This window comes from Pararge aegeria, chromosome 15 (assembly GCF_905163445.1).
Source record: "Pararge aegeria chromosome 15, ilParAegt1.1, whole genome shotgun sequence".
Taxonomy (NCBI): domain Eukaryota; kingdom Metazoa; phylum Arthropoda; class Insecta; order Lepidoptera; family Nymphalidae; genus Pararge; species Pararge aegeria.
Window position 1 is genome coordinate 7367967 of NC_053194.1, and position 144179 is coordinate 7512145.

At 35.0% G+C, this 144179-nt stretch overlaps 3 protein-coding genes across 5 annotated transcripts; 1 reads left to right on the forward strand and 2 right to left on the reverse strand.

Moving 5' to 3' along the window:
* Nucleotides 1-5691: 5691 nt before the first annotated feature.
* On the reverse strand, nt 5692-87945 carry LOC120629984 (D-beta-hydroxybutyrate dehydrogenase, mitochondrial). Of its 3 annotated transcripts, none has more exons than XM_039899097.1 (8): nt 87861-87945; nt 65493-65618; nt 58939-59118; nt 24741-24944; nt 21523-21676; nt 20438-20625; nt 13335-13508; nt 5692-7892 (listed from the first exon to the last, which is right to left on the reverse strand). In XM_039899097.1, the coding sequence occupies exons 2-8, from the start codon at nt 65604-65606 to the stop codon at nt 7734-7736; spliced, it is 1173 nt and encodes a 390-aa protein (XP_039755031.1). In that variant the 5' UTR covers nt 65607-65618; nt 87861-87945; the 3' UTR covers nt 5692-7733. The 3 variants fall into 3 exon arrangements, with proteins under 3 accessions (XP_039755031.1, XP_039755028.1, XP_039755029.1); XM_039899094.1 differs by having other exon boundaries at nt 65493-65621; XM_039899095.1 differs by having other exon boundaries at nt 65493-65621; nt 87658-87945.
* Nucleotides 87946-117893: 29948 nt separating this feature from the next.
* Nucleotides 117894-118250, forward strand: LOC120630137. Its single transcript, XM_039899287.1, has one exon. The coding sequence runs from the start codon at nt 117894-117896 to the stop codon at nt 118248-118250; it is 357 nt and encodes a 118-aa protein (XP_039755221.1).
* Nucleotides 118251-120019: 1769 nt separating this feature from the next.
* LOC120630076 (lipase member I-like) lies at nt 120020-121183 on the reverse strand. The gene is made up of 2 exons (XM_039899220.1): nt 121051-121183; nt 120020-120972 (listed from the first exon to the last, which is right to left on the reverse strand). The coding sequence occupies exons 1-2, from the start codon at nt 121181-121183 to the stop codon at nt 120020-120022; spliced, it is 1086 nt and encodes a 361-aa protein (XP_039755154.1).
* Nucleotides 121184-144179: the final 22996 nt, after the last annotated feature.

A 144179-nucleotide genomic window follows, 5' to 3' on the forward strand; every position in this document is an offset into this window, starting at 1 on the left:
ACAGAACAAAAGCTTATAAATAATTGCTTTGCGAGTTGTTGTTCCGTAATGAAATAGCGATCAATTTTTATTTTTCTTTAAGCGTTAGTAGGTACCTCACCTTTACAGGCCTTATTAAGCAATTTTCTATATAAATACGGTGAACTTATTAACATATAAATATCAGGGTTTAATCGAAAAACTAGCCAAGTGTGTGACTGAGCGCACCGAGGGTTTCGTACTATGCAAGGCAACGTCATATTTTACTTATAATTGTGTCATTTTAGCGAATGTAGGTTACTTTTTTTATACAACTACAAGTTAGCTCTGGACTGCATCCTCACCTGATGGTATTTGCAGTTTAACATGTAAGCGGGGTAACATAATGTTATGGCAGTTATATTAAACTCATACCGCTACGGATCCTAAGCGACATCGCACCGGAACCGTAAATATCGATTTTCGCATTTTAGCACTATTTGTCATAAAAAAAATCTACACTTTTTAACTCTGTATCAAGTTGATCAAATATTTTTATCTAGAGAAAAACCTAGATGAGCAAGGGCTACCACAGTCAGAAATTATATCCCCCGATTATATACCCTGACAACCGATATAATTAACGTGTCCACCTGCTAAAGCACGTGAACAGGGAATATGAGAAGTTTACCCCCGTTTATTACACATATATAATTTGGATATTATTTCTAATTGTGCGCAAGTGCACTGCGAGTTGATACCTAAAGCTGTGTTAGAAGATATATTTTTATCCTCTGGGAAGAACATTGTCTTCCCAGAGACATGCACATGCTCGCCGTGCTGGCAGCTTTGGTTAATTTGTATTCGTAATAAATCTTTTTCATTTTTCACGCTCTTTAAAACTTTATTTTATGCACTTGTGCATCAAACTCTTTATAATTATAATTGACGAACTGTTTTATGTATTAACGAACGGAAGTAAACCCCTACTCTATGTCTATGATTTGTAGGTAGGCCTACAGTAAAATTTTCATATCTCGCATATCTCTGGTGTTAGGTAGTCTGTATTATTATGAGGTTCTGTAAACGAAGGCTCTAATTAATGTCGCATAGCAGCCGATGTATCATGTAGTTTGCTAACTTTAATGCTGTCATAAGATATAGTTTGTGAAAGTTCTTGTTCAGTTATTAGTTCAGTTTTGTTTACAACATGCTTACATAATGCATAATCAAAGCAAATGCCAACCATGGTAAAATCTGTAAGAAACTTTCGAGTTGGATTGACTTGTGACTTAACATTGTGAGGTCCCTATTGAACTCCAACTTTTAGTTCGCATTCCAAACCGATGCATTAGGTACAGATTTAATAAAACAAATGAGTTTACTAAGTTCCAAAAACCAATAATAATTTGTATTAAATTGTAGCTCTATATTTCGTCCAAACCTGATTAGAATTTTAACCACTGCACCGACGCAAATGACGGGGTGCTAAAAGTTTGTCAATCAAGTTTTGCAATTGAAGAGTAGTTTATCGAAAAGGAAATTAACCCATTTCCTATGAACTACGGCTATATGTAATAACAGACATATTACAGATATATTTTTTTTAATTAAATTCTCTGACATATTTCAAGCGTTATGATAATTAAAATCGATAACTACTAATATTTTATTGTTTAGCCTCGTTCGTGCTGTGGTTTACAAGTTCAACTGCGCATCACGCGGTCCTGAGTTAAAATTTTGGGTCAGGCCAAAAACAAACAAACGTAGTCCATCTTTTACGAATTTTCTTAGATAACGAATGTCGACTAGTGTAAATTAGGCGCTTTGAAGTAGGCTTCAAACATCTGCGCATTAGTTTAAATTACTTTCAAAAGAACAGTGCATGTTCGTGGCAGGCGAACATCAGTAGCATGCAGTGTTTATTATTATGATCATCTTCAATTAGACCTCTTTTTACATGCTTTATATTAGCTTCACTTGTATGTTTGTTTGTAACCGACTTCTTTGGGCGCGATTTTGACCCACTTTAAACGGTCAGATTTCTTTCAAACTTTGTAGACATATCGAGGACCGATGACAATACACTAATCTGAAAAGATTATTCCAATTTTCACTATAAAAAATAAGATTTTTTACTAATTTTTTACAGCGCCATCTAGACCCAAATGTAAATAACCTATGGCGTTCGCGTACCTAACAGATTCCACAGAAAACATTAAGCTACTAGATGGTAGAGGGCGTTAGCTGTTACTTTTTAATGGCCTGTTTTAAATAATAATTAGAACTTGCATTTCGAGAGACGGGCACACTGAATAAAAAAAAAATATTTTATCTCTTTAATGGTCGATGGGTTACCGATTAATTTTGCTCTAATAAAAAAAATAGATCAAGAAAAACTAAAAAAAAAATCGCTATTATGAATAAACTAAAAGAAAGAAATTAGTTTAGTTTTTTATACCAAGCGTGTTTTTTTAGTTTGTTTGAACTATTTAATTATTAGCCATTGTACCGTCAAGGTTTTTTATTCATACTTTTTAAAAATAGGAATAAATAATTTAATTATATTATAGTTTTTTAAAAATGACTTATGTTTTTCAATTTAACGTTAAATAGTGGTTATATTTTTGAACTCTGCTTTCAGTGGAGACTGATAGTTTCTTAACTGACTAAATCCGTAGTCGGATATACTAATCACTAGACCAACGAGGCATTCGGTATAAGGCAGTCATATGCTAGCTGAGCTTATTCCAATTGCATAAGTAAGACAACGGAACAATAGTCGTAAAATACAATTTAGCAAGTTGGTAGTTCGTACTTCTGAATAGCAAGCATAGCATTATATTAGTTACCAGGTGAATTTTTGGGAGCGTTTAGTGCGGACAGTCTTTGACGTGCGTGCGTCATTTGCGTGCTATACTTACGCACCGAGGATTCCGTATAAACTTGTAGGTATGAAAAAAAAACAAACGTCATAGGAATCAATTTTTATATAAAAAAAAACTGGTCAAGTGCTCGGAAAGACGAACTTCGGGCAAGGGTCATACCTATATGTATAGTCCCTTCGTCATATTTCGGATACTCTGTATATTATATTGCTACGTGCTGGGACCTGATGACTCTTGTAACAATTGAATCTTCTCTATAATACAAAGTTTCAGAATACACTTCCAATCGCAGATCAATCGTAGGTATTTGTAGTAAAGAACTGTAGCCGAGGTCACAAAGTTTCCCTCTCGATACCTAAGTAATTGTTTCACTTGGAAGCAGTCCGGGCATCACGTGAAAACAACTGAACGGATCTAAATAACATTTGGTATAGTGGTAGCTGATATACCGGGTCAACATATAGGATACTCCTTATCCCGATAAACAATAAGTTTCCTCCGGGAAATGGGATGAAATTTTTCATCAATATTATTTCATAGCTCCGTTAAATTTCGACCAATTTTTATAATTGTTTTTTTATTTGAAAGTGTATACTATAAAGCATGTTCTTCCTAATTTTAATGAAGATCTGATAAATATTATCGGAGATAAAGGACATAACTACTCACAGATAACAGCAAGTCGCGAGGCATATGGGAGACGACAATACAAGACACTTCAGAAAAATAACGAACAAAGAGAACATTTTGAATTATAGGTACTTTTTATAATACAGGATGTTATATCGTCAGTAGCTAACTTTTTTGCGTCTTACTAACTCATTGTTAAAAAGCAGCGAAGGTAATCTTTTAGGAAATGAAAGTAAAGAAAATAAAATGATTAATTCGGTGTGGATATCACTAACCGATTGTGTAGTAAGTAGGTACCTCAAGCACACCATCGCTCCAAGCAATATTTTTATAATATTATTGACGTTTTGTAACAGAATTATCATCCTTATTTATATGACGACAAGGTATGACAAATTAATTTTCATTTTAAGATAATACTGGTTTAAGCGATCAATCGTAGTATGGCACCTGAGCCTACTGAATATTATCTCGAGATACTGACGCCGGCATTGAACGGTTACTATTTACTACAAACTCATAACAACATAGCCCATAGTCGACACATCATGCTAGGACTCGGGGTACCGACCAATGAAATTTACGAGTAGAGGCTTGAGTTTTAGAAATTTCTTGCATACTGAATTCCTTCCCAAATGAAATCCCTTTCCCATTGACCGATAAGAATGGTTTGACGAATACGGACCTGATGGCATGCGTTTTACAAATATCCCGCGTTCCAAATGCGTTCCCATCGACTGATGAAAAACGCTCCAAGATAAGTGGTTTGCCTTAAACTACTGTGAGTAAAAAAAGGTTGAATTTAAGTATGTCATTCAAATGAAAAACATACCTTAATTCAAACCTTAGCTCATAGCGAGGTAAGGTATAAAATTATAGGAATAATAATATTTTTCAATTTATTTTATTCAAATTAAATACATAAGACATAAAATTGCAGACTGGATTAATACAATTAGAACAATATAATATATTTATTGGATGTATAAATGCATCATTAAAAGTTTCGTGAAGATGCGGATCAAAAATTAAAGTCACAACTAAATAAGTAAATTTTCTTCTGTATTGACTGTATAGATTTTTGATTAGAAAGTATGTGAAGATCTTTAGAGATTTATTTTCGATTTATTAGCAAACAATCAAAAAAAAAATCCGTCGTGAGGTTCCAGAAAATGGGCCAAAGTATGGGTTCTTGAAGGAGATGAGGCAAAATGAAAAAAATGCAGAATGTATGCGTATGTAATGTATGTCCACCTTACGTCACCACGGAAAAAGCCGGTCTGACTTGCCGCTTTAGATGTTTAATCTTTAATTAGTAGTTTATAATAAAATTAAACGTTAAATAATATATAATTCCGTCGTTCACAAAACTCTGACTAAAATAAGCTGACAACCAAAGATTCAAATATGGAAATGATTTAATTTCTTTTATATATTATGGTATACCTATTCAGTTTTTTAATGGTACAACAGAATTGAAATTTTAAAGGAAGTGGTAATGTAATATAATTTGATCATATATAATGTTAAACTTTTAATTAAAGCACGTACTTTGGAGCATCTCAAGTTAGTTAGCTATGGGTAGGTCATTACTATCGGTAAATTACTTAGGAGTTTGGAACCTATTTTTCAATCGCCAATGACGGAGAAATATTTTTTAGCATTTGTTGGCAATCTTCTTTAAAGATTTTGATTCTCTTAAATTCTCCCTGGAAATACTAAAATTGTTAAGTAAGTAATACTAATAATTATAGCATAATAAAATACAACAATGAAAAAATACTGAATTAATATTGAGCTACCCTACATTTACATTTAATTGTTGAAAGTCCCATAATTAACGCGTAAGTAACATTATTAAAATCACTTTCACCTTGAGTCGGTGGAAGAGCCGAAAAACAAATTTCCTGAAAAATTTATTAAGAGAATTTAAACGAACTCTTTTTGTATCAGTATTTATTTAACAATGTTAGCTCTGTGCATGTTATGGGATTATCAACGCCGATTTTATTATTTATTTACTACAACAACTAATACTACAAATTACAACTTAACTCAAGCGCAAACGATTACACAATAAAAATACTAAAAAACAACACATAAGATATCGACCAATTTGGCATTTTGTAATAAAAACACCGCATTCATTTGTTAATGAATTTGAATGAGATACAATCATTTATTCATTGAAATAAAAATGATCATAGCGTAAACATTTTTACATGTTTAGCGATGTTACTCGTATTCATTTATCATGGTAGGAGTGAGACCTCCTATTCGAATAATGATCGTATCCTAAAATACTCTGCCTTTTTCAATGTAATAACTCCATTGGATAGTTAGTGTCTAAAATACAGTTCGCGTATGTCTAGACATGGATATAGTGGGTGGATTGACCAGACATGAATATGTGACATGGTTTATATTAGTAGTTATTATATATATGTTATGATTGCTAATACTAGACGGATATGTACGGAAAGTTCTCTGTAAGTACACATATATCATAACCTTCTGCTTTATGTATCTGCACATTGGTATGCTATAGAATACTAAGGCTTTAAGTATCCAACGCTTTGGCCAAAATATCGCAAACATGTGTGAGTGACAAGACAAATAAATTCACAACCATAACATCTAATTGTAGATTGATTCCTTTTATGATTTGCTTAGCTTTTGTGCCTATTTAAATATATTTGACTTCATTAATAATCTACAAAAAGCAAAAGTTTAACATATTCATTCAACAATTAAATAGAATTGTTCAAAGTTGTTAACCGAAAAACTAAGTTGGATTTAAAAAAGCAAAACACGAGTTGAAAACTCTACAATATTTCGTTGATTATGGGTTATAAAATGCATATAAAACCAACTTTAATGTTATATTTTACTACTGTAATATTATTTAGTTAAAAGTTAAACTGTCGCGTGTCATTTGCTTTTGTCCAATGACAAGAGCCTTCGGAAGATAGTCAGAATTTCCACTGAAATGTGTTTTAACACATTTCAGTTAAAACAAAATTATCTTCGGAATCATGTTATATCTGAAAGCGAATACTCAACCCCACAAAATACTTCAGTACCTTTCGAACCAATTATGAAATAAAAAATAAAAATACCGAATAAAAATTAGAAACATACGATCGCTCATTTTTAAATAAAAATTGTAGAGTACCCTTGGAGAGATATCGTATTTAAGAGGGCGAATCGGTTTAATGTGACGTTATCTATAATCTTCCACTTAAAAGAGATGCTGGGAACGTGTTCAAGTGAGAGGAACTTGCATAAATGATCAGAAAACTTACTCGACCTTAAAAGCTTACATAATTCATGCAGGCTTCAGCAACTGCGAGTTGGCCTCATTTTGCACACGAGAACCTAAACTCGTTCTAAACAGCGTTTCAGTAGAATTTATTACAGCAATTAAGTATCACAAGCATAGTGTTTCGCTTGTATGAAGATGTTGGGCTAAAAACAGCGTCGCATAAAATAATGTTTTTTTTACTGCAAGATTTTTGCATTCTATGTTTATTTCCTCAGCGCCGAACTATCTACTAAGCCATTAAATAGTGTCCATTCTACACATAGTAAAACCTCCAGAATAGACTAAATTGATAGGGTTAAATATTGCTTATGGTTAGGGGTAAGTATTTCTTTTGACTACGATGAATGGATTCCAACATAAGTATTCGTTTTCTAATTCGATGGAAGACCTGATCGTAACAACAGTCAATATAAATTCCGGCCAACAAACAAAAATACATATTTTATGTACACAAAGCTTGAAGTTATTTGTTAGAGAGAAAAATATGAAGTTAAAATTAGTGTTATTTTTTCTCGCGATCAAATAACGTCGTAGTTTGTTTAACATTAATTTTCTCGCTCTTTGTATATCTAGTAAAGATAGATTGATTTTGTCGACCTTAGTATGGACGGTTGTGCATTGCTGGCTTACAATGGCGCTTCGAAGATCATCGAAGACACTCTTGTTGCTTTCATTTAATCGGCATAAAGGCCTTCGTACAGCGGTCAATGAAAAGAGATAATTTACGTAGACAAAGTTTGACATTATATGCGTGGGAGAGAATAATACAGCATACGCAAGCCCTACTTTTTCTCAAAAACAAATAACTTCAAAGTATGTTACATGAATTATCTCCTATCGTCGATCTTTGTATCGACGGTTGTGCACAGTTAGCTTACAAAGGCGCTTCGAAGATCATCGAAGGCAATCCTGTTTCTTTATATTTCTTCCATTTAATCGGCATAAAGGCCTTCGTATAGGGAGCGAGGCATATGTTCCGCTAACAATGACTTGAGTTTTTCGCGAGGGGAGACCGGCGTGTAGCGGGAGAGAGGGAAGGTCCGGGTCACGCCGTCACTCAGGGCCCGAGTCACCGCAGTCAGGTCAGCGTCCTGTAATGGAAAATGAATAAGCATTATGCCAGTAACAAAGAAACGCTAAAATATTGTATTTATTTTTTCCTCGCTGCGGTGGTTTCGAGGACGTTTTAAATTTTATTTAGTTTTAAATAGTTTATTTTAGGTTATATTTATAAAACAATTATTTTAAAGAATAAATAAATAGATTACATCTTTAAAAAACAAAAAATATATTTTTGTTTTTTTTTTATATTAATAGCGGGCAAACGAGCAAGTGGGTCACCTGATGATAAGTGATCACCGCCGTCCATAAAATCTGCAGCACCAGAGGAGCCACCGATGCGTTGCCGGCTTTTAAGGAATTTGTTTATCCGCCCCTTGAATAACCCTAGATTGTAGTTTTGAGGAAACACATCAGATGGGAGATTGTTCCATAATTTGCAAGTGCGCGGTAGAAATGATCTGGTATTTCGAACAGTAGAAGAATACCAGGCATCCAGATGATGAGGGTGGAATTTATTTCTACGGCGTAAGTGCGGTCAGAGAACAGGGAAGGAGGTATCAACGCAAACAACTCTTCGGAACACTCTCCATTATAGAGTCGATAGAACTCACAAAGGGAGCTAACATCTCTTCGGTGCCCCAAACTGCAAGTCAATTGAGGATTGTTAACAAAATGTTATAATGGTCCATGTTTTATTAATCATGATATCATTATAATTATCATTATAGTAGAAGTAGAGCTTTTTGTGGAAGAGCTCGTCCGGGGAAGTACTACCACTATGATTATTCCTGCCGCAAAGCAGCATTATCGCAATGTTGTGTTTTGGGTCAGAAGGTTCAAGGTCATGGTGTAATTGAAGGCACATGAGGCTTCAGGTTGATGGACACAGGGCGACCGGTTGCAGGACATAAACATATACATCTTTATATATATATTTCTTGTGTGCGTGTGTATGTCACTAAACTCCTCCTAGACGGCTGGACCGATTTGAATGAATTTTTTTGTATACGTTTGGGTGCGTGTGGGTCATCTCCAAGCGGCCAATAGGCCGGTCGGGGGTACGGGCCTCGAGGCAACGCCTCCTTACCCGGGTCATATTCGCAGGGCAGCTATGCTGCCCTGGTAATTGTTGTTTTAGCCCCTTTTTTTTTTTTTTTTTTTTTTCTAGGGGCTAGGGCCCGCCATCATTGGCTTTGGGCCTGCCACGTTTGGGTGGCACCCTGGATGGTTTAGATTCACAAATCAGCCCTACAGATGGCGCTGGGTCCGCTAGTATACATATATGTTCCTAGCATGCTGTGCAGTGTTGCTCTATTTATACGCGATGGTCGTTCAATTGACGATGATGATGACGATGTCCTCCATGACGTATCCGTCAACGGCGACACCTTGGCTTTATCCTCTCGAGTGCGCACGGATATGACCAGCGTAGCCAAATTTAGTTTTAAAGATTCGATTGCACGACCCGCAGTAAAGTTGACCGCTGTTATTATAATTATATGTATAGGAAGGCTTTTTTTTCTCTTTTTGCCTTTTTTCCGAAGGTTTTACATTTGCCATGGTATATTGCATGATGTTAGATTGCGTTTTAGAACATCCGCCAAATTGTATACTTTTTGTTAAATTTTTACTTATAATTTTACTATATGTTTATGTGTTGTACAATAAAAGTGTATTCATTCATTCATTCATTCATCCTTAAAGCGCAATTGTCCAATTACCATCAGGGGGTCTCATCTGCTAGGTACGTCACTAATTACTAAAGGTTATTTTGCATCGGTTCCTTATCGTCTATATTAATTTCCTATTCCATTAGCTATAGCTTTAATGTTCGTTATAAAAAGGTTGGAAAAAATATGATTAATTAGCGAACCTAGTAATTAAAATCGAGGTGAAAATTAAAATTGGCTTTGTGATGAGCGTTCTACGATCAATCAATCTGAAGGGGAGGCAATTTTTAATCTATCCACAATTGGAGGCCTGTGCCTAGAAATGGCACATGAAAACGTTTGGGGTAGTGATGAATATGACTGTATTAAGAACAACTAAGTACCTAGTATCATGGCGTGATAGCCCAGTGGGTAGGACTTCGACTTCACTTTCTGGGGGGCGAGTTCGAATCCCAGCACGCAAATCTAACTTTTATAAGTTACTAGCGTACCCAGCCCACTTCGCCGGGCTAGATTTTGCTTTATTTTATTTTTTTATTTTGTTTAAAGACATTTTTATTCTCAAAAGCATCCCTGTTTATACAATAAACTTATATCATTAAATTAAGTCTATTAAATCGTTTATTTATCTTCAGCCGTTTCGGAGCCTATACGGAACATATATATATATATATATATATATATATATATATATAGATGTAAGTTTTAAGCAATTTAATTATCACTTGCTTCAACGGTTAAGAATAACACTGTGAAGAAACCTGTATGACCGAGAGTTCTCCATACTGTTCTGAATGGTGTGTGGAGCCCCCCAAATCGCAATGGGCCAGCGTAGTGGACTTAACCCCACTTACTACCACTAAATGGCGAATAACATTTTTTTTCACAACTCCACTATGAAAATCAGGGGTTTTTTAAATTTATAATTTATACATTTCAAGTATGTTGATATCTTGGGTATGTCACTAAAAAAGTTCAAAGTTTGTATTAAGCGAAAGCTTACAGAAAAGTCCTACAATAGTATAAAGGATTACGTAAACGATATAAAAGCTTGGGTGTGAAAAATTGCTCTGACCAGGTTGCTTCTTAAATATTTTTTAATGACAATGTGAGATGCTGATGACAAAAAGAACACGCGGCTAAGTTTGTTGAGGGCTTTCTCTTTCGTTTGGAACCCTCGTAGCTTTAGTTTTAAGTTTACGATTGTAGTTATCGCCATCACTACTCACTGCTATTTACACATTTTGTATATAATCAACGCAACAAAAGTGCCATCTATGTGCCTATTTGAAAAAAGAAATATTTGACTTTGACTTTGACTATGTCTTTACCTCAGAAATTTTTGCAGAAATTCGGAATGAGAAGAAGCCGATTATTAAAACTCAGCAGTTGCTCTTTATAGAACAGTAGTCACAAGTATTTAAATTATAAAAGATCTAGGAGTAGAAAGCAAGTCCTTTCTACTTAGCCGAAGAACTAAACTTCATTCTTAGACATCTTAAAGCAAAAGATAGGAGATAGCTATAATTAGTTTTCCCTTTTGTCTGTTCTTTTATAATGATGCTGAACTCAAATCTCGCGGTATGAAAGATAAATTTAATAAATGGAGTTAACCTTTCCTGTTCACTCATTACCGCCGCTATTCAAACTTTATATAAAATGTAGAGACGTAATGAAATGAAGTGAAATTCGAATGGATAAATAAAAGTAAGGATGATTAATTAACCAATTAGTAACGAATAAATTTACCTACTTAAGCAAATATTACGAATTTCATTGGGTTAGGCATGCATGGTTTTGTTAACTTTGTCAGAAAATTTTAGTATAGTTACAAAATAAATGTATCTATTTGATTGTATATTTAGTAACTAGTTTATTGTAACATTTTCAATAAACTAATATAATTGCCGAAAACTAGTTTAGAGTAAGTTCAAGATCAAAATAAACTTTTATAATACAGAGTACACAGTGACAGTGAAGTATACGTTAGAGCAAACCGTAACATAAGTTGCGTTCTAACAAATTCCCCCGATGCTTTTGAATGTTTCAAAGTGGTAAACATAAAGTATTTCAATGCGACGTGTTTATACCACCATAAAGAGTCCACTAAATGATAATATAAAATAAATGTTTTCGCACACATAATGTTTGCTTTATCACTGTAGATGTTAAAAGTACTCTTGTTAAAAAGTTAGATGAATTTAACTCCTAAATAAAAACAAAAATACATTTAATATAGGGTCTAGTAAAACAATGATATTTTAAAAAAATGCACAGGCCTCCTTTGACAATTTGCCTATTTTTAACTATATGTTTATGTGGTGTGCAATAAAAGTGTATTCATTCATTCCTTAAAAAAATATGTCTTTACTAGCCGTTGCGCGAGAATTCGTCCCTGTTAATTTCTGTTTTTCACAAATCCCGCGGGAACCTATGAAAATACGACCGATGGATCATTCGAGAGAGAGAGTAACCAATTAAGATAAAAAAGATAGCATTTCCTAGTTTTTGGTTTTATCAAAAAATTCAAAAAATAGGAATTTTTAAAACAGATCCACTTTTCAGAAAAGTGTACCTTCTTCTCGGTATTCTGTCTTCATTATTTATAATTTTTATTCACCGCCGAAAATAGGTCAAACTTGTATACTAAATAAGTTACAGCTTACTACGTCTACGGTTACGTTCCTCATAAATTACCTATTCCTCAAGGAACGGAAATATAGCGCGATCGGCAATATGTTGTGTTTTTATTTTCCAATATTATTCCTTTTTCCTAGCTACAAATACGCTATTTTGCCACTGTAAATTTATTACTCTTGGAGGTGAGGAAAATACAATGTGATTGTTCACGAATCACGAATTACTATTTGCCTATGTCCTTGTTGATATTTTTCGATCGATATCCCGTCTCATATTATAGATATATATTGCTGCAGGCATTAAAATATATAAAGTAGAAAATATTTCTGTTTGTTAACCCAAATAACAGTTATAACTATTTAAATATTTGTCTGTCTGCATTTCAGTTGCTCTATGGACTGATTGAACTGGATTCTAGCGGATAGCCGATGTTCTAGCCGAAAATCATTCTACGCAAATAAATAAAACCCCATAAAATAAAATTAACTAACCTAAAGGAACAGCCGAAAACTTGATAAAATATTTTGTATGGGAATTGTCTCTCTTCCAATTACTTTCTTTATATCGTACTTTAGGTTGTATGAAGTTCCCCGGGTCATCTAAATATATTTTGTCTGTTGGGAGGCTCATTCCAATACCATACCGAAAAAGACGTTCTGCTAACCGATTTAGCGTTCCGGAACGTACCGCGTAGTACCCGGTTAGGCGTATGCATTAGCCTAACATGTTAGCACGTGTGTGGTGAGGATGCAAGCAAGAGTTAACTTGCAGTGAAATAAAAAAAAATATATGCCACATTATAATTTCGACCTCCCTTGGCGCAGCGATAAGCGTTGCGGTTTTAAGTTTGAGGTCCGTGTTCGATTCCCGGCAGGGCAGATTATTTCAGATTTTAATCCGGCCTGGTCTGGTAAAAGGCTTCGGCTGTGGTTGGTAACCACCCTACCAACAAAGACGTGCCGCAACGCGATTTAGCGTTCCGGTATGATTTCGCGTAGAAACCGATTAGGCGTTAAATATAACTGCATAATAGGTTAGCCCGCTACCATCTTGGAATTTATCATCACTTATCACCAGGTGAGATTGAATTCAAGGGCTAACTTGTAGGGTGATAAAAAAGTAATATAATAGACACCCAAACAAATAACAAACTGTACTTACGGCACTCTTAGTATATTTTTCTAGGCTGCGGAGTGCTTGCTCGAAGTAGTCTTCTCCGTAGGCGCCCTTTTGTTCGTCGCTAAGTCGTTTCCACATATCACGGGCTTGTTCCAGAAGTTTCTCCTCGGAGAGCCATGCGTTACCCGTTGTATATTCGCCGGCCGCAACGACCACCTGATACAAATTTATGATTATTATTTATTAATATTATAGCTCAGAATTAAGAACATACAGAAACCGTGTACATGACTAATATTGAAGCATCGAAAACCACTCCACTTTAGTGTTTCTCCACCAACCATCTGATCACTGCATCTAATTATGCAGCTGACAGTAATTATTTTACTTCTAATTTTTAAAACGTTTACCATAAAATGGGAAAAAGTTTGTCAGCTAGCCACATTCCGGTGTAAAATGAGACGCGAGGGGTGTTTTGGACACAATTCACTGCATGCAGTAATGGCTATAATATAACTTAAACCAATAACTATTCAAAGTTCGTTTTAAGTAATTAAATATCACTGCTTGAACTGTGAAGGAAAACATCTTGAGCACTCCTGCATGCCTGAGTTCTAAGAACATTATTCTTAAAGATGTGTGAATTCCAGAAATCCGAGCTTTGTGGATTTTTTTGTTTTTGATAATGACGATGATGATGATTCTAATGCCGTTCAAACTCAATTGTCTCGTTGGCGTAAAAGTAAGCATGTTCAATTGATCGAGAAGGCTGTAGGACCGGGTCAGGCCGGAAAATTGTTGGATACTAATTCTAACTATTCAACTTATCTGTAAGGTAATTCTCAGTACCAGAACGGATTTTAAATTAATATTTTTCGTCTTCCTTAGAGCACGAGAGTCTTCTATATTAATAGGTACCTATTTAGCTTTAAATAATTCAAAAGGTTTCAAATTTTTACAGTCACTTGGGTAGTGATATTCTTTTTTTAAGTGAAAGATGAATATTTATTAATAGTTTAATAATTTTGGATAGCATTAACTTATATTTAAAGGTATAGTAGCATAGTTTTGAACGGCGGAATCGTAGTCTGATATTTTAAAGACATACCTACTCAACAAAACATTCACGAAAAGTCGTGGGCAAAAATAGTTTATAGCAAACTCCTCACATAAAATTAATGAAATACTTGTCGTTAATTTTTTTTTAATTCAACACATATTTTATTTTTATAAATAAAGATTATGGTATGATTAGGAAAATGTTATCCTAGATTTAGGTTTATCTGATATCTTCCAAATAAATTACGATGCTCGAATGCCAAAGTTGAGACCTAAATAAAGATTTATAGGAAAGAAACATAACAAAAGATGTAAGTGGATCTAAGTTAAACAGAATAAGTTCGAAGTAGTTTCCGATAATTGAGAAAGTTTATTCGAGTTATCCAATCGAATCTGAACCGCTAATTTAGTCAACGAAGTGGGGAAGATGTTTACGCCACGCCTTATATTTGTAAAATTTGGCAGAATTTATTCCAATACCTCTATAATTGATAAAGTGATCTTGTGCAATAAAGATTTCACTTATTATTTTTGCATTAAATTAAGAACATTCTCTATGTCCACATTCTGCAATTATTGTATGCAGTGTATAGTTTCCAAAAAAAGCGAAAGCACACGACTTACTTTACCGCGGATGTTGCTAGCTCACAAATTTTTTCCCATTTTATGGTGAATGTTCAGAACATTAGAGGTAAAATAATTACAGTCAACTGCTGCTGCTGCAACTGCAATGGAGTGAAGTGAATATTTATTTATTTATTTATGAATACCCGTTTGTATGAGAACCCATTCTAAAATGGAGTGGTTTTTTATGCTTCAATATTAGTCGTGTACACGGTTTCTGTATGTTCTTAATTCTGTGTATACGTGAAACCCAAGAAGGTTATTGTTTTCCTTATTTTAGTATTAATGTAATAAATACTAATATAGTTAATGCGAAAGTGGGTCTTGTTCGTTTGTCCTAACTAAGCTTCTAATCTACCAGATTTTTGGCGTAGAGTTAGTTGAAAAGACGGAGAGTAATACTTTACTTTTTATCCCAGGAAAATAAAGGGCTCTCATGGCATTTGTAAACAACCGTAATAAATGCAGCAATAGCTAGTTCACATTATTTGACATTGGAAATCGCGGATTATTTTTATAATTTGTTACGTCCGTTTTATTTTAGCTTGTTACAACTGGTTGTTGGCAAATCATTTTTACTTTGGAACGTAGCACCACGTAAGTTCATCCATATTAAAAAAAAATCTAAATATATTCACTAAATATCTCATATATGATTCTGATATGTTTATACAACCGAATTACGAAATAATGTTGAAGGATGCATAAGTATATTTCATAAGGAGTCACACTGTAAAAATATCAAATCTAAAGAAGCATATTTATTTTTCCACACAAACAAATTCAAAACATTCTAAGTGTTTAAATATAACAACCCTATTGAAGATAAAAGACCTACCTACGCTACGCAACGCGTTCCAAATAAAGTGAAAGGAGTTACATGATTTTCATGCTGTATCTGATTTCTTACAGTAAAAACTATGGCAGTGGTTACTCAAAATCTAATAGGTTTTCGGTTTCAAAGATAATTCACAGAGACAGTACATAATGTACCTCTGAAGTATTATTTAGGTTTTCATTTACACGGTGCTTATAAAATCTGTTATATATCATAATAAGTTATAGAAAATGTGCAATCTTTCCCAGGAAAACCGGGTTACAGTAACCAAGCATAGTTTGTTTTCCTACATTTTAACTTTCGTTGATACGACGACAAAAGTTGAAAGATGCTATTATTGTAAGCGAGAAATTCGGACTTTACATTTTAGGTTTTCTTATTATAAAGTTGTTCCCGTACCCAAAAACTTTCGCTACATTGTTGTTGCATGGTAAACAAGAAAATAAATTAACTTTCTCTTGTGTACCTACGATGAAGCTTTTAATCTCAACATAAAAAAGGTTAAGGTGTTGCATATAAATTATCTTTTAGTAATAAAATAATCTAATTAATATTCTTAAATATATGACGGGATCAAGTCCCGCCGTGACCATGAAAATATTATCGTCGTATGTACCCGTTAAACTATATTTACGAATGTTCTTTAACCACGAAATCTTAGGTTAAAATCTTTAATCTAATTAATAGCTAAAAGATTATATATCTTTTTATTATTCTTAGTAGTTCCGTAAGCTATTTTCGTTATACTTAGTATTTACATAGTTTTTACATGGAAGCAACAGTGTCAACGCTGTTGTGCACAAATCGATAAATTTAGCTAAATTTTCAGAACACTTAATGGCCTTCTTATTCTACAAGTGGTACAATCTCGGAGTTTTTTATCGTAATACAGCATTTGTGATGATCAATATAGCATACTATTATTATTATTAACAAGTCTTAAAATACTATTTTCACTACTACTACTACTATTGCAAAAAGGGTAGCACTACTTAATCTCTCTGCAAATTTAGTTTGGGTTAGAGGTTTGTGTACCTAATACATGATTGTAGATGTATATATATGTACATCTATACTCATGTATGAAATATTTATTATATTATTTTTATGCATTTTGCATATAATATAATAGTATCTTCAAATTTTATTGTATTAGTATGTAGAATTTTGTTAATGTTTAGATATATTGCATACCCTTAGTAGTTATTATATTGTTCCTTATTCCTTTGTACACTTCATGTATCTTACGTTCACAGTCACAATTTATGGTACATAAATAATAAATAAATATATGATTAAACAAATTTATCGATAATTAAATTATAAACTACGTTATTACTACCTCTCAATGTGGATATACCTACTAGTACGACCTGACTAAGGCACTAAGTTAGGCCTAGTTTCAGCTTTCAAGCATGTGTGAAACTTTTCCCTTCGCTCCCGTTTATTGTCACCGATGCTACCGATTTGAGGTCAGGTGGTTATTGTTCTATGTGAAACGTAGCAGCAAAGCTAAAAAGGCTCAAAAAGGCTAGAAACTTGAGTCATAAAGTCAGCTATTCAAAATAAACCATGTTTTTTCTATAGATATAATTCTCTTGCTAACTTTTCTCAGATAATCCATACAAACATTATAAATGGGAAGGTGTGTCCGTCTATTTTAACATTCTTTAACTTAACTACATCACTTATCTTGTGAAAGATAAGATAATAGTATGGTGGCCGGCTAGTGCCATTGTAATCGATAAACTCTAAAACTACTGAACTAATAGTTATTTCACCATTAAAAGACTATTTGATCTAGAAATAACATATATTTAACTGAAGTAATATTAAGATTTCAGCCTGAAAATAATAGTATTTGTAAAGCAAGCGAGAAGAATACTTGCTAACTTGCTGCATTGTTGTTTGTCACTCATGAATACTGTTCCACGAAAATATTGGTCTTTAGTCAATCTAAAAGTTCTCGAAGCAATATTCAGGTGCTAAGGATTCCGTACAAACTAAAGTAATTGCTTGTTAGGGCGATAAATGTGAACATCTACCTACACGTAACGCTCCTTTGTTGCTGCGAGATTATTAATGATTAATGAATGATAAAGCTGATAGTGGAGATAAATGAAGCACACTATTTCATTATATTTGAAAAATAAGATTAGGTATAAGATTAGGCTTAACGGATAAAAAGGGGAAACCATCGCCTATAAGCAGGTCACCACTGCATGGCATGCAAATAAATCGCCCAAAAAAGTGCAGCCCTGTGTCGGATACAATAGCATTTATATAAACTCTATACCCCGAATCGGTCCAACACACCCCGAACCGGTTCTACATGACATCGTACCGGAACGCAAAATTGCTTGACGGTACTAATATTCTCACCAAATACAAAAGATAAGGGCACAAGAAATGACATATTTATATTAATTTTATACGTTATCAGCTGTAAAATCAATGAAATTAGTGAAGGTTCTTTCTACTAAGTTAAAAAGCATTTATTACAATGTAGTTTTAAAACTTAAAGAAATTGGAGCGTTTAAATTACTTAGGGTTAAGTCTTAAGACTCTACCACTTTTCGATTTCTTTCGGCTTTCTATTTTACAGTTGTTCAAAAGTGAAATTACGTCGTTATGTCAGACTTACAAAGATAACGCCATTTGGCTTAAGTTCACAGCGAAGACGTGACGGCGACGTAACTCTGGCATTGCATTCTTGGTAAACTAGTTGGGCCAAAACTTTTTTCTGTTAACCTGCATAGGAGCTACAGAACGACGTGGTAGGTCAGTGCTCTAAACCCCTCTTTGTTATTACATAGTTTAGAAGATAATGTAAAACTTCGGGATGGGAGCTTACGTCCGTGTGTAAGCCAGGCGAAGCAGTAGAATAGTAGTGGTACAGATATATCTACTAATATAAAGAATTTATATGTATGTTTGAGTGTTTGAGTGCGCTAATGTCAGAAAGTGCCAGTTCCATTTAAAGACCGATCAAGTGCGATGTAGACTTGTGCACCGAGATTTCTATACTACCTCCCGTACTCCCGTACGTCTATCAATACACTTGTTTTTTTGTAATTATTAACGAATGCAGTATATAGCCCATCTTATGGTATGTTTAAAACAATCGCCTATAAATAAAAGAGAAAGTGTGTGTATATTCCGTATAGGCTCCGAAACGGCTGGACCGATTTCAATGAAACTTTCAGGGAATCTTCGGATTGACCTGGCGAGTTATCCTGTAAAAAAAGTTTGGTGACGATCGGAGCACTCCTATTTTTGAACTGTCAAACTGTCAAATACAGCTTTTATTTACTATGATGATATTCTATTGTTGGGTGTACATGGGTGTAGATAATGATCTTCACCCGCTCGAGAAGAGAATAGAAGAGAATGAATACGGAGAGAAATAAATGATTTAATATATTGTGAGATTTAAATTAAAAATTTAAAGATGTAAGTTTATTGTTTAAATAAAATAAAGCAAAATCTAGCCCAGCAAAGCGGGCTGGGTATGCTAGCCGCCTATAAACAGAGCAACACTTCGCAGGGTATACCAGGAACACATTTGCAAAGTGTTGCCCTGCGTCCATCAACACGAGGCGTAGGTGTTAAGCCTTGTGCCTTTAACTATATACGACATTATTTCCTATGAGAAATCACAGAAAAGGCTGTGGGGTTTTAATAAGCTCAGGGTGATGAGATAGAATAAGTTTAAGTAATTAGTGGTCATGAATGTTATAAATATATGTACATAAGTAGAACAACGAGTGCGGTCGGGCATCGATAGCATAATAGATTAAAGCAGTATTGTTTTAATACCGATGACGCTTCGTTGGATATCCAAAACTCCGCTCCACGCAGATTTGAAGTTCAGATTAAAAGCTCCAATTTTAAGTGGCTTAAACAAAATAGTATTTGATCAGTAGTTCCTCATCATTATCATCGTTCAACCGACAGACGTCTCCTGCAGGATATAGAACCTTCATAGTTCCAAATTCCACAGTTTTGTGTCGCTGGCGTGCAGCGGCTGCCGCTGGCGACGTGCATCCACCTCGTTACCAAGATACTCCGAGTATATCTCTCTCTCTATTGTCCGCTGAGTTACTCTGAGCCTTCCGCCATTGCCTAGTGCAGTGGACGGCCTAAACCCATTCTGAGAGGCCAGTGCCTTTTAGTGGGCTGATAATGATGACGTTAATGATGAATACGTAAAAGATTACTGACGTAGAAACAGCAAGACTTGTTTACTTTGCGTACTTTCATAGTGTGATGTCTTACGGGATCTTATTAAGGGGCAAAGCTGCTGATATTGAAACTATATTCATATTGCAGAAAAGAGCTGTACGGTTGACGTTTCAAAAGTGCTTGTATTAGGCCTACTGGAAATAAATGAATTTAGAATTTTTGAATTTTTGAATTTATTTTACAACTCAATTATAACAAATGATGAATATGACAAGGTTGCTTGAAAGCAGGCCACTCCACTTTTAACTCTTAAAAATAGTTAGTTTAATGCTAGATCTACATAGATTATTAAAAGTGTAAGTTCTTTCAACCTCATTAAGTCATACTCAGAACCTTAAGTGTGTCAAAAAGAGCAGTTACGTCATCGTGTCAGACTTACGACGTCAACGCCTCGTGGTTTGAGTTCACGGCGTAGGCACGCGGCGAGTGCGTCAAGGGCGGCGAGTGAAGCGGCATGAACGCCCCGCACCGGCGCAGCCACGTGCGTCAAGATCGACGACGCCAAAACGACGCGGCCCCGCGACCGTCGCACTAGCGGCAGCATCACTTGAACGAGGCGAGCCGGTCCTGGAAAGAGACACGTCCAATTAACTCGTTTTGAAGTTGGAATGCACTCCTTCAACTGGCATTGTTCGCAATTGTAAGAAAGTTTCAGCTTGTTTTCACGAACTAGCGCTCGACTCGCGAAGAGCGTTGAATATGTAGATTGCCGCTGCCTACTACTGCCTACTATTAAAGTTATTTTTTAATTTGCACACCCATTTACAAAATTACCTAATATAAAATTATTGACGAACATTTGATGGCCTGGGCTCTAATAAAAGGTATCTGATGCGCAGCGTGCAATCAATATTCGTTCTTTTATTTCTAGTCGAACTTATGTTTGCCGAGTTCCTTATTAAGTTAAATGTAAATTACGCTGTGTCTATCACGTGTAGTATATTTATCTAAGAAGTTAGATCATAATTAAAAAGCGAAGGCAAATATGACTCTTTACTTTTTAAGTTACAAGTATACGATTAGTAAAAAAAAAAACTTCTTTTTGTAGGGTCAGCCCAACCTACGAGTTGGTTCTTCAACCCCCTAGGGAATATTTTGTACCTAGAGTAAATTATGTGTTAGTTAACAGTATTACCCTTTTTTTTGTATAGAGAAAACGCCTGAAGCGTACCACTCCGCTAGGGGAAACAGAGTAGTTTTATGGGACTTGCACCCACTAGAAACTCTGTGTGCTTCTCGACAGACCGGGTATTCACCGCACTAACAATATTACCCTTGAATTATTCTTATGTACATAAGAATGCTATTTATCTTGTAAGAATGCTACAAAAGGACGCATTATAATAAAATATTTGCCAATTACATGAAATCTAAAATAACCAGCGCCATCTATCGTGCTGAAGTAGTAGCATATTATGTTAAAATACAGCCATCTTACAGCGAGACAGGGTAGCGCGTACATACCTAACAGGTTGACCTCCATAGCTCGGCGGATCACCGAGAACGGCACCCATTCTAGTTCACCGAGCGCACACCAGGACTCGCAGTTGACGATGGCCCACAAACCTTGAGCGCCCTCTGGCAAGTGGTCAACGATATACAACGAAGCCGAGAGAATCTGAGAAATAAGGTATGATAGTTACGTTAAATTGTCGATAGAGGTCGCTAGCAATATTTTAATATTCTTGTTAGCATGGTGATTGGGGAGAAAATTACCTACCTAGTTTATACTTTTACACAGACCAGAGCCAACAAAGATCGTTCCGCTACGATGGCACGAAGAAAACGAATATCGATTACCTTATGGGTTTATTAAAACTCCATACCGCTAATACAAAGACCTAGACTGCATCATCAGTTACCAGCAGGTGAGATTTCAGTAAAGGTTTAACTTTTAGTTGTATGGTCAAAAAGACCATACAACTAAAAGTATATCTTTATATATATATATATATATTTCTTGTGTGCGTGTGTAAGTACTGAACTCCACCCTGGCACCCTGGATGGTTTAGATTCACAAATTAACCCGTCAGATGGCGCTAGTATTACCAATACCAATTTTTGATGAAATTTATACATACATATATATATATATATATATATATAAATTTATAAATTTCATCAAAAATTGGTTCGTTTGTTGAGGTAACACATTTATCATTATTATGTATGGATGTTCGATCGAACAGATAAATAAACCGTATGCGTGGTCAGTAAAGTGGTCTCATTACGTCACGAAATATACATAACTTACAAAGGTTGAATACAGGGGCCAATCGTTTTAAAAAACTTCCATATATTAAATTATTTCAGTTTGTGTAAGATAGTGGAACTAATTGCGATATTGAACAGCAGTGTAGGCGGGCCGTGATATTTTGTAACATAAATTCTTGCTTGTTTGGATTTGATGCAGCGGGCTAAGGGCGGAACACGTAAAGTAAACCTTATAATTGCCTTAGAAGTAGCTGGCTTAGTAAGTTGTGAAAGGACAGCTTGCTTGGACAAACTTTACTAGCTACTGTAGCGATAAAGTCTCCGTTGTGATCAGTTTTTTTTAAATCCTTCTGGAACGCTTACTCTTCCGTTAGCCACTATCCATGTCAACAATGAAAGTTGTGTGTGTACATTTTATCAAGGTCGGTGCCATGGTTGTAGTGGCGTGCATAGAGGGTATGCACAGGGTATGCAGATGATATAAATTGAAAAAAATCTCCATTACGAGTTATAAAAAACTTAAGGATAGGCATTGTATGAGTTATAAAAAGCACGCCTCTATGCACGCCACTGTATGGTTGATCCAAATATAGACAACAAATAAGCAAACATACGACTTTACAATATTAAAATGGTTTATTAGTATCATTGACAACTTGTTATCAGGGTCACTTCTCAGCATGAGAATGGTATGTGCTTAACGCTTAACGGTGAAACTAATTTCATTCGCCATGAGGAGTCGTATAAACTCTAGCCATGCAAGTTTTCTCACCATGTTTTATTTCACAGGTTATGTGCGTTTAATATAAATTTATATATTTCATTTATAATTTATATGAAACGCACATAACCTCAAAAAGTGAGAGGTGCATGCCAGGGATTGAACACGGAACCCCAGAAAGTGAGGTCAAAGTCCACGAGGCTATCGCTGCTTGTGTATAATATGGTACTAGTCTTTAGATATTTAACTTTATTTTCCTGTTCTAAATTAACTTAAAAAAAATTACTTTCTAAAAAGTTCATAATATATTGCGAAAAGTTTTAAGAATATAGGAAAGCTAAAAATAGGTAAAGGTCGCATAACGATACGCATAATCGGCCGGAAGGATTTGAATGAAATTTGCCACAATAGATATAATGTATTGATTTTTTAACTTGGAAACATATTTTAGTAGGAAAACGTAGGAAGACAAAGGCGTGCGGAAACTTGCATATTGATTATATTAACTCTCGGTAAATTTTATTATACAGACCAAAATAGGGTCGACCTCATAATGTATCGAATGCAGAATTAGTTTTTGCCCTGAGCACTTTTTCCCCAAGGGCATTTTGGGCCTTCGCTACTTAAAACAATGTATTTTCTCTGTAGTCTTTCTTTTCTTCCCGTTTATTTCAAGTTAAATCTTTGTACATAGCATGTCAAGTAAAAGCTCTGACGGTCTCGGTTATAAAATATTCAAATTACATAAGATTGACATACATTTTTAGTATCATTCTTAATATTGGATAGAAGCAGGCGTTACTTTGCGGAAATCCATAATATATTATGAAAATTTAGCTTAATTTGCTATACTCCGCGAACAGCAGAAGAATCTGTATGATGTAATTTTTAATGAATTCATTGTAAAGTCAACATCTCTTGAGGATGCTCCGGTTTCGGAGCGAAACGTGCGTTGAGTGTACATTGCCGAGGATCTGTTTGGTGTGGGGTATATCGACTTTACAATTATTCATTGTAAAGTCAACATCTCCTTAGGATGCTCTGGTTTCGGAGCGAAACGAAAGCGAGCGTGTAGAGTATACGGATTGAAGTAATTATAAATTACACCATACTTTTCGCGGAGTATAGTAAATTAAGCTTAATGTCCATAATAATCGTAATCATCCGCAATCGAAAAAAATGTCTACTGCCTCAGAGTTAAGAATAATAGTATCTCTTCTTCATACTGTGTTACTGCGAAGGTTAGCTGCTCGATATTTTTAAATTCCGTCAAAATGGGTTCATACATCAAAATTGGCTTTATATTATTCTGCTCACCTTGTAACCTATTTACAAGGAATCTGTAAGTGGTTCAATGCTCTTTGGTCAATAAAGATATATTATTGGAAAAGCAATACAGGCACCAAGCTGCTGGCGCTACGCTGGGCTAATGCACTGGAATAGCGTGCTTAGTCCATGCTCTAAAACTATCTTTTTTAGAGGAGGCCCATGCTCTGTGGGTCGATAATGTCTTGATAATGATGATGATGATATTATAATAATCGTTTGAACACATCAAACGGCATCAGAAAAGTGTGATGAATCTATGCTCTAAAACCCTCTCTCCTATGAGAGAGTAGGCCTGTTACCAGCAGTGGTACTTCAATAGCCTATTAAAATACCTTTTATATAATGATGATGAGGTAGGTGGAATTGTGTTGTCAAAGTCACGTAAAATAGTAATAATAAATAAATAGTATAATAGTACCTGCGATTCTGAAGTGATATCCAATTGAAGTGTGTGCAGTCTACCAGAGCAGTCTTCTTTGAGCATATCAGCGTCTATGTTTCCAGCTTTGTTCTGGAAACCTGCGAAGACGTGATATCCAAGGTCATCCAGCCTTCTGGCTAGCGCGTTTCCTAGGACATTGTCGCATCCAGTTACCAATACAGCTTTACCTGCGGCTGTGACCTGCAAAAAAAAGAAAGATATGTTTTAAAAACCCAATATCAAACTCAAGTTTTTACAACACACTAGTGTCCCACTCCTGGACAAATACTCCTCTTTTAAACCAGAGAGAGTTTTTCAGCGTACCGGAATTTTTTTGCGTAATAAACTAAGCAGATGGCCTATGAGACATTAAGTCGGAATTCATCGCCTATAAAATGAGATCCACTTGCGCTGTTTCAAACCACCTGAGACGTAAGTGTTAAGCCTCATATTCTTATAATTACACCGGTAACCACGGCTTTCAGATCGGAAAACAGTAATGCTGCTTAGAGGCAGTACTAAGTATGGGGGTTGTACTTCCCCGCGCGAGCTCTGCCAATAATAGTTCTACTACTTCTAGGGATGGGCGAGACCAAACAGCATCGAGCCACAACGCTGTTTGGCAGCAACAGCATAACGTGTGATCACTAATGCTTAAAAATCATCGTTAAAGCCAACACATCAAATAATAATCATAAATCAAATCATAAATCCTGTCATGTCTACAACGAGAGAGCAGGCTTTTCCCAGCAATGGGGCAATACTAGTTGTAGCACAGCCAAAGCTATCAAGGATATACAAAGGATCGTTCCAATTGAGTGCGCTTTCATCATAGACAGCGCTCCTTACCATTAGTGCATTCGCTGTCAAACGTTAACTAGTGCTCAAATAAAAAAGCTGACTTCAGAATCAGCCAGAAAGTTGCAAACAGTATAAGTCGATCGCTTGTTAATAATATAGTTGTTAATCCGGGAGTGGAAATTATTAACTGCCTTCTAGTTCATCCGTAACAAATTGCGAAGGTCACTTGGCAGTTTTTAGGGCGCTATCACACTGGCTATTGCCGAACGGGTTCAAAGCGCGGCTTTGTTCGCGGCGCGGCGAGCACGCAGCGAACACGCCGCGCCGCCGCTCACAAAGTAGACTCTCGTATATCTTCAAGGTCTCGCGCAGATGTCTGTCACTCTTTATTGTCAATTTATTTAATTTAAAATATAAATTTTGTCGTAACATCTGCTGTCGTTTTCGTCTTCAACAAGTAAAAAAATTATAACAGTGTTTCCTCGTCGTAATCCATTCCGTTACTACAATCGCTTAGAGCTGTATAATGTATTATTGACATAACTTAATGACATAATAAATCGAAATCAAGAGCGTCTATAATTTATATAAACTTCCAGATTATCCAAAACGCAGATAGGATTCTGCGGGACCGCCGCGCATTGGTGCATACGTTGTACTCTCACGGCGTAGTCGCTTCGAAATAAAAGCGGAGACGCGCTTTTGCTTCGCTTTATCTAGCTAGCGAATCGCCAATGTGATAACGCTTTTAGGTCAGACGTCAATCGGTTTGGGTTGCATTAATTATAAGTTGTTTAATCTTGAGGCTAATAGATGTTTATCAAAATATTACTTGATTTGATTGATTTGAATTATCCAGTAAAATGGAATTCTTGCTCACTTTAGGCCGGACAACGAAATAAGGTTCTCGTTCTATTTCGAGAAAATTGCGGAGGTTTTTGATTAAAGGTATGACTTTGTTAAGTTTTTTGTTACTACTTAAGGGCGGAAAACTAGACCATTGGCTTGGTCTCTGAAAATTTGTTCCAGGCCGGATAGTTGGGATAGCATAAGTTAGTAGTTTTTGTGATACGACATATTTTTTTATATAGGGGGTTACAGTTCGTCATCCAATAAATAGCAGGGCTGAGAATGTGATGTGCCGTGATCCACTATCGTCTATAAACAGAGCAACAACTTGCAAGGAACTTGGCGTGCCAGGAACACGTCCTGCAACGTGCCGCCCTGTGTTAATCAACCTGAGGTGTAGGGGTTAGCCTTATCATCATCATCATATCAACCGATAGACGTCCACCGCTGGACATAGGTCTTTTGTAGGGAGTTTCAAATACCACGGTTCTGTGCCGCTTGGATTCAGCGGCTACCTGCGACGCGCTTAATATCGTCTGTCCACCTCGTTGGGGTCGACCAACGCAGCGCTTACCAGTTCGGGGCTCCCATTCCAGTACCTTGGGACCCCAACGTCCATCCTTTCTCCGAACTATGTGCCCGGCCCATTGCCACTTCAGCCGCGCGACTCGTTGAGCTATGTCGTGAACTCTGGTTCTTCTACGAATCTCCACATTTCTGATTCGATCGCGTAGAGTTCCTCCGAGCGTAGCTCTCTCCATCGCCCGCTGAGTGACTCTGAGCCTTCTTATGAGGCCCATAGTTTTTTTTAACGACGATGTTTCAAAACCATGTTAAGCCTAGGCGTAATTACACCGGTAAACACGACCTTTAGACCGGTGCTAAGCAATTCAACAATGCTGCTTGGTGGCAGGAAAAACATCGTGTTATTGCTTCTCCGGACAACTTCTGTCATCAAAAACTCTACTGTTACTAACACTTGAAGGTAGAGAATGATGAGATAACTAAGATACCATGATTATTAAGCGTAATGAAGGAGTTATGAATATGAATGTGAAGTAGTTGAATGATCTGTCGATAAAATTTACAGGCCCACCTTTATCAAACACCCCCTTTAAAATTGCTTACGCCCTCTCGAACCATTAGAAATAGACGGCGATAGGGTGATTAATGTCGGTTATAATACCAGGCCGAGTGAATATTTTATTTAGGTATTACAGCTAAGTACATTACAGCTATGCGTGACGTGATGACGTTCACGCTAACTATTTTAGGGTTGCCTACACTACAATCGTTAATTTGTAATGCTCCACTACTCATTTTGATTCAAGCTGAGGGCAAAACAAAGAGTCTTGCTGTAGCCAGCGTGTCTTGTTAAGCGCAGAGCATGAAAGCACGCTACGGAGGACACTAACGGGAAAAAGACAGAAAATGCAGCGCGGTTTTCATGTCATTCTTTTATAACAGTAATTTATGTTATCTACTCATTTGAATAAGGGATCAGGTAAGTGTGGCCTAGTTGCAAAAGCGCAAATGTTCGATTGTGCTAGTTCAGTTATGTTGACCGGGTTTGATAACCTATCCTAAGAGCTTCTTTAATAATATTTACCTATAAGCCCCGTTCATTAAAGTTTGTACCTAATAAAAATCGTTACCTAATTGTACAAACCTGCTTTACCTCTAGATCTCTCTAGAGGAGGCTAATGTTTTGAATAAAGGCATTTATAAGCCTTATGATGAGTATAATGCCTCTCCTTTTGAATTCGTAGTATCTCAAAAAATATAGTGTTTTTTTACTATCATCGCTTAAACTTGTATTTTAACCCTCAGCGCACCGGGCCACTTCCACTGGATATACGATGCTTCTTATACACCAAACTATTAATATTATAATATTAATAATATTTCTTTGTTTTGACGTGACAACGTCTTATAAATTGGTTTGCCGGGTGACACTTCAAGAAACTGCGTTACGCTCCGCTCACGTTATGCGCTCACAATGAGAGCGAGTGAGAGGCACGCGCCCGCCTAAGAGCGAGAGAGACAGACATAAAAAGTGAAAGGCACGCGTCCCTTTGTAGTCAACGCTGTTTCATTGTACGCAATGTATTGCAAGTTATTGTATGTATATTTGTATATAAATACGTATGTATGTGTAAAGGTAAAAATAAAATTTTGTTAATATGAAATTCAGTGCGAGATTCTTTGTATAAATTAATGTTTTAAATATAATTCTTTGTATAAATAAATGTTTTAAATTGTTACTATTATTTCATCCTTCTTCCTACTATACGAATGAATATTCACATTAAAATTATTTTACCACTCAAAGTCGTTGTCACGTAAAACTTTCGCCCGTATACCGACTTTACAGGCAACCAATTTTTTTTATTTTTACCAATGAATGGTAGACGTTGGACAGAATAACGAGGCTGTAGTAAGAAAAAAAATAATGTGTATGAATATTATTAACGAACTGATTTCAGAATAATAATTCATTGTTTAAAGACATCAAGGTAGGTCATTTAAAATAGTTTTAAGCCATGATAGTAGGTAACGAAATGTTTCTTACATAATGAAATTGATAGTCACTGTAATAAATCAACAATTTATTTAATACGAGCGTCCCCTTTCTTACAGTTGCTATTGGCGACTATTAAATTAGAATAGTTGTTCACTTTAGGTTTAAAAGGAAAAACGTTTAAGAAGCAGGTAGGTACATTTAGAAAACTACCGTTAACCTATTTTTAAATTGGACTTTCGAATAGAGTCGATGACGCAAGTGAATGTACCGAGGTTGGCAACACACTGCAAGCGCTACCTACCTATACACTTATATGAGTGAATCGACAAATAATATGTCGACGCACTCTTTATAAATAACGAGCGGCTGCGCCGACTTAGCACGGGCGGATTTAGGTTACCGTATTAGTTGCATAATCCTCTTTTTATTTTATACTTAACTAGCTGTTGCCCGCGACTTCTTCCGCGTTTGTTTTTGTTTTAAAGCTGACTTTAAAACAAAAACACGCGGACGAAGTCAGACAATTAAAAAAAAAGTTATTTAGGTGTAGTCTTTAAATTTTTAAACTAGCTATAGCTTCTACGTTAATAGTCCAGTTGGAATAAATTTAAAAGTTTTTTAGTCCTTTCTAAATATCCAATTTAATGAAGAGCATGCTAAAGCAATTTTTTATATAAGAAACCTACCGGCGGTCTATTAAAATTTTAAAGATAAAAGCTGATATTGTGACTTAACTATGATGGATAGATCTAATCCCGAATAAATTGGTACTCTTTTTTTTGTTACTAGCTAGTAGCTACTACAGACTACTCATTAATTCATAAAGTACTCAGCTTTAATCATATATTTTTTTTGTATCATGAATTTAATAGGCAAAATTTTGCTAATTTGCAAGGAGCTCTATTTAAAAAAAAAATTACAGATAATGTTACTTTGTGATAGTTTAACTATCTTTTGGTGAAGAATTGGTTGAAATCGGTCCAGTTTTTTCGGAGCCTATTCTGTACTAATAATAATCCGCGGATTAATCGGCCCGCGGATTGCACTGCGAGAAGTGTTTGTAGTCGAGCTGTTTGTGACAGAGCTCGTTCCTGGTAAGTTTTGGGATGAATTTGATGGCATCAGTGTAATGTTTTAAATTCTAAAGTTTCTGTGTTATAGAAGGAATATACTTTTTTCATAGTTTTTATTAAGACTCTTTCTTTGCCAATATCTATAAAATTTGCATTATTGAAAGTCCTTGATAAAGTAAACACACCGTTATACTAAATTTCATCAAAATCCATCTTAAATTTTAGTACGAAGAAATAATAAAAGAAACAGCTGGGAATCACCTAGCTTGATGTCGTCTGTCCAATTAGTGGCGGGTCTACCACCGCTACGTTTTGCGGCGCGTAGCCGCCTCTGTAGCCCCTTATTGATTCTGATAAGCATCGATCCTCTAAATTATGTGCCCCTAACAAAATGTAGCATAACTCCCTCCTTCAACAGCTGAATGACTTTGAGTCTTATTAGATCAATGATAGTTAGCGACCATGTTTCATTACCGTAAGTCATTACCGGCATTAGGAGATTCAGCCAATCCAATTTTAGAAGTACCTAGTTGAAGTATTCTTTCTATTAGCGTATCTAATAGCCCAATTTGTTTTTTACTCTCGTAAAAAATTCATTTATTTTAGCAACAACAGTATACTACGCTTCTCCCTCTAGGGATACATGACATTATTTGAAAAAAATCCAAGCTAGATTACCTACGTTGTTCAACTCGTGGGACAACCATTTCGTAAATATAACTGAAAGAAAAACGTGTAGCTGGGACTGGCATTTGAAATAATAACTTATTTGTAATTCAACTCGTTATATTTTAACAACAATAGGCTAAAAGCCCCCGGATTCCTTTAAGCTGGGTCTAGAGAGGTATCATTTGATCACCGTATCCGCATAACCGTATAATTTAACGTACCGTATCGTATCTTATTGTTAATATATCATAATCGCGTTTCCAATTGTTCAATTCTTCATCCCGTTGGTCACAAAATATACCCGCCATGGGTCGGCATCGCATGTAGTATATTATATTCCTGGTTATATACCCGCGGTGAACGTGTTATTTGGTTGATTTATTAGGACGGAAAGTAAGGACTATATTAATGTAAACATATAAATGTAAGCCACCCTTGGGAATTTGATGTTTTCCAGGACCTACATTACCCCGTCTTTTCAACTAACTCTATGCCAAAAATCAATTAGATCGGTTGCTTATTTAAGGCGTGAAGTGAGGACAAACAACTAACAAATTTTGTAATATAAAGTAGTGAGTAGGTGATGGGATGATCACGTTTCCAATTGACCAATTCTGCATCCTTTGATCATCCAGAACAAGTAGACTCTACATGGTGCCGTTTTGTATCTGAGCCACGCATAGATACCACCTATCATGACTGCGTATCATCCCTTCATATACGATCAAGATAGGCGTCGACAATCGTTGATCGTTATAAGTTTACTAGGTGTTTCTCGCGACTTCGTCTGCGTTTGATTTTGTTTTTTGATGTGACATTCAATTTAGTTATAGTTCTAAAAAAAATTAAAGTAGTCAGTATCGCTAAGCCTTAAATGGGGGGTTTACTGCTGCCCGCTGAGGAGTTCTGTCCACTATCTCCAACCACATTCATCAGATCTATACTAAGTTTGGGCAAAATGAAATAAATATTATAACCTCTATAGTACAAGTAACTCTACACTTCCAAGAATATGTGTACAAAGTTTCATGAGGATCGGTTAAGTAGTTTTTGCGTGAAAGCGTACAAACAAACTTACATTGATATTTATAATATTAGTAGGGTAGGGATAGGGCTATCCCTATCCTTATCCCTATGGATAGGGATAGGGATTTCAATCGTTGTAATCACAATTTGTGACGTAAAGGTCATGAGGAATTTTCACTAAAATATCTTTGCTGGAATAACATTTTGATTGTTAAGACTGATTTTATCCACTTGGACTTTTGTGCACTTCAACATTGCTTACTCAGAGAAACCATCTGATATTCGGTTCTTTTACTAGGCCACACGATCCCGATTCTTTACGGTCAGTTATGATGAAAAGTATGCTCCTCGAGCACGCTTATGTAACGTATGGAAGTACCCGCCAGTCTTTTAAATATCTATTTACGTTAAATAACCCGTGAACTAAGCAAGGTTGTTATTTTTAGACTATGTAAAATCACACTATGACCTTGTAATGTTGGTTTTTCAGATACTTTCAGATATATCCGGTACGATATTGGATAGAAGCACTCTGCTTTTCGCGGAGTATAGCAAATTAAGCTTAATTTTGATAATATAACTGGTACGATACAAACGACTTACGCAACATATTTCACATACATTTCATCGTCAAGTTAAGGTTCAAAGGGCAAACAGAGAAGTCATACCAATATAGAAACATGATAACATTAAATTTTGGAATATGAGAAAGGAAAATGAACAAAACAAAACATTTACGTAGCGGATTTATGCACAGTGAATTTTTTAATCTTGGAACCAGCCAATAGGGATGGCGTTATTGACAAGTCACGACTTCTATACATCAGAATATAATGTCGGATCTAGGTTCTATTATATCTTAAACTGGGGTGTGTGATATCAAAATTCGAAGATAGTGCTCAGTAACCACATCTGCACTGGAGAAACTTAATAATATATGGAAAGATAAGGGAATTACCAAAACCACTAAGGTTCGACTCATGAAGTGCCTTGTCTTTACACTAATTTTATACGAAGCGGAGACCTTTTTTTATATTAATAGCGGGCAAATCAGCATCAGAGGAGCCACCGATGCGTTGCTGGCTTTTAAGGAATTTGTTTACACGTGGTCACTTAGAATAAAAGATCGTCGAAAAATCGATGCCTTAGAGATGTGGTGCTGGGGACGCTTTTTAAAGATCCCTTGGACTGCTTTCAGCATTAAAAATTGTATTTTAAAAGAACTCGATATAAAGGAAAGACTTACGTTGACGGTGCAGTTACTAAAATTTTTGCCCACACCTTAAGGAATGAGTGGTCGATGGAATGATTGGTGGTGCAAGGTCATGTTGAAGGAAAAAGGACAAGAGTGTCACCTACTCGATGGATAGATACCGCAAAAAGTGAAGAAGACTCGCGCGGGAAGCCATGCGATCTAATGAAGCCTAACGCCATGTAATTCGTATCGACAGCCACGACCATTCTGTCAAGAATGCACATCTAAGAAGAAGAATATCAAATTTTGCAGTACAGGGTACAGTCATCGCCTCTTATAAAAGACAGGGATTAAAATTTATAACCCACTACACTGTTCCAATGCGGGTTAGCTAGTATTAACTGTTCCTAGACCTTTTAATATAACCTTCTAATAATAACCGTGAATGACTGTTTGACATGCTTTCCGAGGCACTGGTGGACAATGCCTATTCCTTAACGCCGAGCTCACTATTTAGTGATCCGATCTGAAAATCTAACCCAGGCCTTCACTATCCGTAGCCGAACATCCTAAACTCGACAAATGGGGCAGTGTCTTTAATAAAATAAATCTTAATAGCGTGTTCTTTAAAGTACATACAATAAATAAATAGCCTATACAAGTTTACAGCTAGACTAAACGACTCTCTCAACGCGATTGCAGTAGTTGCAGTAGCAGAGAGGACGCTGTTGCCCGTTCTCTGTTATATTTCCTTAGTCGCCTCGTACAACACCCGGTAGAATAGGAGGTGGTATAACTGTATTCTAAGGATGGACGTTGGGGTCCCAAGGTGCTGGAATGGCAGCCCCGTACTGGTAAGCGCAGCGTTGGTCGACCCCCAACGAGGTGGACAGACGACATTAAGCGCGTCGCAGGTAGCCGTTGGATCCAAGCGGCTCAGAATCGTGGAACTTGGAACTCCCTACAAAAGACCTATGTCCAGCAGTGGACGTCTATCGGTTGATGTGATGATAACTGTATTCTGATTTGCCATCACCTCATGGCATATCGTCCTTACCATCCTTACTAGTCTTTACGTACTAATATTATAAATGCGAAAATGGGTTTGTTAGTTTGTTTGTTTGCCCTTCCTTTACGCCCTTACTAATCAACCAAACAACGTCAGTTAGTCGAAAGGACGGAGAGTAACATACATGGGCGTACCCAGCTTAAAGTCTAGAGAGAGAGAGAGAGAGAGCAAGTAAGATTTTTTTAGGGGAATTTTTTGCGGCTGTATTGTGAATTTTTTTTAGAGGGCCTCCATAGTCAAAACTGTATTTTTGTCTGTGTGTCTGTCTGACTGTCTGTATCGTGGCCGCCATACATTTTTAGAGAGTTTATATGTTTTCTGCGAGATTTTCAGGGGGAGGCAGCTGCCCTCCCCTGACCCCACCTGGATACGCTAGTGGTAACATAGGTTACTTTTTATCCAAAGAAAATATACGGTTAACACGTGCTACGTATTTGTAAAAAACCGTGATAAACGCGGACGAAGAAAGTGGGCAACATCTAGTATGATAATATAATATTATTAAATGTAAAATGTTTTAACAAGACAAACACAGCTTTAGTGAAATTAATATGGAATTAAACTATCTGTTGTTAAAACCTCGAACGCCGCATACAGAAACAAAAAGCAAAGTTATACTTGTATAAGTGCACAATAAAATTTGAATATCGTTTGCATAAATATTTAATTTAAAATTAAAGGATGCAGCAAAGATTTTATTTAGCATTTTTATTTCACTCCAACAAAATTCTTGACTGGAATCTCACCTGGTTGATACTACGGGATGAATGATGACAAAGTTAAAGATGCTAGCGGGCTGAGTGATGACCTATTCATGATATAGAAGTTAGATTTAACCTAATAGGTATGGTTTCTACACTGCATTGTACCGGGACACTTAGACGCTTGACGGCGCGTTTCTGTCAGTAAGATGTTAACTAGCTACGGCCGAAGCTTCCGACAGGTTATTGAAAATTAAGAAATAATACCTATATTATTCCCTGCCGTGTACCTCCACTTATATAAATACTGTCCTCATCACTGCGCTAGGAAGTCGTAGAACAATTAAATTAAAATATTTATACAGATTTATACACCAATAGGCTTAACTTTTATTTATCATCATCATCATGCATTATCAAAATTAAGCTTAATTGGCTATACTCCACGAAAAGCAGGAGAATCTGTGTGGTGTAATTTGTAATTTTTGATTTTGACGGCCGAGTGGCGCAGTGGGCAGCGACCCTGCTTTCTGAGCCCAAGGTCGTGGGTTCGATTCCCACAACTGGAAAGTATTTGTGTGACGAACATGAATGTTTTTCAGTGTCTGGGTGTTTATCTGTATATTATAAGTATTTATGTGTATTATATTCATAAAAAATATTTAACAGCTATCTCAGTACCCATAACACAAGCTACGCTTACTTTGGGGCTAGATGGCGATGTGTGTATTGTCGTAGTATATTTATTCATTTATTTATTTATTTAATTTCTTCAATCCTTATACTCCATACCAAACAGATCTTTGGCAATATACCCTCTACGCACGTTTCGCTCCGAAACCGGAGCATTCTCAGGATGTTGAGTTTACAATGAAATTGTTAAGTGAAAAAATCGCCTTTTATACCTTTCTGACCCCACCTTATCTATCTAAGCCCCTCCCACCTCATGAGTGTTTCTGAATATGTTCAATAGAGGTGAAGTTGATGCTCCGGTTTCGAAGCGAAACGCGCGTAGAGGGTATATTGCCGAAGATCTGTTTGGTCTGGAGTATAAGGATTGAAGAAATTATAAATTACACCACACAGATTCTCCTGCTTTTTGCGGAGTATAGCGAATTAAGCTTAATTTTGATAATGTATCATGGATTTCCGCAAAGTAACGCCTGCTTCTATCCAATATCATCATCATGTCCAAAAATGACCATGTTTCTAGGAAGTTTAAAATACCACATTCTCGGCTCCCTGCGATCCCTGTTGAGGGTATGCAGTGTTTTTTGTATGTATGAAATGCACCCCAAGGCTTGCGACACTAATTTAGTTATACTTTACCAACAAATAAGAATTATCTTGCTACGATTATGCATCAAAATTTTGCTAACCCGCAGTAAAACTATGGTCTGATGATTTACCATAGTTATTAAAAAAAAGCTCTATTTCTCTTATGCTAGCAGAGCGCTGGAAAGTAATGAAGTATTAGAACGGGTTTTTGCAGCTTACGAAAAAGAAGTTTTCTCACAGTCTTCGCTCAACTCACGATCGGAAAATAAGTTGAGAGTAATATTTTCCAAATGAAACAACTATATGGGAAAAAAAATATATCAGTCCCAAATGAAAATAGTAATTTAATTGTGATTATTTTATCATATTAAAGTTTAATTTATTTAAAACTAGCGTACTCAGCCCGCTTCGCCGGGCTAGATTTTGCTTTATTTTATCTAAACAATAAACTTACATCATTAAATTTTTAATTTAAGTCTCATAATATATGAAATCATTTATTTCTCTCCGTATTCATTCTTTTCTATTCTCTTCTCGAGCGGGTGAAGATCATTATCTACACCCATGTACACCCAACAATAGAATATCATCATAGTAAATAAAAGCTGTATTTGACAGTTCAAACATAGGAGTGCTCCGATCGTCACCAAACTTTACAGGATTACTCGCCAGGTCAATCCGGAGATTCCCTGAAAGTTTCATTGAAATCTATCCAGCCGTTTCGGAGCCTATACGGAACATACCCACACACTTTCTCTTTTATATATATAGAGAAGAGATAGAGATAGAAGATAAATGTTACTTGATTTCAGTTTTTATTCGTGGTAATTGATGATTATTTATTTACTCAATTCTTTATTTGTATTCTTGTATAAAATATAAATTAAAATTTTTAAAAATCCCGTCTCTTAGTATATATATTATTCTACTAGTAGCCCTTTTATTTGATACCCGTATTGAGGGAGTTGTGAAAAAATATGTAATGCGCCATTCTGTTGCGGCGGCCATCTTTTACCGATTTTCATCAAACATCTAAGAACACTAGTGGCTCATGCCCCCACATAATTCAAACAAAAAAAAAACGAAATCAAAATCGGCTTGTCCGTTCGGGAAATACGATGCCACACACATATACACACATCACACTTATAACACCCCCTCGTCTTTGCGGTTTAAAAAATTTGATTAGCGACTGAAAAAAAAAAAAAAACCTCCATCTCCATCTATTGCTACAATTTTCAACATTAGTGAGCGTATTATTCGGGCTCAGTGGAAAGCCAGCATAGAACTGCCCCCGAGCGAATTTTCCATTATCAGTCTATAAACAATTTTATGGGCGCATCAAGTAGCTTATTCCACCGTAGGTAGGTTTATACTCGTAGCTTCTATAACGGCAGCACACTATTAACCATGCCAGAAAATATTAGAAACTACGTGTGGATGAGCAAACTCAAAATTTTGCCAATACGCAATATATAACATAGTTGTTTATAACTAGCTGCTCACATATCGAGTGTGAATTTAAGCATTATAGTTAGTACAACGTTTTAACATGATAAATGTCAATTTGTACAACAACGTATAATACGCCAGTAAGTACTCTTAAGTAGTTATAAATATTTTATTGTTGTTATATGAACTACTTAGGCTTTATTTGATTTAAATTATCTCTAAAGTTAAAAGAGTAACTTTCTACAAAATAATTCACTTTGACATTTTTTTTATTATTCATGGATCAGTTTAATATTAGAGTGATATTTTAGAACTGAAATTGAAAAGTTGTCGTGATGTAATGATTTTTGAAATTGAAAATACAATTCTTTAAGTTGATTTTTATAGGTTGTGCATTTTTGTAGGTTATCAGTTTGAAAAGTTATTGTAAATATAAAAAAAATACAGTTACAAAAATCAACCGTGTATTAATGAAATGATGAGTAATGATACCTCATAACTAAGGATCACCTTAGTTATGAGGTATCATTACTTAAACCCTAACATGAGCAAATTCGCAATGTTCCTTAGTAAAAAAACGAAACCTTTAATTCCTGTCAAACTATGTACTAAAATACAACATTGTGTTATATTATAACACATATTATATTAAAACATATATTATAACACATATAACTATAATATAACACGGTGTTTTATTTGGACAATAAAGAAAACTAAGTAATATGTTCCACTTCGATATTTATAAATCGCACTTCTTTTGTATTCAATGAATATTTCCGCAGTAAAGAAGCTCCGATAAGTGATATCGCTATAAGGGAACGTGCAAATGGGCTGTAATTCATTCTAAACATAGGATTTGCTTGAAAATGAGAACTGATAGCATAATTCGAGGTAAGCCGATTTAATGCCAGTCAATGATGTTTTAAAGCATAGTCGAGGTCCAGTTTGTTAAAACCTTTGAAGTATTGTATAGGTAGATATTAAACTAGATTACCCCATACATTATATACCACGTAAAGAAAGCTATCCGTTAAAAGAAATCCGAAGGGCGAAACTCATATAAAAAAATATTTGGATTTCTTCTACTTTTCGGCTCTTCCTTTGGAATTATTGTAATTTTCCTAAATCACCTCAAAATTGAGAAAAATAAAACATAAGAAAAAAATATATGTACATATTGAAATATGACAGACACATTGAACTTTTACTGAGATAGCAATCTAAAATTTTAAATGGTGACATTAAAAATGTTGCTTATATGTATTATGTTTATTCGCTGTAAAATAATATTAAAAGAATTAAATAATGATTAAAGGAGAAACTTATTTAATAATATATAATAATAAAGTGAAGTTAAAAGTTATTTAACATAAATAAGTCGGAAGGAGGAGTGTCAATCGCAGGATAACAAAAGCACTTAACTGCTTACGTTTAATTTTTTTAATTATTCTGTTATATAATAGTGTAGTAGGGTCATACTTACCAAATAAAGATTATAATTAAAATGTAATGTTAATTTTTAATTAAATTTTCATTGTTATTTATTCTTATGTTTTAGCCAATCATTGTTATCATAATAATTAAAATGTAAAACTACCTTTAAACCTTCGAATATATAACTAGTTAACTTCATTAAAGATCTGTGGAATCTGTTTAATATATAACTAAAGTTTTCTTGACTTTGCTTAAAGCGTTTTGCTTTTTTTACTCCCAGTTCGTAACTTTGTAAAGTTTAAAGAGTGCGCAATATTTTTTTACGAGGTAAGTTGGTGGTTACTATATTACAAAGCGATTATTTTAGTGTTAGCAATTTATAGTATTTTTAAAATGAAAAACTACACCAATTTACTAAATTATTATTGAACTGTAAGTTGCCGTTCTCCGTTAAAGAGTTTCGAACTCAATTTCCGAAGATCTTCTTTAGATTAACATTAAATTTTAATGGGATTAACGAAGCGTTACATAAATGAAAATGGATTTATCCAAGTCGGCTTAGATTTGACGCAGCTATAACCAAATCGCCATATAAACTAAATTGAGAACCCCCCTTATTAAATTTAATGTTCTGTTTAATGAATACTTCGAAATACAATTCATATTTAAGATATATTTTATACTGGTTTGAAGACCTTCTCAGCTTAGTGGTGAGTGCTTTGGATTCAAGTGGGAGGTCCGGGACCCAAAATCCGCAAAATTCAAATTCTTAAATGTACAATTTCTGAGTTTTCTTTGGTTTTGTCTGGTGGGAGGCTAGTTACGACCCTACCGACAAAGACGTGCTGCTTTTATAAAATACTTACAGTATTCATAAATAAGCGGGATTTGGTGAGTGTGCTCAGAAACTTCACAATCTTGTTCCTCCGTCCCCATTCTACCACAGAACAGCGAGACGCCGTGAGCGGTGGAACGTCCTCCAGGCAACTGTGTTTCCTGTCACGTATAACATGAGTACCTTCAAGGCTAGAGTGAAGAGGCTTTTTCTAGGCAAGCTTGCTTTCAAACTAGACCTCATCATTGCTTTCCAACGGGCATGATTGTCACCAAGCGGTGGCCAATCGTTAAGAAAAAAAAGAATTGTACTTTTTAGACTATGATTCGTCGCTATTTTCGCCCGTTATCATCATGGGTTTCTTTTCTGATTGGTTGTTAACGGCTGTGTACGTAAGTCGTTCTTCGTCGTTCTTATCTATGTACGTATTTGCAATGCGAATGATATATAATAAGATTTTGATTTTGGAACGAAGTTCGTTAACATGGCTTGCGGTAAGAGTGAACTGGATGATTCTTCACGTAATGAAAAAATGTTATGCCCCCACCATGCAATTGACCTGCTGCCCGTTCTTCCGGAGGAGGGGTGGTGACCACTTTATTCTGATCTGCTGTCAACACACGGTACTGCTTCTCTCAGGTTTGAAATTAACATTTTATTTTTAAGTTGGCTGGCATGATCATAGTTTTAGTTACTATTTTTGTATTAATAGATAACTGAAACAATACTGAATCCATCATCCAAACTACAGACATACCTATTTCATATTAGACGCGTACATCCTCGTTGTGAGATGCGTTCAGCAAAGTGGACCGAAAATAGATAACCACTGCGGGAACATTTAATATTAAACTAGCACTGGCCATAGCTTCGCGCACATATGTAGGTACTACTTTCAAGTGTATCCTCTGTACGTCAGTAATTGTATCAGGTATTTTCCCACTTATAAAATCAATGTTATAAAAGCGACAGTCGCTACGTAAAGGAAAGACAAACGAATAAACTTACTTTTGTGTGTTTATGGGTTTTAGTAGCGGTGATAGCCCAGTGGGTACGAGTTCGAATCCCAACTCTTAGTTTTCCTCTAACTTTTGTAAATTATTTTTTTTGTAATTTAAAGTAAAATAAGTGTAAAAAGTAATTTAAATGTCACTTTCTTCAACGGTGAAGAAAAAAATCGTATTTCCTCACGATGTTTGAGACACACATTTGAGAACTTTATGGAGAAAGGTGGTAGAATCCACCAAATCGCACTGGGCCAGCGTGGTGGACTAAAGCTCCTTCTCTTTTTGGGAGGAGACCCGTGCTCTGTAGTTGGGCGGTAATGGGTTTATATCATGATGAGGAGATTTTTGGATTTTGAATTTAGAATTTTTACAAACCCCTTTTAGCATGATGAGGCTATAACAGAATTGCGTGTTAGATCTATCCCATAGGAACCTTGCGATTTTCCGGATTGAAGACTAGGCTACATCACTTCAGTCAGCGGCCCGTAAACTAAAGTTTTTGTAAAAAAAGACATAAATCGGTTGCTGCGTGAAAGGAGGACCAACCAATATAAAGCATTTGCATATAGATAGCAGGGTAGCCGCCAAGTTCGTCTGCTTAAAAATAATGCAGTACATTCATACGGTATTTTAGAAACCAATTGAAAGTAAATACTTTTTATTTGTTTCCACTTCCTGCATAATTAAATTATGACAAACGATAATAATTTTAATAAAATTCGACAGTGATGTTCGAATTCTTAAAGCGTTTTGATAATGCTAATTGAACTAAGCAAGCATAGTAACACTTCGTGGTACTCGTAATATGTTTATTAAACACCATAACAACTCCACAAGCGAAAAACTGTAAGAGCTGTTTAACTTCATTGTTATTGAAAATACTAGCTGACTACGCTTCGCTGTAGTAAAGTTAATTAATTTATAAAAAAAGTTATTTTTTAACCAAATATAATGATATACTACGAGATATACTTTTATTGATTTTCAAGTTGTCGTAGTATAAAAAAAAAAAAAAAAGTTGAAATATGAAATTCTATGAAAAACTTCTCTTATCCCATGTTCCCGTGCTTTAGCAGGTGAACAAGTTAATTATATAATCGGTGGATATAACTTTTATCTCGTGCCTGTGCTAGCCCTGCTGCAAGCAAGAATATTTAAAAACTGTGTAGCGCGTAAGTACTAAAGAAAATAATATAAAATATACCAATTTGTTTGGCCGACGAATTAGTTTGGCCATCCAAAGGGACAATGCTGCCAGCATCTTAGGAACTGTGCCTCGCTGCGGTGGTTTCGATTTCGAGGACGTTTTAGATTTTATTTAGTTTATTTTAGGTTATATTTATAAAACAATTATTTTAAAGAATAGATATCTTAATACATAAACTAGTACATTAAATATACCTATTATATTATTTTCGTGGATATAACTTTAAAAATATCTTATCTATCCTTTTATACCACATTCAAATTCAAAATGTTTTATTCATGTAGGGCTTATCACAGGCCATATATGAAACGTTTAACATGTTAACACTAATGTTAGGTGATGTAAGCCATGAATTTACATCAATTCATACCCAAGCATTTTTTAAGTGTAATCCTTAATATTATAATAGGATTTTTCTACGTTTTATATAAACTTTACATCTTAAGGATTTCATCTGGTAATTTGTTATAAAATGATATACAATCCCATAAATGAATTACTAATATTATTCAGCATAGTAAATTGCACTAGAAGTTTATTTTTACTTCTAATATTAATATTGTTACAATTCACTTTATTTTTAAACTTTGTTAAGCGAAGCGTTGTTGAGGTGGGTATTGAAAAAATACTATTTTTAACACTCATGATATTTTTAAATCTCTTATATTTATTATTAGAACTAATTAAAAAATTGTTTAAAAAAGTTCTGATGTGTGTCTGTATGTGCGGATCCTGTATCTTGTGGTCACGATAACGAGCGAAATACTTCACTTATCGAGTTTGTTTTTATATGCTTCAGTTTTTTGAGGAATAGAAGCCTTTTCACGAGACTTTTCACGGTATAATTAGATGAAGTTTAATTATTATTTACAAATTATCTCAATTTAATTGTAATAAATGATATTATGAGGCGTGCACTTTTGGATTTTTCAACTACTTTATAATTTTAATTAATAAAGAAGATTCAAATAATATTATTATTACTTACTTTCGAGAATTAAAACTTGAATAATAAATATTTTGATTTAGTTAGTCATTCAATGTGATAATAATACAGCAGTGTGGAAACGTAAGGGCTTAAAACTTAGTTACAAAAGTGTATTTATGGCTACACCGTGAGACCTTCCACAACCCTCGTTAATAATAGTATACAAGTTTACTAAATTCTCTCATTCATAATAATTTCATGAATACTATTCATTCATTCATGCGACATTATATAAATCTCAAAACACAAATACGAAATATAATTTATATAATACACAAGCATTTATTCTCAGCTTCTCTTGCGTCAAATTTGGATCAAGCTGTACTTTATGGATATTTCAGTTAAAAGCAATAGATATCAGAAACCTATTGATCAACAAACAGTCAAGTGGGCTAGAGCCGGTATAATTTCAATATTAATGGATTATTAACGCATAAAATGTTTTGTATTACAGTAAATGACAGTTTCTGCTTTTCCCTGTTACCTCCCTCAGTTCGCCTGCGCCAGAGCTAGTATAATACTTGTTCTTTTTTACACAAGGATCTTGTAAAATAGAGCGTTTTTTAGAAAAAGAAACGCATAGTATATTGAAACGATGAACGACATCGTTATTCTGAATATCATCCTACGTTTTGGCGCGACCTTTCAACTTTCAGCCTTTCACACGTGGGCTTCTGGCGCCACAACTAGTCAATGCACTTTACGCCTACATACGGGAACTGTTTCACTCTCAGATACGACTAGTTTTTATTATAAGCAGTAACGGCTCCCTCATGGCTTTTATTATTTCATATCTTTCAAGATATTGGTCCCCATTTCCATTTTATGCGGTAAACTGATCTCCTATTTATAGTGTTCATCTAAAATATTATGGACTTTCTCCAAAGTAAATGACATCAGCTTTGCGTATTATTGCAGTGTGCCATCCCACACAATTGTGAGTCAGCATCTTCGCGTAGTGTGTGGGTTGGCTGAAGATCGAAAAATTCATTCTTCATTTCCGAATTGGCGCCGTCCAACTATTTATATTATGGTGGCCAATTATTTATGTGGGGTTTGAGAAGTTTAGCGGGTGTAACGTATGACTGACATGATCAAAAGTTTATACTTTGTATATATGTAGTAATGAAAAAAAAGCTCTCGTTGTCAGAGGAATTTAGTCCAGCAATAGACGGGTCTATGCTTTTGATGATAATGATTTCCATAGTTGGTTATCGAGAGTAAGTTATGTGCAGGCGAGTGAAATTTCTGCCATCGAACTAAGTCATCGTAAGGATCTGCACCGTTACCTAATTGATTTCCATTGGACTCGTACAAAGCGTTTTTGCTTCTTCGTTCCTAATTAACACCGCAATCGGCTTCCATCTTCTCAGATAACTATAATTTGGGTTCCTTCAAGTCAGGAGTGAATAGGCATAGGTAAGCACGCTAAATCTCCGTTTTTTCACTTATTTCCGGGTGTCATTGCCGTCAAGCGCTAGTCTATAGATTAAAAAAAGCCGATCACAGGGGAGTAAGTCTGGCGTAAGTATTATCTTGGTTATTGTGCTCCCATATATCCATTATAGCATTGGTATAGGTAATTAATGGGTTTGAATTCTTGAAAAATACCTCACATTAACAGCTTACATTATTATGAAAACTAGGATGATGTTACTTACGCCCACGTTAAGTCGTTTATTGACCCAAAACAAACGACCCTGACCGTTAATGTTTTTCCGTTCCTCGGAGAGAACTTTAGGCCATCAGACTCGGCTTTCGTCAATAACATCTGAGCATAGTCGCTGATTGTAAAAGTTGGAATTACTTTATTTAGTCCGTCAACCAGATGTAGGTCTAAGCTTATATTCCATTATTTCGTGTAACTGAGAGAGTACGCTGATGACAAAGATGATGATACTGTACTAAAACTGGTATAGTTTAGTTATCATTATTAAAAACCTATAGCAGTCTACTTCTGCATTAAAGGCCCTAATGGGAGGGTTTGCCTGTAATCACGTGGGGCAGACGTTGGTGACTGCAGTACATGGCACTGCTGTCCATTCGCCTCGTAAGTCGCCTGCGGGAAGAGGAGTGATGGTGATAACTGTATTCTGATCTGCCGTTACCATCCAGCATCAGAAATCGGCAATCCAAACACACTAGGCATTTTAATTTTTTTGACGGCCGATTGGCGCAGCGGGCAGCGACCCTGCTTTCGGAGTCGAAGGCCGTGGGTTCGATTCCCACAACTGGACAATATTTGTGTGATGAACATGAATGTTTTCAGTGTCTGGGTGTTTATCTATATATTATAAGTATTTATGTATATTATTCATAAAAATTATTAATCAGTTATCTCAGTACCCATAACATAAGCTATGCTTACTTTGGGACTAGATGGCGATGTGTGTATTGTCGTAGTATATTTATTTATATTTAACATTTGGTCTGGGAGCCCTGATTATTAGGCATCAAACAATAGATAGTTATGCAATTCATATTGCGTCATAGCCTGCTTTACTACGAGTGGCGCTATCTCGTAGATCGTTCCACAGAGGTTGTTGTGCATCAACATTATAACAATGTGTTGATTTTTGCGAGCTCGTGTTTTGATTTTAGCTAATTACACAGAGTGACGTCGGCAAGGCCCAACACGGAAAAAGCGATAATAATACAATTTGAAGCGGTAATAGCCTAGCTCTAATGGGTAGAGCTTCGGCATTTTTTGGGGGAACGAATACGATCCTCGGCCCTAAGGGACTATGGAATATACCGGAGAGCGAGCAGCGTCCTCTGTGCTACTACTACCATCTTGCGCTTAACACCCCTTCTGCCAAGCGTATTTATAATATCCTCCATCCTCCCGTTGGGGAAGTTATTTAGTCCAGCAATGGACCGTTGTAGGCTATTGATATAGATGATACAGCTAGGCCGTCAATTGCAATTTTAAAATTAAGAAAACTGGAGAGTTCCGGGTTTTTTAAATTTCTTAAATATTTTATGAAATATTGGAAAAAAATGCATTTTTTTTATTTATAACTTTTGCAATTTTTTATGTGCTAATACACGCTTTCAGCACATTTTTCTAGGCGCTATTACCGCTCCAATAAGCACATAATTTTAATGGCAGTATCTCTATTTTGTACTAGACTAATAGCTTAAATTCTAAAATAAGTTAAAGAATCAAATAAATTTAACCGTATTTATAAATTTTTCCTCATATGCGATATGAAAAGGAGTGTTATATTCAAGTCGAGGATGCAACACACACATTCCCATATATGTACGTAAACACGGGTATGGGGTACTTTCCACCTCTTTTAACAATTTATTATTTCTGTACATTTTTGTTATTTATACACAAAAAATCACTTGGCGTTACTAATTTTTTTTTTTTTAATTGACTATCAGGAAGATGGCATACCTGTTGTTAAATGGAACCCCATAGCCTATAAACAGCGAAAAACTTCGCAGGACACCCGTGTCAGTCAACCCTGCGCGTAGGAGTAAGCCTCATCATCATCACCATCAACCCATTATAGGCCAGTTACTGGGTATGGGTTAGAAGGAGGAGGGTTTTAGGCCGAAGTGCACTACGCGGCCAAGTGCAGATTGGTTTACGGGCAACAAAGACCTTTAAAAACAAACAGCAATGCAGCTTAGCGGGAGCTCTACTTATACATATAATGCCGAACGGACTTCTGCTGATAGGTATATTTATATCATGACGGCCGATTGGCGCAGTGGGCAGCGACCCTGCTTTCTGAGTCCAAGGCCGTGGGTTAGATTCCCACTACTGGACAATATTTGTGTGATAAACATGAATGTTTTTCAGTGTCTGGGTGTTTATCTATATACTATAAGTATTTACGTATATTATTCATATAAATTATTCACCAGTTATCTTAGTACCCATAACACAAGCTACGCTTACTTTGGGACTAGATGGCGATGAGTTTATTGTCGCAGTATATTTATTTATTTATTTATATCACCCCTTTCTTTATATCTCGTGGTGAAATCCTCATGGATACCACTACACCACGGGGGTTGCAGTGGTTATGCCGGACTCTTACCGACTAAAACCCCACGGTGTTCCAACTCATCGCCTCGTGACTGGGTCATGGGAACGCTTTTGCACACAACCGCAAATATCATATCACCCCAGCATCAACTCAATTCTCATTTGCGTGTTAAAGTTCACATGAAATCCCTTATAAATACTCGTTGCACGCGTTCGAGATTAAGTTTCTATATTAGTATGTGCTATCCGTTTGCAAATGTTGAGCGGAAACAACATGAAATGAACGTTCCTAGTTGTAAGTTAGTACCGTTTACAATGTAAACGTGTACTTAATATGAAAAGGGTGCACTCAAATCTTTATTACACGGGTACTGCCCGACTAGCTGCTTCCCGACTTCTTCGTCTGGTTTCTAAGGGTTTTTTACAAATCCTGTGAGAACTTTTTGTTTTTCTGAGATAAAAATTTACCTATATTGTTCTTTGGCCTTTCAAACAACTCTATGCCAAAAATCTAGTTGATTCTTTGCTTGGTTAGTGCGTTGAAAAAGGACAGACAAATAAACAAACAAATATTAGTAACACTGACGTAATATTAGTAAGGATTGAAGGGAAAGGTCACTGACTCACTCACCGTTCGACTATTCATAAAGAAGGCATGGGTTCGACTCCCGGATAGGTCTAGTAGTTGTTAGGTGTTGTGTTTTTCTATTGTTCGTACCCACGTGCTTAGCACACTAAATCGCCTGTCCTGGTTATTGGACTGAAGTTGATGAAGGATTGTAGTTAACTAAGGCAAGAAAGTTACCGATTACTAAAGAGTGTGTAGTTTTTTTTAACGAGTAGCTTTCTCTCGAGTGATACATACTTTACACTACTCCCTACGAAAAAGACCAAAAAAACCAAAGAAACCAATTCCTTATAATCCACTTATAATATCACTTTGAATCTCGTAATTTTAAATTTGGAACTATACAAAAACAAATTAAAACATACTCGTGTGCGTTTTTCGCCCTTTTCTTTTCTGGTACCTTGAAAATGCAAGTGGCCATGTTCATTTTCAGAACAATATGTTATTTGAAGGTTGTTAGCAATGGTTAGATAACTTCTATTTAAAAATAGGTAAAAAACTTAATTATTTATAACTAATCTGAGGTTTTTGTAAATATTAATTTTAGTTTGCAATTATTATTTCCCTATAAAAAAAATATTTTTTATCTGATGTTATCGAAATTTAAAAGAAAACAGCACGCTCACAATGATTTTCATATAGTTATTCGTCTCGTTAAGCAAGTTGACACTTAATTTTCAGAAATTTTTTTCTCTGACATATTTGTGTGACAGCAATGACGTACTACCTGTTTCTTTAGAAAAAAACATGTGGTTTAAACAGGTCATCATTTCATCCCACTTCTGAAAATAGGTCTCTCGGACTTCCAGGGGCCTGTGCCTTATATATCTAGTGACTCCATCCATGTACCTAGGTTTACTTTTACTGCGCTTTGCAGTGCAGTGTCGTCTTTGTACTATAACGTCCTTCGGTCCTCCGTACTACGTTTTACGCCCTACACAATTCCTTGAGCTATGTCGGTAACAATGGTTATATATGGATGTCTGAATTTCTTATTTTATCATGCATAGCTCTCTCCATTACACGCGGAGAGCCTATGAGCCTTTTTAAGGTATTACCATGTTTATGGTAAATAAATACGAAAAGTGTTTAAATGTGTACGTACCCTATATAATATCCGTAGAGATACAATAATTGTCAACCCGTTATTGAAATGTAACTACAGAACTGCGTTTTACGAAGTCGAACTTAAAAATAATAAAATTTAACTTAAAAGCCTTTATTGGAGTTTTTACTCTCATTTAAGCACTGGAAAACTTTCTTCGAGAATCTTTATTTATCTTGGCAGCTTTATTACGAGTATATTTTACAATCTTTTATAATGATGCCACAATGAACAAAGGCCTCGGATGTTTTCTAATCCATGTTGAATTAATTTGCTTCATTGGCTTTTTCAGAAACAGATACTCTCGCTAAGTAAAAATTATAACACTGCCTGCAGGTAACTACAAAACAACTAAAGGATATACCTACTTTACTTCTCTTGTTCTCTTGTACCCACGCTATCTGGTGTGGGCACAACCTGCAGTGCAGTGGTGAGCGCTGTGGCCTTATAAATGGGAGGTCCCGGGATTGGGCCCCGTCAGGGGCAATTTGGGAATTTATAATTTCTGGCTCTGGCCGTGGCTTCAATAGGGTTGTACCACAGAATTAAGAACATACAAAACCCTCAATCATCCATCATTGCATGCAATGTCTAAACACAGAGAAGTCGTCCCGAGCATGTCTCATTTCACACCCGCGGAGCTCAAAAACGATTCCCATTTTTCCTCATTTTATGGTAAACTCAAAACATCAATCTCCACTGGTAAATGAATGAAGTGTCCAACCGCCTAGCTTGATCGAGAAATACTACTAAATTTAAGTGGTTTTTGATGCTTAAATATAATAAATGCAATCGTGATACTCGGTATATGTTTTAACTTCTGTGTGTAAATAATACCCCCTACTGAAAAAGATTAGCGGGTAGATATTTTAGCGTTCCGCTACGATATCGCCTAGAAAACAATTAGGGTTATGAGTTTAATATAACAGCCATACACCGAACAGCTTATTCCGGATACCATCTATTACACATATCTCGGTTCTGTTCTGATAAGAGAGTGATCATGTGATAAAACGACTGATGATTATAATTACTTTATAATATACCTAACAAAACGTATTCTTTAATGTAATTTTATTTTCGCTTAGTACGCGTAGGTATCGAAAAGCTTTCTTTAGGGAAGATCTAATTATCTTGTCAGTTTTATTATATTTCAGAATATTTTACGATATACCAAAGGCCATCAAAGGTTTTTATTCTCAGAAATAGGTATATTTTACTAGCACTGCCCGCAGCGTCGTCAACGTGTACCTACCTAACCATTAATGCTTTTTTTTCTCTTTTATAGACCTAAGTTACTAAAGTGGATTTCTGTGGACCGCTCTGGATCAACCAATATTTTAGAAACTAATTAATAGTGCGTTTTATTTATTTAACGTTTTCCTTAAGTATTTTTAGTAGGTTTATACGAAATTTATTTTAAAAATTATGAGGCTTTAGAATATGGATGTGGAAGGAAGAAAATGCTATAGGTAATTTGTTACAAATAAATGGTCGTGCAGTAACTAACGGCAATTAACAAAAATGAATGAAACAAAAGTATTACACTATACTAATATTATAAACAATAATAATATGTAACTTTATTTCAGGCATTAAGGCCAATTTTTTTTTATTACACATTACTTCTGTATACGAAACAAAATATTTGTACCCGGAAAGCGATGTAAGTTTTCCGAAAATACTTGGCCTACAGGCTGCACTTGTAGAAATGAGTGCAATATGCTCTGAAAATTAAAACTTTTATGGCCTAAAACACCGTACAAATCTGCATGTCAGGATAGTGGAATTATTTTTTTTGTACTTAATGGATAACTCAAAAGAACTGGATCAATTTGGAAAACCTGTTATATAGCTAGATATTCTGATATATTCATCATCATCATCATCTCAACCAATTGACGTACACTGCTGGACATAGGTCTTTTGTAGGGAGTTCCACAATGCACGGTCCTGGGCCGCTTGCCTCCAACGGCTCCCAGCTACTCGCCTGATGTCATCTGTCCACCTCGTTTGGGGCCGACCTACGCTGCGTTTACCGGTGCGGGGTCGCCATTCCAGCACCTTAAGACCCCAACGTCCATCGGTTCTCCGAGCTATGTGCCCCGCCCATTGCCACTTCAGCTTCGCAACTCGCTGAGCTATGTCGGTAACTCTAGTTCTTCTACGGATCTCCTCATTTCTGATTTGATCACGTAGAGATACTCCTAACATAGCTCTCTCCATCGCCCGCTGAGTGACTCTGAGCCTTCTTATGAGGCCCATAGTTAGCGACCATGTCTCTGATCCGTAAGTCATCACTGGCAACACGCACTGTTCGAAGACTTTAGTCTTCAGGCACTGGGGGATTTTGGACGAGAAGATGTCACGAAGTTTCCCGAACGCTGCCCATCCGAGTTGAATTCGGCGGTTTACCACTTTCTCGAAATTGGACCTACCTAACTGGATCGTGTGTCCTAGGTATATATACTCGTCTACAATTTCGAGTGCAGAGTTCCCAACAATTATTGGGTGGAGCGGAACATGAGCGTTAGACATAATTTTCGTCTTGCTCATGTTCATACGAAGGCCCACCTGTTGAGAAACTCTGCTGAGGTCATTGAGCATCGCATTAAGGTCTTCCAGAGTCTCTGCGAATTTGACTACATCGTCGGCAAACCGAAGTTGAGTGATGTACTCGCCGTTAATGTTGATGCCAAGCCCGTTCCAATCCAGAAGCTTAAAAACGTCCTCCAACGCAGCGGTAAATAGTTTCGGGGAGATAACATCTCCCTGTCGCACTCCTCGCTGCAGTTGGATCGGTTTCGTAGTCTGGTCCTGTATACGGACTGACATAGTGGCGTTTTTGTACAAACACTTCAAAACTTCGATGTACCGGTAGTCAATTCGGCATCTCTGCAGTGACCTTAACACAGCCCAGGTTTCCACCGAATCAAAGGCTTTCTCATAGTCCACAAACGCTAAGCAAAGTGGCCGGTTATACTCTTGAGTCTTCTGTATAACCTGCCGCAGCGTATGTATGTGGTCTATGGTACTGAAGCCCTTTCGGAAACCGGCTTGTTCAGGAGGCTGGAAGTCGTCGAACCTATTCGCGAGACGATTCGTAATGACTCTTGAGAACAACTTGTAGACATGGCTCAACAGCGAGATAGGTCTGTAGTTCTTCAGCAAGGTATTATCACCTTTTTTGAAGAACAGAACAACCACGCTCCTGTGCCATGCCTCTGGCGTTGTGCCTTGATGAATGACGGAATTGAACAACCGCTGAAGGACTTTAAGTATCGGTTTTCCACCCGCTTTCAGGAGTTCTGCTGTGATTCCGTCATCACCCGGTGCCTTGTTGTTCTTAAGTTGTTTGAGAGCCATACTAATCTCGTAAAGGCTGACGTCCGGGATATCTTCAGTGAAGTGTCGGGTCAATTTGGCTCTAGGGTCTTTAGCCAAACTTTCAACAGGCTTTTGTGTTGAGGTGTATAACTGTCCATAGAATTTCTCAACCTCACTCAGGATCTCTGGTTTAGAAGATATGAGACTACCATTGTCAGTCTTCAGGCGAGTCAACAGGCTCTGTCCGATAGACAGATCTCTTGCGAACACTTTCGAGCCTTTGTTGCGCTCAATGGCGACTTTAATTTTCTCAGTGTTAAAGTGTCGCAAGTCTTTCGTCTGCAACTTCGAGATCTGTCTATTAATACGCCGATATTCAGACGCATCTTTTGAAGACTGTAGTCTCATTTCTTGTCTCTTCTCCATAAGCCCGAGTGTATGGGCTGAGAACTTTTTGGTTCTATGTTTACGGTGGGTCTTAAAGAACTTGGACCCAACCGTATGGACAGTTTCCACAAGCCTGTTGTTAAGATCGTCCACAGAATCGCAGTCCAGGCAATCAAACCGGTTTTGCAGCTCCAGTTGAAAGCTCTCGGGGTTTTGGATATGAGCACGAGTAGGCCGGAGCGTAGACTTTACCAGTCTGACCCTTTCCAGCTTTACATTTATATTCAATGCGCCTCTTACCATACGGTGATCGCTCCCGGTTTTCACCCTGTTGATCACAGAGACATCATTGAATATATGCCGTTTGGTCGACATGATAAAGTCGATCTCATTTCTCGTCGAACCATCGGGGCTCAGCCAGGTCCATTTCCTGTGCGGCCGCTTTTCGAAAAAGGAGTTCATCATAAAGAGGCCCTCCTTCTCCATAAAGTCGGCCAGCATTTGGCCCCGTTCGTTCCGTTGCCCATATCCAAATTGCCCCACTCTCAGCTCTGCACCGCTTCGCTTGCCCAGCCTCGCGTTGAAATCCCCCATCACAACACTGTAGTAGGTTTTCGAGGCATGTATGGCTTTCGAAATATCCTCATACAATGCCTCTACTTCCTCGTCGGAGTGCGCAGTTGTGGTTGCGTAGACCTGTATAACCTTCAGGGAATACCGTTTGGTTGTTCTGAGTACAAGGTACGCTACCCTGCTCGACACGCTTTCGACTCGAACAATGTTGTTGACAAGGGATTTGTGGACGATGAATCCGACACCACCTTGGGACTGTTGTTCGCCCTCCCGGTAGTAGAACAAGTTGCCGGATTTTAGGATTATCGTGTCCTCCCCCTCTCTACGGATTTCAGATAAACCCATGATACTCCAGCGCAACTTGCTCACTGCTTCTTCCAGCTCGACTAACATCTCATCGGTCCTCAACGTGCGTGCGTTATACGTTGCCAGGTCCAGTCGTCGGGTTTGGCAGCGGAATCTCTTCCGGAGATTCTTGACACCCCTTGCCCCGCCGTTACCATAACCGCTGCCAGAGCCAGGAATAGCGGGGCTGCCGGGGACTAGGGGCTGTGGCTTTTTCTTCTCCATTCATACAAAGATTTGCCCGGTAATGACCACGCTGGGCAGGCGGGTTGGTCATCGCAGGGCTAGACTGATCGCACCGGCGTCGCTGCTGCCCGACACCGGTCTGTGCCATTTATTCAGTCTAGCCAATTTGAAGTAGTTATACCGCCACTTGTCGGTCGCCAGAGCCTCGTCGGTTAGACGGCAGGGTGCACCACGTGCAGGTGAGGTTGGCATTTTGGGAGGCTGACTGGTACTAGCCTCCCCCTTACACCCCCTGATATATTATTGAAGTAAAAAATGTTATTCATGTAAAGGGTTGTCTGTAAGAGATTGCATTTGCAATAAGACCGCCTTTGCACACAACTGTATTTATATATATACATATTTTAATAGTTTTGAATTTTTTTTTCTTTTTCTTGTGTGTTTCTTTTATTGCTTCAATGTTTGTGCAATAAAGTATTCTAAATAAATATATAAAAAAATAATTTCAACCTGAAATGTAAAGCAGCAAATTAAGTGATGTATGTGTTTAGTAGGTCTAATATTAAAGTTTACACTGGTAATCGTATCCTTTGCATATTGGTTTTCTTGGTTAGTTTTTAGCAATAAGGCCGTTAATTGTACAACTGAGTGTTTTTTCCTGATTATGTATCATAATATTGTCATTCTCAGTTTACTGTATACAAAAGTAAGGGATCTTCGAGACGCGACGAATTTGTCTCTACCAACCGACAATCATAAATACTGAAAAATACTTCAGTGAAAAAATCCTATACCTAATAATTTTGTCTCGAACCGAATACCCTCGTGATCAATAGTCAGACATGCTAACTGCAGTCGATGTACAAGTAATATGCTGAATATTTTTACAACTTTTACCATTATGTCTCCTTAGCTCTTTATAAGACACTACCGTACCCAGCCCGCTTCGCCGGGCTAGATTTTGCTTTATTTTATCTAAACAATAAACTTACATCATTAAATTTTTAATTTAAGTCTCATAATATATGAAATCATTTATTTCTCTTCTCGAGCGGGTGAAGATCATTATCTACACCCATGTACACCCAAAAATAGAATATCATCATAGTAAATAAAAGTAGTAGTTGACAGTTTTACAGTTCAAAAATAGGAGTGCTCCGATCGTCACCAAACTTTACAGGATTACTCGTCAGGTCAAACCGGAGATTCCCTGAAAGTTTCGTTGAAATCGGTCCAGCCGTTTCGAAGCCTATACGGAACATACCCACACACTTTCCCTTTTATAGATAGATAGATGTTTATAACACACTTATCCCCGGGAATCATGTAGTTTACTAAATTTCATTAGTTCGATACGTTACATGTTGAGAGGAGGTGGCTATAATTAGTTTACAGCCGTACAGTAGAGAGAGATAACCTAATTAGATTTTACAAAGACCATATGATTAAATGGAGTCACTGCTGCCGAGGGTCCGGGGAAGCAGCAAAAGCATACTGCGGTTAATAACAAATGGGATGGATGGTTCTATGCGCGAAAACTCACACAGAGAACTTATTCCCTCTTAGTTATAGTTCTAAAAAACTTAGTATAAGGAAAAATATATTTATTTCTCAGAAAACGGAACTCCATTTTCATTAGTAACCGTTTTCTGAGAAATAAATATAGAAAACAGAACTCCATGTTCATTAGTAAACGAAAAACTTAAAAAAATTATGAATAGAAACATGTTGTCTTTTGAGATATTAATCTTATATAATAACCTTTTTTCTGAATTCGATAATTATGTTTGTTTATGTCAATATAAAGCGTTTAATCTAGAAAAACTGTCAGTTAGATTAAAGCAAGCAATGCTGTATTCTGGTCTGAAGGGCGCGGTTTCCGGTGTTATTACAGGCACATGATGATCAGCACATTGTAGAAACAGTTCCTGGCATGTCCCGCGAAGTGTAGCTCTGTTTATAGTCGATGGTTTTCCTACTACCATACCATTCGGTTAAGCATCTGCTTGGCATTGGCTTATTATATAATTTTTACCTTATGCCTTAATATATATATAAATACGAGTATATATATATATATATATATGTGTGCATGATTGGCACCTCATTTTCCATGAAATAATTTTAAATTTAGACCCAATTAAAGCAACTAGATAATCATCAAAATCCAACCAGTTAATATCACGAAGTTTAATTAGAGACAAGCTTCCATAGTTATAAATTGAATTATTTGCAGCGACCCAAGAGACTCTGTGAAGCAGGAGAGTAGAAAACTTATTTAATTACAAGATAGCTTTTAATTAGCCTTTTCCGGTGTCTTCATTCGCATGTATTATTTTACCGAGATAATATACAGGGTACGTTATGTAGTCTTTTTAAACTGTGTTAAAAGTAAAAAAAATCATCCGGCGTACAATTCCATTGCTACGTGAAATAACAACAGACCAGTAAAATGCACATTAGTATTGTTAATACCGAGTGGTTATTGGCCGCGTTAAAGTTCGCGTTTATTAAGGTTTTTACAAATCCCGTGGGAACCGTTTTTTTCCTGAGATAGAAAGTAGTCCACGTTACTCTTCATACTTTTAACTAATTCTATGCCAAAATGTTGATTCGGGGGCGGTTTGTCGGTTGTCCAAAATGTTGGCGGCGGAGTCATTTAGGGGGCGGAGGAAGGACAAACAAATGATAAGAAAGATCTTTTTCCGATTGGATGTGACCGCGGGTTCTATCGCATAATTTGAACAGATAACCCATTGCACCTAGTTAAAAAGAAAAGATCTAATTAATAATTGTGGCATAACTAAATATTCAGTCTTTTTCACGTTGTGACATTTGAATGTTTGTAATTTATTTGTCAGACCCTAAATGTCTCAAAGCTACCTCAATGGAGGTTAGATCCTTTTATTTAAACAAAGCCTAATTATAATTATAACTAGCATCTTCGCTAATTTAGAGTCTCATTTGTACAAATAATAAGAAACACAGATGTCGATATCGCTTATCGTAGCAAAAATACTTTTCTTAGTTTATAAAGGGAGACTGGTAGACTGATGTTACACTCCTTTGAGAACTTAAGATAGATACAATCAGAATAATCACAAATACGACACTGTCACGGTATGAAAAGGTGGTCTTATTGCTAAAACAAATAAAATTATATAAGAATATTCAGCGATTCTGAGCTTCGTACATCTTTAGGTAAAGTATTCCAGCATCAACTATATGATGTTTTCATTCGTTAAAACTAGAAATTTTTGAAATTGCTTAAAAATCCTTTACTGATATTTTTAAAGTGAAAATTTTAATACATCTTCTCAAACTTCTTCGTCTATGTATTGCATTTCGCGTGACGGTCGGCCGCGGTTTAGGGATAAAGTGACAGTGTAGTGTATTATAGACTATTGAATATTGGTTACATTTATAAACTTATTATAACTCTTTGTTTGTACAACACATAAGGAATTATACAAGAAAAAAAGAAACATAAAATTAGAAGTAGAATACAAAAGGCGGGCTATCGCCTTCAGTTGGACAAATAATAAAACTTAACGGCTTTTTCAAATATCGCCAGTGACTTTGTGTTAATAGAATGATTGAAAATAATTTAAAAACAGTTCAAAATGACTCAACGATTATAAAATATTTTTTTCAGGTTTTTAATATGTGTATATAATCTAAATAATTGTAAAGTATTATGTATGCCGTACTCTAAGACACAGATTTCAATAAAAATATTAGTTGGAGACTTAGTCTATTTTTATCATTTCCCTTGATCATTCCCATTTTCCAAGTATAAAATTAAGATTGATGAAGCGATTTTCATACCCTTAATGGAATATTCTATAATGTGAAAAAAGTATCACTTTTACCGTTTTTCATAAAACAACACAATCCTTTTTTAATTTATAAATACGTCAAATATAACTGCACATATTAAAATAACGATAAATAAATTCATTGGTCTGTACAATAAAGATCAACTACGGAAATATATTTATTCTGCAAAATAAATACAATTAATTTCATTTCATCATTGTTAAAAGAACGCTTCATTTATGTGGGTGGATGGGATTACGTTTGTGGGCGAATGTAGGCCACACTTTACCATTGTGGACTTAAAATAATGAGTCCCCAATATAACGTATTTTAAGCGTTAGGGTTTTGTTTTTATCAACTATGTATTTTTTATTCAAAATCTTTTTTATTGTACATCTTTTCACAATAACATGAATAAGAGATCATGTTGAAACGCCCTCACGAATTCTTTATTTCTTGTTTCACACATCGTGGGTTCCTTGAAATCAGAGTGAGGACGCATCTACTAGCGTATCACATATTAGGCCCTCTATTAGGATCTTTTTACTATTAGGCCAGAATCCAAGCAAGAAAAAATCTTGTTTTATACACCACCAAACCGCATTGGAGCAGCGTGGTGGGATATATATCTTCTTAAATCTCTATCTCCTATGAGGGAGGCGGCCTTTGCAAGTTGGACGTTAATACGCTGATGATGAAGATGATAAATATTATTCCATAGAAACAAATATTCAGTTAGTCGTTTGTATTCGGTAATGTACATTATTTATCAATGGAAAACTATTTATAAAAATGGAAAACTCACCGACGACATAAATTAAACTTATATTAAAAAGTAAACAGTATTATTACATCCCGTAGTGATTACGAGCAAGGCGTCTCCAATCACTGTTCCGGTCATTTACTTGCGTAAAAAGTAATTGAATAGGTTCGATCAGCGTTTCAAAACTGCATTACATTTTTTTTTTTATTTCTAGTGTAGTAAACGGAATTATTTTTACTTGAAATACTTTTGATCGGATAAATTAAATGAACAATCGCTGGAAAGACATAAAAAAAATCTCATTTATTACTAGTTTGCCTGCTTACGTGTGGTTTTGTAAACGATCATTATTGCCATGCTCTCTTTATCTAAGAACTAATAAACCCAATAACTGAAAGAACTAGACCTTTGCCTATATTCTATTAAAAAAATCAGTGAATGTACAAAGTTAGAGATAGTGTAGACTGAAGTTTTCCCGCCGCAGCGTTTTGCTTTGTTATTAGTAGGTTTACCTATCGGTTGAATATCTTATGTTGAACAAAGGCTCGTGTTCACTATTTTCCCACAGCAACATAGTCCTGAACAATGGCAAACTTCGGTGTGACCGTGTGCGGCGTCATAGTATTCGACGACCTCCCCGGCGCAGTGGTATGCGATGTGGTATTATAAGTGGAGGTCCCAGGTACGATCCTAGGTTTTTAATTTCTTTGGACGGTGGGAGCCTTCGGTCGTGGCTAGTTACCACCTTACATAAAAATTCGTGTTATCAAGCAGTCTGTGTGAAAACCGATTAGGGGTTTAATATAACTGCTATACTTCTAACATGTTAGCCCGCTGCCGTCTTAGACTGCATCATCGCTTACCACCAGGTGAGATTGCAGTAAAGGGCTAACTTGTAGCGGAATTAAAAAAAGTATTGTTGTTATTTTACTTGAAATAACTAACCTGGAGGTTGTGATAGAACCAAAGCGATCCGGTGACTGATATTGCGAACCACAGGAACAACGTGAATACTGATATTTGGCTGATGTGCATCGCGTTTAGCAGAGCGGACATCACTACGGCGAGTGCGTGGCACAGCACTATTGGGAGCGCGCATCGGTCGATGATGTCCCATGGCACCTCCTACGGATAAAAAAACATATACGTTAACGATTACATTCTGAAAAAAAGGGTTAAAAAGCATCTATCAATGGCCTATAGCGGCCACTGCTGGACTCCCAACGAGATGCTTTGCCCATTATCACTACGCTGAGCAAGAGGGTAGATGGCACAGTAAAAGCACAGAGGAAGCTGCTGCCCGTTCCATTCCCTAAGTCGCCCCCTACGCGGGAAAAGGAGGAGTGGTGGCAACTGTGTTATAATCTGCCGTCACCACACGGCACCACATATTATAGCAAAATATAAAATTAAATTTTTATTAGTAGGTTTCTATTCTTGGATCCAACAAACTTTTAATTACAATTATTATATTATTTTCCAATTTTTTGATTCATTTTAGGAATCATAGAGTTCAAGATAAATTAGAAATTTGTCTTCTTTCCAAACTGCTACCTACACTTGGAGGAAAAATCAGTAGACATTAATAAGTAATTAAACAAATTTGGACAACCAAATAAAAAAAAAAAAAAATATGTTTGCATATTTTATTGTTTTGAATCCCAATGATGAATGACTAAGTAAGAAAACGAATTTTTTAATTTTAGTTATATCGTCATTATTTTTCTGAATCGTGACAAGCGCACAGCCATTTCGTCACAGATATAGTCCAGAATAACATATCTTTTTTATTAATTGTGTGTTAAAATCTACTTATATATATTATGTTTGTTATATATTTATATATATAATGTATATTTTATATTTATATATGACGTAAATTAATTTTAATTATATATGTATTTGTATCTTTACATTTTGGTATTTATGTATCAACACTCTTGGCACTATCCTGTTCTCTTGCTGTAAGTACTATCTACAAAGGTTGCTTGTAAGAGATTGCTTGCAGCAATAAGGCCGCCTTTGCATGTCTACATAGTGTACTGTATACTCCTTACTGTTTCTTTTCCTGTATGTTATACGTGCAATAAAGTGTTTTTCTTTTTTTTGCTGTAAATAGCAACATAGGTTATTAATTGTTTAAGTTCGTTCAATCTCGTTTCGCGGTACTCAGCAATTTAAAAAATGGTACCACCAATTAATTATTTACTATCGTTTAGTTATAACCTCTGGCGTAACTATATCGTTAGGGGCCCGTGGCAAATTTATCGGCTGGGGCCTTCGTTCAAAGTTAAGTAGGTCAACATAAGTTGAAGAGTTTCTTTATAGTAAACTAGCGGTTTCCCGCGGTTACCGTTCGCGTTTATTACGTATTTTTTTCATGTCCTGTGGGAATCATTTGTTTTGCTGGGATAATAAGTTACTCTCGATCCTTTTAACTAACTCGGTGCCAAAAATCAAATTGTTTGGTTTCTTACTTAGGACGTGATGGAAGGACTCGCATTTATACTCATACTTAAATGTGAAAGTGGGTCTTGTAATATTAGTAAGGAATAGGTGTTGCCTACGATTTTTTTTTCCAGCGGTGGCAGTATACAATAAAAGTCGATCATGAAGTTGAAAAAAAAACTTTACGGGTTGAATAAAAAGTCCTGTAAGTAACTGAAATGGTATTCCGTCTTGAACATTAAGCAAACAAGAACACGCGTATATTATATAAGTAGGAAATAAGAGCACACGTTTATTATATTTATACACACGATCTAAATTCGATATATTTTCAGTTACAGTCTATATATAGAAATTCTTGCAAAGAAACATACAGTATTTATTTTACCTGGCTAAGTTTGTTGTGGACTCTTCTTAGACCAGGGCGCGTTTGGAACCCTCCTAGCTTTAGTTTTAAGTTAACGGATGCAGTTATCACCATCACTATTATTAGTGTAACATGTTAAATTTATGAACGCTTCATAAGTACCTGTGATGATGTGATGTTTAGGCCTTCTACATGAATAAACAAAATTTCAATTTGAATTAGAATTTCAATATAAAGGGAGTTGACTCATGTAAAGAAATCTTGCACATGCATAAGTATGTGTCAAACATTCTTAGATGAATCCAATTAAATCTCTAAATAATTCAGGTGTTTGCTAAGAAATGTTAAACTGCATTTCACGGTTAATTGCTGCTTAAATCGTTGTGCACGAAATAAGCCCGCCCACTGCAGTTAAAAAGAGTTATTTGCGAATGTTCTCTGTATTCCAGTTTAAAAATAGAAGGTTTTCAAACCGCACTTTTATTTCTAATTTTAAAACTAGATTTTGCTGTTTTGGTTTTATTGTACCAAAGCAATAGCATGGGGTTCGTTGGAATTCTCAAGAAGGATAGTTGTATTAAAACCTGTCAAGTGCTAGTGCTCTGAGGGTTTGGAAGATAATATTTAATCCTAACTAATATTATAAATACGAAAGTGTGTTTGTTTGTTCTCCTTTCACGCCGTAACTAACAACAAATCAACTTGATCTTTGGCATTGAGTTAGTCGAAAGGACGGCGAGCAATATAGGCCACTTTTCATCCCAAGGAAGCAAACGGCAACGGCATGCATATGATATAAAAGATACTTATTTTAATTCCGCAGCAGCAATATTTTAACAGCAGCTTTTTCGGGATAAATATCCTATGTCAGACTCTAAAATGTAAGCTATATGTGTGCCAGATTTTATCTAGATTACTTAGCTAGTAAAAGCAAACAAACAAACGGAGACACTTTCGCATTTTTAATTCTATCACATCTATCTATGAAATGTCATAGTTTTTCTCATTATTGTGCGGTGACGTTGATAATTACATTCTTTAACTTAAAAAACTAAAGCTTCTAGAGGGTTCCAAACGCGCCCTTAACCTAACTTAAATTAAAAATTTTATTCAAAATTTTAAGGTCCTTCATTTTATTTTATATCTTTTATCTTTGGTTTTCTGCCATATTATCTCGCGTATGAAAACTCGATGTGCAGAGAGTTTGGATGCCTACTGCGAAAGGCGCAAGGGTATTTAATGAGAGTCAACCGAGAATTTTCCATACAACACGAGATAAAAACACAACATTTACCCTTATCACTTCGGTTGCTTAGTGAGTAATTAACATCTTACATTCTCTGAATTCCAAAACTGCCGACATTTAATGTTTTAATTCTATACAATATGGTTGTCGAGAACATTATTGTTTGAAAGGAGCTTTTTACATTTTCGCAGAAATTTTCATTAAATATTTTAACGATAAATATAACAAGGCGATTTATTGCTAGATTTTAATTGAAAGAGGTATAATAATATTTTATCATTTTAAAGTATTCTAGGGATTTTGACATGATTAGAGTCGTGAGCTTAACCACCTGGTTTGTATTGTAGTTGTTGTAAGTACAAAGTTCGATTTCCAGATACGGCTGTAAATTTTTGGATATTGGGATGTTCATTCAAGAAACTGTTGCTAATCCTGATCACTCCTGAGTTAGGAACAATCTAAGAATGATAATGAAGAGGTCCCTAGGGCGATGTAGTATCTACACATTTCAACGCGCCGCGTTCCATAATTTTTTTTACTCAGTTTGTTATGGTTTTTATAAAATCTCGCGGGAATCCCTTTGTTTCACCAAATTAAATCTCTTATGTTATGTGTCAAATTTCATCAAAATTGCTAAAACAAACTAACCAAGCAATAGATAAACGATCGCAGTTTTAATGATTGGTTAAAACGGCACTCAAGTTTTAACAAAGTTATCAAGAAAGTTGCGAGCTGAATATTAATCGAAATCCGAAAACGGAAATTGCTACCTTACATTTTGCTTCAAAGCAATGGATGATAGAAAGCTTTTGCTTTAATTTTAGGCGTGTAGATTATTCTTTTTTTTAATCACACCAAAAAATATGTTTAAAAAAGGCGGACCCATCATAAATAAATTTTCGCAGATAAACTTGGTTTTGAGTTTTAAGTAGTCCATCATAATATAACAGTGACTTTTCCATCCACCCATCATTACATTCCAATTCAACGTTATTTTACTCCAAAAGGTATGTAAAATAAAGATAAAATGACTATTATTTTTAGAATAATTCTATTGTAAATGATTTTTCAATTTTAGAAGTATGAGTATCTAGAATATAATGAAGTTATTTTAAGTTTAACCACTTAAAGAAACAAAAGCTTTTGAGAAATTATCAGAGGATAAATGGAAGGTTGGTTGTATGAGTAAATTAAAATTATCTGAAATTATACGCGGACTAAATCGTAGAAAACTTTAAAAGTAATCATCATATCAACCGATAGACGTGCACTACTGGACATACGTATTTTGTAGGGAGTTCCAAATTCTACGGTTTTGGGCCGCTTGTGTCCAACGGCTACCTGCGACGCGCTTGATGTCGTTCTGTCCGTTAAAAGTAATAGTTTATCTATAACAAATAAACAACCAATCAAATAGTAGATATAAGTAATATAAAAGATTAACTAAACTTTAATACTGATTCCGAGTTACTTTTCCCATTTTTGGAGTTTCAAAATGACAATTTGTAACCTTAAACACGGCATCATCTTAAACCCATTACCCCTTAGTGGCCCAAGCTCAGAATGAGAAAGGTTTAACCCGTAATCCACCACGCTGGCGAAGTGCAGATTCCGTCGTTTTAAGCAGATGAATAATTTAGAATTGTAACATTACAATAAAACGCAATACTGACCCGCTAACACTAGATGGCGTTAGTTGTAGTTGCGTGAAATGTAAATCACGTAATGTGATTAGTAGTAGATCGTAGTACACGCAGTAGATCGTAATAGAAGCACAGATCGTAGTTGTATTTCCTCAGTACACCTCGTACGACACTCGCCGGAAAATAAACTTTAATACTGATTCCGAGTTACTTTTCCCATTTTTGGAGTTTCAAAATGACAAACCATTTTTTTATTTCCAAGGAGCTTCATCTGATCTTCACCAGTTTTAAATCCATACTTCGCTCATTACAATATGGCTGCTACTGAATTGAATACAAACAACTCAACTATGTTGCAATCAATGAATTCAAGTTAAAAAAAGAGGAAAGTTAAAACTTTCGTCGTTGGTCATAGTATGGGGATATTGTTATCCAGTATTAAAAGTTTTTATGTTTTTAAAATGAAGTGTTTTAGTAATAATAGTAAACTTTATTTAGGCCAAAAATATTTTGTACGCAGATTTCTAGATTAAGTATATTAAAAAAAAACATTGTATGTAATATCTATAAATAAAAAATACTTCTTAAAACTTAAGATTTGGTTGCCGGTGCCTTTATCAGGTTAAATAACTTGTTAAATATTGCTATAATGGAAAGTAAAGATAATAAGATAATTCACTGAATGAAAATATTTAAGGCAATTTCTCATAATTTGCAATGTTATGTCGTCAGTAATTAAGCCAAGAAGTAAATGTAAACTAGTAGCTGTAAGTGTATCAATATTTGCTCAGAAGTCGCACTGTGGAAACATTTGTACGGACAACAAATATAACCCGATGTTCAAAGTGCCATAAATATACTGGCTAAAAGTTACTATTTAGAGTGCCTAGTAAAAATACACGTTGAGACTAGAGTCACCAGTAAAAATACACGTCAAAACCTAAATAGCGAATCACTGAACGTTTCGTCAGAGATTGCATGAATAGATAAAGAACGGTTACGAAGTGAGGAAAGAAATAGGACCAGGCTACTTGTCTAACAGTAATTTAGTTTTTCATTCCAATGTAAGTTTTTTAGTAAATTATGAAATAATATGAAAGGAAAATACAGTTTATTGTATCCAATGAAATTATTACAAAAAAAAGGCAGGTGATCTCGGCCAGTCAAGAAAGTGGTAGTAGTCCGGGGACGTACTACCACAATGGTTATTTCTGCCGCCAAGTAGCATTGCTGCGTTGCGGTCTGTGGGGTGTGGTTACCGGTCTTATTACAAGCACATGAGTTGCATCCATTAATTATTTCCATAACTAAAAAATAAGGTCAAAATATGGGAGCCACGGCTTACGTGCTTTCCGAAGCACGGAAGCGAATATCGCCATTTTGTAACCTTAAACACGGCATCATCTTAAACCCATTACCCTTTAGTGGCCCAAGCTCAGAATGAGAAAGGTTTAAGCCGTAATCCACCACGCTGGCGAAGTGCAGATTCCGTCGTTTTAAGCAGATGAATAATTTAGAATTGTAACATTACAATAAAACGCAATACTGACCCGCTAACACTAGATGGCGTTAGTTGTAGTTGCGTGAAATGTAAATCACGTAATGTGATTAGTAGATCGTAGTACACGCAGTAGATCGTAATAGTAGCACAGATCGTAGTTGTATTTCCTCAGTACACCTCGTACGACACTCGCCGGAAAGGTGTGGTGACCACTGTTTTCGTGCAGTGTGACGGCAGACGTCACACTGCACGCTAGGCTATCACCGCAATGATTGCTAAAATTAAAAAAAAAACCTGTGATGCTGAAGGCTGAGATCCTTTAATGAGTGATCCACGTCTGGCCGAAGGACGTCGGTGCATAGACGGCGCTGTGATGGAGGCACGGCGCGTTACATCCCCCGCAGCCATTATTACAGCACACTTCTGTAACAAAGGATACAATAAACAATAAGCATAATCTATCTGAATCTACACTTCTATACTAATCCTCAGTTTATGAATTTATTTGTATTCTAATTTTGTTGTTATTTTTACTATTATAAGGTTATACTAGCTATTGCCCTCGACTTCATCTTCGTTTGATTTATTTTTAAAGCATCCCGTAGGAACAGTTTATTTTGAGAGATTTGTGGCAGAATGAGACTATAGACGTATTTAGTATATTCCTGCTTTCTGTATGCATTCGGTCCTGTTCTACAGATATTTTGAAGTGCCGTATTCTTGCACTAAAATCGGGTGTTTTTTCAGTTATTTTAAATAACTGTTTTGTTTAGGTGTAGTTCTTACATTTATTAAACTTCTTAATTAATTATCCAATAAGAATGAATTAAAAAGTGTTTTAGTGATTTATAAATACCCTTGATGATTATGTATTACCTGCGATACAAATGTAACCCACTTTTGTTTCAAACAACGATCTAATAAAATTTTTCGCAGCACAGACAAAATTTTACAAAATTAAGCTTAATTTGCTATACTCCGCAAAAAGCCGGAGAATCCGATGCGTGCGATGCGTAAAAGGTTAAAGTTTAGCCAAACTAAGGTATGTCAAAACTCTTCCAAGTTAAAAGTTAAAAAAAAATCGCTTTAGCATATCTTATATCTTTTAAGGCTGATTCAAACGCGAACGTAGTCACGGAGGTCCTCTAGTAATAAATATACCGGCAGTACTTAATATCACTAAATTTATTTATATTTATTTGTTCATTTATTTAAGTCGCTCAAAGATGAGAAACTATGACAATCACAATAGCTTGACTTTACGATAACGTGTGCAAACAAAATTCATTTTATCACTTTGTGGCATTTGTTATCGGTTTTTTAGCAGAGCTTTTATTATTATTGTAGTACAGTTCAGTTCGTTAACACTGCTCTGTTATTTGCCGCGAGCGCTTCCAATATATGTTGTTCAAAGGAATAAAAAATATACCTATTACTTACTGAAGCTGGACAAAAAGCGTCGGAAAATGGCCACGTTTGTGGGCTTTTTAGGAAAATATCACCTCTCCAGTTAACATATAATATAAATTATTGTATTTAAGATTAAGCCAGCTATCGAACTCGATGTATAAATCAAACAATAGTAATTATATTTCTCCAAAAGACATTTAGAATATTAACGTAGGTATTATTTTTGTAAGTGTATGTTGAGCAGTTTCGCGCAAAATGGCGGCGTTCTACAAAGTGCCGCCTTGTTTACATCAACCTTAAAATTCAAAATTCAAATTCAAAATTTCTATATTCATGTAGGCCTATCACAGGCACTTATGAAGCGTTCATACATAAATGTTTACATAATTGTAAGAGGATGGTGATAACTTCGTTCGCCAACTTAAACCTAAAGCTACAAGGATTCCAAACGCACCCTGGTCTAAGAAGAGCCCACAACAAACTTAGCCGGGTAATTTTTTTTCCGATATCACCATCTCACAGTAAATTTATATTCAGCTATGAAGCTAGAGCAATTAAAATTTAAGAACACAAAAGGCGAAGGTGTTAATTAACACCGCTCCGCTGTATTAAACACAGCAATGCTACGTGGCGGCAGAAATAGACATGGCGGTAGTTCCTATACTCTTTGACGAGCTCTGATACAAAAAGCTCTACTACTGATAACTAAATAACGTTAACCAGCGACGAAAGTGTTTTGAGGTAATTTATACAGGGAAATAACGTTAACCAGCGTCGAAAGTGTTTTGAAGTAATATATACCAAACGACATGATTTGATATTATATCATCAGACTATTAATACCACACTGCTGGGGACACGACTCTTCTCTCACAACTAAGGTCTCCACTAAGGATGAGAAGGGTTTAACGTCGTACTCCACAACGCTGGCTAAGTAAGTCGTTAGAAATCAAATTTTTAATCAAAAAAGGAACAACCTGTATAATGATGCGTATATTTTGTACTCTCGTTATAATTTTTTTTATTTTGCCTACGTACTTATTTTTATACTACCCACATTTAGCTGTAAATTTTTGTTAAGAACTTATTATTTATCGCCATTTGTCATAATTTAATGATCATTAGTTAGTTTAGTTTAGCATAAATGTAATTGTAGAATTTAGCTTGTTGTATTCACGACCAATGATTGTCGACGGCGCAGGGTGTAAAAGTAAAACTCTTTAGAGTTTATGTTTTACACCTTTTAAATGTAATACTTTTTTTTGTATTTTTCGATTAAATAAAATAAAATATATGAGGTCGAAAGTGCATATTAGTGGAATTGTGGAGAGCTCTCAGGTATACCTTGTGCCTTACCTAATTAATCAGCTACCTAAGTCACTCAAACACACCATAACACATTAAAACACAACAATTTACAATTTCAAAGTACAATAACAGCTAATCTCTAAAAATATGAGTCACCCTGTATTGCGTTGCTCGATGGACGTTCGTGGCATTAACTTGTCACATTTTTAAACTACCTGCTTTTTTATCCACTTAAGATTTAAAAATGTAAATAGCAATAGCTATATTGTTAATAAAGTTATAGGATAAGATTGTTAGTTATTATTAAAATATATTTATAGTACCTGCCTATCTACTACCAATTCTAAACTTCCACCGAGGCACCTACCTACCTACCTATTTATATTGAGGGAATTTTATTTATATGGAATATCTTGATTGATGTAGTAAGTAGGTCAGGTGGGTGTTTATTAATTTCATTAGATGTAACCTTTTGTCGACGGCACGGTGGTGTGCGGTAAAATTCGTAAGAATTTATGATTACACCATAAATAGTTTTAAGTCTACTTGTGAATTTTGCTTAATTAATTAATTTATTATTATTATTATACGTGTTTTGTCACTGTTTCCGTTTACCGTTGGTGTTAGTGATATATAATAGTTTAAAACGCATATTGTTTTGAAAAGATAAAGGTAAGTACCATTACCATGACTTTTTGACTGGTAATTTCTTCATGGAATATCTCACACATTGCAATTTTGGCCTGAACCGGGATTTAACCCAGAACTCGTGACCCTATTCGAACATGCTAACCCCTAGAACACTAAATCGAGTAGGACTTCCATTTGATATAATATCGCCTTGAGAATTTATAAATTAACAGAAGTCAGGTATTGAAAACTTGCATTTGGGGATCTAATGATTTGTGGCATCTGGATTTTGAACAGTTTAGTACTAATAGGATTTAAACTTTACTCGTGCTACATTCAGAGGTTTTGTAACAATATAATATAAAGTTTTTCTTGTTTCCATTAATACGAGTATAATTAGACATCGAAGACATTTATAGCGAAAGTTTCTTAGAACAGATAACAACAACATTTTCGGATCATATAATGAATGTTTGGTTTAGTACGGGAAAATTTGATTGAAATCTCTTTCGCAGAAAATCTGTTTAAAAATATACTGGAAAATGATGGTATAGGTATTACTACCAATACTTATGCACCGTTCTGGGATTAGGTACTAATTAGCGTAAGTTTTTATAAAATTTTCGGAAGTTTAAGAACAAAATCAGGGTTTTGTATTCATCCAATATGCACTATCATTACCTTTAATGCAAATTAACTTTTCTATTAGAATGCTCGGTGGGTATTTTTATCTTTAACCCTGCCTATTGTCCCTCACTATTATATTTGTTATTTTAGTTCTTGTTTTATCATTTTGTTGTGTTTGGTTTGTACAATAAAGCATACTTTCCTTTCATTTCAGTTTAACTTACCAATCTAAAGTGTTTGTCCAATCTTGCAAGCGCTGGGACGGTGTAGGAGTAAGTGAAGTTAAGAAGGCGCAGGATAAATAGTAATAAAGTTTCAAGGTTACTAAGCTCACCGCCATTTGTTAGCGTGAACTAACGAATCCCCAGAGTTTAACCATGGAGTTACAACCTTGGACTTTAATACTTACCTTAACTCTGTAGGTATATTACAGTATCTTATATTGTCGAACCCCCTGAACGCAAAGTATGAGTTATTGGGTAACAGTAAACAGAAAAAAGCATATGACGTGTGTGTTTTATAAAGACACGCAGAGCAGCCAAGAGTAAGGAACTGGCAACGCAGGTACCATGTGTATTAATCGTTAGTTAGTTAGTTATATCGTTATATTTTATAATAATTTTATTTACTTTGGTGCACTGACCCGATCTTCGCAGTTTATTTTATTTGTGTGTATTTTGGTAGCTTTTCTTTTCAATTGTATTTTTTATCAACGCGTTTGAATGATCAGAGACAGTTGTGTTATATTAGCAGAAACTTAAATTGGCGAAATGACAAGACACCTTACGATGGTAAGTAACAAAAACCTCTTCTTACAATGACGTTTATACGACTTAGTAAATTTGCATCATATTTCGTGATTTAGTCACCTAAACCCCAACAACCCAAAAAATTACAATATTGTAAAAAACATGTGTTGGCGATACCTGACTATTAACTACGCTACGCCATAATACATGTTGTGACTTCACTACAAGGTTATTTGATATTGGAATGCTTAAATAGTAATGATTTATATAATTGTCTTTATAAAATTCATTTTAATTCTAATCTAAACATTTGATGTTTTTTTCTAAATAGATTAATAACTATCTAGTTTGTGAAATAACTTACCGGAAACCAATATTGTAATATATTATTATTGCCAACATTGGAAATAGTATCTGAGCCCTATAAAAGTGAAAGCATTGTAGAACATTCATTTTATAAGAGAGGAAACTCTGCCCGATTATTGATCAAATGTAATAAGTGAAAACGTTAAACGAGTATTAGGTATTATCATCCTGTCGCCACGTTCTCAAAACATATAATATATTGAATAGTTAAAATAAATAATCTTTAAAATTTTTTACTTACTGCGACTGTTTATTTTACAGTATATTATATACTCAGGTTGTGTTTGATGAGAGGCGAGATATAAATCGCGCCCAATCAAATAATGATGCCCTTTGATTATCTCAGAATAAATAAGGTTAATTTATATGTTATAGCGGATTCTTGCCATCTTAAATATTGCTAACGAATAGCAATTCGCTCTGATAATAAACTTAGTGTTGGATTTATTAGTTAATAGTTTATATATTACTGCGCGCGTAACATTAACGCTTAGTTAAATTCCAGGATCCCTTCAATATCCCATGTGGTCCCATTTTTCCATCAGGCTAAATCTTAGCCTGATAAATAAAAATTTATCAGGCTAAGATGTGTCAACTTTGGCTAGGAATTCCAATTTTACGTTTATACAGCTTTTTGCTCATGCTTTTATGTTTTGAAAACCCTAACTCAGTTGTTTTTTCCTCTTTTGGTTTTTTCTTTGCGGCACTCAGTGTACAAAATGGAAAACTTGATATATCGCGTTATTGACGAGTAGATACGCGTTCCATCGTGGCACAAGTACTGCAGAAACTGCTCGAAGAATTAATGATGTGTATGGCGGTTGTATCTCAAAAGACAACACGGTAAAGTTGATAATAAAGAATTGAAGACTTTTGTGGAAGCGGGTCAATCGCAAACCCCTTCCGAGATAGCTGCAGACTGCGGGGTTAAATATAAACTGCGGTGTAAGTTGGGAAGGTGAAAAAGCTTGAAATCTTATGAATTGAGTGCAGCGAATCGAAAAACGCGCGTCGACTGTTTTATTACATTATTAAACCGGATCGAATCATTACCTGTGAGTAGATCCTGTACAATAATCGGAAACACTGATCGCAATGGCTGAACATTGACGAAAAAGCCAAATCCTGCTCTGAGCGAAACTTCTCACAAAACAAATTACTTTTGAGCGTTTGGTGTCAGCAACTATAAACCAAGATGGAAAAGCTAGCTGTTAAACAACCGAGGCTGGTCAATCGCTCTGGGACACTGCTGCTTCAGGACAACGCTAGACCACACACTGCACAACGGCTACCAAATTAGAGTAGCTTCAATTTGAATGTCTGAGACAATCACCGTACTCCCCGGACTTTGCTCCAACATATAACTACTTTTTTCGAAATCAGGATAACTTCTTGCAAAGGAAAAAAATCAACTCCAATGGGTCAGTTCAAAGCGCCTTCAAAGATTTTATTGATCCCCGTCCGAATGCTTTTATTATTGTATTATACTTTGTTTAAAAAAAAAGTATTATATTACAAAAAACGACTTTGAACATTTGACTTTGACAAACAGCTAATTTTACATGTAAGGATCTAACAATACTCTGAATGCCTTCTCTTTTAAGATGTTATTTTAAAATTTTCATAAAATAGGTAGGTATAAATACAGTTAACTAAAAACCGAATAAATCTTAAGCATTTATGTTGACCGCAAGCATTTACAATTATTTACTTATTACTGCATAATGTTATTTAATTACTTCATGCTTTTTGAGCCCAAAAGTGTGACAGTAGAGCTAGGTCGATATGATGTGAGGGCCAGCCTGCGGATCGTAAATAGAAAGAGTGCAGCCGCTGTAAATGTCGCGGCTCGTTTTTGACTGCTGCTCACCGCAACCGGACGTGTGTTTATTTATACTACGGGCTACGTTCACGCAAACTGAAACGATGCCCGCCAGATTAATATAAGTTTTGATAGACATCCCGTGGGCGCGGCTTCGTCATTCCTGCTTACGTTCGCCGCTGGAATTCGTTTTAAGATCGGTATCGATGCCAATGCTAATAGTTTATCACTTAACAAATAATCTTTAAAATCGAGTTCAAATCTAAATTAGATAGCCATCATAAATATCTGTGAAATGATACTCAGTGACTAGGACTTTCAGATTAAAACTTCGCTTTGCATTTATAACATTTAACGGGAACGAAAATATATATTTATAGCAAAATAAGATAATTGATTGCCTGAGGGTTCGGTTTTTCTATTGTTATTGAAAATCCACCAAAGCACTAGAATGACACCCACTCGCACTGAATCGTGGTGGACTATTAGGCCTACACCCTTCTCTGAAAGGAGACCCACGATCTGTAGTAAATCAGTAGTAGGTTAATAAATGTGATGATGAATACAATCAGATTACTTATGAAGTATTTAAGGTTATATAAATATCGTATGGTTGTAACTATGGAACCTAAAGTACACTATTGGCAGCCATAGGTTCTTGTCACATACGAACGTAATAAGTTTCTTATGTAGGTGACCCGTTGACCACAACGAAGCAACATACGTCTTAATTATTATATATTTTTTTTCTTTTTCTCCGTCCTGAACTACAACAGTAGTATGTTGTAATTTATTTATTGTGGTTAATAAATATTTATTATTATTAATTCAGAACCAGCAGAAAATTATGGCAATATTGTATAACCTTAAGTAATGCAGCAATTTAAACGTTAATATTCCCGCTTATCTAATCGCAAAATCACTTTAACGGTAGCAACAGTCAAATTTAACTGAAGTCTATTTTTTCTTACATGTGTGTTGTCTATTTTTTCGTACATTAATATAAACAATATTTTTCTCAAAAAAAAATTCATTTCAATTTATTGTGTTTGCTTTTATTATTTTATCGCACTTGTTGAAGTATATCTCATAGTTACGCGCTTTAAAGAACTATCAAAGACGTTAAAATCCAACCAATTCCAAAGCTAATCGTATAACAGCAACTTTAAAGCGGCCGCGTTCACAATTTGAAATTTAAGATAAATGTGACTGCAATAGTTTAAACATTAGAAGTAAGAATAAACTTACAATACGAGTACACCTGGTTACATAAAATTCATAATTCGCTTAAAGGAAGTTGCATAAAATTCTACAATAAACTACCCATTGACATCTTACATCTTGGAGATGTGTCTTAAAAATTTTAATGTTTGTATTAAACGCATGTTTATAAAAAAGTCCTATTACGGTATTAAGGATAAAATAATCGTTAAAAAAGCATTGGTGTGAATTATTGCTCTAGCCACGTTGCTCTGCTAATAATTTTAAATGAGAATGTGAGATAGTGATAACAATAAAAAACCACGCTAAGTTTCTCCTGGGCTTCTTCTTAGACCAGGACGCGTTTGGAACCCTCGTAGCTTTAGTTTAAAGTTTACAATTATGGTAATCGCCATCATCTTACTACCGTAATTCTCATGTAAAGTACTCATTAAAAGTGCCACCTATGGGCCTACTTGAATAAAGATATTTTTGACTTTGACTCTGACTATGTGACATTGCAGTCTTGTAATGCAATTAAATTAGTAGGGGATAAAATATTGTATTAAACAATTTACGGTTTAAAAATTGTACTTTGATTTAGTCGCGGGCGTCTGCAAGTAAACCAGAATATGATATCTTATATAGAGTTAAGACAATGATAATGACTTCGTTGTTAAAGCTAATAAGATTTTACATAAAATGTATAGTTATATACAATTTCAACTAAGAAAATTGCTGTGTAGCGTTAATGCTACGCTAGATAAAGCTCAGATTAAATCTCATTTATTCAACTTATTCTCATCAAAACAGCAAATTAACATTCGTTACTAAATGGTTGCCGTAGATGCAGTAACAATGATAGTAAAGTAAGAAGTTAAAAATGGAAACTTTGAAATTACAATCTTATATTTACTTAATAGAAAGAAAGAAAGAAAAATTTATTTTGTACATGGCGCCAAACATTACTATATTAACGACACCACGTAGTTTTCTAGGTTGTGCCACACATAACATCGAGTATGTTATGTGTGACACAACCTAGAAAAAAGGGCCAGCTCAGAACTGTGCTGCATGCGCCAGTAGGAGCATACAGCGCTGATTTTCAGTTGGCACCTTGTACCAGGTGACACCACGGAAATGCTGGCGTACGCCTGCGAGGTGTGTTCGTTTTACTTTGCGCGCGGTGCCTAAATCCGTCTGCAGAAAGCAGGATACATGCAAATTGATATATATATATATATATATATAATGTCGAGAGTAGGTACCTGAATTTTAATTTAGAAAATTAATAATTGCAGAATATATAAGGATCAAATAAAAAAAGGATTCTAAAATTCCACTATATAAATTTTCGAAAATTCGATGTTCGGTTTTATAAAAATTTAAATTCGCATAAAAACTTCGTTAACAGATGTGTTATGATAACGACTAAGACTACGAGAGGTATCTTTGCATTGTTCGAGTCCATACAGTACTGAAGTTTATCGAAAATGTACTCGTATTTATATCAAAATACCCACAGGCACTATTTCATAAACATTGGCTGTGAATCAAATATAAATTAAAATATTTCTCTAAAACTATTTATACGCTGTTTTACTCCACCACATCTTAGTATGAAAAACTCGAACAGAAAAGAAGAAATAATGCAATATGTATGATACCTAAATTGAAAACATCTTTTTCTCATAAATTCTACTGCTTTCTCGGCTGCTTACTACATTTGGAAAACCCACAATTTATCAAATTTAAATTCATACCAATGTAATTATTATCATAGTATATTCAGAGGTGGTTGTGGCAATTCACCTACAATAACACGTAAAACTTACTAGTTATTCTAAAGTAAACCTTATAAAACCTCAAACACACCCAAACACACACACGAACACACACTCACACATAACACACACACACACGCATGCAAACAAACCCGATTTTTTACACGACACACTTAATGCATGTTCCTTAATTAAAAATTCAGTTTAGTTTATTAATTTTAAATTAGTTATTTCATGTTGCGTTAATGTACAATACATTCGTTCGTATGAAGGTGAGAGCGCTAATGACTATAATACGAGTATATATTAATACTTAGATAGATAGATAGATAAATTCTTTATTGCACACAATTAAGGGATAAAGATAATATAAATTGAAAACATAAATATAAGAAGAATAAAAATGCGCAAAGGCGGTCTTATCGCTTTAAGCGATCTCCTCCAGACAACCCTTAATGAAAGAAGAGAATGAGTACGGAAACGGGATAGTGCAATTTTAAAAATATGTTATACTCTGGAATGGATTGGCAATCCATTCCAGAGTATAACCACCTTGACTGTAAAATAATTTCCATACGCATGCGAGTGACTGGCAGGAACATTCAACCTGGGCCACAAGTCTGCTATTTTACAAGTTTGTCATTATGACACCATTCCATTGCAATCCAATTATCATTATGCCAAAAGTTCGTAGTCTACTAAATTCACAATGGTCTTACAATTGGATTGTAATTGGATGATAATTGCATTGTGGTAGAAAGGGAATCAGTGTTGCCATTTGCTCAAAATGTGTTTGAGAAGTAAAATTTAAAAAACTACCATTAATTAATAATGTCCAATTAAGCGAATTTTTGATAAGAAATATTTTTAAATGTTATTGATTTGTGTTCTAAAGACGAACTTTGTATCACATTTAGTAAAACAATCGAAGGAATCCAAAAAACAAATATTTTTTGTGCCAAATTTTGTCAAAAATAATTATATTTAATCTGTAACTGTCGAATTGACATTAAATTTCATTGACGTTATTTCGTGCTAGTGAAAATATATAAATTATAATCAAAACAAACAAAATGCTCAACAAAGCAAACTTCGTCGCTGCTTTTGGAGAGTTAGACAGATCAGCCTGGACACTGCGGCTGTACCAATAACGGACGTTGCCCGGCGAAGCGGCATTGGGTTGCGTACCTACGCTCAAATTTTATAAATAAATTCCCACAGAAGAGCGAAAGTAAGTAATGAAATCTTGTACTGTTTAAGCATGATATGAAGTCTAAGTAGGTATCAAATTGGTGTGTTTTTTCAACAGTATCTCTGGTAATTTAATTTTAAAAAACACAAATATGGGGAGTAATCAAAAAATCAATAAAATTCTTAAATTCTTTATTCATGTACGCATTTCACAGGTGCTTATGAACTTGTACTTATCATGGTGGTGCTAACTACATTTTTTAACTTAAAACTAAAGCTAGGAGGTTTTCATTCCATTCTATTTTCTTTTAAAATTTTTATCTTTTATTAATTTGTGGACCCATTTAAGGTATTGCACAAATTGTGACCAGCATCCCTGTAACAGAGAAAAAATTGTTGTAGAGTAATTAAAAACAATAGATTAATAGGACAAAACACTATGTTTAACCCTTGGAACACATATACTCATAATATATGCCTTTGTCCACAGTCTTTTAACAAGAGCCTGCTGCAGTGCCCAACCTTCAAGCAGACCCTGGTTTACTCGTTGAAGTCTCTGTGAACCAAGTCCTTATGTGATAGAGCTGTCCAACTCGGCTCTAATCGTGAACAAAGTGATTTGCTGTTATCTGTTGAAGAATTCTGTCCTCTATCTATAAGGAACTTCATCAGATAAAATAAATAATTCTCGGAATGAATATAAAAAGGGTAACAATAAAGGTTTGGATTTCAAAATGAAATGCTATTTAAAGAAAAAATTATATCCTCCTGCTTTTATTGGAAGCCAGCTGAAGAGTCTTCATTTTTTACATGTATTCGTTTGTAAACTAAATTACTGTAAATAAAAATCATTGTTTAGTGTCTTATCTTTATTAACTTGTATTATTTGTCTCCTCATAGATTTATAAAAATAATTTTAATAACACACAAAACTTAAATGCCTCTTGCAGAAGAATTGCTTTAATTGTGTTGTGGCTTTTATATTGTGCCAAACACAACATGCCTCTGCAATCTTGCCAGCAGTGCAATTGTTTAGAGCAAGTATGCATTACAATGCATACTTGCTCTAAACAATTACCAGAAAAAGATATTTGGAAATAAAACACTTGACCATCAAACTATGTACATGATTTACTACAGTTTTCAATCTAGGAGACCCTAACATGCTATCTAAAGCATTTTATTTACTTTACCTGAAACATTCTTCCAATATACTTTTACAGCGCTCTACTGTATTGCATACAGTCACAAGTTTCATGCATAGAGTAGTGTGGTGTATCTCCCCTCTATAGTATTTAAGTTGTGGTCATCATAGTTTTCCACAGAGGAAAAACTCACCTGAAAATCCAACCAATGTTAACCTTGTTAACCTTGACAATTAAAAATCTATATTGGAATTTATTAAAAAAACCTAAAATAAGTAATACCTAAAAAAAACCTCATGCCCCATTATCATTTAATGGAGTTAAGTGTTGACTGAGTGGGTGACTCTGCCACACATTGGAGTTAAGAGCAGAGCCTGGGTTGCAGGCACAATATATTTAAATCTGAGTCACAGATTGTTAAATAAATTAAAGATTATTGGCTAGATATATCACATAATATTAAAATATGAGTTCAATATTAAAGTTACTATTATAACAGTTAGGGAATGGAATACCTTAGTGTTATAATATTGCCTTTCATGAACATTTGGCCTTATTATTGCCACATGTGTCCCATCTATGATATCTGAAGTAATTTTTTTAATAGAAGCTGAAAAAGCATTCTTCTTGGTAAAGTACTCAGCATATAACTGGTAAAATATAATTTCTTAACTTAGCCTTAATGGCATCCTTATCACTCTGGACATTTAACACTTTTTACTAAATTTGGTGTTAAGCACCTCCGTTATTTGTCCCACAGCTCTTGAGGCAATGATCTGAGAAACATTGTGGGGGGCTCTCTGCCCAATCGTTATTTTTTAGAGCCAGATGCATAAAATGCTAGTGCTACCAGTAACTGCAACAGAAATACCAGCATTACAGCCATGCCATCATAACATATTCTGAGATATAGGTACTATACTTAATTAAAAAGCAACGAAAATTAAAGTTGTTTTCTTACCTTTGCCTCCGCCAATATTTCATCATTCCGACGTGGTTTGGGAATGCCTAAGTGGAGCGAGCTCCCACACTTGACTCATTACAGTCTGCTTCCCAAGCAACTCCTTTTTTTATAAATTCCGCATCGGGAATATCCTAAAAGTAGTCTACATTGTTTCTTAGCAAGTTGCGGGCTCGACGGCGCCTGCTACGCTCAATCAAATGGTATTGAAGAACATCAATAGTCTTAGCCAACTTAAAAATATTCCACCTTAATCTGAATATTATGATCTCACACTTCACAATTTAATTGTAATCAACAATAATATTGCTAAAAGGCAATGACTGCAGAATTGCGTCTCAATGGTCTTACAATGATCAATAGAACTGTCAAAATATTAGCAGACTACCAATTCGTGCGATCATTGAATTGTCATTGTGCAGCAGACTAGCAAATGTTCATTGACGTGTCAGTGGTCTTCCATCGGAAAATCATAATGACACCATAATGACACCATTGTGTTAGCAGACTACCAAATATGCCAAAATTGACAATTATGAAGTCACTGATCGATCACTGACACACAATTGTAATAGCAGACTTGGGGCCTTGTCATCCTTAGCCCTCAAATAGCACTGAACATTGCTACCAAGAAAGTTGAATCGCTCTTCAAATTCAAATTCAAATTCAAAATTTCTTTATTCATGTAGGCCTATCACAGGCACTTATGAAGCGTTCATACATATTTGTTTACATAATTGTAACGGGATGGTGCTAACTTCGTTCGCCAACTTAAATCTAAAGCTACGAGGGTTCCAAACGCGCCCTGGTCTAAGAAGAGCCCACAACAAACTTAGCCGGGTAATTTTATTATTTTGTTATCACCATCTTCCAGTAAATTTAAATTAAGCTATGAAGCTAGAGCAATTCACACCCAAGCTTTTTTATCGTTTAAATAATCCTTAATGTTATAATAGGATTTTTCTGTAAGCTTACGTTTTATATAAACTTTGAACTTATTGAGAGACAACTCAAAGATTTCATTTGGTAATTTGTTATAAAATAATATACAATTGCCCTTGAATGAATTTGCAATTTTGTGTAGCCTAGTAAACTGCACAACGAGTTTATTTTTGGTTCTAATATTTATATTGTTACAGTGCATTTTCTTTTTAAATTTTGATATATTTTTATGGACATAAATTAAATTTTCATATATGTACTGACATTGCACCGTCATTATTTTAACTTCTTTAAATTTATCCCTTAATGACTCTCTTGGGCCCATTTTATATATCGCACGAACAGCCCTTTTCTGCAGGACGAAAATAGAATCTATATCAGCAGCATTACCCCATAATAAAATGCCATAGGACATAATGCTGTGAAAATAACTAAAATAAACAAGCCTAGCAGTTTCTATGTTTGTCATATGACGAATCTTTTTTACCGCGTATGCTGCAGAACTAAGTCTGTTCGCTAAATTATTTATATGTGGGCCCCATTGAAGCTTAGCATCTAAAGTTATTCCTAAAAATATTGTCGTATCCACCAAATCCAACTCCTCATTATTAAGTTGTACAATGGTTTTTACTTGTTTAACATTCGGCAGTGTGAATACTCTTCGTTTTTTTTCCGTTAAGAGCTAAGTTATTAGCCTCAAACCATTGTACTACTTCAGCGAGACATATGTTTACATCGTCAAGATTTAAATATGGTGGCGTCTGAGGATAAAATAAAATAGAATATAGAAGACAAAGAGCGTGCAAGTTCCCACGGGATCGAATTGGTAGCCAGTTTAACCGAGAACGATACTGGGACACATTATCAAACTTACGTATACCAAAGATAAACCGTATACATACATTCTGCTTCTCCAGTTTATCTTAGTTTAGGTTTCAGTGGTCAAACCTATAAACCAAAAACCAAAACCAATAAAATTATTTTTATTTATTTATTAATTAAATAACAATTATTAGTATATTTGTTACATTGCTAATCAATTTAATAAAATATCTAGTACATATCTAGAGTATACGGAAATAGTAAGAGTTATCAAAAGTTTAATTATTTACCAACTTTATAAAATGAATGTAACTTAAAAAATGATTGCCTACATTACAAACTTTTTAGGCCTTACTTGGTGGCACCAACATTCATCCCTACGAAACTTACAGGAAGTTTTTATTTGAAATTATTAGCCTTAATGCCAGATTTCGTGTCTCTAACTTCAATAAGATAGGCTCTCATACAACCTTACAACCCGTATTTCCCTAGTTTGGAAACAGATTCGTATAAAACCCTTTCTTTACATAGCCCTAAAAGAAACGTACTTCAAAATTTCAAGTTTGTAAACTTTTGTTTGTAGACTCGGCTTGTTTAAAAGTTACATTAACAACTATCTCTGAGAATTATTCACCTTCTAATCCTAACTAATAATATTGTTTTCTGCCCTTCGTTCACGCTCTAACTAATATAATAAGATTTTTGGTATAGGAGTCTTGGTTTTGGAAGTCATAGAATTTGGAAGGAGAGTAACATAGACAACATTTTATCCCATAAAAAAACGGTTACCAAAAGTGAAATAAAAGTGGACGAAGAACGCTGACAACAGCTTGTAATATAAACGCGAAAGTATATCAGTCAGTTTTTGCTTTGATCAGAAGAACAAAACAGAGCAACGTGTTGATGGAGATTTTTATACAAAAAAGGAAGAGAAGAGTTTATGTACCCGAAAGTGACAAAGGTTAGGCAACTCAGAACATAAACAACAAATTCTTCCTGTCCCTATCGCATACAAGAATACATACGGTGAGTACATATACACTTATAAACATATAAATAAATTATATAAATCGTTATAATATCTTCAACAACATCCTAAACCTACTAACCAGTCTCTCAACACGTGTTCACCTATTCACACTAAGGAGTATTCCATAAGCACAGAAGTGTTCACCTAAAATCTAGTTAAAATTGCTGTTCTTTGCTGGGTATTATTGGTTGCCATTGAGTCCCTAACCTTACTGGGAAGATATGCGTAAATGCATTTCCCAGCGCAGAAAAAACCTACATAAATTGCTTTTGGTCGTGACGTCTTTCAGGGCGCTTGAGCCGGGAATAAGATGACCTTTGCCATTGACCTTAACTCACTCGGTCTTAAGCAAAATAATTTTTAAAATGGTGATAAATGTAATTTAATAAATAACAAAGGGTTAATGGTTGTTACAGGGATTTATTTACAAGTAATCCTTGATGTTCGTACGTTTATAATGTTTAATTTGAACATAAATTCAGCTTGTAGGTAGTATCCAAGCGAAATGAAGCGCGAACGAAGCGAAGAAAGCAATTAGTGATAATTACAAGTGTTCATTACAAGTTGTTGTGAACTTCCAATCCCACAAAAACATAAATGTTAAAAGGTTTATGGCTAGTTCTTTACGTTGATTGCGCAAAAATACAGTTGGTACTAGAGCCATTGCCAGGAAAGTTAAAAAAAACTTGACTGCATAAACTAAACTTAAATTAACCTGAACTAAACTATTATTTCATAAAAAGTTTATGATAAAATTGAAATTTTCACGTTCTCGTAAGATGTTTTCTAAATTCAAATGTTTATCTATTTCGTCCACGTTTTTGCTCTCAGTACAGTCCATAGAACTTTTGAAAATCCCCTGTTTTGGTATGTGTGGGTAAGGTGGGTGAGGGATAAATTATGAAAAAAATCCAGGTCATAACATAGTAATGGACATGCGGATATGTTACTTTTAGTCGGAAAACCCCTCGCGTACTTCCCATAATTCTAATTTTTAATGACAGATGATGCGATCAAATAACAAGCTTGAACGGGCAAGGTTTATCTTCTACTATCTTGACATTAACTACTCTTTATTTATACAATTGACATAAAATGTGTTATTACTTGTCTTTGTCGTTAGTGCTAACTAGCCACGCCCGAAGCCTAGTACAGACCAGAGATATTGACCTTTTTTAATTCCCTCTGCCAGGACCTCTCTTATATATCAACGCTCATCATTGTGCCAGTGAGGTCTTCTAAAAAAGATGAAATATTGCAGTTAATAAAATTCAAGATAACTAAATAAATTAGAAATTTGAAAGAGTAGTGAATGATGATAAACATAAGTTCGAAATCGAAAATATAAAAAGAAGAATTAAATTATTTCATTTACTTCGTGATACAGATCCACGTTTTTTAGTATTTGCATTCATTAATACATAATTCTTTGTATCTGACGGTCGTTTCTTTTGTGCCCATTGATCTCATTTACGAAACAAAGAAACAATATACATACTGCTAATCGAAATGTAACTTTTATATACAGTCAGGTACAAAAGGCCAACCATCTTTTGTTTCTTAGCCCCGAACTTCAGGTTTTGTTTTAACATGCTTTTGTCGTTCGTAGGATTTCACAGTGTTTGTAATGTGTAACCCCATTAAAAGTCCAATTTCGATCTTTAAGTTTGCTTCAAAAGAACACGTTGGTCTGAGAGAAAGGCTGTTCTCTTTTCTTTACTTTCAAAGAAAAAAATTGGAATAGAATCTCATTTGTAGTAAACAATAAACAATGCGTCCTTTGTTTGAATTTGTAAAGAATTTTAAATAACTTTAAAACTGAGTGCATGGGCAACTTAGCAGATATAACATGCTTATCCTGTAAAAACAAGCCCGTAGTCTGATTTCAGCCCCAGGTTTTCTTGTCCTTGTAGCAAAACTTGATCTCTTCATAAATATAAAATGAAAATTTTGTATCTTTACGTGAAAAGTTTGAGGATTATTAGCCTCATTTGCTAAATTATTATTACTACTTTCAGTCAACTTATTATTATGTATTGTTGTTGAAGTTTTTTATATGTACTGTTCATGGAAAACATAAAATCTTTGGTTTTTAACACCAGGAACACTTCCGAGGTACCGGATATACTTGCACGTAACGAGAGAAGACACGTTTGATGACGACATGTTTGGCGACGTTGAGTATTACTTTCGGGCCATAGGAAAAATCTTTAATTTCATAGTTTAAAATTAAAATATAATAAGAAGATAAAAACGTACAGAAAAGGATATAACTTTATTTGTAGTTCTCTGTTATTTAGGTAAAAATATAAGCTACATAGATACGATGTAGTTTGATATAAATCAAACAAATCGACATCTTTAAAGAATCCTTTAAAATAATTAAGTTTAACATCACATGTTATGTTTTTGCTCCGTAATTGTCAAAAAACGGTTAGAACTCGAAAAAAAAAATTAAATAAGCGCTGAAAGGCAACCGAATCAAAATGCGACTCATTACGTTAGGTTTGTTTCGTCATCCTGGTCTAATAGCAATAGGCATAGTTTATTTAAAAGTGTAAGCATACACTATTTTTCAGTTGTATTATATTTGTTCAGTTTAGTATGTGAAAGTGTGAAGTGAAATAACACTGGTAATTGTATTACATAATAACTGAATAAATTCATTTTAGTTTGTACATTTTGCTTTACAATAAATAAGACATGGTCGAAATGCGTTGTTATTTTTGGCTTACGACCTTGCAGTGGTTTTGATAGGAGCTTAGTCTTGTAAAACCAGAATTATACTCTTGTAGTTGTAGAATGCATGTTATAGCTATTTTTACTGACTTTAAAAAAGGACAAGGTTCTCAATTCGATTGTATTTAAGTTCGCAGTGGGCAGCGACTTTGCTTTGTGAGAGCAAGGCCGTAGGTTCGATTCCCATGAATGTTTTTATCTGTATTTTATAAGTATTTATGTATATTATTCATAAAATTATTCATCAGTCATACCCACAACACAAGTTCGCTTACTTTGGGGCTAGATGCTTGGTTTTAAATCATTTAAATAATGGGAAAAATTAAGAAAAAATAATTTGCGTTTTTATGTTTGTTTTATGATTGCAATAACTACGCTGAAGTCAGTTTTATATTTCCTAAAAATTCTATTCTGGGCTTTATACACAACCTTTTACCACTAATTTTATGTAAAACTAGCGATCCATCACGGCCCCTAGTTTAAATTAGAAAAAACTACCATTGATTATACAATTTCTTATAAAATAATATTTGCAGCTAACTTTTCATTACACAATAGACACAAATTTTGTGACACTTGAAACGTGTCCATGGGAATAGCAATCAGTTATATAATGCTAATTATAATTAAAGAATGATGATATATGAATAATGTGAATTAAACTTAAAAGGAGTCGTGAGGCTTTCCTTAGGATTTTAGAAGAACTGCTATTCTCCAGAAATATTTTTTTAAGTATCTCTTATAGTTTAGCCTATGTAAGCCATGTCAATTTATTTTACTAAACCTGAATTTGACTCCATTATATATTCAAAATTTTAAATTCATTTATTTCAAAAATACCTAATTTTAAGGCTTTTGGAACGTCAGATCGTATTTGTTTGCAGTGACTTTGTCATCTGGTTGGGAAAGCAGATTCCACAGGGCGGAAGCTGGCAAGAAACCCATCAGTTGCTCTTTTTCTGTACTATATAAATCTTTGAAAAAAGCTATTTAAACAATGGCGAATCACATCAAGATCCGTGGTCTGATATTCGAGGAGTTATTGTATAAACAGCCGGAAGCGAAAAGCTACTTTGTTTTAAAGTACGTAACGATTTTGTTGGCTAATCTACATTCTAAGGGCCTCCTTCTCATACCCGTCGGGCTTCAACGCGCGACTCTGACTTTCATCTGACTAGTTTTATTTATTTTGACTTTTAATGCAAATACATTTCTCGTTTGACCATAGCTTTAATTTACGTTGATATCCATAATAATATTAAGAATGCGAACTTATGTTTGTTTGTTTGTCTTAACTATTACAACATCGATTTAGATGAATTTTGAAACAGATATTCGGCATCTGAAATGGACATATGAAATATACTTTTTATGCCAAAAGTAACTGGGAAACGTACCCGGGAGATTTGTAAAAATGCACATCTTTACCTATGCACGGCTTTACAGCTTAAGTGAATCAATCAATTTTTACATAGAGATAACAATGTCTTGGAGACGACAACGGACAGAGGATTTTTTCAAGCCGAAACAAATGTCGAATAAGTCAAGGGGAAAAGCTAGTTGTTATTATAGTTATAATTACAACTAGCTTTTCCCCTTTCGAACCCCGAGAGCATTACGAACATAATAAAAAAAATCACACATATTGGCAAAGAAAGTTTTTTTTTAGTCATAATTAACAGACCAAACCGAGGGCTCACCTGATGGTAAGTGGAAAACCATCGCCTATAAACAGAACAACACTTTACATGGCATGAAAGAAGCACGTCCGACAACATACTGCCCTGTGCCCATCAATTTGAAGCTCAGGTATTGTATTACTACCAGCAACCACGCCCTTTAGCCAGAACACAGCATTGTCAAAGTCAAAGTCAAAGTCAAAGTCAAAAATATCTTTATTCAAGTAGGCCCACAGGTGGCACTTTTGATGCGTACATAAGAATTACACGGTAGTGAGATGATGGCGATAACCACATTCGTAAACTTAAAACTAAAGCTACGAGGGTTCCAAACGCGTCCCGGTCTAAGAAGAAGCCCACAAAAAACTTAGCCGGGTGTTCTTTTTGTTATCACAATCTCACATTGTCATTTGAAAATATTTAAGAAGCAACCAAGCTTTTTTATCGTTTACGTAGTCCTTTATACTATAATAGGACTTTTCTATAAGCTTACGTTTAATACAAACTTTGAACTTTTTAAGAGACATCTCCAAGATGTCAATTGGTAGTTTATTGTAGAATTGTATGCAATTTCCTTTAAACGAATTATGAATTTTATGTAACCTAGTATATTGCACTGTAAGTTTATTCTTACTTCTAATGTTTAAATTATTGCAGTCACATTTTTTCTTAAATTTAGAAATGTTTTTATGAACGTACATTAAATTTTCAAATATGTACTGACTATACACTGTAATTATTTTAAAATCTTTAAATTTATAATTTTATAATTGTAACAATGCTGCTTAGAGGAAGAAATAAGCATAGCGACAATACTTCGACCGACGAGCTCTGTCACAAAATGCTCTACTACTACTAAAATCGTATGGAGAAATCGTATTTTTTGGAAGATTATTAAAAAGACGGTATCGTGATAAATCTTTTTTTTAGTGATAAAATAAAAATGGAATATTGCTACTAGATTGTTTACCGGCGAGAACAAATTTTATAGCGTGTTTCACCTTGTCCGAATTTTTTAATTCAATCTTGAATTGACTAGGTTTAAGTATTGCTATTGCACATCGAACATAATAATATGCATTAGCATAAAATAAGCACATAACTAATTGCGCATGGATAATATCTATTGGCAAACACGTTTAACATTCAAGATATTATCTATCTCCGCTATCCCAATATATTATATTATTATACTAACGGTCCCTCTCGACTTCGCACCGTTCGTTCCTACGTCGACGTTCGACAACCTTAAAAGAGAGACATTGCTGTCTCGGGCTTTTTAAGAACTTTTAAATGGGAACATGATTTTATCGAAACTTTAGAATAAACTTCATTGGTGATATGCTTCTACTAGCTATATGCCTTTCTCGACAAATAGCCTACCCACCACTGAAATAATTTTTCAAATCGGACCAGTAGTTCCTGAGATCATCGCGTTCAAGTAAACAAACTTTTGTGAAAAGCTTATGTTAAAAATTAATATAAGGTGTAACTTACCGAAACTCGAAAATGGTTGGATTGATTTGAAACCCTATATTGTTTTTTTTGCCTGATATCCCAATAGGGCATTCTCTTCGTATCTCATTGAAATAATACAAGAAAATGTTTGTTACTCAATCGTGACAAAACGGCTGAACGGATTTGGATTAAATTGGGCATTCATCTAGCCTTTGACATGGAAAAGAAAATAGGTTATCTTTTATCCTGATTCCTTAGGTAGTACCCGAGGGGAAATTGAAAATTCTTTACGAGCTAAACCGCGGGCAGACAGCTTTGAAATTTGGTATGCATGTCACCTATGCTATGGAAAAGGACATGTTTTTTCCATACCAATATCTCAAATTGTTCCCGTGGTAGGATTAAAAATTGTTAAAAAGCGAAGCTCCAATTCTGAAGTCCACGCAGACGAAGTCGCGGGCAGAAGCTAGTAATAAAACAATTATCATTTGTACTGCTTTAGATTTTGCTATTTAAATAAATGTTGCCAGTTAATATGCCGGATAGTTTAAACGTGTAGAGAACACAAAATCCGATCGAGAAACTTTCTGCCTTACCTTATTTATTTATAACACTGTCACTTTAATTAATATTTTAACGGATTTTCACAAAAGGTATTCTCGTTAGTAGAAAACAACTGAATTAATTGGTTACAATCGCGTATTTTTATAAATCCGGAAAAACACTACAAAATTTTGTTATTTTTTGGTTATATTTTAATAAAAACACTTTGATTATCTGGTTCTCGTAATAAACATACTTTTGTTCCACGATGATAATAAAGTAGGGCGTGGTATGGACGATTTTCCGATTTTCTTCCAGACCGGCGCTTGCGACGCGAGGCGGTCGCGGATGCCACTGTGTAAGCTGAATGTACACCAGTAGGCGTGTTATATTTTTAACGCATACACAATATTATTTATCACATACTTGTTAAATTTTTAGATGGATTGTAAACTGTGTATCTCATTCTGTAATTTATATTGCTAAATTTATCTCGAAGTACACTTATTTTTAAATGCAAATAATATCGAAGTTTTATCTTGACTTCGGATTTTAATGGTTCGTATGAACTTAAAAGCTGGTTGAAAATATTCTTTTGTGAGTTTTGTTTTATCTTTGCTTCTAATGTTTGAAACTTTTTGAATGTACCTTAAACCTATTACATGCAATGTGGTTTTTTTTTTAAATTCAAATCAATTAATGGCTATTCCGAGTTTCATGATCATTCGATTCGGACACAAATATATGAAAACAATATAAAAACACTTGCACTACCTGACTGATCTATCAACTGAGGTATGTCACATAAAACTTAGGTAGGTTTCTTTTTATTCTAAGATAAGGCCAGTGCACTAGGCCGTAATGGATTCATAATGAGAATTATTTATAAAAATGTTTTTTTTTTTATAAAAAAGCCTCAATGTTTACTGTAGGACTTTGTTGTAATAGTCTTATTATAACAGTTCGTCTGACTCCATTGTTAATATGTGTAGGTACATAGCATATAAGATTTATTTTATTTATCCATACGTAATGATGCTTGATATACTATTATTAGCTTATATTCTCAACATTGCCCGCGTTTTAGTAGGGTTTAAAATTGGAGTGACGTTAAATCCTGACTTAATGCTTCAAGATTGCGAGAGTTGTATCTTAATCCGCCTAGTGAAATTTGCGTTAATAATTAGATAACTATAATGGATAGCTTTGACCAGAAGGACGAAAAAACCACAGCCTTTAGTCAGCGGCACCTGCCTCTGACGGCGGCTATTTTTTGCTGAGTGAGGGCAAAATAGTCGCAGGGAGCCTCTGGCTGCAACCGGCACAAGTCACTGGAATTTGGAACTCTACAAAAAACCTATGTTCAGCAATGGACGGCCATTGATTGACATGATGATGATAATTCTAAAGTAAACTGGGTTAGCACTGAGCACTAGGAGATGACGGCGAGGTGAGGAATGCAGCAATGTTTTAGCACATCTTAGGCGATTAACGTCTTGATACATAACAAAGTAATAAAATACTAATAGAAAATGTCTACTTGTTTTTATAAAAGAAGGATATAATATTTTACCGATTCGTTTATTACAACTAAGGCCATCTCTATTTGTTCGAGCTTCGAATTCGAAACTCACTTAACTTTGCAAGTGCGTGCCAGGTGTTTAGAGAATATCATATCAAGGTCATGTGAGATCGCTTTCGAATTGATCTTTCTCACTTAAGTGAGCTTCGATATCGAGCTGGCATTATTCAGAATAGCCTTGCTAAAATGCAAAAATGTTATATAATTGTAGAGTTTGCTTGTTTATTTGAGCGCTGTTCCGTAACGGAGCTACTGTCAGTCTAATTTAAAAAGAAATTGAGTGACACGCCTCATAGTTGATGGTTAAACCATGGCGCATAGCTAGTAAGTTATAAATATACATATTGAACCCAACACTTAAAATATTTTATGTCGAAACATTAAATCTTTGCTAAAGTACCGCCTCCAGCACTCCAGAACAAAAAAATATTTACGATTTCTTAGTGGTAATTTTGAAATATCGCCCATCAAAATTTCAGATAATTTATTAAAAATGTATTGCAACATTTCAGTTCACTGGCTCTTATCTATTAATACAAGTATGGCGTTTGGTGTAAATAGAACTAAAAAAAAACAAAAACTGTGGAACATTTTGTTTCAGTAATAATAAAAATTCATATTGGTACGTCAGAACAGAAGGTATTCATTGACCTTTCTTTGTAGCTTTTTGTGTCGCGATGTAATGAGATTAGAAAAAGAATTTTTCGTTTACAATAAACACATGGATTATAATAGGTAATACTTGTACAAAACAGTCAAACAGATTGAATATATATTATAGTGTATTCTTATTGATCATTTGTGGATTCTATCCCGCATTGGAAAAATTGGTTTCTTTACTAGGTGGTTGAACGATAACAACCGAGAGTTAATTACACAAAAAAACTTATATCGGGCATTGGACTTAGATGATCTAAAACCATGGAAGTCCCATGATGATGATGATAATGACACATACTCTAAAATATTGATCCATAATGCCGAGCTCTAGAACGTATATTATAAGTTTCTTCATTATTTACAGGTGCTATTTATTCAGTCAATCTTCGAACAGAAGCCCGAAAACAGTAGGTACTCTGTAAAGGCTTAATTTGCAATTCATATATAACTTTAGGGAGGTAAGCTTACGGTTTATATGTGTATTCTATGGCCAACATACCGTGCCGGAGTCATGTATACGAGTATGCAAAATATCTGCACTACAAAACGTCCAATAAGTAACGTTTAAAAGTGTAAGCTAACCTGACTTTGAAAATTATAGCCTCAATGGCTTTTCTGATAAAGCCATCATCCTAATCCTTACTAATATTATAATTGTGACAGTATGACTCACTCAAAAACTAAGTAACCAATAAACTTGTTATTTTATTTTTTTACATAGAGTATTGTAAAGGAAATAGATATTATAAATGTTTGCAATTGGTGAATGTTTTGTTAGTATTGCGTCTTTCTTAATTGAAAAAGATTAAGTTATACACTAAAATATTTGCGACAAATGCAGGGCAGGTTCGCGCACCTGCGAAGGTTTTGTACCTTCGAAGGGAACATATAAAGTCCGGATAACTAAGTTTCTTTCTCTCCATAAAGTAACTACTGTTATCGATAAAATAAGGGTTTTATTTATTCTTAAATAACTATTTCTTTCAGATTTTTCTATTTTTGTTGGAATGGTATTTTATTATATTCAGTTGTTCATCTTTAGCTTAAAAATATTTATAAGACTGTTTACAAATAACTTTGTTAAATGGTTTTATATAGTAAATATATTTTCAGAAATCAGAAACGATCGCAGGCAGATCTTATTTTTATTCGTAAATAGATATATTTTGAGAGCACTTTTTGTTATACAAGTTTTGATCGAAAGTAAAGTAGGAAGGTTGTACGTGGAACACGTTTCCTGGGAGTAGGTATTAACAACCTGATCGGAGCGGCACTTGAATATTTTATCAAATATTCAGCAGGATATGCTGATATACCTACACTTTGATACATTTTTTAATATCTTATTAATAACTACCGACCCGCCCCGTCTTCGCACGGCTGCAAAGTAGATACTAATGTGGGGCACTTTTGAGTTATTAATATATTGAGTTATTAAAAGTATAGATCTTTATGCTTTCTGAATCCAAGGCGGTTCGATTCACATCTCAAAGGCGTTTTCGAGCTGTTGATCGGGGAGTCTCAGAACCGTATAAAAAGATATAAATAATTAGGATGTTTAATATAAGCCGTGTGAATTTAAACATGACAGGTCGAAAAGTTTCTAGGCTGCATTTTGATAAATAGTTTCACCGATTGAATCGAATTGATTATGTATGCGAACAATTAAATGCATTAGGTAAGAACGTATTAACGCGATTTACGTTTTGATGATGAAGACCAATTCATCAAATATATACATAGATAACCAGCCAGATAGCTTTGTATACCTTTTTATATCTCTAAAAGTATTTATCTCAGGAAAGAGTTGTGGAACAATACATACAATAATACAGTCGATATAAGACTGATGTGAAAGGCATATACTAATTTCGGAATCGACAGTAGGAGAGCCGTAGCTTGATTGGATAAAGCGCTCAGGCCGCGTTTGCCAGAGAGTCGCAGATTCCGAAAATTTTTATATGCATTTTTAATTTATAAAATTGTGGAACAATAGTTTTACATTTGAATGAATAGGTACTATATTTACTTTATTTGCAGGTACAAATACCGTAAATCAGTACATTTTGCTGGTTACCACATCAATGCGTAAAAGAAAATAAATTTAATGCGTAAAAGAATAAAAACTCATTTTTGATTAGGTAACTTATAAGGTTAGACCAATATATACAGAGTGCCAAGTGTGAGATTTTCTACCTACGTTTACTTATTCGATCGGGTGAAAGGTAAATACGGTAGCGCCCTTCAGTGACAAGCCTGTTTTCCAGTAACTAGATGGCGCTTTTTTGATACAAATCGTAGTTAACTTTCACGCGATCGAGTTAGTCAACGTAGGTAGAAAATCTCATACTTGACACTCTGACCGTAATAATATACTAACGTGCTTGTTTTTTTTTAACACGGCCTGCAATTAATAGGCACACTAGGGTCAACACCAACCTCTCAGGTTGATAGACACACGTGGCACTTTGTAGGACGCACGCCTTGTAGCCTTGAAACGTGAACAAATGTTTGGTGCGTTATTACTTAAAAAAAAACACTTGAGTTGGTGGTAGATTAATATATTAAAATTTTTCGATCTAAATGTCTTTGTACCACACACTGTGTAATTTTAATTGCAACCATATTGGTATAAACAGAAAAAAAATAGTAAAAAAGTAGTTTTCAGTAGATACACACACTAGTTGGGGAAACAAGCATAATCGAAAATGCAAATGAATACAATTATACAAAGTAGCAGGTGCCAAGTATTACCATACTAATGTTATGCCGTTATATAACTCTGATATAAACACTACGGTACATAAACTTCTGTCATGGGATGAATTTACGTATTACATATCACTTACCTACATTTTGTAACTATTTTGTATATTTAATATAAATATCTCATGTATTTTTTTTTTGTTACTTAGTTTTTGATTATTACTGTATTTTAATTATTTTGTTATATAATAGTGTAGATAGGTCATAGTATAAAGAATAAATGAATGAATGAATATACTTTTATTGCACACCACAAAAAGTACATAAAAAAAGAAAGTATAACAAAACAACGTCAACAATTTGGCGTATAAAATTTAAAATATTTTAAATTATTATTATTTTCTACGGTGACATAAAGACAATATTCTTGTTATATTTATGTCTATAGCCTATAGCAGTCATCGCTGGACTAAAGGCACCTTAGAACAGGAAGGTTTGTTCATAATCACCACGCCACGCTTGGAAGACGGATTGGTGATCGCAGTAGTTGGTAGTAGTAGCACAGAGACGCTGCTGTCCTTTCTCCGTTGTATCTACCTCGTAAGACACCCGCGAGAAGAGGACGTGTGGTTAAAAGTCCTGTATTTGTTTAAAAAAAAGCATCGGTACGTTTTCTTAACAGTGTCTTCTCTGAAAGCCTTCCCAACTTACATTACATTTTTAGTAGAGCTTTTTGCGACAGAGCTCGTCCGCAAAAGAACTTCCGCCCTGTTTATTTCTGCCGCTAAGCAGAATTAATAATAAATATACTACGACAATACATACATCGCCACCTAGCCCCAAAGTAAGCGTAGCTTGTGTTATGGGTACTAAGATAGTTGATGAATATTTCTATGAATACAATACACAGAATTACTTATAATATACAGATAAACACCCAGACACTGAAAAACATTCATGTTCATCACACAAACATTTTACAGTTCTGGGAATCGAACCCACAGCCACGACTCAGAAAGCAGGTTTGCTGTCCACTGAGCCAGTCGGCCGTCTAAATGTTGCAATGTTTTTTGTTCCGGTCTGATGGTCGTGGTTGCCAGTTTAATTTCAGGCAAATAAGGCTCAACACCTAACCCTCAGATTGATGGGCACAGGCCGCCATTTTGTAGGATATGTCCCTAGCATGGCCTGCTTAGTGTTGCCTTGTTCATATGCGATGGTTTTCCATTTACCATCAGGTGGGGCATTTGTTTAGTCCGACAACTACCTACTACTATTAAAAAAAAAAGCGAAAATATTAATGCGGTATATTATAAATTATCTGAATATGTAGTGATAGAGTCTATAAGCTTGTTTAATTTTACTTATTGGGTAACTAGCTACAGCAGCTCCTATACCTTCTTGATAATCAACAGTATAATTTCATCACAAATTACAACATCATTAGGCTTTTAATGTGCCAGAGTTTGGGAGTTTCTTTTATAGGAGTTATATTCAAAATTCAAAATTCATTTATTTCAAGTAGGCCTAAAATAGGCACTTTTGAAACGTCAAGTCTGTCTGTTTGTAGTGACTCTACCACCGGTTATAGAGCAAAGACCAACAATGCTGCGCCAATGCTGTTTGGTAGGCTATTATGGAATAATCGATTTCAGTGTTACAATTACAGGAAAATTATATTCATGAGGAAAAATAATTACAGTTGAATTACACAATTTCTAGAACCATACTTCTTCGTCACCGATAGGTAGTAAATGCACGTATTTAAAAAATTACTAAAAAAAGTTTTTTCGTTGAGTAGCAAAGTACAATGCTATTAAATAATATGTATTGCCTTGTTTTAAAAGAAGTATTAGTACTGTGTTAGAAGACTATTATTATCATACAGTGCATCGAAAGATAAATTAAAGGTTTTCGCAAAATTCAAACTAGTGTAAGATGACTTCCTTTCTTTATTTATTTATTCAAAAAGTACATACAGTTTTACAAGTTCCATTTAAAAGGTGTAGATATAAAGGTGTATACTCATAAGTTTTACCGGTACACCCAGCGCCGACAAAAGTTATTAAACAGAAGAGGCAATCAATAATAAGTACTTAACAAAGATATACAGCTAAATGTGGGTAGGTAATAAATGCAAATTCTATAGTTTTCTCACGAAGAAGGCCAAACAAGAAGACCTCTTAATCTTAATCTCTTCGTAATTATTTCGAAAGCACAACGAAACACGAATTGGAATGAACTCAACTCTAATAGTTTGAAGAGGTTGCTTACGAGTAAATAATTTGGACTGTTGCGCCAACGAGGTCAAAGTAATTTTATTAAACATATATTACTACTCTACAAAACACCCCATACCCCAAAGAAATGTATGCAAAGTGCACACGATAAACACAAAGCCAACGTAAGCAATTGGCAACAGTTGATCATCTTCGCACGCGACGTCGTTGGGGCGAATTTATAAAATTTCAGCGGTCATCATTTCACAAGCATAAAGTATTTTTGGGTTGTAAGTGTGTCGCTAGCAGCGATTGAACTCTCGACAGCGCTGCTGCACGGCGATTGAAAGCTTGCCAGCCGACCATCGGCCAAAATAATTTTCACTCCCATTTCAATGCTTACCTTTGCGTACGGATGTAGTTATGTAAAAATATTTGTTCTTATGTTCCGTTGGTCACCGTTTTTATCGTTTACTAATTTGTACTTTTATGTATACAAGCTTTTCATTACTTTTTAGTGGTGTGATGTGTTTTTAAAAATAGAAAAGAAACACACTTTGCAAACTCGGTTTTTATTGCCAAAATACTATTTTGCAAAAAAAACGAGTTTTTAAAACAACTAAAAGACAAGAAATAATTATTTTCTGCAAAATTTTTAAATGGGTGCCAATGTAGAATGAATAAAATATAAAGTATATTATGGCATTATATAAATAGAATAAACCAAAATATGCTATTATATAAATACATTATATATATAAATATAAATATAAATACATTTTAAAAATTTTTTACATTACTATAGTTGAGAGAATAAATTTCACCATTCATTTTTAAATAGGTAGTTTTGACTACTAACGTTCATGAAGTTGATGAAAACGTATAAAATTAGATAAGAAGAGGAAGAAACACTTTATTGCTCATAAAGCATAAAGGAGTAGAAACAATAAGAATTTTACAAAAAAGGACAAAGGCGGCCTTATTACCGCAGGCAATGGCTTATAGTCAACCTTTGTGGATAGGAGCCACTGCAAGAGAGCGGGATAGTGCCAAGGCCGTACTAATAAATATAAATAAAATAGACATAATACATAATCAAGGGTATACGTACATTCTTATACATATTACGCATAATTAAGAAATTATATCCTCATAGCATATCCTCATTTTTCGGTGCCTTACTAGATTTTTGGCACTGACTACTCCATAGCCCCAGGTTATCCATGGCAAACTGGGTCAGTATGTATATCCGCCTATGAGAGAAACATAAACGTTCATGCATGCGCCTCTGATCGGATTCAGTCAGGTCAGTGTATATTCTAACATTTTCCCCTTATATATTTTATAGGGTCTCCCCTCAGTACAAAAAGTAAGGCCGTAGTCCACCACATTATAACCTAACCCTTAAGTCTAAGTATTTTTTTTCCCTTTCCTTTGTTGGGTTGCCTTGCAGAGTTTGCTATTTAGCTATAAGGCCGCCCATTGTACCCGTGTTTTATTAAGTGTATTTTTTGTTTATAATTTCATTTCTGTTAGGTGTACAATGAAGTGTATTTTTATTTCATTTCATTTCATTATAGAGAACCCTGAGGCTCGCTGTCAGTCTTCAACTCCATGAAAAAACCTTTTTAACGACGTTTTTATTCAACGTTAAAGCAAGTAATATTATAATTACTTAGAACGCACTTAACTCCGAAAATTCATTAAAAAATTATATGAAATTCGTGAAAAATCTAACCTGCAAATAAATAATCCACTTCCAGAGTAACTAACTTTGCAGCCCACATTTAGAAATCGGCACGTATTGATATGCAAATATGTACGTAACTATTTCCGCTGATCACTCGCTTGTAAAGTTGTAAATTCAGCTTAAATGTATTAAATTACTAGCACATGCGTGCAACTTTCCTCTCTCCTTTCACAATAATATGGTCTAATATTTGTAGTGCTCTAAACTCTACCACAAGGATTTCCAGTGCTCGTGTCTCTATTATGGTAGCTGAAGGAGTAATTCTAGTTTCTTTTTGCTATCCATAATAGGACGTGAAAACCTGTACATAGAACGTTGTTTTTTTTCAAAAAGCACATATACACATAACACGTAAAGAAATTATTATTTATTAAATAAATGACGATAAATAGAATTGTCTCAGCCTACAATTGTGCATTTAAAAAAGCTGATTTAGATATTTTTCACAATTCTGCTCTGAGTTATAAGCGCAAAATTAAAAAAAAAACTGTTTGTTACGTAATCCTCTTTTATTTTTATTTTATTTTAGTTTGTAGTATCTTTTATATATATATATTTTTTAATTTATCTCTTTAGTTTTAGGTTCTGTATATTGAAGAACGTCTATATTTCATGATGCATGCCGAGTTAGCCTGTAAGTAGTGTTTACAATGTAAAATTCAGAATATTACTGTTATGTTTATAATAATTTTAAAACATTGTATATAACGTTGGCTTCCTAAATAAGTAAATAAATAAATAAATTAAGATTACGCCCATGTTTTGTACATGAAACCCTATCATTGATTTGATGTATACATGTTCATATGTATATGAATGCTTTATAAGTACCAGCCGTTACCATTAATGTTAGGTGATGGTGAAAACTACATTCCTTAACTAAAAACTTAAGCAAGGGGTCCAAACGCGACCTGGTCTGAGAAGACCCCATAACAAATTTGGCCGGGTTTTTTTTGGTTATCACCATATCCAAGATATACCAGAATAGAGCAATTAATACCCAAGCCTTTTTTATAATTCATGTTATACTTAATGTTATAATATGTTTTCTCTATAAGCTTACGTTTTATGTAAACTTTCAACCTATTGAGAGAAATCTCAAGGATTTTATCTGGGAATATGTTATAAAATCATATACAATTTCCCTTGAACGAATTACTAATTTTATGCAGCCTAGAAAACTGCACTATAGCACTTAATTTTAAAAGAAAGGTTTGCATGGTTTGCATATGTTTTTTTGTTACTGTCCACTTTCTTTTTAAGTTTTGTTATATTTTTATGTACATAAATTTAATTTTCAATTATGTAATTTACATGCACAGTGATAATTTTAACTTCTTTAAATTTATCTCTTTAAGACTTTCTGGGTCTATTTTATATATTAAACGAACAGCCCTCTTCTGCGGCAGAAAAATAAAATCAATATCAGCAGGAATACCCCATAATAATATACCGTAAGACATAATGCTGTGAAAGTAACTAAAATTTCTGGCAGATTCTATATCTGTCATATGACGTATCTTTTAAATCGCGTATGCTACACAGCTAAATCTGTTCGATAAATTATACATAGAGAGATACAAAGTGACAAAAAAATCTGATGATCTGAACTTATAAGCTCAAATGGGATCATGTCAACACGTTGTCTAACTGTATTCACATCGCACATGAAATCCTTTATATTACCATCATTCAGATCAATTTGGAAGTTGCAATCTCAAGCAGTTTGTAATATTCGTATCACACAACTTCCGTGTGAAAAGGAAGTTACAAACTCGTATAACAGCCTTTCAAGGTAGGTACCAATTGCTTAGTTCGTTTTTTTTTATATTTCGCAATGAACCATAAAAATACTTAGGTCGCAATTCAGTCCGACTTGAAGGTTGCAGTCCGACACAAGTGAAAGTCTTTAAGCCCTTGGTCCTTCTTTCATACAGCAAAGAGCAATGAATTATTATGTTTTTGCATAAAAATAGTTTACGAGCACCCTGCCTATAACGTTAATTATCCTGGATACAATTTATTAGATATGTATAATAATAACTAGCCTTTGACCACAATCTGACTTGGTGGTAAGTGAAGTTGCAGTAATATATGTAACTTATTCCCGTAATGAGATTTTATTGGCGGGACGTCTTTTCCGTGGGTAATAACCAACCACCAAGGAGCCACGACCGAAGCCCCCCTACGAGACTAAGGAGATACGGTTGTACGGTAGTACCTCTTCAAGCTTTCATTGCTGCTATAAGGTTCAATGTTATTTAATGTTAATATGTAACGCAATATTTTGTTTTAAATTTATAATATTTTTCTGTTGTTCTGTTTAAAGTTTAAAAAGCTTGGAAACTAAAATTGGGTCATAGTCACCACAGTAAAAAAATGGATGTATTTTTGTACACGCGTTAGAAGTTATTCTTCTTTGGCGGTACAAGATAAAAATCTTTTCAAAAATTTTATCTTTCGCCTTATTCTATGTTTTATAGGCAAAACGACACTAACAATAGAAAAAAAGGTATTTAATACATTTAAAGTTTTATTATAACGCGTTATCTTGTCAAATAAAGTTTATTTAAATATAACAAAAACTATTTCTAAATAATTAAAGGATGAATCAACTGGACATAATAAATATAATTCAAGGAATATTAATAAAATCATAATCGGACAACTGAGTCTCACAATTGAATCAATTAAATCACCGGAATGAGCCCGCAGACTTTGAAAATTCAAAGTGTCCTATATCTTATATTTAATGTTATATATTAGCTGTACCCTGCCACGCTTCGCTGTGGCACATTGTGATTGAATGGTTGAGAAAAGTAGATAAAAACAAGCCTTGATGCGTTTTTTATGCCATGCTAAAATTTCAGCTCGAACGGTGCAGAACTTTTTGAATTTTGAAGCGTACACAAAGCAACATAACATTTTTATATATATTACAATATTTTACATTAATACCCGGTATAATTTTATATCCCAAAACACATAATCCTAACTAATATTGAAATGTTTGTTAAGCTTTCGAACCTTAACTACACAACTGACCATCATGAAATTTAGCTTACTCGTTGTCAGGGCTATGGAAAAACGCATTCGAAGCCGTAGATGCGAGTAATATTATAACTGCAAAAGTTAATTTGCTTGTCCTTTCACGCAGTATCTGTCGATTTTATAAGGTATCAAATAAAGGTGAGGTAACTAACTATATATTTTATTGGTATGCAATCTAAAGCTAGGTGAAATATTTTTTTCTCAATGTTACTGACCTGAAACTTTAAATGAGGAAGGAAATTGTTTAAAATTTTCGCCAGATAGCGACTTTTAGCCCCGAAAGATAAAAGACGTAAGAGAAATCATAATCATAGACGCTAGATGTTTTTTCGGGTATATCTTGTTTTGCCATTCTGCACCTTGCGTTAGGAATCACCGCTAAAAGTACACACGTCTCTAGTACAACTCTGTTCAACTTCTCTACAGAATATCCGCAGAGGATAAACATTATGATAGAAATATGGAAAGAAATCATTGGATATCCCTTAGCGTTAGGTCGAATTGTTATCGTTTCTTGTTATTTTGTTTATTTTAAACAATATCATAAAAGCAAGAGTGTTTTTGTTTTTCTTCACGCTCTAGCTGAGAATCTTGATTGTTGTCAATAGAAAGGACGGAAAGATACATATGCTACTTTTTATCCCAGGACGAACGCCGGCTACTGCATTATATATGAAAAAAACCTTTAAATGGATAAAACAAATTAACTACGCAAACTAAGATATTGCTCTGCAGTTTTGTCAATGACGTTGACGTAAGACGAAAAAGTAGTCGTATGTTATTGCGGACTGTTTTATAGAACTTTAAAGAAACAATACCGATATATTTACTACATATTTCCGTCGTTGGGCTTAGAGTTTACCGTTCACGCATCGCACGCATCGGAATCTTTCAAAAAGGATATTTTTTGCAGTTCTTGCAACATTTCTCATTAATGATGGTAGCCATTGGTCGTAGTGTTTAATGTTATATAGCCTTAATTTATACTACCAATCCAAAAAAAGTTGAAATCGAAACAGCATTTTCTGAGATAAGCGCGTTCAACCATACAAAATCATAAGCTTGATAATATTTCAACTATGACTATCTAAAAAAACCAAGGCAATCTAAAACTCCGTTGCGCGCATTTTAAAAGACGAATGCGGAAAAAATAGCGATGCTATCCTGTAGGAGCTGTTTGCTTTTCCGGGATAAAAAGCAGCCTATGAGCTATTCCAGAATGGTACGCATGCATTCGATCGTTGTCCTTTATGCCTTGCGACGTGCTGTTATCTGTGAAGAGTTATGTCCTTTATCTCCGACAGTATTTATCAGAAAAGTTAGAGGTGCGTTCTGGGATTCGAACTCGGCCCCAGGCAAGTTAAGTCGAAATCCTACCCACTGGGCTTAATGTAATCCGAAAAATAAGAAATTAATTTTATTACCGAATCACTCACTTCTTTTATTTACTTTTAAATCAAGAAGTATTTCTTTCGTAAATTGCTGCAATAAGTTTAATGTTATACAACAGACGGGCGTCTCGTGGCAGACATAATTTTTATTTATATACAATGCAATAGGTATATTTTACCAACGGATTAGCAATTTACTGCCTGAGTTATTGATATACTGGGATAGCCTGAGAGTAAAACTGAATATTCAATTATAATCTAAATTTATAATCTAATAAACTGTTAAATTTAATTTCACAAATTATGGTTAATGGATTTTTGTTGATCCCCCAAGCGCAGCGCAGCTGGCTTGGCAGTGAGCGCAGTAGTTTGAAGTGGGAGGTCTCGGGTTTGATCCCCGCAAGGGAAATGTGTTCCTCTAGTCCGCTCTGGTGGGAGGTTCCAGCCGTAGCTAGTTACCACCCTCAAAGCGATTAAGAATTCCGAATAACCGACTAGATGTAATGGGGAAAATATAACTGTCATACCCCGAACAGGTTAGCCCTTTACTACCTTAGACTGCATCAGTATTTACCACCTGGTGACATGCAGTCAAGGGCTGACTTGTAGTAGTAAAACAAATAAAAAACTACATGGTAAAGTTTGAATGCCACAGCAAATAGGGACCCAGATGTTAATGTTAGTTAAGATGTCGGTGATAAAAACGACAACTTTTTACCACCTACCGGTTTTTATATTCATTACTTTGTCTTAAAGGTTAAAAAGTAAATGTACGTGGGCTTTAATGAAAATTATGGTTGTTTTTAATATAACTGTATTTACGAGCCTTGAGATATAGTTATTTAAATGACATACTAGACAAAACATTGTGTATTGATGAAGCATTAAAACTTCTATTACTACATTACCAGTGGTGTACTACACATTACACTGGTCTGGTAATTATTTTGGATATTGCTTAGTTACGTATAGTTAGTATGTCGATGTTTGACGTTTAAAATGTGTATTTATTATCTGGGTATATTGTTTTACGTGTGTAATCTGCTTTATATAGGTATTTAGTTTTTTATTAATAGAGCAAAATTTGCGTTCTGTTTTCTTATTGTTTTCTAATTCCAAGGTTGCCTGGAAGAGTTCGCGACACAAGAGGCGATTTGCTTTTCGACATCAACAGATCTCCTTCAACTTAAGTAGTTTGCAAATCTATATATATATATAAAGTATAAAGTCCTAAATGACAGATAATCAACGCAAGTCACACACCGTCAAAGCACCGGTGAAATATAATATATGTTTTGAGAAATGTACCAGCTTTTAGCTTTCTTTCGTCCAAACTAAAAAATGTTAATTTGACCGATTTCTAATGGAGTCTGATTTATACCTATGGATCATATCACGACAAATGGCGACTTGAAATTTAGTTAATTTTTTCAAAAACCAACAAATTCGTCATTTGTTGTTTACATGACGACACATGAGATTGAACAGCGAAAATTCGACTGGCAGCATAAATATATCAATCAATTTATTGATTTTTATTGTTTTCAATCCAATATTCCTCTGCTCTACACTCTAATTCGTCTTCAATCTGTCGATGCTTAACACTCATATTTATTTCAGTGCGAACTCGCTATAGAAAGTTACGGTTGTACTTTGTTATTTATGTTTTGCTCAAAGATAGCTTGATTCTTGAAGGACATAGGTATTTGTATCCTGAAAATGTAAATGCGTACAGTTATTATAATTATAATAATAAATTTTCAACCTTCGCTGATCTTGATGGATTTTGGTACAAAAATGCGGTAAAGCTGTAGGATACTCATATCCTAAAAATGCACATAGGTACAGTTTCCGGAGGGTTAGTTAGTAGTTAAAGTGTTATTTTTGTTATTAAAGGCTTAACAACAATCCTAAATCTACAATGCTTTAGGATTGTTGATTTGTTGATGTTGATTGTTAGTCCGAGAAAATAATCCATTCCAACGCGATTCTCTAAAAAGCCTTTACAAATGCGGATAAAGTCGGGGGCATAAGCTACTAGAGTATAAAATGAATCACCTGGTGACGGAAAATGATATAATAAATACCAGCTAAAGCATTTGATACAGATAGTATTTAACTATACTAGCACAATACAATAAAATTCAAACACACTGCACTACAACACTGTTTTTAAAGGCAATATATGTGTAAATAAATAAAACTCAAACGCTAAAAAAGCTCTAGCAGTTAGTTTACAACGCGAAATCCAGTTGTCCGATTCGATTACGAATAAATCCACCGAAAATAAAAGATTGCTCTTTGTTGAAAATAAAGTGATATACGATAAAACGAATACTTTTATAGTTGGAGAAAAACTTAAATAAGTGCTTCTTAGCCTTTTTGTTGAACTTATCAAGTGTGTGCTACTTTTTAGCAAAAGCGTCATCGAGGTAATTAATCTAAAATTTTATGAATAGCCACAGTATAGAGCTCCCGGCCTTGATTCCAGGGTCAGGCTACAAATTACTGAGTATTGGGATTAGGAAACTAGACAAAGGTTCACCCTAAAGCCTTGGAGAGCATTTTAAGCCATTGGTACCGGTAACTAAAAATTTGGGGTAATATTGGTAAAAACCTTGTATCCCGCATTGGAGCCGCATTGAAGGTTAAACTCTAGATCCCGTTCGCCAATAAGGGCATTAAGATTACTCATTTTATTACATAATTATAACGCTTTAGATAAGTCAACTAGAATATATTTCAATTATACGATAGATATCGTTTACAACTTGCAACCTTGTGATACCTAGTATTGAATACGAATAACCTGACCTTTAATAGTTTGAAATTTTAATATAGTATTTTCACCTACACTTTGAAGAAAATTCTGATATTTAATATATTAGAATTTTCATGTCATATCAATCAGAATGATATTTTCACCAATTTTAAAATCCATATTAAAACCATCTTAGTAAGTACACTAGTAGTAACGGTTATAGTTTAGTGGTAAGACTTCGGCTTCCCTTGCAGGGGGACCGTTCGAACCCCTATCTTTTTGGAGTTATGTGCGTTTTAAACCTTTGAATATCACTTGCATTAACGGTGAAGGAAAACTTTGCGAGGAAACCTCCATGCCTAAATTCTCCGTTATGTTACCAAAGACAGAGTGGTCTAGCAAGCCATAGTTGGCCAGTTTAGTAGACTGCGGCCAGAACATTACCAATTCTTAGATAAGAGCCGTTCCTTGTAGTGGGCTGGTAATCGGTTGATAACGATGACAACTGTCTTTAGAAGGCTGATATAAAAACCATATAAAATTTTCAGCTTCGATGGAAAAAAGACCGTGGCTTAATTGACAAAGCCCTCAGCCCTTAAACTCTTTATTTGTGCACCACCACACAGTAAAGGACGAATAGAGAGGAACACAAAAACTGGAGTAGAATACAAAAGGCGGCCTTATCGCTTAAAAGCGTTCTCTGCTAGACAACCTTAGGATTAGAAGACAACAAGAGCGAGAAGAAATATGTGGTGTAAAATTATTATAATCCTACATTCAAATAAATAAACAAAATATACACAAATAAAAACATAAAATAAAATATATATAAAATAAATTTAAAAATAATAAACTAATATATGTTATGAAAAGCTATATTAATGAATAGATGATATAAAAATAAAAACCAGTCGTCTTATTGCGCAAGATAATAAGCTTTAACTGCAATTTAAACATATCAAGCGAATTTGCCTGTCGTATGTTCGTAGGGAGAGCATTCACAATTCGATAGCCTGAACTGCGAAGGAAAGCTTATAAAACTTTGCCTTGTGGAATGGCATGCTCAAAGTCAGCATACGACATGATCTTAAGTCAGATGCCGTTCTTACAAAGTTGAACTTTTCCTTCAAGTAAGGAGGTGTTTTGGGATGACGATGATTAAATAACACACAGTACAGAAGCGAAAGTACTTGCAGATCCCGGCGACGGCGAATAGGGAGCCGCTTGAGCTTTGTAGTTCTTAGGGCTAGCACGCTGAAATGGCAGTGGGCTAGTCCCATTTTTTTGCGTGTTGGAATTTGGACTCCAATGACCGATTGGCGTATGAGTCGAAAGGCCCTCGAGGGTAGACCACAACTCAGCAACTGGGTTATCTCCCCACTAAATAAAGCGACGACTTCCGGAAAGTGGCAGGCATCCATTACATGCAGAAGGTGGATGGTCGATGAGAGTTGAAAGAAGCAGCGCCAATGCTTTGAAATAGGTCAGCCATATTTCCAGCAGTAGATGCATATTGATTGATGATGTGAAATAGGTAGGTATATTTAGCTATGAAAACTAACCGATGTTATTCTGTGCGGGTGTGTGGTTATTATTCAGAGTAAATACGTTGAAATTTATCTAAATTATTTGGATTTTCAAACCAAGACTCCATGTGTTGTTTCCTGGAGGCTATCCAAAATGCAACAAAATTCTTTTAAACAACGTTTTTGTTTTGTACAAGATACATAAGTTATAAATAATTTACTATTACTTCGTAAACACAACAATCTATGAAAATTGTTTTAAAGAATGCTATTGCATATCAATATGGTATTTATCGCTTATTTAGAGCGCAAGTCTTATATTATAACTATTTTATATAATCGTATGTATCTATTTTCTTGTTAAGTGAACGTAATATGAAGCTACAGCTACCTTAGCGGATATTGTTAAAGGTCATGTTATACGGTACACGATACTAGGTATCATGTTTGTAAGTTTTAAACTAAGTATAATTCCCATCTCATGTATACTATTCATAGTTAACCAGAATTAGCAAGATGTATTAAAGTTATTAATGCTGCTGGCCGTTTGGCTAATATTGGCAAAATCTGAAAACATCTTTCATCATCCTAGAGTTCGAAGAGAATCGGTACAACGGAACTGGTTTTGACCATTGGCGTTCTTTTAGAACGCTACACGAGTGATGCCGGTGCTAAAAGCAAGTCATTAGAGACATTTCAATTACTTATATTTCACATGTTCATACATTAACTTTGTACTAACTAAAGAACGCTCTATTAAAAGTAATCCGAAATTGCAATTCACATACATAAAACGCGATTTTACGAGATAGCTCGTAATAAAAATAAATTTATACATATACTTATTTCTAAACCTATTTATATCATTTGAATGATATTTGCTATTGAAACGTTCAGGATCATCAAAACTTCACAAGTTATAATTGAATATGTCAGGTAATTAGAAAAGTAAAGAAAATTACTATAAATTGAAAAAATAAAACTAAAACAATACTAACGAAAGCTGCAGTAGAAGGCGCAATACAGTCTGTAAGTGGAAAAGTGAACCCCGAGAGTGAAAACGGGCTGCGAGAAATAGCACAATACACTTCTGTTAAAATCTAATTTAACTCGTATAGTGGATAATAGACCATCTCCACTGGGGTTTTAAAGAACTCTCACAGATTTTTACTTTAATTGCTTATTGGAAATAAAAAGCGTTTCACAACTGTTCTTGTGCTTTTATCCATTGTTTAAATAAGTTTTTTAATGTAATTTTATTTCAAGGACACTACTTTCAAGGACTTCTTCTACATAGCTTTGTAATGACATTTTCTAATTGTATTGTATTACAAAGTTTCACATTTTTTAATCCCGTAAGAATTGATATTTGCATCATCAAGAATCAGTTTAAAGATTTATCCAAAAAAACGAATAAAAGACTATTGCTTTTATGACATTATAACTAGCTGACCCGCGCAACTTCGTCTGCATCAAATCGGTTATTATCGGATTAAATATATATTAGCATTTCAATACCCGTAGTAACGTCTAAACGATAGGTCCAATTTGAATAATTTAAAGAGAAATTATTATTTATTTGGATCTGGTAGGAACGTCACCATCTTAAGATTGTACCCGTGTTTTGATTGACAAATTATAACAAAAACCGGTTATTGTGTCCTAACATTTAGGCATTTAGCCTCCCAGACTTTTTTGTAGGGAATAATGATTACTTTAAACATGTCAATCCGTCCATCCATACATACATACATTCATCCATCCATACATCCTTACTCACAAACTTTCGCTTTTATAATATAAGTAGGATGGTACCCGTACGCATGCATTCGATCGCTGTCCCACATGCTTTGCGACTCGCTCTTATCTGTGAATAGTTATGTCCTTTATCTCCGACACTATTTATCCGATCTTCATTAAAATAACACAATACATGCTTGATAGTATAAACTTTCAAATAAAAAAAGAATTATTAAAATCGGTTCAAATTTAATTTATGAAGTAAAATTGATAAAAAATTTCATATCGGGATAAAAAGTAGCCTAAATGTTGACCCGGAATATCAGCTACCACTATAGCAAATTTTATTTGAATCCGTTCACTAGTTTTCACGTGATGCCCGGACAGACAGACAGACAGACAGACAGACAAAAATTAAATAAAAATCTGTTTTGGACTCAGTATCGATTATAAAGCATCCCCCGGTAAAAATTTCCAAAATATATTAAATGTACAGAAATCTTCCAGTTACAGTTTTATTATAAGTATAGATTATGGATATAAAAGTGTTTGTTGGTAAATAAATAGGCACGTAAAAGACATATAAATTAGCTAAAGACATAACACGAGCAATAATAAGCAATAATAACCAAGAATAGCTACACTAGATTCCACATCCGACACGTTTCCAGATTTAAGTGAATATGTTTTATTTCAAGCTAATATACCCTATTAAAAACAATTTGGACATTATAGCTTTTTAACGCAAATACTGATTTACACTGTATCCCACAGGCACTTTGAATTTTCTCGGGATTAAATAGTGATCAAACTTATCACATCAATCGTTGCTTAATTTGCTCTGTTGCGTATTTTAATCAAGTATGTTATCTGTAATGTAAGTTATCCAACGAGGTAACAAACCGACTTTCGCATTATTTATATTAGTAAAGATTACTTGACTCTACACCGTACTGTTGTACTAAGCGCAGCGTTGGTGGACCCCCAACGAGGCGGCAGATATCAAGCGACCCGCTCGGAGCTGCTGGAAACAAGCGGCCAGAACCGTGTATTTTGGAACTCCCCAGACCAGCAGTGGATGTGAGTTGAAGTGATGATGATAATGATGACATCGAACTGAATTAAAAAAAGGTTCATTTCCTTTGATTATCCCCAAAACGAGTTACAAACAATATTATAATTGCGATGCAGAGTTTCTCTTTCAGTTTTGAACGGTTCAATGACTGAACAATCTATTTTCAACCGCGGGCTAAATGAGGACAAAAAATATCGCGTGTTTCTTATTACTTCTGCTACGGCGCTAATAGGCGAATTCAAATCAATTCTTTGTAATTTACGTTAACGTAAATTGTGATTTGAATGTAATGCCCTTAACTGTATAAATTGTGAGACGAATTATACGGAATTTTTGGTCAACAGTGTCCTTATTGTTTTCTCTGTCGAGTTTAACATGGAATTTTAATTGTTAGCAACTTTGTTGTTAAATAAAGAGAATTTTCTGAGTAAATTTCTGTACGAGTAAACTTGTTTTACAGGTGAACTTTCTCGCTACTCACTTTTTAAAGGTACACAGTGTTTTGGCGGTATATGCAATTTGTCAGCGTGTTTTAACATATATTCATTAGAAACTTCAATTGAATTACATAAAGACAGGCCGATTGCGAGTAAGACTAGCACACTTTTATGCGGTTGTTATACTTGGTTGTTTCTAAACACGCTATCCTCAGGCTTTTAATGCCCCACTGCTGAGCATAGAATTTTTCTTGGCCATCTAGTAGGCCCTGAGATTAGAGCATCAAATTTATGAACTTCTAAACATTTCGGCTATATAATATTAAAATACCAGCCCAAGACCTCGTCACCGTTTTTTTTTTTTTATTTTCTATAACTTTATTGCTAGAAGCGTTACATTTCTCATGATAAAAAATATCCTATGGCGTCTCCGGGATGCTTACTCTATGCATAATTTCACAAAAACTGGTTAGATGTGATGCCGTGCATATAACAAATTATATATGGAGTAACTGAACCAAATATAGGTAGGTCCAATAAAATTTACAAAAATCAATCAGACACAATTTCACATTTATTATATTACCAGATATTATATCGAAACAAAAATAGCTCTCAGCTGAAAACATAACCTTTAAATACGTTGTTATGTAAATAGTTTTAGTTACAAATTACCTACTGAATTTCAAATAGTACAATCTACATTACTGTGAACAGACTAATGGAAATCTTAATAGAACATTAAACATGTATAAAATCGTATCTGTGAATTAATTTCATCTGAAAATAAACTAAGAAACGATAGTTAACATTCTACAGGCATTCTTGCCAGTATGCATAAATACTTGTAAATGTGTTCTTTTCAATTTCTTGGTAATAGTACGCCAGTAAAGCCCCAAGGTGGTATAACATCTTTAACAAACATCGTTATATTTTAGACAATTTAGCAGAATAAAATATACACCACAACCTTCCACTGGAGTCACTCTGTTCATTAGTGAAAACCGTATAAAAAGCCGTTTGGTAGTTTTTCAGTTTTTCAGACAGACAGACAGACCCGTCGGGGGACTTTGTTTATAATACGTACAGAAGATACCTACATATAAAAGCCGAGAAATAGTCTATGATAATAGACAAGCGTTCAATCGGCGAAACGAGTTCGTTCTCCACTAGTAGCACTGTTAGGTATCGACCAAAAATACTATAAACTTGTGGAATATGTGTGTATTGTGGCTACTGAAAATATAGCGCTGGAGGACGTATGCAATTTTGAGTATATCTATTTATAAGAAAGAATGTTGTGTTAGTTACACCACTTATAACTCAAGAACGGCTGATGCAATTTTTATGATATTTGATTTTTTGGATTATTCTTAGTCCGGAATAGTTGTTTGGCGGTACGAAGTTCGCCGGTACAGCTAGTGTTTTATAAAAGACTTCTAAACTATGACGTGTTCTGTTTATAGAAAATAAGACCTCTTAGTCGATCCGTGGAGGGTTTCCGAGAGATGAATGTTTTTAAATTATTTTATTTTATTATAAAACCAGAAATAAAATATTGTGTGTGTGTGTGTGTGCGGGTGCAAAAATCCTTTATGGCTCGTAGTATTTAGAGTTTGTCGTTATGACTCCCTAGATTTTGTCTGAATATTTAGTCTCCAAATTTAGTCTGAATAGTTATGTTCAGAATGCTGACTAGATATAATAGGTTGCTGTTTGAAGATGGTTAGTTAGAATCAGCTCTGTTCTTTTCGATATCCGATGATCATCACGCTTATAATAGTCCAAGGCTGGAGAAACGGCATCTCCCAACTGGAGGGTCTGCCCATAATCGCCACGCTGGGACGAGTTCCAGATCGCAGTAGGTAGTAGTAATATGCAATTGGTTTCTTCGTGACATCGTACCGGAATATTGAATAGACGCAGTCGTTTCTTTGCGGGATTCCATGATATATTATGAAAATTAAGATTAATTTGCTATATTCCGCGAAAAGCAGGAGAATTTGTATCTGTACGAAGCATCCTCAGGAGATGTTGACATTACAATGTCTTAAAAAATATTCATTATAAATCTCCTGAGGATGGTCCGGTTTCGAAGTGAAACGTGCGTAGAGCGTACATTGCAGAAAATCGGTTCGGTGTGAAGTATAAAGAGTGAAGAAATTACACCATACGGATTGTCCTGCTTTTCGTGGGTACCAAATTAAGTTTAATTATCATAATATATCTTACTGGAACGCTAAATCGCTTAGTGGCACGTATTTGTCGGTAGGGGGTAACTAGGCAAGGCCGACGCCAGACCAGGCATAAAGTTGATATGATGAAATTGCAAAAGAAAATATTAAGAGATTCTTCATCCCACGCGACATTTCCTTATTAGCAACTCGTATATGCTAAAAATAATCCAAAACTCGATAGTTACGCATAACTTTGTCTGAAACAACAACAAAGTACAAGTTTCATATTTTCCTGTACATGGTTTTGTCTTTAGGATTAACTGAAGTTTCGTAGGCGTTAATGACAACTAAACGTTATCTTGGCACATCTGTATTAACGGGCGGCGCAAAGTTATGAGCTAGTAGTTCAAATGTCACCCTCGTTAAAGAAAGGTTGTTTTGGTTCGAATAAATACAACATGCAAAAGTTAGACGCAGAAGAAAAGGCGGGGGAGTTTGATTGAGTGCTGCGCTGTTAGTGTCCCTTGATTGGAGAGCTGGTATTACTGCGCTGTTTTTCTTCTATTAGTGCACGGTATACTGACTACCGTCTTCGCTAATTTGACATTGCGGGTATTCAGGCGGCCAGACAGGCAGGCAGGCTGCCGGTCATTCAGGCGGGCAGGCAGGCGGGTAGATAGGCGGGCAGACAGGCCGCCAGGCAGGCGGGTAGACAGGCGCGCAGGCAGGCGGGTAGATAGGCGGGTAGGCAGGCGGCCAGGAAGGCGGGCAGGCAGTTACTTTTACCTTTAATAGATACCTTTAATTATTTTAATAGATAACTAACACCGAAGACCAATATTTTTGAGGAACATTACATATAGATAGGATTTAGTGAGCGCATGCAAAAAAATGTTACTGATAAGCTGTTTTTCGTAAGGTTAGCTTAACAAATGGCATTATTTTACGCTCAAATAGAATATAGAAATAGGATATAGACTATGTTACTAGCTGGAAATGCAGCTTAAGGATTCAAAATTATATACAGCTTATATTATATATTATTTGTATCATTGTTTTATCATAACTCTTTTTTAATTTAGATATGTCAAGAAATCAACAAAGTTATGAGCATTATTAATATGGCGTACGTCGTTTCCATATTTTATCATAGCCAAACAATTCAAATAAATTCGTTGATATTATATGTTGTTGAAATAACATTTATGGTTGGATACGCCTGCACTAAAAACACAAGCAATGTGTTCGTACGAAAAATATTATGTGGAATTTTGAAAGGTGCTTAGTATTAAACAGGCCATCTATGTCTGTCGTATTATCAGTTGCTGATGGGGCAGACGACGTCTGATCGGATACAACAGATAAGCGTAGGACGACCAAGAGTCCGATGAGATGAACATGTGGCTGAATGAGAAAAGCATGAGGTTCGTATGAAGTGATAAACTTACGGTAAGTCCTTTGGATGTGAACAGGCTGTAGATTGATATAATTAATATTCAGTACTAACTGTTGCCCGCGTTCTATATTATAGTTTATTACGATTTTCTACAAATCTTACAGAAACCGTTTGTTTTCCTGGGATAAAAATAAACCTAGTCTACTCTTCGCCCTTTCAACTAACTCTATCCCAAAAATCAAATGGCGTAAAGGAAGGCCAAATAAACACACTTTTGCATTCATAATATTAGTCAGGATAAGTAAGGATGAAATAATATGTAACATTCCATTAAATTAAGCTTGGTAAAGTCAATACTGTATAATTTCATCCTTTACATTCCTTTTTAAGTATGCAATTAAAGTATATTCATTAATTCCAGGTTCATTGTACCTAATGGTAATCAATTACAGAAATAAAATTAGCCCACTCTAGTTATAGGAATAAACGCCGAAGCGAAAATCAATAGATTGCGCAAGTTAAACAAAATTAATGTAGTTCGGTAACTGCTGCATTAATGTAAGGCTTTGCATGTTCGAATTTTTTATCCCTCCTTCGTGCTTTGGAAGGTAAGTTAACCTTGATTAACAAAGTTTTATTAGTCATTAACTAATATTTACAGTAAATAATAATTGTCGCCGTGTGGTCCGCGTTGTAGCTTTGTGGTTTATTTTACCTGTACATTTATCCCTATCCCTATCCCTATCCCTACTAATATTATAAATGTGAATGTAAGTTTGTTTGTTACGCTTTCACGCAAAAACTACTAAACCGATCATCATGAAACTTTGGACACATATTTCTGAAGGTATTAGAATTATTATATCTTCTTTTATCCCGAAATTATGCTCAGTTCTTTGGGGAGAGGGGTAGAAGATGTTTGACGATTTTACACTATAACGCCGTCATGATAAACGATTTAAATAATTAAGAGGTTATAATGTCTGTTTAATTTTGCCCAAATTTCGTGTAGATCTGATGAATGTGATTGGACTATCTCCAATTGAACCAATGAACACAACTCCTCAGCGGACGGCAGCCAACCCGTCATTTCAGGCTTAGCTATCCTAAATACATAAAGTGCGTAGAATTACATCTAAATCGAACTCAACATGTCTTTCGAAAAACAAAAACAAACGAAGATGAAGTCGCGGGCAACAGCTAGTTTGTAATATAAAAAAAAGCCTATCCGTGGCCATCAGCGGGATATTTGTTTGCCTGATACCCATCATCATCCGCAACCTATTAACATCCCTGGGCATAGGCTTCCTCTCTCATAGCAGAAACGGTTTTAGAGCTTAGACCCACCATGCTGTTCCAATTCGTGTTGGTAGACTTTTACCTTCACACTCCCTTACAGGTTAGCCCACTACGATCTGAGACTACACCAGGTGAGATTGCTGTCTAGGGATAACTCGTTATGAAAAAACCCGTAAAATCTAGTTATGTCGAATTACCTGTTCTTGCACGATACGTATGTAATGCAATTAAACAATTAAATTTTACAAATGAAATACTGTCCTACAGTTTTGTAGAAAAACAGTAACAGATACACGCACACACATACACACACTAAATGATCTTATATTAAACGCATACAAGGTTTTCCTTTCATCGTAGTGAGTAATAAGTACTCTACATGAACTTTTACTTACTGCCATATTTTTTATACTGATAACATGTAGATAGTCTGATATAATATGAAAGAATATACCTATTACTTGTCATGTCTCATGAAAAATTATGCTTTCATTTTATATACTTCATTGTGACCGCTGCTGATATAAAACTTTTACAGTGGTAGGAGCGTAAGTTCTTTGAGCAAATAAACACATAAACCTTGTCTATTTTTGAGACGTTCGCAATATAAACTAAAGCTTACAGTCAACAAACCAAAGGAATAGAACTTTGTACATTATATAACTACCCAATAAAGTGATTGCTATTTTATTAATTCTCTAGTTATTGCCTACGGCTGCGCCCGCATATATCGGGTTTGACAAGAGAACACGTCTCGACGAGCCTGTATTTTGGGTTTGAGTAGACCGGTTAAACTAGATCAAAGTTTTAGTAATATCTATTTTACAAAGCATTTGTCTTTACTTGAGACTTGCATGTTTGATTATGGATCACGAGATTTTGATTGCTGGGTTCAACCAAAAATTGTTTAGGTTGGTTTGTTGATTAGGATTTTATGGTAGTGAGGCATTTTTGATTCCCGTACTAAAAAGTAGAGCCATGAATAGAGGGGCTTTGGTTGCTTACTCCGGACCATTAAAATTTTGCCCATGAATGACCACGCTCGGCAAGTGGTTTGGTCATCGCAGAGCTGACTGTGCGTATCGGTGTCGCTGCTGTCCAACACCTTGGTCTATGGTGCTATTATACTATTGTATTATAGGTGCTATTTGTACAGTGATAAGCGACTAAGACACCGGGAGGTATCTTTGCATCGTTCGAGTCCATGTAGGAGCATCTTTTTGCTTTTTCGGAAGGACACTTACCGATAACCACCTGAGGGGTTGCTACGGTGTCACCGGGGGAGTGGGGCGAGCGCTATGAGATGAGCCCCAGGGCTCGACAACATCGGGAGGGTAGTACTGAGGTGCATCGATAATGCAGTCGTATTTATATCAAAATACCCACCAACTCAATGTCATGTTCATAAATATCTGGCAAATAAGAAGTTGTAGTTATCAAAAGTTTCATTATTTACCCACTTTATAAATTTACTGTAACACAGTCTAGCCAATTTGGAGAGGTCACAACTCATCGGTCGCCAGAGCCTCGTCGGTTAGACGGCAGGTTAGCGAGTCGTAGGGTGCCGCTAGAAACAAGTCTATGACCTAGTAGAAATTTTTGTTTGCTTGTTTGAAAACTTTATTGCACACACACATTTTATGCAAAGTAACAGATACAGAAGAAATTTAGAATATAAAATAGGGCGTGCAAAGGCGATTTTATCGCTAAAGCGATCTCTTCCAGACAACCTTTGAAAGACGAGGGAACGGGTTGGTGCAGCAATTTAAGTTTAAAATATATATTTAATATATTTTATGTTTGGTATATATATAATATTATTTAATAAACTAATACTACACACATGTTACACATAATATATATAAGTATATACATATTTATAAATGGTTTTCACTCACCATCAGGTGGGTCACCTGCTTAGTTCGTCAATTAGTAGTAATTAAACACACTTAAAGCGTTTTATATTTCCATTATTGACAGGTGATGTGATCAAAAATAAGGCTAGGATGGTTAAAAACGCGCCCTGGTCTAAGAGTATTCCACAACAAATAAAGCTGGAAATATGCTCTTTTACTTTAAAGGTTTTGCCACATAAAATAATGCCTTTAATTATTTTAAGCTTCTGCAACTTTCTTAGGGAGCATTTGCATTATGGCACTTAGTTTTTAGCTTCTTCGTAATATGAAATTAGTTTATTCATTTTAGAAATCGATTTAATCACAAATGCCTTATCATACTTCTACGTACCCATGAAAATCGTTTCCCGGACGCGCATTTAAATGTAATTTTGCATGCCTTATAGAAATAACCTTCACCTCAAATCTAATTAAAAATGCCCTTTCATTAACGTGGCCTAAAATCGGAATATTTATGTACTGTTTTGTATAGGTTTTATTACACTTGAACTGAGAGTAACTTTCAAATGTTAAAGTTTGATAAAGTATACTACCATTTGGTAGCGAGAACGGAAAAAGCGTGGAAAAACACTGCGCAACTATTCTTTCGTTATGCCACATGTATTAACAAGACCCTAAATGTGCAATTACCGAGTTCCATCATTAATCAGAAAAACTGACAAGTTCAATAAATATTTTTGTAATATACAATTGAATGAACTTGTCTGTTTTTCTGCTTGTTTGTTTGCTTGCTTTGTTACTCTTTCACACCTTAACTACTCAAGTGATCATGAAAATTTGCATACACATTTCTAGGGGTAGGTACAAAAAAGGTGATAGGGTACTGTTATTTTGAAAACAAAAATGACATAGCGTGTGCGAAGCTGCGTGCAAAACCTGATTTTTTTTGCTGTGCGTGTGGTTATATGGTTTAAAAATAAAGGTAAATTTTATTCTTTACAATATGTAACAATGCCTGCAGTGCCTATCATTATGTAGCAAGACAATAAAATTGTACAGTTTACCTCCTCGTAAGTGCCGTTATGATCTGAATATTTTGATTGTAAAATGGTAATCATGATATAATATATTGCACATAGTGTTGAAATTTTTCTTATATTTTATTATAGTTCTGACCATTAATTCTAATAGACTATACAGAATAGGTATATATAATAGTAGAGACTTTTCTTTTCAATTTAAAAATAACAATATATGTTTACATAAAATATTAAAAATATAAATCATTTCAAGAATACGATGCAAAGAAAATACTCATAGTTCAAAGACATTATTGTATGAATACAGCAGAGTTGAACATCCCTACTAATATTATAAATGTCAATGTAAGTTTGTTTCACGCAAAAACTACTTAACCGATTCTCATGAAACTGTGTACACATATTCATGTAAGTGTTAGAAGTAATATAGGATACTTTTTATCCCGACATTAAGCACGGTTTCTTTGGTAGAGGGGATGGAAGTGTTTGATGATTTTACACAATAACTGAGACAAATAATAACATTTTGAAATAATGATTGTTTTACTATACAGGTTATAATATTTGTTTAATTTTGCTCAACCTGTGGTTGGAGATAGAAGACAGAACTCCTTAGCGGACAGCAGCAAACCCCCTCATTTAAGGCTTAGTTATACTGAATACTTAATTTTTTTTTTAAACTACCAGTAAATTTAATGCCACGTCAAAAAACAAAATCAAAAGCAGACGAAGTCGCGGGCAACAAATAGTATTTTATATATTCAAATAAAAAAAATACTTCAGCGCTGAGATTTTTATATGTGTGGGCGTATTTTAAAGACCTGTGTAGTGTTGCATACTAAAATTTACAACAAAAATCTATAACGTTATATGGATTTGCCTAGTTGTCGTGAATTATAGAAAACTAGCTATTCCCGCTAATTTACCCGCGTTGACTACGGTCATAGCGTAATGTTATATGAAGGCACTTGAGCCAAGTGCCATTTTATGTTTATGAGTAAGTTTCTTAGGCATATAGACTAGCAACGGGCGGGCGATGCAACGCGGGTGGGTTTTAGAGCGAAATTTAAATAGGGCAAATTTGTTTTAAGAAATTTGTAGGTTCGCAGATTAATAATCTATTGGAGTCAATTCACTCAAGGGCAATCGGGCTTCTTCTCGAGGTTTAATTTCACTTAAAAAAAACATATTTTACCTTACTCAAATACTTTATCTTCTTAATTATTTCTTTTTACAGCAGGTCTTACATAAACAACTTATTACCTTTCAGAAAGTGGCAAATTAATTTGAGCGAAATGTTACCGCCAATTCGTTGTGGCCGTGAAGAGCAGACTGTTGCTTAATAAATAATAAAGTATTTGTAATTCTCATCCCAAATGCTAAGCTGTTTTTTTATTTGCAAGCAACACTTTGTGATTCAATTTTTTTAATTAAAAAGTAAAAAAAGATTTGAAAACAAATAAAACGACATCAATATTAGACTGAAACGGTTATTACCAGTTCAGCAATAATATCAGTAATTGATTACTTGAATCATTTTATTAAAGACAGTTGTACGCCATGTCGTGTTGTATGGATCAGAATGTTGGCAATTGGGAAGGATAAAAAAGAGTATACGTCGAAATGCGAATGTTGAGATGGATGTGTGGTGTGACAAGAATTGATAAGATAAGAAAACAGAAAATAAAGGTAAGTTTAAAGGTAACGCCAGTGACAGAAAAGATGTGGAGTACTAGGGCAACATGGTATGGTCGTGTTATGCGCAGGGAAGAAAGTCTTGTTACCAGAAGAATGTTAAATATGTTTGTGGGTGGGAAAAGGAGTAGCGGGAGACCAAAGAAGAGATGGATGGATTGTGTGAAAGAGGATATGCGTGTAAAAGGATTGGATAATGATATGATGGGTGAGATGAGTGGAAGAGAAAGACATGATGTGCCGACCCAAGGGCTAGAAGAAGAAGAAGATTACTTAAATGAATAAATTATAATGTAAAGCACTGGTGCCAATTCTATATTCATAAATCTATATAGTAAACTAAATTGACACGTCTAAAAACGTTCTTAGCTAATAATATTGCAATCCTTTTTCAGGCATTAAGTTTAAAAAGGACAGGACTATTTTTAGATCTGCTAGTTTAATTTAGTCAAGATATTTGTGTCCAACACAATCGGAACTACTTTATGTTAAAATGTGGAGTTACGTGAGGTAACAATGCCAATGCTCAGCATTCGGCGCGATAAATTACGAAACTGTGACGTAAATAAGTGCACTTGAAGTCGTTTGTTGTCGCGGTCAGTAACGTTGTCACTTACAGATTGTACCAAATTGAACACATATTCGATTTTTTTGTATTTTAACAATTTTACTACACTAAATTCAAGAAAGGGCTGGCAATAAATTTATTCGATTTCTTACACATATTGTATCCGCTAAATAGTCTTTTATTTCAAATCTATGTTGTTTTGGCAAATGGTTCAATAGAAAGAAAGTTTTCAGAGTTAGCGATAAAAAACCCATATCAGTTTTAAATTTCAATTTGAAAAATGATTTAGTAAATAACCTTTTAGTTATGGGTCAAGGGGTCAGTATTGTTGTCCAGCGATTCAATAGCAAGATGCGCTTTTTTGGGGTTTGGCCGTATTAGTTAGGTTTTAATATCCAGCAGCGCCCTGCAGTCAGTTCTACATAATATTCGTAACTTTGTGACACCTATTTTTTACTAGCTGGTTCTTGTTACTAATAATTCTCAGTTTATATAAATCAATTAAAACACAGAGATAAATATATCATACTTACCTATACATACATACCTACCTATCTTCTCGGTTTGTAAACACACATTTGAAAAATTAACGTGAACAGAAAAATAATGTGGACTGATTTAAAAATTAAAATAACAAGTCCGATCGCTATTTTATATGAGACTATTATTTTGCAGCTTGGAACTTACATAATATTATTATCATTTCATGCATGTGCGTGTTACAAACATGTAACAAGCAGACCTAGCCATATGCTATTGCATATTTTATACTCACGTTGTGTAATATTGGGTAGAAACAGGCGGAGATATTAATACAAATACATTTTAAGGTCTTTGAAAACAGGCGTTACTTTTCGGGAGTCCAAGACATAAACATTTTATACCGTAACCGTACATTTTAACCGTACCGTATGTACTAATATTTATGTATTTTTAAAATAAGATATACATCAAAATTATAAAACACATATTTACTACAGAAATGATCACTATTTTAATTGTTATGTTTATAAAATAAATATTTCTTTTTTAATTTCCACTGTTAAAATATTTTTAAACATGTACTATTTTACTAACTTACCAAACCAACAGCGATAATTTACTTACAAAAAATCTAGATGTAGATAAGTTTTAATAATATTTATCTTCTGTTCAAGGTAAAACCTTTGCATTAAAATTTTAAATAATTAAATATGCGAGTAGTTAATGATTGCTTTTAATGGTCTATAAAACTGATATATATCACCGGAGCTTATCATAGTGTTCCTAATTGTATGCAAAATAAATTAAAAAAAAACTCTTAATCACAATTACTTTAAACGTAGAATATATGTACATACAAATATCACATTTCTATGAAACAATGATTCTTTAATAAAATTGTTATTTTATTTTAATACCACAGAAACGCTTAACAATCCTTAAAATCGAATATTATGGCAACTATTAATTTGTAAAAGGATATAAATTATTAAAATATACAAATCTATGTGTAACTTAAATTCATTAACCAATTATTATTGTCTTGTGGGGGACCTACATGTTTAGTGCCGTTCATACCGAGGCCAAAAGGGGAACTGGCCGTTGTCCTTAAGTAATAAAGCCCACGGGTCGAGGTCGAGGAACCATATCCAAGAACGGCATAGTTTTTATCTTTGCATGCATTCGCCTCAAATGCCTGCCAACTTTGACATCGGATGCCCACAAACGATTTAGGTATTCTTATGCTTTCAGCGTAAATTTGCGCTGCTCTTAAGTGACTGCATGACGGCATAACGCATCCCGGCTGTTGAGGCCCACCTCCATTTATATAAAAATCAGAATGACCTAAAGGCTCGATCACTCCTTGCACTAATCTATTCGAATGCAAAACATCGACGTATTTAGCGTCCATTTTATCCAGTCTTTGATCAGCATACGCGAAAGAGAAACAAGGTCCGGCGGGATCTAGGCCTGTTATTCGGCCTATCGTGCGAGACCTGTATCGGTGGAAGTATTTGCCAGTCCATCCTGCTATATGTGCTCCTAAACTTATCCCAAGAATGTGAAAGTCTTCCGCACTGGCTCCAAAATTTTCTAAATTAGCTAGCAAGTTGGCAAGCCTCTTGCCCACCAGACGAGCATTGTGCACTGATAGTATGTACCTTTGATTCATCATTTCCTCAGCATCCACTAGAAGCACATTAAACATTTTCTTTTCATTATAGCCTTGAGCTAAATCTAACGACACTGATGATTGCGAATTGTCCCGGTAGCCGTGAATAATAATTTTTGTTTGTTTTGTTATGTCAAACACGCCGGGCTGTGTCAGAGTCTGGAAGCTTTTATCGATGGAAAATGTTTTTATGTCCGTGTCATTCAGATAAATTACTTTCATAGTTTTTAAAATTGCATTTTGACTGTTCATCGAATTGACCTGAAGGTCCAATATAGCTCGACCTGCAAATGTAAATTGAAATTTGCATTACTTACAGAAACGATTGTAATCATATGTGAAGGTTAAGGTTAACCACTCACAAGCACCCGATAGTGTCGCATATAGGTTTTCAGCGAAACTTAAATTGGATTGATCACTTTCTGCTGCAACTTTAAATCCAATGAGATTGATAATCGCGATTATCATCGGCAATATAATCGTATAGAGGTTCATGGCAAGCCCTCCGCGCTAACACGGTCACTGTGTCACTGTCTGCTGTAAGAGAAAGGTCCGGCTGGTTACTTGCCGACTACAACAGTGGTTAAAGATTTGGAGGGGGTTACACCGGCGATTAATTATCCGTTGCACATTCGCTCTTAGAAGGCCGCTCTTAATATTGTATACATCCGCTCTTAATATTGTATATTATAACGCGTTTGAAATAAATAAATAAATTAAAAAATGGAAAATATCTTGAACACAAATATTACTAATATTATAAAGGTGAAAGTTGGTGAGTATGTAACGATGTATGGAATAATTATGTTACTCTTTCACGCAATAACTACTGAAAGGATTTAACTGAAATGTATTTATAGATTATAACCTAGATTGTTAAAATCTATTAAGGAAAAATCATGGTTCCAACGATTTATGAAAAACTGAATTTCATGTCGAAGAGCAATAACTATCAGCTATAGTTTGCAAAAGGAAAACTTATTCGAAATAACAGTAACCTATCGTGTCTCGTGTTAATCTGCGTGTGGGTGATAGGTGATATTTTTTGTAATTGTGACAATTTTTTAATTTTTATTTTATTTACATAAGATCAATGTGAAGGCTTTTTGAAGTCATCATGAATAAACAAAATAAAGTGCAAAATCAGTACAATGTTCACAGGCATGTCGATAGTGTTAGGAAAAACTATACCGGTTATTTTTACGAGCGGAAAAAGCTTGAACCAAGAGATAGCAAAATAGAGTAAAAAGTAAATTCAAACAAATTTGAAATGTGCACATACCCACCGGCTTTTATACGCTCTCACACTTTGATTTTTATTCGTGAGAGCGTAAGGTGGATGAATTTTTAGATTAGAGTATATTTATGAAAGGGGTTAAAGTATGAAGTCACCGTTTTAAAGTAAGTACGTGCACTTAATTATAATTAAACCTGCGATGACCGAGGTCCGTGTTTTTACAAGAATACCATAACGTTCGATAGTAATAAAAACTCGAGGTTAGAGTTGCGTCTTGCACCGGAAAACGCAGTGTCGGTAGGCCTTCAACTAAAGACATGGCCTTGACAACAGTGATCTGCGCAAATGCGTAGTCTGATTAGCTTAATGTGTGCCGTTTGGTGACTGCAAATCAGAATACAGTCTCCACCCCTCTCTTCCTGTGTCGTAAAAGGCGTCTAAAGAAACATAACGGAAAACGGGCAGTGTTCTCCTCTGTACTACTAGTAGCACAGAGGTGGTGATCGCGATCACCAATCCTCTGCCTAGCGTAGTTATTATGGGCACACCCTCCCTCCCCTTCCTCTAGGATAGGTCGAAAGGCATAAGACTGTTATAAGCCATTGATGATTAGCTTAATAACATCTCACTACCGCGAAAAGGGCTACCTACAATCTCATAGGAGATAGGGTTATTCAGCTTCGACCCACCTATAGATACTTTATTAGTTATAATGATTGTTATAACATGTCAGTGATACTAAATGGGACTGACGCGCGGTATGGAGAAGAAATACATGTGTCTATATAACTAGTAGTGGGCGGAAATCTCTTTCGGAGATTCTTAACGCCCCTTGCCTTTTGCTGGCAGAGCCAAGAAAAGTAGGGCTGCCAGGTATTAAGGGGCTGTGGCTTTCTCCACTCAATTCATATAAAGTAATGTTGAAGTGGCAATTTGCTTGGCACATAGCTCAGAGATCCGATGGACGTTGGGGTCATAAGGTTATTGAATGGCGACCCGCACCGGTAAATGCAGCGTTGGTTGACCCCCAACCATGTGGGCTAACCATATGAACAAGTCGCTGGGAGCCACTGGAAACAAGCGGCCCAATACCGTGGATTTGGAACTCCTTACAAAAACTTTTTTTTTAAACAGAAAATGCCTAAAGCATACTACTCCGGTATGGGAAACGGAGTAGTTATGTCGAACTTGCCCCACTAAAAACTCTGTGTGTCCCTCAACAGACCTATAAGTGAGAGTAAGGAATTCACTTGCGTATTCACCGCACTCTCGCCAAGGTGTTTACCCCCAATGCATGACGGGTCCCATCGTCGATGGCTTGATCACTGCCGAATCCTCCAGGCACTGTCCAGGTAGGCCAGGGGTAACAAATTACGTATGACCATGTTATAGATTACTGTCCTCCTTAGTGACGAAAAATAAAATTAATGTTTTTACTCAGAAATTACATTTAATAATTTATTTGGAATACCACTTTGTCATAAGAATTATATTTATTAATCTTTTAAATTCTTATAAACTGTAATCTTATTAAACTTACTTTTTAATGAAAATAAACTTTCAAGTGTGTTGGGGGAAAAAAACAGCTGAAACTGAAACATTAAAAATTAATGTTTTTTCATAGTCTTGACTGACTTTTGTTGTCTTTGTTTAAGTTTTTTTTCCAAAACTTTCGTCAAACAAAAAGTTATCCACATATCCGTTATTAAGCGCGGTTGGAACAAGGTTTCTTACGGGTTCGGTTGTATTATTATTTGTAAAGAAATGATTGGTGTCTACCCTCGTTCCGAACTAAAAAAGTATTGTCAGGCCAACTTAATAAATTGTATCTATTTTTAAATGAAATATCTATAAGTCTTAGTCTTGACTGACTGTTAGACAATCTACAACACTAATGGCTAAACGTAGAAATTGTGAATAACTTTTTTTTAATCCTTTTTTATTTAAGGGAGTTATATAAAAAAGGATTAAAAAAAAGAGTTAAACAGGGAGGAAAGGAAAGGCTGTATATATATATATATATATATATATATATTTGGGCTTGTGTTTAAAAAAAAAGACTTTACAGCTTTTCAAAATACTCCTCCCGAAGAAATGAAAGTTTGATTCATGGAAAATTAAGGAGTTCCCCTGTAGCTTTGTTTCTGAGTGTTTCTGGTTTCTTAATCTTACGTGATGCTAGACATGTAACGCAGACTAGCAGCCGCTTCCATCTTAATTATCTAACAGACAAAGTAATAAAATTATAACTGTTGATTTTTGTAAGCGATAATAGTAAGTTTGCATCAAATACATAAAACAATCAACAATTAATTATATAATATTATTACATGATCGTGCTGCTCTCTCTGCTTTCGCATTTTGTTTGCAAGGAAATTTGTTTGAGGTCTTCGATTTCAGATACAAGTACCAACTTAACAATCACTTATCAATCATACAATCTTCTGTTTTCCCGCCAACAGCTAATCTTGAGAATATAGACGATGATGTTAATGACAACAATAACATTGGTTATTTTATTGATATAATTTATTAAAAGAATAAATTTATTAAAGATGTAGATATTTAAAAGAAAATAAGTTAATACTAGTACTACTACTACTACTGTTGCCTGCGGTTTCGTACGCGGTTTTTGGTTTTTCATGAATCCTGCGGGAATCATACATTTTCCCGGGATAAAATCAGCCCATGTGTTAATCCAGGGTATAACCTATCTCCATTCCAAAATGCAGTCAAATTGGATATGGAAATAATATTTTTTCCGATGGGGAAATTACAATTGCCGCTATGACCTGCCTCTCATCCTCTGGGGAATTATAATTCATTTTTTTTCGAACATTTATAAATTCTACATTGGTTTGATCTACTCCATGAATCTAGCGCATCTTTGGCCTTCCAATCAATCTCTACCCATAAATTGTTTGTGTATACAATGAAGCTTAAGACTTTTTTTGTTTGAACTCGCAAATCTTTGGAAGTACCAGATGAATATGAAAAAAATTTTTTTTGCATTTAAGCCCAACTAATACAAAAGGTCTTTAAGTATCACGCAAAGAAGCTGTGGGTCGGGGTATATTTATGAAGAATAGCGTTGGTGTCAGAAGTTGTGCGCGTGCGAGACTTTTCCCTATGGGAATATTAGTCAGAACACAAAATTGACACTTTGAAAGGCGGAAGGTTATATCTAGACTTTAGGATTTTCTAAGGGAGGATATTATAAAAAAAAAAAAAAGAAAGTCTTACACAGTTCTGGGTATTTTAATTTTTTTACTTTTAAACTATTTATTTAATTATTGTGTGATTCCCAATTAACCTCATTTTCATAAAATCCTTTTAAGTTTATTTATGTTCGCTCGCGTTAAGTTAGATTTTCTGAATCAACTCAGGTTGCTCCTTTCTAAAACTTAATTCTCAATTCCTAAAAATGTACTTTCTTATGGGTAAAAGGTATATAAATATGTATATCTTTTTCTGTACCACTGAAAGCATGTATACAACATTTTTTGATGATCGGTTAAGTGTGAAAGCTTAAGAAACGAATAAACACACATATGTACAGGTAATGTTAAATAGAATTAAATACAGAAAATGTGACTCACAACCGAGGAAGAGCTAGATGACGCACCAAAATATTCCTGAAAAGTACTAGGCTAACACATAGGTACTGCCATCTTTAATATTACCTTACGGACGGGCTTTCACTAATAAAACTGCCCCAACACCTATATAAACACGGTAAACAACCAGTTCGTTGTCAGCAAACGTGAATATATAAATAAGCAAGTACCTAAGACCGTAAACAAGAGCTTTCCACAAAAATAGAATGTATGTCAATCACATGAAGTACAGTACTCAAATAATATTGAAATAGCGAATCAAACGAGTTATTTGCAATTATGCTTAAGTGCGTGCGGTATTATTCGGTGTGATATTATTTGGTGTGGGGTAAGTAGCGTGACGGTGAACACCCAACCGTGGGCGGGCTGCGCCGTGCGCGCCGCTTGCGGGCGGCGGGCCTGCCTTGTGCCTCCAGTAGTTGCCTGCAGTCGTGCCAGTCGCACGTCCCGGGACGATCCCACGCGCCTCTCCCGACCGCCGCAGCCTGCCAGTGCCGCCTCGCACGCTGCGTCGACCGTACCGTCGCGCCGTGACGCCGTGTCTTGTCGCCGCCGGCATAACAAACTAACGCACGGTGCCCTTTCCGTACTAAGTGTCTCATTACGGCAAGCGGGAACGTGTCACGCCAAGCTCGCATACAATACGTAAGTTATTATTAAAATTATTCGTGTATTCCATTTGACCCATTTATTTTGATTTTCTTGCTTTTTTCAATTGAAATTTGGCTTGCTGCTTGGTTTCTTGCTTAAAAGTTTGTGCTTTTTTATTTCATGCTCGGTTTTGTTCAAGTTTTAATTATTCGAAATTTAATAAATGTTCGGTTTTATTTATTTTAGTTTTATTTGCATATAATTTTTGATCCTTCCAACATTAAAATAAGATCTAAGAATAAAAATTATCTCATCCGTCATCATTCCTAAGCCAATAAAGTGGAATTAAAAATTTCGTACGTTAACTGTTGCAATTTTTTTTTAATTTCGTTCGAATAATACTCTTAAAACTAACTTACCTTTTTGTAGCTCAATATAAATTTAGATATAATCCTTTTCGTATATTATTGACACTATCACGCAGTTCCTGAACCACCTTAGCCTTCTGACGTAGGGTATGACGTCACTACTCAGGATCCAAGTGTCAGAATAAGACCTCCATGAATACTTTTTTCTAAATTCTTTGAATGCCTTTAAATAATCGTTATATTAATAATGAAAGGTGAAACATATAACTTAACAAAGAAGAAAAAAAGCAAGTTCCTCTTATAAGTCACAGTTCGCTAGTAGAGATCTCGACATAGGCACTAAAGTTCAAAGTTGCAGTTATTTACCTAAAGATAATGCTGCTTTTTACCATTTAGGGTCCTACCATTTTCGTAAATAACCTACAGTAACGAGGGCTTTTTTCTTTTAATTGCCAAAAAGGCAACCTTGTAAAACGTTTTTAGCATTGTTCCTGTACCTCATCTGAGTTTAGCAAATTACCTACTATCTACTAGATACTTAAAAAATCGGATCCATATGCAGCAAATCAAGCAGGCTTTACAGCAAGTCCCGTAATATACTATCCTTAGCTTAACAGTGCTAGACGTAGGTCTTTAGTAAGGGATTCCATGGTCTTGTGCCCCTTGTAACTCCTTTAAAACCCGTTTCATACCGTCTATCGATCTTGTGTCGAGTCTACGAACGCTGCGTTTTTCGATGCGGGGTCGCCACTCCAGCACCTTGAGACCCCAACATCAATCGATCCGCCGAGCTATGTGACTTACCCATTGATACTAAAGCTCCGCAACTTGTTGAGCTATCAGTTTCACTTCTTCTACGGATTTCTTCATTGCTAATTTGAGCTCTTTGAAATCGATCACATAAAGTTTTCAATGATTACTGGCTGGAGCGAAACATAAGCATTAGACATGATGACACCTGTTGAGAAATTATGCTGGAATAACTGAGTTTGTGCTAAGTGAATTCGAAAACACTTTCCTACTCAGTGCTTATTAACTTTGGAAGGATTACATCTACCTATCGCGCACCTTGTTGAAATTTGATTATTTCTCGTAGCCTGATACTGTTTGCGAAATGCTAGTTGGCATTTTGTAAAAGGATAAGTTTGATATCTCTTCGGTGAACCTAATCGAATCGAAGCCTTGATCCACTTTCTAAAAAATATTCCACGCTAGGCTAAATTATTCCATGTTTTCCAAAAATATCATATAAGTTTCTACAAGCTTTCAGCAGTACTGCTACGAGTCCTTTATCATTTGGAGGCTTGATTTTTAAACTTAAGTTAACTTCAGTAGTCTATCTCGAGTAAAATTTTACAATTTTAACAGGCAATGATTTGTTATTCTGTAATCTTCCGTTGTAGTATGTTATAATATGTGCTATTATTTACAATGACAGGTGAATAAAGTGATGAAAATAAAAATTAATTGGATTTAAACCTCATAAACAGTATGAATGGTATATTCGCTACGAAACATGTTGGTAGGATGAAAATGGAATGAAAATACAATTTGTTGTAAACCTCACCCACGGCTACTTTTTGCCGTGATTTAGTTATGAGACTATTACTAGAACTGTGATGCAGTGGTAGTTCTGTTACCTTCGCCCACGTAACCACGATTTTGCATCGATTGACACCATCCGCTCTTTTATCACCCAATGTCTCTTGAAACAATCGTGCGTTATACGCGATGCTAAATAAATACATTCACTGGTTACTATCGATGCTGAATCGATTAAATGTGATCTTCTAGTTAATGTGACAAACGATCGTAAGCAGAGGTGTAGACCCGCGTTGAAGAAACGCAAAATCTCTGCCGAAGCTATCTTCCTTAGGCGCAAACTATACAGATCTGAATAGCTTATATAGATAGATATTTTGACGTGCCATTTATATTTCGTATATAATTATATTACACTATATATGTGTGACCAGGTAACGCAATATAGTTATTGACAAAGGTGTTAAGTTTTCTAAAGTTATTTTCATGCTTTGCCTTAATGAGGTATAAGTACTAGATATAACACACTTAGCTTTTATCTACTGTATAAGAAATAAAAAAATTAAATAAAACTCATTTATTTCGACCGACTTGGATCATAAATGGTTAGTAAAATATTAGTAAACTTAGCCTAAGGAAATAGTTTATATAAAACCATTCTGGCATGCCCGATTGGAAAGCACATGTATCATGCAGCAATGGCACAGGTACTGACAATCAATGCTGCCAGCAAGTGCCCACAGAAGGCCGCTGGAACAAGCCCGAACCCTGCGCACCAAGGACGTACACCGTTTTCGCATGATCGTGTAGAAACAATCTATATGCGCTTCGGCAAACATCCCTGACGCGCTGCAAGACCGAGGCAATCCCATCAGCATCCTGAACGCATTATTATACTGTACGCGGAGGGCACTGTACTGTTTCTGCGTGTAATTAATCCAGAGGCTGCTCGTGTAAAAGGATGTACAGTATGCTCTGAAAAGAGTGACTTTAACAGGAACTGTACAACGAGCAAACCTGCGCGCGATCATATTGGCCCTCACAGACAATGCCCTGCGCTCTCTCTCTATATCTGCATCATCTGAACTGATGATGCAGATATAGATAAGATGTATAAACTTATATATACTTTATATACTTTTCAAAAGTTCATAAATTCCAGACAGGTAACGTATCACACTCATTATAAATCGCAATTTTATAATTCTTTCCTTTTAATCTAGCCATTACAAACTTCGGGTGAGAGACCGATTAAATGATACAATTTTATTATAAAAACATCGAAACATTCAAATAAACAGACGATGCGGAAAATAATGTATCACATTTCCGGAAAATTCAACATCATTATCTCTATACACTTTATTTTCATGTGGGAATGTTTTATTACGTTGTGAATTTTCTTATAACTTATGAGCACACCAACTCTACCTACTACTGTCTACTACTTATACGTATTCCACTTCGGGCCCCAGATTCCGGCACCTTCAGTTCTAGGAACATCAGCAGCAAGTGCAAGCTTAGTGCCCTATTGTTACTTAAGCTTATCAAGTCACAGAGCTATGGTGATCTTGAACAGATCTATCGATTGCTGATTTTATTACTTTAAGATACTCCTAGCTAACTAATATTTTATGGTTCTGATTTTTTAAACCCATAGAATGCGAGCTCGTTCGGGAACCACAAGTACCTACGAGTATAACGGAAAACTATATCAATTTAATGACTTTGAATTTTAACCACTTAGGGCTGAAAATATGCTACGGAGCTTCTCGCATCTTCTTTGCACAGCTATCACGAACATCGTAGTCGCTCTAAAACACCGACGAGCTTTGTATGGTTATATTTACATACTCCTAGATTCACAGCTTAAGTTTGCATTCTCGCATTACCCAGTTACCTCGCGTAACATGTACATTAGTGTCATTCAGATGTGAGCTCCAATTTGCAGATTTAATTATATTTTAAATACGAGCTGACCCGTATGGAAGTAAATGCAACAATGCAATCAACATTATCTTCAGAGAAGCTTTTGCGGGTACTTCTGCTATGTATAACATAGTAAAAGAATGTCCTCCAAAAGTAGCCAAAAGTAGCAGTAACTAAAATAGTAAATCAATGAACAGATTAATGTAATTATTGCTATATTTCATAAACGTGTTGAACATTCGTGACTTAAATTCATATTAATGAAATATCTAGACTGCACTAACGTTGATTTTCGCCGGAGTATGCCCGTTTAGCGAACAGGTGCTTTGTCAAAAATTTCGTAACAATTTTAAAAACTATTCGTTCGTATACTTTTTGAACACATGAGTTCTGCTGTTTATATATACGATAATAACTTATACTAAATTTAAACCTAAATTAGTCTTTTCGTACACAAACTTAATAAGATAAATGAAATTAAAATAAAAAGACTAAGAATTACTAGACTGTTATAAATAAAATATCCGTAAAGATTTTATTTCTTAGCTACATATAAACATATAATACTCATGTGCATATTTTCTACCAAAGTTGTATTACCTCGATTTGGATATACCTAATTAAAATACTAAAAAAAAAAAAAAAGTGTGTTTTTGTTTGCTACTTACGCTCGGCTCTACTGACGCACTTGATGAAGTTTTGCACATAAATTTCTAGAAAAAGACAGTTTTATCCCGTAGTAGGACCAGAAAGTCCTTCCCGTGGGATTAAGAAAAAAAACTTTGTAACTCGGTACGGTCTACGGATGCTCTTCATTATAGCTTAAGACATACATGGAAACGGGCAGGTCATGAAGTAAAATCAATGGGTTGATTACATCATAGATATAGCGGGAAAAACTTGGATGGAAAAACTGAAGGCTTGTAGCGAAGGCTTTCTACAGCTATAATGAAGTCTTGGAAAATAACATATGACACTCTAAAACACATAACGCCCCAACAGACACACCCACACACACTCAAGCGTTTTTTTTTGTAATTTTATTTTACAGATCTCAGAACGATTTTTTATATTTAGTTATTATTGAAAGAAAATCTATAATTGGTAGTATTACTTAAAAAAGTTACAGAAAAATAAAAAATAAAATATATTTATTTTTTACCTTTTTATAAAAAATGGAATTTGTTGATTTTCATGAAATATAAATATTTATAATGTGAGAGTAGTAGCCCTTTCTTCTTACAATAGAAAACTGTTCGAAATTGGATGGTCTGCAAAAATTATTTAGAGGAATGAACGGGAAAGTTGATCGTTGGCAGCAAACTGTTGGCAGGCGACCCAAATAAGACCCAAAGATGTTGTATCTTGAACATGACATAAATAAAATATGAGAGCCACTAGTTTTCACTTTTAACACAAAAAAATATCAAGTTTCACCTTACGCGTATTGTATTCGATTAAGTTTTTTAATTTGATGTATTAAAGAATGTGTCACAAATAGGTAACGCCCAATGTTATTTTGAACAAGCAACTGCCAGCACCTTCATCTAGATTGCATAGAATTCCTAGTATCCTGCAATATTATAAAAATAAAAACAAAATTGTGAAATTAAGGACTTCCATACAAACTTTCGTTCGGTTCGGTTATAATTTCTTAACCGTAAAACAATTTAAAATGACAGCCTTTTTGCATAAACTTCTTTAATCTTCCTAGGAAGAATAAAAAAAAATCCTTTTTTCAGTACACCACTAGGATGCTTGAAGAATATCCTCTCAAAAATTAAAAAATTGGGACGTTCATCCTTTTATAGTAATTATAAGAAGGTAGATGATGGATATCAACCTGTATGTGTACTTAATTATTGTACAAGAAAAGTGTCAAAAATACTACTCAACTACTACTTACCCGCAAAGTAAGTATCTAATTAACGCTCTAGTGTTGCGACAAAGTAGGTAATTCCAAATACAAAATACAAAGTTATCATACGTTATAAAAAGTGGGTTAACTGTCTGACGGGAGAAACTTGGAAAAATTTAAACAGGTATTACAACGCAATCTACCCATATGAGAAAAGAGATTGAATGTCTCCGGGGATATATTTGTGACTCGGTATGAGCTTAGCCTTGACGCCGTCTAACAACCTAAGCTAACTTAACTAATTAGATCTACCAATGATATCATCTCAGCATTACTGGTAAAAGCAAGAAATATAAAAATTAAAAAAACCCTCGACTTTCAAGTAGAATTCAAAGTAATTTTTTTTCCTGGGATGAAAAGAACGTTACTTTCCGTCCTTACAACTACCTCTATGCCAAAAATCTATCTGATTGTTTGCTTATTTGGGGAGTAAAGGGAGGACACACAAACAAACACACTTTCGCATTTATAATATCACTACAACCCGTTACTAAGTTAATCAGCAGTTTCACCCGCGTAAGTGGTCTTGGCGCAATAAATTATAATGTTAGCCACGCGGATACCTGGCTTATAGGCGTTAACAATCGTACGTATTTTATTTTTAATTTTTTCATAATATTCTAAACTGTGCTCCATTTTGTCACAAGGACGGTTTATAGGACACTATCTTGATTAAAATTGAGTAAAATTTATTTATTGTAAATTTTGTTTTATTTATTCTATGCCTAATAATTACGATTAATTCCACCCTTCAGTTTTTAAGTTATTGACACGAAATGCTATTTTATGGATTATTTATAAAAGAATTAAGATCTACTAAAGGCCAGTATTGATTATAATTATACTAGTTATATATTTATAAAATCTAATAAAAACTGCTCGATAGCTTTGTAACGGTTATTTTACATTTTTTTTATTTCAGTACATCTTTGACTGCAATCTCACATGGTGGTAAGTAATGAGGCAGTCTAAGATGGTAGCGGGCGAATCTTGTATTGCCCTTATATTAAACCTATACCCCTAATCGGATCTTCGCAATGTCGCACCGGAATTTCCGCTTAGTCGCTGAGCGGCACGTCCTTGTCGGTAGAGTGGTAAACTAGTCACGGCCAAAGCCTCTGACCAGACCAGACCATTTCCAAATGACCACTGCCGGGAATCGAACCTGGGACCTAAAATTTAAAACCTCAGCGCTAACAGAAACGTAAACGTTATGTCAGGGTGGTCCTCAAACGGTGAAAGTTTCGGATTTCTAACGGAGGCTTTCTGACGGTGAAAGAATTTATAAAAACGGATGAGTAAATTCAAACTTTATACAATTTTTTTACAAACTTTGTTATCAAAAGAGGACAGCTTGTTTTTGCCGAGGAAACCTGTGACCTACGTTAAGGTGCAGGCTAGAGGTAGAGGCTAGAGGCCTGACTCAGCTTTTAACGTTCCACGTAATATTTAACAAAAGAAAATCTATAACACACTCAAATACTTTAAAAAGTTTCACTTTGAAATCGAGAATAATCATATTTTAATAACATTAAACAACACAACGATCTTATGAAAATTCATTAAACGAAAATTTCAATTTTGAGCGTCTTTAGTTGATTGAAGCGTTTAAAATTCATTTGGTCTAAATTTGTTCGATGAAGGCGATGCTGACATTGGTTCGGTCCGACAGAATCATTAGCCATAGAACCCATTGTTATATTAAATAGCCGGTAAATTTAATAACAATTCTTGAATGTTATTAAAATAAAATCCAATATGCAGATGCAAGGTACGCCCACGGGCAGGTAAGATGTAGTAATAGTGCAAAGAGATCGTTGGAAGAAATTGTAGAATTATAAATTTTATGATCGTACGATAAAATGATAACATGGTGGAAATTGTAAGGATCAGGTATACACAGTAAAGGTAGCGAAACAACCGCAATAAAACTAGGAAATAAAGTGCTTGACAGCTTTAACGCAATGTATGCGACATGCATTTTGTAGACAGGCTTATAAACATATCATTTGGCTATTTTTATTCCTATCAGATGGCTGTGATCATTGTGAAAAATATTTAAAAATACTGCTTGTCCTTGACCGCCTTTTAGTTGCGATATATATGAAATATTAGATTCTATTAGGAAATATATTCAATGACACATAAGAGAACCGTACCGAACATATTTATATCTAGCTTCCCTTGTTACATTTGGAATTTTATACAACAACCTAAATTTTCCTCCCTTACCTACGTAATGCCTTATTCAATCAATACATTATTTTCCAGTTCACTGATATGGGGAAAATTCAAATATCAAATACAGATAAATAAAATCAATTACTAAGTCACACCGCAATGTAATGTAACAAAACATTTTCTACAAGCGTTGAACGTAGGAAGTAAATAGAAACCGAACAAGGTACCTATTTCAGCTTTAATTTATAGTAAATGGAAACCTGAAAAAGCAAAAAGAAGGCAATACGCGATTTTTCTTAGCTCATTGACATTAAAATTTAAAGATCGTTATTTTACTACGTTTTACTTGTTTATAAAATAAATGTTTTACTTTTGTAATGGTAAAGGTGGTATATGCCACGTGTGGTACTTTTTGAATGTAAGCAAACAACGCGATGGTGAACAAAACATACCTATTCTCAGAGCATCACTCTGTTAAAGGTCAAATCGGAACTCAGGAGACACGTAAGTATTTTTGTCGATCTTCCTGGCGCAGTGGAGAGCATTGTGTCTCGAAAATAGTAAGTCCCGATAGACCCATCGGTTGGTAGCCATTAGTCGCTAGACACAAGTAACAAAAGACTGCGGTGTGTGAAAATCCCTATTGGATACAGTCCAATAGTGAGTGTCCATTGCTTAATATGATGACAAAACAGCACAATGTGATGAAATAGGTGCTATATTTATTTAAAAAAAAAGAAACGACACTGAAAATAACACTGTAGCTTTAGGCTCAATTGCATACGACAAGGCGCCTCGGCTTGGCGTTTGGTAGCGAGCGCGGTGCCGCGTCGACGACAGATGTCTCAAAATGCACTTTTAGTACTATAATTGTGTATGTTATTTATTTACTACCCCTTACACGGAAACTTTTCTTACAGTGGGAACAGTAAAGGAAATGAACCATAAACTCAAAATAAATATAGTAGTATAATTCCCCTAAATTTGTAGAACGGGTAAATTCTCATAAATTCCACAAGCCTATTATGCGTCGAGATACATTATAAATACGTGAGTCGGGTGTAAATGGTTTATTCCAAGTTTGACAACAAAGGGAAGGGATTACTGGACTAGATATTACAAACTACCTACGTGTCTAGTTATTATAAGATTGGATAGAAGCTGATGTGCCTTTGCGGAAGTCCATGAACGATTTGGCAATAGTACGTTCTACAGAATTTGGTAATAGCAAAAGTACTTGGTTAGGCGGTGATAGCCGAGCAGTAACGGCTTCAGACTTCCTGTTTGGGGGACTGAGTTCGATCCCCGGCACGAACATCTAACTTTTCCGAGTTATGAGCGTTTATAAGTAAAACTAGTAGTAAAAAGTAGACGTAGTAATAACGAATTTAAAAGAAGATATTAACATTCCATTTCACTATGACGTTACAAAGAATCCGTAGGAAAAATCAGCTTCGATTAGGAGCAAACAATACTTATCCCAGGGGTACAGAATATCCTTTATGTACGCTGGGTCTATGAAAGTATTCAACTTCTCTTTTTTCAGTGGAACGGAGGACCTCTAAAATCGGAGAAAGGTTAGGGCTGGCAGAATGTCTGTCCAGTGCACTGCTCGAAGTCTCCCACCAGACCTCGGTAACTCACCGTGTCCGCCAATTTGCAACGCTTGTCAACTGTGGTTTGCAGCCCACGCTAGGTTAGTCTCTGTACACATTGTGGGATGTAACCGCCGATAGACCTATACAGGCCTATTTATTATACCCATATAACTCACGAGCCATGGCTCTTTATTATCTAATAGAACCACTGCCTTACATAGTTCTTTTATAGCTCGTATTCGGAAAGGACTTTTCAATTTTATAACTTGTGCCTGCTTTATGTCTACCATACCACTCCATGCACGTCACTAAAGCCGACGAGGTTTGCGGGGTGTGGCATGTACGACATACACCTACTTGTTGATGCAACTGTTGACAGTTTGTGGTATTAAATCTTAATCTTTCCATCACCTTTATCATCATCATTATTTATACATATAATAACACTTCAGTCTTTTATTTGGATTTCCAAACTCTACAATCTTCTGCCGGTTGTTTGACTGACTCCTTCCAAATCGCTTATATGCTATATCGCAGTGGGGTGGTCTAACATGCTGGGTATTCTAGTCTGAGTTACCACTTCTGTACCTTGGCAACTCAACGTATTTTGGTCCTCTGAACTATGGCCTACCCAGTGCCACTCTAAATTCGCAAATTATTTAGCTATTTCGGTTAATCTGATTATTCTACGGATCACCTCACTTCTGAGTTGATCAAGTAGAAATACTCCAGGCATTGGGTTCTCTCTAGCCCGCTTAGTTAATCTGAGCTTCTTTAGAAGGCCCATATTCTATTTAATCAAAGACGTGTATTTACACACATTCAAATATGCAAATTGAATTTTGTTTTCAAAACAAATATTTCCAAAAATAATGAAGTTCCAATTTAGTGATTTGTAAATATGAAGTTTTTTCTTATATTAATAATTGACTAACCAAGCAGATGGCCCAACTGATGGAAAAATCATCGCCTATAAACAGACCATCATCTGCCTGTAATGACATCGGCACAAGTTCTTCATATCTGAACACAGCATTGCAACAATGCTGCTTAGCGGCAGACATAGGAAATGTTTAGTAACTTTCAACTTATATTTTTGTTAGGACTAACTGACATCCATTCAAATAGCAAAGAGCGAACAGTGAAGTGTGACGCTATCGGCGTTTTGTACCTGGCAGCCTGGCACCCATCATAATCGATCACCTTGCGCGACTTTCTACTGCCTAAATCCGTTTAACATTTTTTATTCAAACAATTTTTCTTTTCTACTCAATTTGAATGTGGTATATCAGACTAAAATCTTGTTGTAAAAATTTGTGAAAATGTTTTGTTTTTTTTTACTTAATTAACATAAAGGTTTCTTATATTCGGGTAAATTTATTTATTTCTTCTGCAGCAATTAGCTAGCTCTTTTTTCCGCCGATGAAGTGTATAATGTAACCTGGAAATATTACACCAACACATTCGGATGAACGATTACCAAAAATGTATTCATAATGAGCCACAGATCCAAGGATTTAGGATCAGTCCCAAATTTAGGCATTTTCACATGATTATATATGTTTCTGGATCGACTAAAGATACGATAAAGATATTCAAAAGTCAGTTTTTGAACTCAAAGTTTACTAACTACGTATCACAGCGTTGTGAATTGCTTAAATAAAACTCCATCCGTGCGTATCTCTGGACAGTGTTCTGGGCTCTGCCGTGCGTTTTTATTCCGTTCACATGGTCAAACTATCGTTGTATGGTCACGACAATCTTATCATCCAGTTATAATATCTTTATCGCAGAAAACAACAATGCATTTGAAATGCTGCTCTCTTGAGCCTCTTGTGGTATTTTACGATCATCTTATTCAGCGGTGCTAAATTCACGGTCAGCTTTCTAAGCCTCAGGCAACAATATGTCTTTCTTTTTATAGCTTAGAATTCCTTTAGCCGTCGCATCGTCCATTCTCGTCACATATATAAGCATTATAGGTGTAAATCCAGATAAACTCTTTCTTTGCGACTTTTCGCCTTATTTTTGTCTAAGATTTGCGGTGTTTTAGTTACTTTATATTAAGAATAATTAAATCTATAAAACCTACAGCTTCATCAGTCGATCTATCTCAACCTCTTAAAACAGTAGGTACTATGCTATGATTATAGTATCGTTGTAATTTTATTTTTAATCGCTCTGGATTCTAGCCAATTCAGTTTTGTTGACAGTTTTGTTGACTATTTTCCGAATATTAATTGGACCTTACTATAATAAACAAATGATAGAATTCGCCAAAAAAAACAGTTGTATACTTTTAGCTTTTAGAGTATACTTCTCTAAGTTTTAAATCTAAATTACTGATATGACTTTATGGTCATCGATCTCTGCCTATCCCGAAGGAGATTGAAAAACAACATCGTAAATAAATGTCTGCAAAGATTTATATTACATAAAAAAATCATAATTACCAAAATGAATTTCTGGGTAAATACAGTTTGTACCTTGGGAGTTTTACGTTGCTGATGTACCAAATTCATAATATTTTGTTTTTGAAAAATCTTCTTTGTTAAAAATTATCATAACAGCTGCCCAAAATGGAAGGGCGGTTATTCTATATTCGAGAATAAAAGTGCCGCAAATGGACATTCTAAAATTGGTTTGGAACTGTGAGAAATAAAATCTCTTTAATTCAACATCAAGAAATTCATCTCGAAAAATATGGAATTATAATAGGTTGATAACGAAAATACAAAGTGGACGGATAGCTAAAACTATAAACTACTAATTATAACTTAACTGAACTTTATCTACTCCAAAGTTAACTTTGTTGACGTGATAAGTTACAAAAGGGTCACAGAACTGACATGTTGAGAGGCAAACGTCGCTCCCGCTAGTAATTAGTTCCACTTGTACCTACCCCACAATTAGTACCTAGGAATGATAGTGTAGATTTAGTGTCTGCACTGATAGACTAACTCACCTTTACATTCATTATCTTACATCTTTCAAATGAAAATAAATTATCAAAAAAAAAAAACAGTTAGATTTCGTAATACACTAAATAAATAGATAGGTTTTAAATTGTGTAACTGAATCTTGGAAAACAATTTATTTATTAGTATTTGTTGTCTAATTTAAGTCTAAGTCTTATTTAACACAAATCAATTTGTTGTCTAATTTAACTTGTAATCAATTTATACAAAACACTGATGGGTATTTACTTGAATTATAATGTTCCCATCTGCACATTTGATTTCTACTTTCAATACTCTGATTTATACTAGAAGGATGCTCCCAGTTGAAGTATGAATTAGTATTTTAGGCGGGTAAAGTTTGTGGTGATATAATTATTCAATGAGGATCTTATAGTACCTTTGAAGAGAAACGATGAACTTTCTTAAAGGACAATGAGCAGTCGGCAGTCATTCGATAATATTTACTGTGAACATCAAGCTTAATACGAATTATTACAAATACGTAAATGTATTTGTTTGTCTTTCCTTTACGCCCTAACAAAGCAACCGATCAACTTGGGAGCACTCAGGGCTGCTGAAGACAGCGCCACTCACGCATAAGAAGGTGAAGTTTAAAGGCAGTAACAAAAAAAAATAGCATAACTATATCACGATAATCGTGAGCTGGCACTTATTCAGAGCAAAAGTCTCATAAAGGAGGTCTCTGACACCATGTCAGAGGATAACTGAGTGCGAAATAATAAAAAAAACAAATGCGATCAACTTGCCTCTTTTTTAGAATTAACTTAGAAACTTATTTTATTAAACGAATTTCGTCAAGAATGGACCTTCTCATTTTACCGACACATTCTAAATTTAGTGAATTTTACATGAATAACTGATATTCCCCTATGACGGGGTTCTAAAAAAGGTTCGTTAGTGTTTCATTCATCGCAATACAATAGACGGGAATGAGAGAAAGCAGCACCCTGATTTAAGGTCGCTTTAAATTTGAATTATGTATGTGAAATGAATTGCTACCCCACTTAATAATCCAAATAAAAAAATAACTATCTACACATTTACCTAGTAACATATATTATTATATAAAATTTCTTTGTAATATGTGTAATATTTATAAAGTGCGGCGAATAATTGATGGTGGGATTGTGAACAATATTTTTATGGTAACGTCGTAGTGGCTTTCGGAATTGTTTTACTGCAAACAATATTTACTTCTACCGAAGATCTTTTCTATTTCAGTATTAGACGCCAACGCTTCCATAATTATATAAAAAAAGATTTCAAAATCCATTTATTTCAAGTAAGCCTCTTATTAAACGGCGCAAGGCAGACCCAGAAGAAGCCGGCAAGAAACTCAGCAGTTGCTCTTTTCCAACATCATGTAAAATGATGATTATGAATGATTTAACATTCATCATTGTTCTATTTAGTGTGAGATGAAAGACAAAATATTAAAACAAATATATATTTTTTTTTTGTTTCCGAGGCGGTCGAATAATTTTACTAAAATAATTCTTCTTCCAGGAACGGATTTCTCCTGTTGGACTTCCACTTGATCTGTTTTTTGGCCATGTTTTCCTTAAATATAAGTACCTTTTATATTTACAACTCTTTATTAATGCATTGGTGGATTGTAGAATTTGGCAAAGTAAACTTGAACCCATTCACATTTTCTTTATGTAAATACATTATAAATTGTTGAAGTTCTCTTAAGGTTTCGTGAAACGTTATCTGAAAATAAATCACGTATTACATCGGAAAGAGTAAACATCGAAATGATATTTCACAAGAAAATTTCTATAGGAGTTACCAAAATATAGAAATTCTAGTTCTACTTACTACATATTATGACAAAAAGTATAATTTTTGTTGTGTTAAATATTTAACAGTTGGAGATATTATATTATAGTATATTCTTACCTAGTGTACTTGTATATATTATGGGAGAAAGAAAATACGGCCAATATACCTATTTTGATTACGATAAAGACATTCGTGTCAAATTACTTTGGAATGTGTGGTGACCATGAGGTACGTCTTCCAGCTTTGAATCGACGACGTATTACCTGTAGTGCGTATGAGGGATGATCTATCTCGTATGTGACCATAGAATATATATCTAACATATATCTTGCATAGAATGCGCTTTTTATGCGATACACTCTTACATTGTTTTGAGATGATGGAGATGAGTGCATTTGCAACATAACACCAAGATTATAGTCTGTTTTTGACGTATAATACTGATGCCTTGTGAGGATGGCATTCCAGAATGCAGATCACCATCGAAGGGGTCGTGATCTGCATTCTTCCCTTCTTCCAGCGGTTGTCGTAAGTGTCGACTAAGGAATTATAGCGGATAACAGTTAGCAGTGTCCTCTGTTGATACTATCATCTACTACGATCAGTAGACCAGCATGGTGATTATAGGCAAACCCTTTCTTTCGGAAAAGACTAAGGCCTTCGACTTAAGAGTCCAACAGTGGACTGTTATAGGCTATTAATGAATACTGTTTATTATAAACTAACTGCCGTTTAATCCCACATATTCAACAATTGAAATAACGGACAAGGTGTTTATTGGAACAAGAACAATACGCACATTGCGTCCAACTCAACAATAGTGCTTCCACCAATGTGAACTTTGATACATTTATGAATGCGGATGTTATTTTCGTCGTCCTTTTATATCCAAAAATAAATTAACAAGCATTCGTGCAGTGATCGAAAATACTTAAAAATAACATTTTATCTATATGACAATCATTTTAGAACAACACGCGAATGCAAAGCTTGTGCAAATATGACTATTGTCATAGAAATTTCATAAAAGTTATATATAGCCCCAATACATAACCCCCTACCGATCAGGTCCATAGATTACGTCATAGAGTATACCAGCGCAACAAAACGATTAGGCGACGTTTCTGGGGCAGCGGCGCGGTCTTTATATGAGACTCGGTTGTCTAGGTTCAGGTTCCAGGCTCTGATCTGATCTTCAAATTTATTTAGTTTGATCAATCAGGCTTTAGGCTTTGGCTGTGAGTAGTAATATACCTTCCAGAAAACACACCAAGCGGTATTACGCTGTTGCTCAAACAAGAGCTCCTTTCCATTTGTCGTTGCTAGAAACTGCAAAATTAGATTGACCATCGAGAGAATGGGCTCTGGAATCATTGAATCAAATGATAAAACTCTTGAACATCAAGTCAGTAAGTTGGTTTTGACTCTACCACAAAGTCGTTAAGAAATCCAACAGTCGTGTAGTAACAAATAAGGACCTCATAGCTACTCTACATACTATTCTCATACTCATACATTTTCCGTATAACCATAAGTATAATAAAAATAACCAACTCAGTAAGGTAAGTTGAAGCCTAACGCAAAACTGTGAAACATGTTATCTTGCCTTCGGTGGAAATAGTGCATATTCACTTCCTACCATTTTTTCACAAAAAGGTATTGCAAAGAGCTGGGTTTGGCTTAATTCACCTCCTAATAAAGTTTCATAACAAAGTTATCCCGAGTGAACAGTGGTCAGAAACTGTATCATGTCCATCCATGTTACGCGTGATATAATGTGGCATGTATTCAGCGATTCAGCGGTACCTACATTTTTGTTGCGTAATCATTTCCACGAATTGTGTTCTACGTTTTATTATGGAAAACCGTTTGCTTTTTATTATATATACATATTATTAAATATTTATATTATATTGTACGATATACAAATTACAGATTTTTCATGCATTTTTTTCTACCTCTGCCACAAATATTTTTGAATGAACCAAGGTGGCTCGGAATTTCTATTTTACAGGGACTTAAATAGCTATAGTTTAACGAAAAAGATACAATCCGCATTGAGGTAGTTTTGAGACATTTAGGGCTTAACAAATAAATGTAGTGTTTAGTCACATGCAGTATTTGGTCACATTTCAACCTACAACACTTCACAAAACGTGAAAAACCACTGCATAGGTTTAGTATTTTGACGTAATGACACATTTGGGTAGGCCCTAGCCTTACCAATATCTCAAAACTACCTCAATGTGGTTGGATACTTTTAACTGCGACCAAATAATTTTCAAGGGTAATATTAATATGTATGCCGTTGTAGACTACCTCAATTCTCAGTTCAAGCTATCTCTTTGGTTTTTAGCACGTTCGGTTTATCGGTTTAACCGCGAATAGATAACTAACAGACAAGCTTTCGCGTTTATATATTTTCATCTGGGTCCACAGCTAGTAATTACTGGATTGAAAGATAGCAGTTTTATTCTGCTTTACTTCAATTTACATTAATTCCATCAGCTGCATGCACATTAATTAATTAAACCGTTCATTTTCAAAGAAAGTGTAAGTTTATTGTATAGCGTGTATGAGCAGTAGGATTTTAACCTTTGTATATTTTTGATGTGAAACATCTATAGGCGGAGGTTAAACCTGATTTTTGGCGTGGCAACACAGACCGTGGCGACGCATCGCCAAACTATATGATTGAATTTTTGTATTTCGTATGTAACAATAAAAATGAATATTAACTATGTAATAAAACAGTCATTATTAACCGACTTACAAAAAGGAGTGGTTATCCATTTGGTTGTTTTTTTATTTTATTTGTGGAACCAATTTGTAATGCTTTATCTTTTCATTATGCAATATCTGCAATAACTTACAGAAAACAATTCCGATGTTTCACGTCTGCCAGACCTCCCGTGACGGCTACCACGTTTTTTTACTTATCTTAAAACAATGTCATCGTCACTTTTATCAGTTTAACCTTTGTCCGCCTGGTGATCACAGGTATTAACGCAAATTAAATGAAATAGATAGATCTTAATTCTTAGAAGCCTAAGACTTACCACGAAGCTCCAATATTAACAAACGGAAAAGACAGACGTGATATCACCATTTTAAGATAACTTTTATTTCGAGGTAATAGTGAATAGCCTAGTTAGTGAGGTACGGCTTTCCTTTCGGGGGGACCGAGTTTGTTTCCCGGCACGCACCTCTAACTTTCCAGAATTATTGTATATATTGTATTGTATGTTGACCCAACATCAGTGTGATCCTATAGGTATAGTTTATACAAAGTTTAAAAAGAATTTCCCGTCTGCTCGTTCATTCGTATAACTAACAGACGAGAACAGTTTGCGCTTGTTCTATTGGGAGTGTGGTTTGCAAGCTTGCAAACAATCTACTGTTTTCCTAATCTCGATATGGCTGAATCGCTCGGAGCGGTTATAAGAACTCTGCGATAACCACTTTTAGTACATCTAGAGCTAGTTGTGGCAGTGGATTACATATATTTTTAGTTGCCTTCTACATAATTTATAAACTAGGCACTTATCTGATTTAGGTTATTTAAAATACGATTTTTTTTTAAGAATTTACAAATATCAAAGTTAAAAATTGTATGAGATCTGGAAGGTTAGATAATTGGTATATTTTGATATGAATATTTGATAATAGCATATCAGCTGCTCTATCCGTTAGTACAGTAAAAGATTTTGTTAGAATAAAGTATTATGGATTTTTTTTTACATT

Excerpts from the sequence above, each read along its gene's own strand:
- LOC120630137 (XM_039899287.1), top strand. The coding sequence starts at position 117,894 with ATGCGAATGTTGAGATGGATGTGTGGTGTGACAAGAATTGATAAGATA.
- LOC120629984 (XM_039899097.1), bottom strand. The coding sequence starts at position 65,606 with ATGGCTGCGGGGGATGTAACGCGCCGTGCCTCCATCACAGCGCCGTCT. Across the intron at positions 59,119-65,492 it reads CTCAGCCTTCAGCATCACAG|GAGGTGCCATGGGACATCAT; the intron begins GTTTTTTTTTTA and ends TTTTATCCGTAG. Across the intron at positions 21,677-24,740 it reads ATATCACTTCAGAATCGCAG|ATTCTCTCGGCTTCGTTGTA; the intron begins GTACTATTATAC and ends CTTATTTCTCAG.
- LOC120630076 (XM_039899220.1), bottom strand. The coding sequence starts at position 121,183 with ATGAACCTCTATACGATTATATTGCCGATGATAATCGCGATTATCAAT. Across the intron at positions 120,973-121,050 it reads TGCGACACTATCGGGTGCTT|GTCGAGCTATATTGGACCTT; the intron begins GTGAGTGGTTAA and ends TTACATTTGCAG.